This window comes from Hirundo rustica, chromosome 2 (genome assembly GCF_015227805.2).
Source record: "Hirundo rustica isolate bHirRus1 chromosome 2, bHirRus1.pri.v3, whole genome shotgun sequence".
NCBI classification, from domain to species: domain Eukaryota; kingdom Metazoa; phylum Chordata; class Aves; order Passeriformes; family Hirundinidae; genus Hirundo; species Hirundo rustica.
Genome location: NC_053451.1, coordinates 115,750,645 through 115,869,827, shown reverse-complemented (window position 1 = coordinate 115,869,827; position 119,183 = coordinate 115,750,645). Strand labels below are relative to the sequence as shown.

The 119,183-nt window shown below is 44.9% G+C and overlaps 3 protein-coding genes across 11 annotated transcripts; all 3 read left to right on the top strand.

The window, feature by feature from the left end:
• The first annotated feature begins 4,439 nt into the window (after positions 1-4,439).
• Positions 4,440-30,385, top strand: SH3BGR (SH3 domain binding glutamate rich protein). 3 transcript variants are annotated; one of them, XM_040055885.2, is made up of 7 exons: positions 4,444-4,657; positions 10,274-10,459; positions 16,658-16,738; positions 23,287-23,463; positions 26,649-26,678; positions 28,812-28,916; positions 29,902-30,385. In XM_040055885.2, exons 1-6 carry the CDS (start codon positions 4,613-4,615, stop codon positions 28,872-28,874), a joined length of 582 nt encoding a protein of 193 aa, XP_039911819.1. In that variant the 5' UTR covers positions 4,444-4,612; the 3' UTR covers positions 28,875-28,916; positions 29,902-30,385. The 3 variants fall into 3 exon arrangements, with proteins under 3 accessions (XP_039911820.1, XP_058275370.1, XP_039911819.1); XM_040055886.2 differs by lacking the exon at positions 16,658-16,738 and having other exon boundaries at positions 4,440-4,657; XM_058419387.1 differs by lacking the exon at positions 26,649-26,678 and having other exon boundaries at positions 4,440-4,657.
• Positions 30,386-48,875: 18,490 nt separating this feature from the next.
• On the top strand, positions 48,876-63,713 carry B3GALT5 (beta-1,3-galactosyltransferase 5). Of its 6 annotated transcripts, none has more exons than XM_058419472.1 (4): positions 48,876-49,053; positions 54,316-54,417; positions 60,630-60,807; positions 61,259-63,713. In XM_058419472.1, the coding sequence occupies exons 3-4, from the start codon at positions 60,727-60,729 to the stop codon at positions 62,210-62,212; spliced, it is 1,035 nt and encodes a 344-aa protein (XP_058275455.1). In that variant the 5' UTR covers positions 48,876-49,053; positions 54,316-54,417; positions 60,630-60,726; the 3' UTR covers positions 62,213-63,713. The 6 variants fall into 6 exon arrangements, with proteins under 6 accessions (XP_058275455.1, XP_058275457.1, XP_039912726.1 ...); XM_058419474.1 differs by having other exon boundaries at positions 60,625-60,723; XM_040056792.2 differs by having other exon boundaries at positions 60,625-60,807.
• Positions 63,714-75,400: 11,687 nt separating this feature from the next.
• Positions 75,401-107,055, top strand: IGSF5 (immunoglobulin superfamily member 5). 2 transcript variants are annotated; one of them, XM_040056527.2, is made up of 9 exons: positions 75,401-75,861; positions 77,734-77,935; positions 83,191-83,511; positions 84,213-84,521; positions 88,555-88,683; positions 89,181-89,205; positions 92,390-92,502; positions 93,682-93,758; positions 106,473-107,055. In XM_040056527.2, the coding sequence occupies exons 2-9, from the start codon at positions 77,878-77,880 to the stop codon at positions 106,491-106,493; spliced, it is 1,053 nt and encodes a 350-aa protein (XP_039912461.1). In that variant the 5' UTR covers positions 75,401-75,861; positions 77,734-77,877; the 3' UTR covers positions 106,494-107,055. The 2 variants fall into 2 exon arrangements, with proteins under 2 accessions (XP_039912461.1, XP_039912460.1); XM_040056526.2 differs by lacking the exon at positions 106,473-107,055 and adding an exon at positions 101,783-102,842.
• The last annotated feature ends 12,128 nt before the right edge of the window (positions 107,056-119,183 follow it).

Here is a 119,183-nt window from a genome sequence, read left to right as displayed (position 1 = left end):
GTCACAGTTGTGGAAAGGAATTTGGTTCTAAGCATACCCAAAAGCCAGATTCAAACACAAAAGAGATTAAATATTGGCACCCAAAGTGATAATTCAACTTTTATCTTTTGCATAAAAGAAGAAAAAAATAGAAAACTAGGAAAATATTTGCTAATAGAGGGGTTTGAGAGTGGCAGTGTCACATTCACCTCATAGCAACAACAGGGCCATGGAGGAATTCATCTTTGCTCCCTTAAAATTCATTTATAAACAAAGAATCTTACACAGTAGAAGGATAAGTTGTATATTTTGGGGGTCTAAAAGGAGCATGGCAAAGGAGCGTGGAAAGGAAATTTGAGGGGGGGTAAAATCATATTTTACTTCACATGGGTTTTAACACATCTCCTTCACTAACAAAATGTGAAACTATTTTCTTAGAACCTTCTAACTCCTTTGCTGGCTTTTTTGCTTTGTGCTGGCATTTCATTTTAAATTAAATTTCTTAAAGGAGAGAGGGGAATCACATGGCTCCCAAAGAAAATTTAAAAATGCAACTCAGGAGTGCACAGAACATTTTAGGCTGAATCAAAACAGTTTCATTACTCTTAATTCCTTTGCATGAACAATTTTTCCTTGTGGAATACTGAGGAATGCCACAGTCCTGCTAAATCTGAGGCAGTGCAATAACCCACAAGAGATGAGAAATCATATTTTGAGCATCAGGCAAAGCCCAGGTTGATTCACAGATCTGTATTTGTGTTAAAATTTGATTTGGCAACTGCCAGCACTTTCTAGGCAAATTGTATTTAAAGCAAATTATCTAAAATTAAACTTAAAACTACTGCTTTAATTTGTTTTGATGAGAAGTGTGGCCTGAATCTGCTCATGCAGAGCAAGTGCTGAGAAGTAAATAAAGCAGAAAAGGAGAAGACTGGAAAACCAAATGTGAAGCAGAAGGAACAGAGGTATGAAATGAAAGATACTGCAACAGAATTAAAAAGGCAGGGGCTGGAATGGACAAACTCCAGGAGATTTTATGTTTAAAAGGTATAAGATTCAAAAAATTAGGGCCAAATTCCTGTGCTGAAGATGAAAATGTCCTGGCGGCTCCCTCAATGTCCACCCGGACACACAGTCCCACACCAGTCCCATGTCCGGGCACCCTCTCAGTGTCCCACAGTCCCACCCCCTGCCCCATGTCCTGGCATCTCCCTCAGTGTTCACTTGGACACACAATCCCACACCCAGCTCCATGTCCTGGCACTCCCTCAATGTCCACCTGGACACACAATCCCACACCCAGCTCCATGTCCTGGCACTCCCTCAATGTCCACTTGGACACACAATCCCACACCCAGCTCCATGTCCTGGCATCCCCCAGTGTCCCACAATCCCACACCCAGCTCCAAGTCCTGGCACTCCCTCAGTGTCCCACAATCCCACTCCCTGCCCCATATCCTGGCACTCCCTCCGTGTTCACTTGGACACACAATTCCACATCCAGCTCCAGGTCCTGGCAGCTCTATCCCACCTGGACACACAGTCCCACACCATGTCCTGGCATCTCCCTCAGTGCCCCACAGTCCCACTCCTTGCCCCATGTCCTGGCAGCTCAGACCCACCTGGAAACACAACCCCATACCTAGCCCCATGTCCTGACACCACCTCAGTGTCCCACTGTCCCACTCCCTGCCCCATGTCCTGATATCTCCCTCAGTGGCCACCTGGACACACAATCCCACTCCCCACCCCATGTCCTGGCATCTCCCTCAGTGTCCCTGCTGGACACACAATCCCACACCCAGCCCCATGTCCTGGCACCCCCTCAGTGTCCCTGCTGGACACACAATCCCACACCAAGCCCCATGTCCTGGCATCTCCCTCAATGTCCCTGCTGGACACACAATCCCACACCCTGCTCCATGTCCTGACACCCCCTCAGTGTCCCTGCTGGACACACAATCCCACACCAAGCCCCATGTCCTGGCACCCCCTCAGTGTCCCTGCTGGACACACAATCCCACACCAAGCCCCATGTCCTGGCACCCCCTCAGTGTCCCTGCTGGACACACAATCCCACACCAAGCCCCATGTCCTGGCACCCCCTCAGTGTCCCTGCTGGACACACAATCCCACACCCCGCTCCATGTCCTCCCCTCACCCGGCTCTGTTCTCCCTGCACCCCCGGCACCCACAGGTGAAGGATCCCACCTTGTCCCGTGTCCTCTCTCGGAATCTCTCCTCACTTCCACCCCAGTGTGTGCTGTCCCCTCACGGCCTCACCAGCCGCCATCACCGGCCTCCATGCCCGTGCTGTGGGAAATGGCGGCAGCACCCTGGGAGTGGGGTCTCACCCTTTTCCTCCTTCTTCCCTCCCTCTTCCCTCCCCCCAGACCCAGCAGAGGAGCCTGTGTGTGTATTTCCGCCCTCATATTTCAGTACCACACCAAGGTTCTAATGGGAATTTGGCGACGTGGGTCCCACTGTGCTCTGGCCTCGGAGGTGCCTCACGGCCTGGACACGCCCTCAGAGAGCACAGGCCGGACCCAGCAGGCTCCAAATTCAGGGTTAATCCCAACATTCTTAAGTTGAAAAAGCGGAAAAATCCCTTCAGAATGAAGCCACGTTTTCCTTTGAGGCTGCACACAATGGGAGTCATGACCCAAAGCCCTCAGGAATGGCATTTCCGTGCGCGGCTCAGTGAGTGTTTTGGGTACGAAGCCAAACAGAAGCGAGAATGCATTGGCAATTCTGTGCCAGAATTTGACCGTGAACGTTTGGGGGTGCAAATATTGACTGCTTTGAGAACATGGTGTGACTCTTGTGGATGGGACTGTGCAGGGCCACCAGTTGAACTCGAAGATCCTTGTAGGTTCCTTCCAACTCAGCCTATTCTGTGATTCTCTGATAAATTATTAACATCATTATCACAAAGCTGATCAGTACGCTGTGAAGCCCAGGACCATTTCATCCTTTGGTCGTACTTCTTCAGGGCACAGAAAGACAAATAATTCGGAAACATTCTATTCCAAATGGCCAGTCATTTCCCAGGCCATACTCGCATATAAAATCTTCTGAGAAACAAACCTGTGTAATAACTTCAGGCAATAATTAATGCTTTCTCACTGTTGGTTGTTTTTTTTTTTTTTTTTTTTTTTTTTTTTTTTCTTTTTTTTTCCCATGGTTGTTGCTCTTTTTCAGGAAAATACTCTGAAAATACCTACTTCTGATAGGTTTGTTGCTGGACCTCCTGTTGCCTCTCAAAAGTAAAAAAGAAATGACAGATGGTAAGCCACAGTAAACTACCCATACTGTTATTTTTAGTTTTCAGTGCAGTTTTTCAGGATCCCAGTTCCATACATGGTTAACACAGACAAAAATCTTCCTTTCAAAGCATTTTTACTCTTTATTACTATGTAATAGTGTATTTAGTCCTATCTAATAAATTCTGGAAAGAAAACATTATAACCCCTTTTAAGCATTTGCATGATCAGACATTACTGTATTCAATCTTAACACGTGAAGTATGTTTTTCTAAAACCTAGTCCAGTTTCACCTCTTGCACAGGGTGAGCTTTACTGAGCTCACGTTGCTCACAGCAGAAACAGACTCGGCCCTGAAAATTTGAAAATAATCTGTGACCATTTAACATTCTTCAAATACCTCTCATGCCCAGAGACCTCCGTTAGCAAGTATGTGCAGGCAGGCACTGAATTAGGGCGATGTCTGGGGTAGAAGGCGACAATCAGATGGAAAAAAACCCAGCATCCTGGATAACACAGGAGAATAAGAATGTTTTTGCTGAGTATTCTGGACCTCTTCTTTCATGTTGCGCCCTGGAAATTTTCACTGGTGAGGAGAAAAGGAGGAGAAAATGCAACAATAGGTTTTGGGTACGTCGAGTCAGGCAAATCAGTGTCAGGCAGCGTCCTGACACACATTTATGTCAGGAAAGCCCCTGAGAACGGCAGTGTAGATGATGATCTGAATTCTTTAAAGCCGAGAGCGTTCGTAACCAGGGCTTATTTCAATATGATCTCTGCTACAATTACTGCTGCGTCTGTGCTCCCCTTGTTTTCCCCTTCCCCTTCCCCTTCCCCTTTTATAACCTCAGATTTCCAGCTACAACTCCAAAGCCTTGCAGTGATCTGGGAAAGCTCTTTCCTGCGGGAACTAGCTGCGACGGTGCCCACGCAACCCGACAGCTTTTGGGATTGCCCCCAACACGAAGCTGTCAGCTCCCCGTCCCTTCTCCCTTCCCAGTTGTCCCTTCCCCCTCTCCCAAATATTTCTCCAGCCCTGTCTCATTGGTGCACTACTCTCCCTTGCCTTTTTTGGGCTGCCACCCTGTCAATCTAATGCAATAAGGCCAGGGGCAGGTGCAAACCCCTTGCTCTGGCTCCTCTTACTGACCAATCCTCGTCCCAAAATACCCAAGAGCCAATGGAGTGGGAAAAGCCGGGACCCCGGGGAGAGGGAGAGAGGGCAAAGCTGCCGGATTGCGGGGGGGAGGGGGCATCCATTTAGGACCCGGCTTAGCCCAGGAGCTGCGGAACATTTGGATTCCTCTGGGGATCGTGGTGACTTGTGGATAGCGGGGCTGCTCTGCTGATTCGCTTCCACCACTGCCAGCATGGTGATCAAAGTCTTTGTCGCCACATCTTCGGGGTCTACAGCGGTAGGTGACTCCTTTAACATCCTGCTCATACCGCTGGGATCAGGGTGGGGAATTAGCCCGGGAGATGCCAGGAAAGAGTTTACACCTGACAAAAACCCCACTGGGATTCTTGGCAGGAGTAAACCTTAGTTTTATTCTGCCCTGACCACCTTATTCTTGAAAGTTGCTCAGATGTAGAGAATTCCTGTCAGTGCCGGCTGGCTTGCCTGCGAGCTTTTACCACAGTTACGACATTTGCATCTAAATTATCTGTCATTTCATAGACTTACTGCTGTTTGGGAAAGTATCTGCAATACCTGTACACTGAGGAAGGAAACAGTGGGTATTGTATTTGTGCAAAAGCGAAGGTAGACTGTTTACAGGAGAAAATAAAGTGCTTATTTGATAGAGTAATAACTTTAGGACACTGCTCCTGCGAAGAGGGAACTCTGTCTAAGAAAGAACCTGGAGCTGGATAAAGTTAGGCAGAAAAACTTCTTTCCCAACCCCTTCCTTTTCCTGGCTTTGGAGAGGTTATTTGTTTCATTTTTCCTTTGTTTGTTTGTTTTTTTTTTTTTTAATGTTTGTTGTGTGTTTTATTTGTCTGAGTTTTTGGTTTTGTTTTTGGGTTTTTTGGTTTTGTGGGCTTTGTTTTGTTGATTTTTTTTTTTCCCTTGTGTGTGTGTGTGTGTGTGTCTGTTGAAATGCTATACTGATGATTTTGAGCATTGAGATCTACTGCTGTAGCTGTCAGCAGAGAGTATCAGCTGAAGGGAAGGGCATGTGAATAGTAGGGAGGTTGGAAGTCCGTGGGAGGTGGGAACCGGGAAAGGACTGTTTCCTTTTATATCCAGTTCCCAGATGAGCTCAGATTTCAGTTTTCCTTTGGCGCTCCCTCCCTCCCTCCTTCCAGTGACACGGCTAAATAAACTGGCTGGTGCTTGCACAGAGCTGTAACTACATCTCTATCTCCCTGACACCAGCTCCATTTCTTTAAGAAGATTCCAGAATGGAAAAGCTCCAAAAAGACACCTCCCATTTATGGGACCATCATCTGTAGGAAATGAACCAGGGGTACTTCACTAAACATCCAGTTGGAATAGTGCTGAGGAAATTTGCAGTTCTCTCACTAGCCTTACATTCTAAAACTACTATTGATATTTATATTTTTAAAAATTTTATTTATTTATTTATTTATTTATTTATTTATTTATTTATTTATACTAATAAACTTCAGATACAAGGGGAAAAAAAAGGTGGAAGTTGGGAACTTTAGGTTTGGTAGTTCAAAATCTGTAATAAAAAATTCACTGCTCAAGTAGCTTTATAAATTGCCATGTGCTGTGCATGGGCACTCTTCTGGCTCCTGCTTCACCTGTTTTGATCTGGAGACTCCAAAAGAAAATGATGGAATCCTCACATGCCAATATTCCTCTGTATTTGCTCCTTTCTGGTGTGTTGGCTGTGTGTATATCTATAGCAATATCAGCATGTGTTCAGTCAGCACAAACCTCAATATATCACTAAAATCCTATTAAAAAGAAATTTTGTATCAAGCATGTACAGCTTTTCCTGAGGAGGAATTAAATTTAATTCCTAAACTGTTTAAATTGGAAGTTTAAATTGCCCTATTAGTGCTGGTGATCTCTTCAAATTTGGTAGCTGATTCCATCAAACGCATGGTGTTGATTTTGAATTTCCACATAAGATTGTCCCAGCCTCTGGTGTAAATCAGCAGAGGATCTCTGGCAGAGAACAAAAAAGTCTCTGTTTTATGTACTACATGGTCACCCTAGTCACTGCAAGTGATTTTCATGTTAATAAATACCTTGTGCAAGTGAATGCAGTGAACCCAGTGACATTCTGCTGCTCTGGATCAGATGTTGGAATGTTATAATTCACTCTGGCTCTGGAGCAAATCTGCAGCCTGTATTTTTCCCCTCGATGCTTCAGAAATTTATTTTAAATATCTCCAGCTTTATTATGTTTCTGCTCCAGACTTAGCTGATATTGAACTATTCATTAAGGCAGGCAGAAGTGGAGACACTTATTTATAGCACTAAAAAACACTAAATTCTTGGCTTGGAGCAAGCCATAAAAAAAATAATGTTGTTAGTCACAGAGGTGTTTAGGATGTGGTACTATCCTGCAAGATTCTAAATTGTGGGAGAAAGAGGATTCATGTCTTAGAGAGGAAGTCTTACAGACTTGCTTCCTGATGCTCATGGTTATGACGCCTCTGAAATCCTTCTATTTCCTGTGCTTTTGGTGATATTTTATGATTATTCTCCCCTTCAAATCAGCATCAAAAGCAGCATAACCAGCAGGGCAAGGGAGGGGACTGTGCCCCTGTGCCCTGCTCAGGTGAGAGCCTACCTGCAGAAATGGGATCCAGCAGGATCCAGGGAGGATGTGGAGCTGCTGGAGAGAGCCCAGAGGAGGCAGCAGGATGAGCAGAGGCATGGAGCAGCTCTGCTGGGAGGAAAGGCTGGCAGAGCTGCCATTGTTCAGCCTGGCCAGGAGAAGCTTTGGGCTGAGCTCAGGGTGGCCTTGCAGGGCCTGAAGGAGCCCCAGGAAAGCTGGAGAGAGACAATTCCCAAGGGCTGCAGGGACAGGACACAGGGAATGGCCTTAAGATGAAGGAATAAAGGGTTAGATTAGAATGAAATTCTTCCTTGTGAGGGTGGGAAAGCCCTGGCACAGGTTTCCCAGGGTATTTGTGGCTGCCCCTGGATCCCTGGAAGTGGAAGGTTGGATGGGGCTTGGAGCAGCCTGGGACAGTGGAAGGTATCTCTGCCCATGCAGGGAGTTGGAACTTGATGATTTTTAAGGTCCCTTCCAATGCAAACCATTCTGTGATTCTGTAATCCAGCATGGCCTTGGCCATTCAAAGGATGGGATGCAAAGGGATGCAAAGTCCACAACCTCTCTGGCAATTCTTACACTCTAGCTAGATAACATTTATTTAAAACATTTATTTTCCCTTATTTTAAGGGTCTAGTATGCAGGGATGCTGCAACTGAAGTTTTGCTGAAAGAAAAACTGGCGTTGCTGAAATGATATCCTGCACATCACCACTTTCCAAGTAATCTCTGCCCAAGTAATTTGAATTCTTCCCATGCCATCAGACACAAGGGAGGGCACAAACAAGCTCATGCAGTCTCACTCAGTTTCTCATTCTGGGAAAGCCTTTGCATGTCATCTGGGTTGCTACATCCTAAATTTCCCTCTCTGAGTGTTGCTTCCTGGAGAGATTCTTTTGGTTGCCCACTTAGTGCCACCCACAGCAAAGGTTTGCTTTGTGGTTTCGCACTTGGTTGTGTCCCAAGTCTTTTGCTCTGCCTAAACCCCAGTAATGGTCTGACTAAGACACAACATATCTTAGTCAGAAACTCCTTGCCTTTTCCTTAAGCGGCATAATTCCGTGAAACTTTACTGCTTTACCTCAGCATTAATTTTTTCACACAGTGTTTTTGTTTTCAGGCCTGGTGCTGCCTGAGCCTCCTGTGCATTCCAAACCTCAAGCTGAAGAGGAATTATTAAGCCAGGTTTAAAAGTTACAGCTTTCATAAGCAGGGGAGCGCAGAATCTGGCTCCATTTCCATTGTCTCCTCGGAAGCACCGTCTGTCTGGAGCAGCAGTTATTCCAGGAGCCCTATCTCCTGCAGTGCCTGTGTCCTGAGGGACAGGCTGACCCTGGGATTGCAGCTGACAGCACTTGAGTGCCCTGGCTCCCAGAGCATGTGATGTTACTCCTGCTGCTGGCTGGTGCAGATTTTATTAACCATTTATGCAAACAGTTTCCTGCCACTTTCTCCAGTGAAATATCCCCTGAGCAATCCTTTCTGCTGCCTGAATGCATTCTGCAAATAACTCTGCAGCTAAATAGCCAGTAATGAGATTATTTCTGTTTAAAAGGAGAAAATAAGAATAGAAGTAAGCAGATTTGAACTCTGTCAACTGCATGGCTTTTGACTGCTTTGGATTAGTGTTTTCATTTAAAGTGATGTGCTTTTTTTTAGCTACTGCAAACTTCTGCTGTTGTCATAAAAATGTACAGCATTTGATGTTTGTTATTTTTTATAAGCAAGCATATGTGTAGATAGATGCTTCTTTGTTCGAACAAGGAAAATAAATTTTATCATTACTCATGAGAATTCATCCTTCCAGGATAATAGGCTATCACTCTCCTTCAGCTCTTCTGTTTTATTAGATTATGGAAATACATAATCCCTGACTTACTTCTCGTCTCATTGCCTGTCCATCTGATTTACACTAGCTTGGTGTCACTTTAATTCCAGGTGTTCAGATGTCTGACATATGGACATGGCTTCAAATCACAAGATACAAAAATTATCTTGATGCCTCATTCTAGTTATGTCTGGAGGCAAGTTCTTATAAAGCTGCTTAGGAGCAGCATTCCTTTAGTGGGGCAGTATAGTGAGTGTTAACATTTCCAGAGTAAAGGGATGGGTTTAAGCTCAATGCCTGCACAGAACCAGCATCAGAGGGAGTAAAGGCCATCAGTGAATTTTAGGGGTCACAGAGGCTGCATGTAACAAGCTTTAGTTGCATGTTACATGTTCTTTGTGGTCCAGCTGGAATGTCATTCTTTAATGGGGGATGTATTTAAGCACAGGAGTTCAGTTGTGCTGGATTTTCTTGAGCCTTAACTCATATTTATATATTATATCTCACAAAGCATAAACTAAAACACAAGAAGTTCCACCTCCATGTGAGGGAGAACTTTGCACTGAGGGTGGCAGAGCCCTGGAACAGCTGCCCAGGAAGGGTGTGGAGTCTCCTTCTCTGGAGACATTCCAAACACGCCTGGACACTTTCCTGTGCCACCTGCTCCAGGTGACCCTGCCTTGGCAGGGAGTTGGACTGGAGGATCCCTTCCAATCCCAGCTATTCTGTGATTCTGACTCTGTGAAATTTATTTACATCTAATATTAAAGAACAGAGACAGAGAGAAACTTGGCTCACAGAAAGCTGAATGTCACATATGATCGGTGGGAAGAAGGAGGCTGGAACATACTGGGGGAAATATGAACAATTTCAGACCTTTATACTGACTTCAGGCAAGGTCACCTTAAGTATGTGTACATCACATTCCCAGATCTGGGAACACAGTAGGAGGCTTCCTGCTGAGCCTCATTTCTTAGCTGGAGTTGTCACTGCATCCAGGGAGGAAAGAAGGAAGCTGGGGGGTGGGTGTGTGGTGGGAAGGATGTAGTGGCAGCACTCTGGGTGTTGACAGAAAATGTTGAATCTCAGCTTGAAAAAGTTTGAGGGCTACTGGAGTAGTGAATCCCACTTCAGGAACTTCCAACTTTCAGGAAGAATTTTTTCATGGAAAAAGGATTGGAACAGGCTGACAGGGAGGTTTGGAGTCCCCATCCATGGAGGTGTCCAAGGAACAACTGGACGTGGCGCTCAGAGCTCTGGGCTGGGTAGACAAGGTGGGCGTTGGCCAAAGGCTGGGCTCGATGATCTTGGACTCTTTTCCAACCTAGAAGATTCTGTAAACTTGACAAACGTGCCGGAGTTCTTGCAATAGCAGTTGCTTTTAGAAAACTTCTAGAAAATTTTCTTTTAAAAGAAGGAATGTTGTTTTTCCTCTTTCCTACCCAGATCAAAAAGAAACAGCAAGAAGTCGTGGGCTTTTTAGAGGCCAACAAGATCGACTTTCAGCAAATGGACATAGCAGGAGATGAGGACAATAGGAAATGGATGAGAGAGAATGTCCCAGGCGAAAAAAAGCCTCAGAATGGAATTCCCCTCCCTCCACAGATCTTCAACGAGGAGCGGTACTGTGGGGTAAGAAGCTGTTTGGAAATTTAAATATCTTCAGATAGTGGTTTCTCATAGAAAGGGACTCTTTTCCGTTAATAGGAAGCGTCAAACAAACTCCTTAAAACAATTTGAGATTCACTGTGAAAGAACAGTTCTCAGGAAACATTCAAGCACAGAAAAGCAACAAAATAGAAGATTATTTCTTTGTGACGGCAAAATATATGTGGAGGGAACACTGGCTGGAGAAAGTTCCTGAAATTTCCGTTAATTTTGATGGAGAGTGTTGATATTTTGTTTGTTTGGTCTTATCTGGGCTTCAAGGACATCAACAAGATATCCGAGGTACCAGAGGCTGGGAATAGGAATATTTTTTGTCCACTATATTATACAAATAAATAAGAATGTTTGTTTACTGGAATAGTTCTAGAATACGGTTTGCATTACTGGCATTATGCTGCTTATTCAATAAATATCCAGCTCTTCATAACAGCAACTCTACCTCATCAGATGCTTTTTTATTTTCATATGTGCTTGTAACAGGTTCTTTCTCTTGAGACAGTTTGTTCAAAGCAGAGAAAGATAATAATGCGCCAGCATGAATATTAGGACTGTGAATCAAAAGAGATAATCTGAGACTTTTTATTTTCTCATAGTCTGGGTGGAAATGCCCAGTCTGAAAAGTGCTGAGGTCTGGTGGCTGGAATGAACTTGCAGAGTGCTCTGGAACGCAGGGCACACAGTGAGCCTGGTTTGGAGTTACTGCACATATCCAGTGTGAACTCCTGCAAGGTTCTACTGCGGGAGCAAGGATTTTCATGCCAGAGTTTTCAGAATTAACTTCAGTGCTCTCAGAGCGAAAGTTGATAATATGGATATTAGAGTGCAGCTGTTTCCTTGTTTTCTCATAGAATTCCTAAAAGAGAAGATGGTGTGTTGTTCATGTGCATTTCAGCATCCAGTCTGCACCAATAAAAACTATAATTTGATATATCTTACTCTGGGTTTTGTGGCAGCCAGTGCTACAATAAATATTTCTGGTGTTCCCTGGAGAAGTTATATAAGAAATTAAAGAGTAATTGCCTTATAAAGTGTTGCAACTGGTCAGTCTTGACAGTAAATGATAAATACACAGTTTTTACTTCATGTCTGAAGCTATTTCAGGAAGCCAAATAATCTACATCTTGAAATAAATTCAAGTGAAGAAATAGTCCTTTGCAAAAACACCTCCATGGGGAAAGGAGTTGGAGCTACTGATTTAAAAACTGAATAAAATTTACAGTTAGTCTGATAGTCTCCAGAATTCTAATGTAGCCAGCTCTCAAAGCTCAGAGCTAATGATCCCGGTGGGTGCATAACAAAGACTAATTTATAGCATCATTATTTCCAAATAAATAAGGCAATGAGATCCATATCAGTGTATGCGCTTTACTCTTCTCCCCAGGGGAAGGTGCCTCGAGGGAGCTGCACAGGGAGTGTGATGTGGGCTGAGAACATGGCCAGGGGCTGCCAAACTGCTGCAAAATCCTCCCAAGTGACATGTTCTACAATAAAATCCTGGGGGTTTGGATTCTTCTTCCCTGTGCAGGGCCAGCAGAGCCATTGCTCTGAAATCCAGGATTGTTTTAGGCTGGTTAATGTCTATCTGCTGCGTCTTCCCCTGTGTCCCACTCCTTTGGCCTCAGCCATTTTATTCAAAATATCCCTGAGGATTGCAAAGGTATGTGTGACTCCAGTGCAGTATCTTGAATTCACGAAAGTCCTTTTAAAATATATTGCTCTCATCAGTTTTTAAGGGCCTCACTCTTGTGGCACCTAAAACCCTATGAATTTGTAGCCTGGCTAAATGCAGGCAGTTCGTACTCATTCCCTGCTATGCCCAAATCACCCTTTAGCTTCAACAGCCCCAATCCAGTATATTTGGAAATGGGAATCATATCCTCTATTAATCTTCATTTTGCTGGACTAAAAAAGTCAAACTCTTTACACCTCTTTCTTTTTTTTTTTTGCAAGACATTTTCCTTTTCTCCTTCCTGCTAATTCACAGTTAGTACTTTGGATTTTTTTTTTTAAAGATCAAATCTGTTACATTTGATTTTTCCCCATTCTTCTTTCTGGGATCATTCTTCTTCCACATTTCTCTTCTTATCAATGGTCTTTTCAATTGTTCTTATCAATGTTTGCTTCCCTTTCACACATGTGCGTGTGTGTACACATTACATCATGATGGCCAGGGAGATCTGGCCTTGGGAGATAAAAAGTCAAGATTAAATATTTCCTTCCTTAACCTGAGAAAAAGGGGTTTGGAGAGAGACATGAAAACTTTCAACTATTTCAAGGGCTGTGGCAAAAAGTGAATTATTGGCCTGAATTCAGTATTGACCTTCGTTTGAGCTGGAGGTTAGTCTAGATGGTCTCCTGAGGTTTCTTCCACCTGAATTATCTAGGATTTTGTAAAATGTTCTGCTCCATGCCCACAGGAGGTGGGATGAGCTGTATGAGAAGAAAATGCAGTGAAGAAAGTTCAAGCCAGACATTAGAAAATACGTAGTTTTCAGGAGATTATGTCATTAAAGGTGGATCAGAACCAGCAGATCAGAGTGATGCAATGATTCCTGCCTTGGAGGAATGGTCTTTTGGGACCTTGACCAATGTCTTCTTCTGCAGTTCAGTGAAATTTTTGGAGTGGTGGAAAGGAAAGGGAGTTCTGGGGACAGGTGAGGAGTCTTCTGTTTGTGCCAGAATAGAATGACACAGTAAGAAAGCAAAGTCAGTCCCTCTGCACATCTGCTGTTCTGCAGATACATAAAAGTAGCTTCATTTTCTGGGTGACCATGAAGAGCTGCTCCACTCCACAGCTTGTACTGTAAAGTGGAGGTTTCTTATGGATGGATTTTTATAGAGATACACTGCCTGGGAGCAGCATTTCCACGAGGTCAGAGAAGCTTAAAACTGTTTGATAAAATAGCTCAGATCTTACTTTTCTCTCAGATCATTGGTACTGCCACTTGAAGAAATAGATTGGAAATTGATTCATTTTGTATGCCTGGCTACAGCACCGATTTCAAGTATCCATTCTATCCATCAGTGCTGGCAATCATGTCCTTATTTGATCTTTTTCTTAAGCTGCTTCTTTGCTCATGTCTAGACAGACGTCTGCATCTGTGTCACTTGCTAAATATACTGAGCACTCCGTTGCTCTTGTCTTTGCTTTTGCTTAACAAAACCCCTTAAAAATCTAGGAAAGAAACGAAAGGTAAACTTCTGTATTTCTTTGTAAGCTGAAATCCGTAGAATAAAATACCCTCGTAGGTACGTTAAAAAACATCTCTGAATTATTTGGTAAGACTTCTAGTGGAAGTTGGAATGCGCAATTGCAGCTCGGAAACCAACAGTGTCCTGAGCTGCATCCAGAGCACTGCTGACAGAGGTGAGGGAGGGATTGTGTCCCTGTGCCCTCCTTGGGTGAGAACCCACCTGCCCAGCACAGGGAGCACGTGGAGCTGCTGCAGAGAGCCCAGAGGAGGCAGCAGGATGAGCAGAGGGATGGAGCAGCTCTGCTGGGAGGAAAGGCTGGCAGAGCTGCCATTGTTCAGCCTGGCCAGGAGAAGCTTTGGGCTGAGCTCAGGGTGGCCTTGCAGGGCCTGAAGGAGCCTCAGGAAACCTGGAGAGAGACAATTCCCAAGGGCTGCAGGGACAGGACACAGGGAATGGCTTCAAACTGGCAGAGAGTAGGTTTAGGTTAGATTTTAGGGAGGAATTCTTCCCCATGAGGGTGTTGAGGCCCTGGCATAGGTTTCCCAGAGCAGTTTTTGGCTTCTTCATCCCTGGAAATGTCCACAAGGTTGGACATTGGGGCTTGGAGAAACCTGGGATAGTGGAAGGTGTCCCTGCCCAGATTGAAATGACATGATATTTATGGTCTTGTTCCAACTCAGGCCATTTCATTATTCCATCATTTATGTAGCTGCTAAAGTCAAATTTATGGATATATATGGGCCTCTGGAGGTTTGTAGTCCAGCCTGCTACTCACAGCAGGATAGCTTTAAAGTTAGCTTATATTGCCTGGGACTTTGGCCGTCTGAATTCCAAAAGACTCCAAGGATGGTGTTTCCATGCCCTCTCTGTGTGCTGTGACCTGGTGCTGTACCAAGCACTGGGGGAAGAACTTTTGCTGATGTCCCGTTGACAAATGGCACCACTTAGACCATTTATGTATTTTCATGCAGATAAAATATAATTTCTTACCTGAAATAAATTGTTCCTGCTTATTTTTCTAACTGCCTGCCTTGGAAACAGTTGAGTCATTCAGCAAATGGAGATGTGAGCAAGTCACCATTAGTAAAGCATGGGTGCAAATACACCACAGAAAAACTATTCCATGATCACTGTAGGCAGTCCTTTATCTCTTATTTAATACATGACAGCTTCCTCCTCAGTGTGAGGAAATAAGTGATCTTCCATTTACTGTGGAATGTCATTGCACACTCCCTGTTGCCAAGGAGCACCTGATATAAAAGATTATACCCACTTCTGATAAGGAATCATCTAGTCATTCACATATTTTACTCCTGTCCTCAGGTTTGGTTATCTGCAAGACTTTGTGTTTCTGGAGAATTTTAGTTCACTTGTCAGGTGCTACTTTTCCTTATAAAGACATATAAAATATCAAGTCCACTTCATGGCCTTTCCTTGTTGCTGTTTTCTCTTTGTTCCCCAGCTCTTGCCATGTCATGCCATGGTTTGCTCAGGCTGCTTTATGAGTATATGGTGTTCAGCAGGGCACAAGTTTCCTGTGTTTGCGTGGCCCTGCCAAATTCTAGCCCTTTAAATTGCAGGAAATCCTCATTTTCTTGTTTGCTGCGCTACTACTAAATCCATGGGTCAGATGCAGACACTGCCTGGGCTGGCTGAGAAGGAGAATCCCACAGGATTGGGAAAATAGCAAAGAGATGGTCTGAGAAATGGGTGGCTTGGAGCAGCAGCAAAATGTGCTCCGGGGCTTCTTCCAGATGGAGCGGTTCCCGCCGGGTGTGACTGTGTGAAATCCAATCCGTCCCTCAGATAAATCAGGGAAATGGGCTGTCATTTGTCGTGTCTGTAAAGCTCTTCCAAACTGCACTGAAATGTCATCAATTCCACTCTTGTTGGCATTAAGGTGACTTCAAAACCATCCACTCCAGCCTTTCTGACAATTTATACTCTGGAAATGCGAAAACAGTTCAATAAAACAACTCAGGTCCTAACCAAGCTTTACAAACAAGTCTCAAGGGTGACTCAGCACCTTATTATTTACAGGCTTCTATTCTTGGAGTTATTTGGGATTAGAAGAAGTTATTTGGGATTAGATAACATGATCAAGGCGGTAGTGTAGGACTCAGCAGGACGTGTTCAGTCCCCTGTCTCAGAGCTGGGTGTGATTCTGGGCCAGTCACTTCTGACTGGAGATTCTGCTGGAACTTAAATATTTGTTGATTTTTACCTGTTTAAGATGTGAAGTTCCCAGTAACAAAAATAGTGATAACAAAACTTCCTTAATTGATAGGAGTGTTGTACAGGTGAAAGCAGTTAAGAGTATGCAGGCTGTAGCTGGCAGTGTAGAAGGCATCCCTGGTCTTCTGAGTTCCATTTCCACTGAAAACAGGCATTTCATGTAATGATTTCTCGTTTCATTTCCCCAGTGCACAAGACATTTTGGCTGGTACATGGCTATGGGAGAGAGCAGAACAACCCTTTCCTAAGTTTGTCTGAAAGTAACATCATTTTCTAACCAAACTGCCTTTCTTTAAAATACAGTTTCCTTGTTACCATTTCACTAGAGCCATCATGTTGACTTCCCTTTTATTTTCCATAAAGAAGTTCCAGGGTTTTGAGGGCCTATTTGTCCTTACAGCAAGTCTGTTTTAACATTTAAAGAGAATGGCTTTGCCTCGGAGTGTACAGCTGAGGCACGTTGAAATGAGACAATTTTATCAGATTCTGCCATGGATGGGATACAATTAAAGTATAAGTCTCTGGACAGATTTCTTCATTTACTCATTTTCCCACCCTGTGTGAATTCCCTTTATCTGTGTTTTCTTCCTGGGGCTCAGATAATGCAGACAAGTGTACAAACGCATGGTCATTCTCATCAGTGTAGGATTTTCCCTGGCTGGTCTCTTCCTCCTGTGCTTTTTGTTTGATTTTTGATACCAATTCTCTGTTGTTTGTTTGTCCCTTTCTTAGGATTTTGAATCCTTTTTCTCTGCTAAGGAAGAAAATATTATTTATTCGTTCCTGGGCCTTGCTCCTCCTCCAGGCAAAAAGGTATGCACTTCTGTCCTTCCACGGGGATCATTTATTTGATTTTAATAAAAGATGAACATAGGCAGTGACTCAGCATGTCACATAAGAGGCAGTGACAAGCAATACATTAGATGTTGGAGCAGCAAAGTGTTCTTAGGGGGGAAAAAAGGTAGCTGGTTCAATAAATACTAAAAAATACTTCTGTCTTGCCTTCTTTCACTGCAGGCTTGTTACCATGGCTCCAGCTGATGGGTTTGTTGTTGTTGTTGACACAAAGCAGTGTTTTATTATGTTCAGCTTTGAAACGATGCAGACTCCCTTGCAGAGTCTCTAGGTTGTGTTGGTTACAAGAAGCCTTCTCCTGTTCCTCACCACATTGAACAGGGATGGGGTTGGGATCAGACCCATCCCATCCTTCACTGGCACCACGGAAGTCTCTCCTGGAGGAGAAAAAGGCTCACCCAGCCCTTCACCAAGTCCCTTTGGCAAGTCTGCCTCTGGTTCTCCATCATATTTTGACAATGCTCTAATATATTTCTGGCAAAAGAAAAACATTTTATTTCGGGGGTTTTCCCCCTGTTTTTACCTCATGTTGTTTTTTACAGAAACCAATGTGTTTTTTCTTTATTAGAACTCCTTCTAATTGGATGTTTTATAACTGAGAGCATTGCAGCTCTGCTATCCTGAGCTCACGTTAGATGGTAATAAAACATTGCCATCTTTAACGTAGGTGAGCCAACAAAAGAAATGAATCAAGAGAGGGCTGAGCCAGAGTGACAGGAGAACTCTGCTGCGTTGTGGTGACCTGGCTGTGGAACAGCCTTGGAGCAGGAGAGCTGCCTTTGGTCCAACTCTGCAGCAGCTTGGAGTGAAACAGCATTAGAAAGATCTCTTTAGCCTCTTCTGTAAAAGCAGAGGAAAAAAAATAACAAGGAGCCTTTGCTAAGTGCTTTGAGAGCCACAGCTGAAAATACACCTAGGGGAGAGCCCCAGTTGTTATAAATGTCTTTGACTGAGTCCCTGCGTGATAAGGAGAGTGATTTAAACTTTCTGCTTTAGCTGTGCATCCTCCCACCCAGGGAAATAAAAATTACTTGCCTACCTCACAAGGGTCTTGTGAGAATTCATTTAATTAACATCCACAAAGCCATGAAAGGCTTAAAGGACTGCAGGTATTACATATTATAATCGTTATAAAAGACATGTGGAGAATCAGTGAGATAAAGAAAATTGCATTTTTCCACCTTCCCACTCCACAGATTATCTGCTTCTTCATGCAAGGTCCTGATAGATTCCATATCTATGAAATAAAGTAACAATTTTTTCATTTATTCCCAGCTGTCAGCAGAGGCTATTACAGTTTCTACTTCATGACAACCTTGGAAATGTTGAAAATAATGTGTTTGGTACATTCTGCTGGGCAGATTTGTTTGTCAGTGCCACTGGTAGCAGGCAAGTCTTGTTAACAGTGATTAACTGCTGCCTCGGTGGTGGCTTCAGTCCAGAGAGTGCAAACAAGTGAGAGCGTTGGTAAAGCTAAATGTGGAATTTTGATAGTCTCCCTTTCAGAGTCTATTCCTGTTTGTGAGAGAGGAAACACCTTCTTGCAGAGGTGTTTCTCAGCATCCCCACTGCAGCAGAGGCTGCCTGTGCTTCGTCAGGCAAAGAACTCTCCTGCTCTGCCCCTGCTTCTGCTTCCCCCTCACTCCCTGTCAACTCCACCTTAGATGAGCACAATGGATGGCTCGTGACACTGATTTCCAGCAGCATAAATCTGGAATTATAAGTCGGGAGTGGAAGAGATGGTGATGATGACACATATGACAAGGTTTCCTAATAATCCCTTTTAAAAATTGTGGTTTTTTTTTTTTTTTTTTTTTTTTTTTTTTTTTTTTTTTTTTTTTTTTTTTTTTTTTTTCCCCGGGAATGAAGAAGAAATCTATAAAGCATGGAATCACCACAAGGCAGTAAACATTTGCTTTTTAAGGATTTTTACCATGCTGAGACATGACAACGATTAATATGAAGCAGATACCTGTTTTATACTCTTGTCTTAAAACATTCTATGTCTTTTTCCATCCATCTTTTTGTCTCATACTGCACCAAGACTAGAGAAGTTCTTTAATGGTTGTTTCACAGCACAATCCAACACCATCCTGACCAGGACTGTTCTGAGCTCATTTTCCTTCCATCCAAGGAAGCAATGAACCTTTTGATGCTCCCTCAACAAATTATAACTTCCCAACAAAATACTTGTAGTTAAATTTATTGCCAATTCATTGCCATTGCTGAGTGCAAAATACACATTCAGTTCTGCAGATCCTCTTGTTCTGTTGTTTCTATCTATCAGTATATTCCAGATATTAGAGTGCTTCATCCAGCCCTGGGGCTCAGCACAGAGAGGACGTGGAGCTGCTGGAGAGAGCCCAGAGGAGGCAGCAGGATGAGCAGAGGCATGGAGCAGCTCTGCTGGGAGCAAAGGCTGGCAGAGCTGGCATTGTTCAGCCTGGCCAGGAGAAGCTTTGGGCTGAGCTCAGGGTGGCCTTGCAGGGCCTGAAGGAGCCCCAGGAAAGCTGGAGAGAGACAATTCCCAAGGGCTGCAGGGACAGGACACAGGTAATGGCTTCAGCCTGAAGAGAGGAAGTTTAGATTAGATATTAGGAAGAAATTTTTCCCTGTGAGGGTAGTGATGCACTAGAAAAGGTTTCCCAGAGAAATTTTGGCTGCCCCTGGATCCAGGGAAGTGTCTAAGGATAGGCTGGACATTGGGGCTTGGAGCAGCCTAGGACAGTAGAAGATGTTTCTGCCCATGGAACAAGATGATCTTTATGGTCTCTTTCAACCCAAATAATTCTGTGATTCTCTGATTCTGTGATTTTATCATACCAAGTACATCTATTGCTTTAAATAGTGCAACATGTCCATAAAATTCAGTGACTTTGCAGGAAACCAATCCATATTTGTGATACTTCAGCATGGGTCTGTTAGCTCACATCATCCTCTCTCCTGTTGCCTCCTCACCACAATTTTTTGTGTTTTCTGAAGCATCATTTAGCAGGGCTGAGCAGAACAGTTTTCTGTGCCTGAGAGAAGCAGCAGATGTAGTGCTTGTGTTAATAAGTAATTTAATCTGTTAATACCTAATACTCCTCACCTGAAGGAATACCTGGTCTAGATTAGTTCCAAACACGGTTCAGGGCAGGCTGGGATTTAAGGGCAGCCATGCTTTATGCCTGACCCAAAGATCACTCAAATTTGTGCTAGATTTCTGAGAGATCCTGTTTAATCTTGGCTTAGTGACCCGAGCAGTGATGTCCCAGTGGGATGCATGTGTAGATCTGAGCTCTAATCAGTGGAGTTTGTATGTTTGGGGTCAGGTGTGGCAGTCTCAGCTGCCTCAAAAGTTGGGTACATTTTTTTAAAGCTGGCACCACTTTTATGCTTAGTCTGACTCAGAGAGCTCAGTGATTTACGTGAGCTGAGGGACTGTTTTCAAATATTGTGCATACTTGAAGCCTTAATCCCACTATTCTTGATCTTAATATCCAGAATCTTGATTTCCCCAAATCTATAGATACTCAAGCTTAAGTTAGTGGAAGAAGGCTTCTCCTAAATCTGCTTTGAATTACAAAGTTGTGCTATGTGCATTTTATTTAAAGAGAAAATGACCTGTCAGCCAGTCTTTAGAAATGGTACTTCATTTTGAATTAGTTGAGAATTAAATTCTGTGTTTCTATGGAGAGCCAGTGTAGCGATGATATTCTGAATGTCAGAGTTCTCCATATAATTAACAAGAATTCTGTGTGTGTGTGTTCTGGCTGATAACATGCTGCTTCTAGAGTTTAGTTCTTTCAGCTACAACTCTTTTCTGTGCCTTATGATCTAAGTATGTGATTCATCTGAGATGGATTCACACAGTAGGGTCATTTTAATTAGCATGCTCTCTGTGGTCCTTATGCATTTTATGTCCCAACCAAAAATACTGACTGCATGGATTTTAATGAAATAAAATCCATTGATATTTGTCATGAAAATGAATATTGAACCAATTTCAAGACGAGGTTGGATGGGGCTCTGAGCAACCAGGTCTAGTGGAGGGTGTCCCTGCCCGTGGCAAGGAGGTTGGAACGGGATGATCTTTGAGGTTCCTTCCAACCCAAATCATGGTCAGTGATTCTATTAATTCAATTCTCATTAACACTGCCCTTTTCATTTTAGGAACTTCTGCAAAGAAAGTATCTGTAAGAAGTTGTCATTTCCTTAAGAAAATAACGTACTAACACAATGTTGCGCAAGGGAATTTCAATGTTTGTTTGTGTTACTACGTATTCTAATCTTCAAATATTTTTTGGCTTCTGGAAGAAGAGTAAACATTAAACCAAGCTGAACAAATGTCTCTGTAGAACCGCTTTTAATAACAATGCCACCAGCATCAGAGTGCGGTGAGCCCACAGTTTTATGTGCACTTGAAATGAGACGATATTGCCAGAAAAAGAAATTGCCTTTTCTCCCTCCTCCTTCCTCTGGCTCCTTCTGCTCCCTCCCAGCTGCTCATTCCTCTCCCCGAGCATCCCCCACGTGCTGGCAGAAACACTTGTGCAGCTGTGTGACAGAGTGTGAAACTGCTGTGAGGTAGAAACGTTTTGCTTTTTGAAGCTTTAATCCTGATCAGCTCCAGTTCCAGAGGGAGGACGACTTAGGGACCTTTGCGCCCACTCTCTTTTCACTGCAAGTAACTCTAGATGTAAAGCTGACTTTCCACGATTCAGGAGAAAATTGCCAAAAGAGCACCAAGCCTTGCAGGCAGGCAGGTTTCAGCAAAACCATCAAACTGCTGTGATATCTGCTTCTTAACATTCCTAAGCTCCTTTCTATCATTTCTGTCTCCATCCAGCAGAGCTTGTCAGCAGGAGGACATCTCTTATGTCCCACAGCACATGTTGGGACAAAGATCTGGGGATAAAAGCCAGCCAGACGTGCCCTGTTCTGCAGAATAAGTGCACTGGCTGAGGAAATCGTCATGGGCACACTGGAGGAGGACTTGTGAAGTTTAAAGGAAAGGGGAACATGACTGAGGGCTTCTGTTTAACTGTAGAGACAAAAGAACTTAAGGAAAAGCAGCAAAACCCAAAACAACCAGAGGGCTGAGTTGTAAGGGCTTGGTCACAGGGATGGGGAAGGAGCTTTTCCTCCTCTCAGGGATGTTCTGCTCTTCCCAAAGCGTGTGGGATTCAGGATGACACAGGACAGGACCTCCCCAGAGTGCCAGAGGAGCCCAGCCCAGATAAAACCTCTCAAATCTCCTTTAAATGAAAAAGGTCCTTTACCTCAGCTCCTCTACTAACAAATCTCTCCCAAAATCTCCAACTGATGATGATTAGACTTTTTCTTCACAGCCAATTTGTACTCATTTTGCATTTCCCTCAGCACTCTTCCTTATCCTACCCCTGTCTGATGTTTACTCTGATCTATTTTGGGAGTGCCATCATATCCCCTCACAGCATCACTTTCAATAGATGAAAGCAATGAAGCTTTTTTGGTCACCCTTTCATAAGACAGGCTCTCCACTCCCTCAGATGTTCCTGTAGCCCTCTCTGCACCTGTTCCAGTCTTGAGTTTCTCTTTCTTGAGCCTGAGTGACTGGGATGGCACAGAGCAATCCAGAGGAGGTTGTGCCTCACCTCATGCATCTTGAGGATCACTTTTTTTTTAACCTCTTTCACTGTCACATCACACCCATGGCTCAGTCACCCCATGCTTATTTAAATACATCCATCTTTTTCTTCCATGATGATCATTAAGTAACGAGCCCCTAAAGTGCAGTAGAAAAATCGCTTTCTGATCTCTGACCCAGAACTGCTTGTCCCAAAAAAGGTGACTTTGCACTTCATGCTCTTGCATTTCATCATATTTCTGCTGTTCCACTCGAGGCCTCCTTTTATCTGACACAGTGTGGGAGCCACTGTGACCTTTCAGAGCCACCCAGCTGAAAGGACACCAGGATATTTGTCAATTAAAGAACCTCCCAGGAGGTGCTTGGTTATGGTGCTGGAATGAATGGAGTTGATTGACTGATGTGGGAAGAGTTTCCTGATGTTTTTAAAGGAGAAAGTTAAGAGACTAAATGTGAGATCCTTTGTTATTTCTGTTTTCCTGGAGCTTCTGGATGATGTTTAATTGGAATTCATGCTGGTGGATTTTTTTTTTTTTTTTTTTTTTTTTTTTTTTTTTTTTTTTTTTTTTTTTTTTTTTTTTTTTTCCCTGAAGCTCAAATGTGCCATCAGGGTTAACTTTGGTTTCTACTGAACTTTCCAGAGGAAGGTGAGAGAACCTGCTATGCTGAGAAGTGCTTGAATTCATGTTTTCCCCACACAAACCCCACCTGGTCAACATGCCCAGCAAGTGTTCTTTTCACAGGAGAAATACACCCTAAAAGGGGGTATTTTCATTTGAGAGCTGAAGCAAAAATAGAAAAACATTTTCCCAAAAACAAGGAACTCAAGAATTTTACAGAAATGAATTGTTGATTATTGTTATGAAGCTTACCACGACTTCCCCTTTGCTGCCAGGAGACTGAAAAGTCTGATGCCACAGAGGAGAAGTCAGAAGCCACAGAAGATAAATCTGATTCCAAGGATGAAAAATCTGACGGCACGAACGAAACTGAGGCACACACAGAAGACAAGTCAGGTGAAGGGGCTCCTGAAGAGGCTCAGTCTGACCAGACACCACCAGAAGGTCAACAGGTATTTTTTCCCCTCTCTCTTTGTGATCTGAGGGTTTTACCTGTGCTAAGCACACGAAGCATAAACCCACAAGCTCTCCTGGTGTGCCCCAGGGTGGCTGATTGCAGAGTGTCTTTTGGATGTATTTTCTGTGATAGCAGGATGATATAAAACCTGGATAAACCTCCAAGGAGCTTTGTCCTGATTCTTGAATAACAGCAGCTGCCTTTTGCCACTTGTTGCCACAAGCTTTTTTATTTTATCTTGGCGGTCATTGGGAACCAGAGTCTAGTTATGGAGGATAATTTAGGACTAGACATCTGAGTCCTTCCTGTGTGAAAAAAAAAATTTTAAAAATTACTTCATTCAACAGCCAGCATGTGCAGTGCTCATAAATCCAGTTGTAAATGTTTGCTGCAGATCTGGCAGTGACTTCTCCAGGCCTTGCACTTCCCCTGGGCAGTGCAGAAGTGGAGGCCAATGTTTTTCTTTCTGTCTGCTCCTGCTCTGGTATTACAGATCTCAAACTGCAGCTCAGGTTTAAGGATGGGTTTATTTGGATGCTGACTCTTCCCAGGGAGTCAGGCTTGCTGCAGCATCAAGCACTCACACTCCTTAGGTTCTTCTGTGTTTGCAGATCAGATGATTCCTGGAGAATATCCAGCACAAATGCATCATCTCTTACTTTTAAGATCAGAATAAATGGAGTTCGGTTGTTTGTTGTTTTTTTTTTTTTTTTTTTTTTTAATCTAGCTGCAATATTTCTCCAGAGGAAACACCTCTTTCCCCTACTGCCCTTTTTAATAGTGACTGATCCGGCCACTGTTAGGCTGGAAAAGCCCTTTTTACACACCCTCATGCACATCTCAGCCACTGGGAAGTCCAACTCATCATTTTGAAACAGTGATGAGGAGAGACAGTCCTCAGTGGGAACTAAATTCCTCCTTAAGGAAAGTTATATCCAAGCACTTTTCGTGTCGCTATGAATTTCAGCAGCAGGTGAGTGCCATCAAACTCCTTGGGGTGTTTTTCTGGCTTATAAGAGGAGCCAAAACTGCTGCCTGGCTTGGGTGCCTTGCCCTTGTGGCTGGCATTCTGCTTTAATGTTTTTCAAACGAGGGCAGAAGGCTGGAATTTGTCTGCAAATGTGTCAGGCAGCTGTGTAGGAGAGGCTTTGCGCTGACATCATGCAGTACCGCTCCCATACAGCCAACACCTTGCTCCACTTCTCACAGAAAGGTTTGGAGCTAAAAAGTGGAAAAGAGATTTCTGTGCGGTTTTTTTCAGGGAGGGGAGAGGAAGAGGAGAGAGCGCAGAAAACACTTTTTGCCCTGTTCCACCACCCACTTCCCGTGTCACCCAGGACAAATCGCTTCAGTGCCAGTGGCATCTGCCCGCCTTGCTATAGTTCATCCCAATTATCACTTCAGTTGGGATGGCATGAATCATCCTGTAGGAATTCTGCTGTTCTCACTCACTCGCTGCAGACAGCACACAGAGAAAGGGGTTAGATGAGAAGAGCAACTCCGAGGCAGCTACAGCGAGATGAATTCCACCTTTTGTCTCTGTATCTGGTTTTGTGCTTATAAAAGGAAGTAAAAATGCCATTTCCTTACCTGAGCAGGGTTTTATGCAAGTAAATACACTGCCAGATTGCCATCAGACTTATCTCCACTGGATGTTAAGTCCTAAAGGATGGAGGTGTTTTCAACACAAAAACGTGAAAGATGGCAGTTTTATGTTCTACGGCTGAATTAGTATGCCAGTGGGAATTTGGTACTGGGATTTTGGCCTTATTTAGCACCGCTTCAAACCATCTCAGAAATGACTCCCATTTGCAGGGTGTAACCAAGCCAGCTTTGCTCCAGTGACCTCGCAGGAGAAATGTTAGCGCTGTGGAAAAATTCTGGAAGAGTTTTGGGGAGGTTGAGTTCCCTCAGCCTTTGCCAGTGAGCACAGGACAGAAAACAGAACCAGCTGGGGCTGTCTCAGCCCTGGGGCTGCAGGGAGGAGCCAGGATTCAGGAGACTCCTCCAGCGCTCCTCAGCAGCAGGGGATGTTCAGTGTGGAGGTTGCAGCTCTCTCCAGCTTCTGCTGCTCTTCCTGGGAGATGCAGAAATCCAGAAGCTCCAGCTTTGTTTCTACATGGATGTAGTGCCTCCCATTCTTTGTCTGTCCCTTTGGTTTTGGGGGTCTTGAAGAGAAGGCTGAGCTCCAGCTGATGTGGACCCTGCTGGTTACTCCATGTGCTGGTAATAAATTTTCTGTAGCTTCACCCTCTGGTTTTGACTTCAGATTTAAGCTTGGAGGTTAGGAATATTTTTTAAGTGGTGTCCCAGTTAAATCAGTTTTCAGTAGAGTTTAGGCTCCCTTCAGGGCAAAATTATTTAAAAAACGTGTTCATAAATCCTATTATGATGCAAGTCTGTATCCTGCCTCAGAAATTCCCCAGGCCATATTTAAACCCTGGCACGGCAACTCACTCCCTTAACTCAACTCATGAGAGCTCAAACCAACCCCTCTGCCTTCTGCGGGGCACTGTGACATTGGCCTCTTGTCTCTGGGATTTTGTGTAGGATTAGCTCTTTCCACCAACAGCCAGCTTAGGATCTAACATTAAATTCTATTCATTTTGTATATTCCTTTTTTTTTTTTTTTTTCCTATTTTATCTCTCTCATCACGTCTGCTCAATCTACAGTCTAAAACCAGCTTGCATTATTTTTTTATTCCCTGTTGAGCCAAGGCATCTGTTGCAGCCTACAACACTTAACAGAATCACAAGCCAGATTCTGAATGATGATATATAGCATAGATAAAACTCTATAATTCTGATTATACTTTCATTTTGTAGACCAGCTCGTTACAAAAAAAACCCCCAAAAAACCAACAACAAAAATTCCACCCGAACAAGCAAACAAAACCCAGCTCCAAATCTTTGCTTGCCAGTGAAGCAGTTTTGATTGGTAGTTACCGGGGAAAAGGGAGCTCAATTTAATAATTTTATAGTCCTTTTCCAGCATAAAAGTTAAGCTTTAATGTGTTTTGTGAGTTAATTTGGAGAACATTATATCCAAATGAATCCAGCAAATTCCACACAGTTTTCCTAAATTCAGCGTTTAAATTCTGCTGTGTTTTCCCTCTCTGATTTCTGACATTCTTTCCTTAATTTATCTTTTTAACATTTTCTTTTGTACCTCTTCTGTAGGAAGGCAAGGAAGAACATGCAGCAACAGGGGTATAGTATATCTGGACATTTTCTTATCATCTTTGGTTTGTGTGTATTTAATTCTCTTTCAGTCCCTTTGCTTCAGTCAAAAGCTGGAAAATTCTTATTCATGAAAGTAAATACACCACAGTCATATTCTGCTAGAGATAATGATTGGTCCTATTGTGGTGTTATTGACTGGGAATAAAGATGGGCCTTTAATCATAAAAAGCTGTAAATGGAAGAGAAATTGTCTGTCACAGAGTCTTCAATAAAATTTGCTAAGGACTCCCATGACCAGTCTATCTTTGATAATCACTGACTGACACCATGCTGTGATTGCATTCTCGGTGTGAAAGACTCCTTCTGACAATTTAGGCCGTTCTGCCCATAAAAGAAATAATTTCCCTCATGAGAATTTGTAAGACCCAGGTGCAAACCCTCAAACACTTTTCTGCTTTGCCCAAACCTTCGGGATCCTCCAGGGCCACCCCAGTGCCACCAGCATCACCCCAAGGGCCACATCCAGACTGCTCCTGAGCACTGCCACAGACAGTGACTGCAAACCTCCCTGGGCAGCTCAGCCCAAGGCCTGAGCACTCTGACAGGGAAATTTTCTGTCCCAGTCTCCACCCTGAGCCTGCCCTGGTGCGATTGGAGGCCATTTCCTCTCCTCCTTTCCCTGCCCCTCCTGTCAGGGACTTGTGCAGAGACACACGGTCCCATCTGAGCCTCTTTTTCTCGAGGCTGAGCTCCTTTCCCAGCTCCCTCATCTGCTCCTCCCAGGATGTGTTTTCCTGACCATAAAGCTCCTGGACCCATGAGCAAAGTGCAGGGGTTCCTGGAGGGGCTGGTGACAGCCACCAAGCCTAATTAGTTGTACCCTGGCACTGCCAACTAATGCTTCAAGCAAGAGAAATAACATTTTTTTTCTTTTTTTTTCTTTTTTTTTTTTCCTGTAAAAGGTATTTGACTTCAGTTTTGGATGGAAGCTGGTAATATCTGAAAGATGTGGCTTGTCTGCTGGCTCTCCTGGCCCTGTGTCAGAAATCTCAGGAGATAAAAAAGACACCTTTCCTGGGGGAAAATGCCCAGAGAGGCAATATTCCTATTCAGTTAGATTGAACACCTAATCCACAGATGTTTGTATTACATTTCTGATTTTGCAGGAGTGATTCTTTAGTGCAATGCTTTTCCCTGAAAAAAACAATCGAAACCAGGAATCTGATTCCAAGAGCTCCATTCCCAGGCAGATATTTAGGCAGGGTTTCACTCCAGCAGCTCAGGTGTGACTCCTGCACAGACAGGAGGAGCCTGAGAGGAAAAACAAAGGTCTGTGCTGCTCATGTCTGACCTGCAGTCCTGACTGAAAGCTCATTATTGATTCTTTGATTGGTTACTTGATTATGCCAGGAAGAAATTCACACCACTTTTGCAGTCTGAGCAGTTTGTGAAGGGGTGACAGATTGAGATAAAGCTGATTTATACACATGGGAGTGCCTTTGGACAAGAGATCCCTGGAAGAGGAGCAGAGGAGCCCACAAAGCAATTTCCAGCTGTTTTTCAGAGTAGAGCTTAATTTAGTCTAGAAGGAGAATAAGCAGAGATTGTTGTCTGCATTACAAATTCCAGCTTTCAGATAACTGTTGATTGAAGCAAAGGGCTGTTGTCTTTCAACTGTGTAATTTCTCCTGCATACAAGAGAGAAATGAGAACTTTTGAGACAGAAACAAGGCTGTATTATCTGATTCCAGATGATTTTTAGAGCATTCAGGAGTCTAGTTCCTGAGCCACGAATCTTCAGTTGTTTACTCCTCCAGGAAAGTGTATGATTAAAAATACTAAACTTTTTGTTGTATTTACACATATTTCATAATTCTCATTTTGATTTTGAGCATCTATTTGCAGCTTCACCACATGTTCTAACCTCCCTAAGAAGAGGGTTCTCATATTCCAGCACGTGCTTATTAACTCCACAAAATAAAGCCCTGCCATGCTGAGATTAAAAACTCTGTACATTAATTCTGGAATATCAAAGAATATCGTATTTACTAGAAATAGAACAGTTGTAAAAGCAGAGATCTGCATTTCAGGACTGTTTATTATTTTTTTCTTTTAATTCTTACATGGTAACTACAAATATTTTCTATTTAAAAAAAAAAGGAAGAAGAAAAGCAGGAAGAGGGAGAAGAAAAAGAAGAGGTGGGGGAGCAGGAAGAGTCTTAGTACAGTTCCCTATGATGCAATATTTCTTGAACAGGTTTTCAGGTAAATATTGAGACAACAAGCACAGTTTATAAATACCCTTACAGTAACATAAACTTGCAATTTTTGTAATTATTGTTGTGGAAGGGCGAAGTGTCCATGCGCAAAATACCCAGCTGATGACTCAAAGGCTGATTTAACTGTTGCAGCTTGTCTTTCACACGGAATAAGAATTCTTCCCTCTCCTCTCTTACTCAGCTACTGATTCCACTGCAGCTTTTAGGAGCTCCATGTCTCGCATGAATTCCTCTCTCAAATTTAACTGAAAACTTAAAATACTGAGAGAGGAGCCTGACAAGAAATGTGACTCAGTATAAAATTACTGAAAACAGGCCAAATTTAAAACCACAAAAAAGGAAGCAGCTGGAAGGCAGAGTTTGTCCTGTACAGGTGTGTGAGCACACCAGCACTGCTCAAGTTCTGTCAGCATGTGCTTTTAATTTTAATTTTCAGGTTTTCTCCTTCCTCTGGCCCTTATCCCCTACACTGAAATACAGATCAGAAAATCACTTACTGGAGAGAAACGGAAACTTAGAAGAGAGCTGGAATTTCCAGCAGATTTTCCTTTGGGTGGTGGGACTTCCTCCTGATCACAGATACTAAGTGCTCTTTCTAGGATCCATAGAATCATGGAATGGTTTAGGTTGGAAAGGACCTTAAAGATGATCCAGTTCCAACCCCCTGCCATGGGCAGGGACACTTTCCACTATCCCAACTTGCTCCAAGCCCCGTCCAACCTGTCCTGGGCTGGATTCCCAGCTGACTCAGACTCTGAGGTAGCTGCCAAAGGTTTCACCAACCAGGTGCTGGTGGGATTTCCCAGCACCTCCACAGGGGAGGAAATCCATCACTTCTTTCATGCTGCCTCTCCCAAATCCGGGTTCATCTGTTGCACGGGAATTAATTCATCACAACATTGTCCAGAGTTCAGATGTGTAACATCACAGAAGTGCTGAGTTCTAATTTAATTTTCTTTGTTTTTGTTCAGGAAGCACCAGCTGGAGCCACCCCACCAAAGCAAAGAAAATCCCTTTCTCAAGCAAAGCACCACTACCTTTAGTGTGCCTGTATGAACATAAAAACATAAACAGAGCACTGACACCACTCTGTCCCACCTGTAGCCTTTATATATATATTTGGTATTCCAGTTGCTTGTTAAAATGGAACTCATGTCTGACAGATGGTATTTCAGTCAGTTGTTATGTGTTGGGATAGTTTTTTGTCCATGTCACATTTAGATTGTGAGCTCTCCAGGGCAGGAACCGCGTCTCTCTCCATGTCCAAATTCTGCCAAGCACGTTGCTGCCACCCAGCACCAGTGATGTCTTCACAGGAAAAGAAATTCAGCACCAAAAACTGCAAAGAGGCTTCCTGTACACAAGCCATGTGAGTCACTTCTCCCTCAGCTGGCATTTGAAAGTGATTGAGATTCCCATAGTGCAGCAGTTTAAATAAATGTGTTTTCTGTCGTATCTGTTCTTTGTCTGCAAAAGCATTAATTGAACTCTGCATGCAGAGGTTTTCTCCATCCTTGGGGGTGTGGGCTGTACAAAGTCATGGAATCATGGAATGGGTTGGGTTGGAAGGAACCTTAAAGATCATCCAGTTTCCTCCATCCCAGGCTTCTCAGAGCTCCACCCAGCCTGGCCTTGGACATTTCCAGGGATGGAGCAGCCACAGCTTCTCTGGACAGCCTGTGGCAGGGCCTCTCACAATAAAGAATTTCTTCTCAATATCCCATCTAAACCCATTCTGTCGGTTTAAAGCCATTCCCTGTGTCCTGTCCCTGCAGCCCTTGGGAATTGTCTCTCTCCAGCTTTCCTGGGCTCCTTCAGGCCCTGCAAGGCCACCCTGAGCTCAGCCCAAAGCTTCTCCTGGCCAGGCTGAACAATGCCAGCTCTGCCAGCCTTTGCTCCCAGCAGAGCTGCTCCATCCCTCTGCTCATCCTGCTGCCTCCTCTGGGCTCTCTCCAGCAGTCCAGGTCCTTCCAAAATCATCAGCTCAAGGTGCAGCAGTGTCCAAGACGCAGGGAAATGCACTGTCAGCAGGATGGCAGGGCTTTGTGGCCACACAGACCTGGCTGTGTTGATATTTTGAACAGGTTGTGCCGTCTGTTCTCAGGGAAGACCTGGGGAAGTGAGAAACACGGAGAAAACGGCAGCTGGAGAGGATGAAACAGCTGTTCCATGAGGAGGCTGAAAAGACTCTTCAATTTGGAAAGGAAGCCAAGGCAGCTATGAAAAAATCACAAAGATGAATGCAGAACAGTGAGTCAGAAAATCCTGCGACACCGTAATGAAAATTAGCAGACACAATGAAATTAATAGATCAGCTTGAAGGAGAAAAGAGAGAGGATGTTTTTATGCAGTGAGTCAGGAAATTTTGGAATTCGTCGTCACAGGATGTTGCAATGTCAACAGGTCCAGGAAGGGATGGGGCAGTGTTAGGAACAGGAGGCTCATGAATGGATACCACAGTCTGGGATGTGGTCACAACATCCCCAATCCAAGGAATCACAGATGCTGGGGACTGGGGGCAAAAGGATTTAAATACATCAGACTCGCTTTTCCTAAATAGTTTTGCCCGTTTCCACTTTCAAAGACTGAACAGCAGGTCAGGTGAGCCACTGATTTTTAGCATTTCTTATGTTCCTGCAGGTAATTCCTCTTCCTGGGGAAAATTTTCAGCATCTCACCAGCAACCAAATCAGGACACCAATCATTGCTGCAGATGTCTTGACTTTTGGGAACATGGTGGACAATATAAACTCAGAGCAGTTAATTACTCTGGAAATGTGGTAAATCCAATGTGTTCTGTGCCTTGATGTATTTATTCCCAGGCTGCTTGAGCTTCCCATGGCTGATGAACCACAAGCTCCACTTTTCACCCCAGAACAAAAACCCTGAGTGCACCCAGGACATCAGTCAGGCTTTGGGCCAGGGACAAAACCCACCACGCTTTGCACATTCCTGTTAAGGCAGGAACACAGCGGTGATCTTCTGGAGAGGGTCTAATCTGGGAAGGCTGGGAGGGAATTTCAGGAATGCTAAGCCTCCCATGTGGGAGGGACACGCTGCCCTGGTCTTCAGCTGGTTGTGGGAATACAGCTGGGAAGCAGGACTCAAAGCACTGCTGAAGTCATTGCAGCAGAAGATGTGCTAGAGGACTACAAGCCCTGGTAAGTTGAGGCAGGACCCTGGAGGAGGGAGAGATCAGGGTGAATGTGTGTGTGCAAGACAGTCCAGGCCTGGACAAGTCTGTGCTAGCCCAGAGTCAAGCAAAGTTACTGAGAAGCATAGATGTGGTTGTTGACTGTTTCAGCTTACGTTTGAAAGGTTTATAAACCGGCAGTGTGTTCAATAAAATCGGCTTCACGATGCAAACCATGGAGACCCCGTCTCTGCAATCCCCCGACAGCCGGGGACGGGTGAAATGTCAGACGGGAGAGAGGAAGATCCTACAGCCAGCACAGAAATTTGGGGCGTTCCTTGGGATCATCCTTCCTGCCAGGAGAAAAGGAGGCTGTGAGTATGCCAGGGATAAACTGGGGGCCGGCTGCTGCTCGGTGGTTTTGGCCATAATGTTAATTCTGCTTACATAAGCTTAATGCTTTCTGCAGTAATTTAGTGCAACCGGGCAAAGAATTAAATCTTTTCTAAACTACAGCTGAACGAAAATCAGCAGCACAAATTTGTGGGCCGTTGGCTTGGAGGAATAATGTCTGCATTTCTGTATTCCTGTTTTACTGGAAGAAGGCGACTGCAGCTGGTTAACACAGAGTACACGGCAATTCCAGGAATCCATGGATGCAAAATCCTTCCAGTGCACCCCAGTTACACACAAACCAGCAGGCTGTTTCTCTTTGTTTTTTGTTTCTTGGGTTTTTGTTGTTTTTTTTTTTTTTTTTTGGTGACACTTTGGTATGTAAAGCATTATCCTTGGATGATTGATGCTTGAAACTTCTCGTATCGTGAAACAAGCTAAAATTAGAAAGGCTTCAAGCTATGCTTCCTACAGATCCATATATGTCATAGGATGTGGCTGTTGGCACTTTAGGATGATTGATTGTCAAGTTTCACAGGCTGCTGAAGTGTAAAGGACGTGATTTCGAGTACCATGGCAAGAAACAAAGTGGATAGGGTTAGCCAATTGTTTGTTTTGTGGGAAAATCAATATGACGTGCTTCGCTGTGTTGCTAATAAAGGGTTTGGAAAGCCATTTGGGCCATGGATGAGAGCACTTCTGAGCCAACACACTGTGTGAGAGATTTTTTCCTAAGAAAACTCTCGGTGAAATTCATTGGAGAGAAATTAAACTGTTCAGGAGCTTTGCCAGGGCAGTGCCAACCCCCAGTCAGGGTTTGTGGCCACTTTTCCAGCCACCACATCTATTCATCCACCTTCCAAGTGATAAAACTTGCTTACAGTCTTCTCTTCAATGTGAGAATATCAGCATTAAAGGAGATAAGTCTGTCTGTCTGCATCCTTTGGCAGCTTCGGGAGGCTGGAAATATGCTTGACATATCATCTGGGAAGCTGAGAACTCAAGACAGTTATTCCTTCAGGAAGCAGATTGTGAGTTTCGGGTTTGATGTCAAATATCCTGAAGGATGCTTGTTGTTCCCAGCATTGCCAAGCAAGAAGAACAGGGAGGGAGCAACAAATCTCAGCTGAGACTCATCTTAAGGAGTTTCTGTCTCCATTTAGCTCAGGAGAAAGGAACTCATGGGTTACTCGAGGTGCAGAGTTGGATGACACAAATCAAGGGCACAGGAGTCCAAATTAGGTGTGGAGAACCATGGTGATGGCTTTCTGTCACTGAGGATTTGGGATCATTTAGGTTGGAAAAGACCCCTGAGGTCACTGAATCCAACCATAAACTTAACAGTGCCAACCCCACCACTGAAAAGCGTCCTTGAGAGTAACAGGTTCTCTTTTAAATACGTCCAGAGATGGAAGTAGGAAGGAACTGTGAAGAGATGAAGGATGAATCTCTGAGAACATCTGAGACTCCTTCAGAGACCACAGTTTCTTTGAGGCACTGCACCGTTCTCTTTCAGGATGTTTGATTTGTGGGGAATGACTCTGTCACTGGATTTAAGAGAAGCTGAGTTTTGATACCAGCTCGTCCAAGCCCATTTTTGACCACAGACTGCCCAGTTAACTTCCTTGCACCTTAATTTCCCCATGAAAGTGAGAAAATATTGCAGAGAGTTTGCGGGAATAAAACCAAAGTGTCAATGCACTGATGGAAAGATGAAAGCATAACTGCACCTTCTTCCTTTGATAAGATTATTTGCTTTGGAGTGGTCCATTCCTCTTTAAAGATGATAACTTTTTCCCCCCATCGTACTGATATCTGACAGCTATCAAACCACCTCCTTCACACTGTGTTTTCACTGCAAACTCTCCTGTTAATCAGCCTGCAGGAGAAATGGTCACCTTTCAGTCCTTTTTGCTCACTGGATGGCCTTGAAGGTCTCCTTGATGTTTCTGTGATTCTGTGACATCTTGAAGCAGAACAGAACTCATCTCTGTTTTCCTACTTCACTGGAAAAGTTTGGAGCGTATTTCTGAGACTGCAGAGGCCACTTCCTTACGTATGTAGAGCAAGATGTCAGACAGAGAGCCTTCCTGCCAGCTAGCTGGGGTTGTGCTGAGAGGTGTGGAAAAAAGCTGTTAGCACCTCTCCTTCCTCAGCAGTGCAATCCCTCAGGAAAACCCAGCCCCAGAGAAAGAAGCCCGGAGGCACAAAACAGTGCAAGAACATAGAAGAACTTTTATTTTTTCTTATATATTTTTTTTCTTCTCCTGAACTGTGTAGCACCAGAGCAGAGCTCAGTGGATGAAAGAGAAAGCAAATCCCAAAGAAAGGATCTTCTCCCTCTCCACAACTCCCTGGCAGGAGGGTGGGGCCAAGTGACAAGGGACAGGACAAAAGGAAGTGGCCTCAAGTTGCACCAAGGGAAGTTTAGATGGGATATGAAGAAAAATTTGTGCAAGGAGAGCATTGTTGAGCTTTGGAATGAGCTGCCCAGGACAGTGCTGGAGTCACCATCCCTGCAGGGATTTAAAAGCCTTGCAGATGTGGCAGTTGGGGACAAGGGTCAGTGGTGGCCTTGGCAGTGCTGAGGGAATGGTTGGTCTTGATGATCTTAAAGGCCTTTTCCAACCTAAATGATTCCATGATTCCAAGGCAGATACCAGGACACATCAGAGCTCGGAGTGCACAAAGAGAGGGAGAGGGTGGCTGTGGAATCCAGAACCCCTGGGGTCAAAGCACAGAGGTTCCTGCTCTGCCAAACTCCGGGATGGGATCCTGGCTGGATGCCGTTGTCCTGTCAGTTCCAATCCGCTGTCCCCTGCCCTGGTGGGGCTGAGCAGAGGCTGCAGGTGAGCTGGAGCCATGTGCTGAGCAGAGCTGAACCTGGCTCTTGCCAGCCTTAGCCTTCAAAATCACATTACCCTGATAAAATTTGCAGTCCTGGAGCTCTCCAGGCAGCATCAAGAACACGAGCTGCCTTCTTTCCTGTTGCCCAGCCTGTGTTTCCCTTATCCCTCACCACAGAGGGTTTTTTTTGTTTGTTTGTTTAATATTTTATTTTAACAAAAGTGAAGCACCTCCACGACAGGCTCCAAATAAATAAATAAAAGAGGCGCATTCTCTTCCAGCACCCCTCTGGCTGGGGTGGTGACATTTTCTGCATGGCATTGCAAGTGAGTGATTCCCAGCAGTCAGTGATGGAGCAGGAATTTTGGCTTTCTTTGGGCTCCAGTACTTTTCCATAAGCATTAGAGCTCTGCTGGATTTTCATGATGGGTCATGCTGCACCCAGTGGAAATGGTTTGGATGCTGGTATCTGTGGGGTCTCCATCAGATAAATCACTGTAAGAAAATGATATCCGGCTTCGGGCCAGCCTTGGGCTGGTTTTGAGGGAGCTGCCAGTGCGGCCCATCCAGAGTCAAATACAGGAGGTGGAGGAAGCAGCTCTTGGAGGGCCAAAATTTGGGTGGGGAATCACCCAGCTGTGACACCTCCACCTGATCCCCAGCACTGCGAGAGGGGAAGGTTGTGGGGAAGGAGGAAGGACGTGCCCAGGGTAGAGAAAACCTCCAAGGTGGGTCCTGGGAGCCTTGTTTAACATCAGCCCCAGCACAGGCTGCCTGTGCCAAAAAAATATGAACTGCCAGGGCGTTGAGGAGCATTGCCCGTGTGGAGGAAAACAGGATGGCATCCCAGAAAGAAGTGGAAGATCCCCAAGTACAGACATCAGATCAGATTTGGTGGCATGGAGGCCCAGCATCACTTGTTTTTGGGGGCTAATAAGAATTTCTGCCGGGATTGGCCCAGGAGGCAGAATTTTGTGCGCACAGGTTTGTCTCCAAGGTGTGGGGAAGCTGTAACGTGATGCAGCCGTGGCAAAGAGGAATGTGAAGAGTAGATGTCCCAAGGAGTTATTTTCAGGAGTAAAGGGATACCAAGTCACACTGCCCTGGCACCTCCTTTGGGGCAGCTCCTGTGCAATGTTTGAGTCCTGACCAAAAAGGTGAAATCCATGCTGAAGAGATCAGGGAGAAGCCATTCCAGATATCCAGGTCTGGCAGCGTCCAATTTATGAGAGGAGGCAACAGGACCTCGGTTGATGTAGTGCAGCAACATTTCCAAGTGTGAAATTCCCAAAAATGGTGGATAATGAAAGTTATTTCATACTCAGCAAGAGAGAAGACACAAAGCTGGGGAAGGAACTTAGTCCAGAGGAAGGGGCAGTAGCATCTCTTTGGCAGATGTGCACAGCAGTACTGCATGTGTCAGGAGGAACACGGGACGTAAAGCAAGGAGAGATAGCAAATCCTGGGTGTGCAGGACCTGTGATGTGCTAGAGGCACCTGAAAAGTGAATCCAGCCAGTGCTAAAAGACCTCAGCAAATTATTCTGCGCCCCTGTTCTGAGCAGCGCCTCTTTAACCCGCGGCGATCTTTGCCTTTTCCAAACCTCAGCATCGACCTCCTGCCGAAGGGGAAGAGCTAAATACACAGATATTTCGGTGCCTGCCGTCTGAAGGGGTGTGGGGGGCGTGTTGAAATCGTGTCTGCTTCAACTGGAACATCAGAGAGCCTGGCAGACACTCGATCCCTGTGGCGTCAGCGGGTAGGACTCAGAAAGCCGCGCTGGGATAATCCCCCGGGAGGTGATGGAGCTGATGGAGCCTCTTTGGGGCAGGGACAGACCCCACCCCACAGGGCCCAGGATGGCAGCATGGCTTAGCAACATGCCAGAGGTGAAGGTCACAGACTCCTGAAGGGTGCCCTGTCAGGCTGTATTTTTTGTTTCCGAATTAGACGCTGTGCCGGCAGAAGAAACTCGGGAAGTTCTTCTTCCTTGCTTGGGGCCATCACCTGTGAGATCCTGTCCCTGTGCCCTGCTCAGGTGAGAGCCCAGCTGCAGAGCTGGGATCCAGCACAGGGAGGACGTGGAGCTGCTGGAGAGAGCCCAGAGGAGGCAGCAGGATGAGCAGAGGGATGGAGCAGCTCTGCTGGGAGGAAAGGCTGGCAGAGCTGGCATTGTTCAGCCTGGCCAGGAGAAGCTTTGGGCTGAGCTCAGGGTGGCCTTGCAGGGCCTGGAGGAGCCCCAGGAAACCTGGAGAGAGACAAGTCCCAAGGGCTGCAGGGACAGGACACAGGGAATGGCTTCCCACTACCAGGGAGTATGGTTAGGTAGGATATTAGTAAGAAATATTTTACTGTTAGGGTAGAAGGCACTAGAACAGGTTTCCTAGAGAAATTTTGGATGCCCCATCCCTGGAAGCATTTCTCAGTGGCATGGCTTGCTCACAGAAAGAAAACCCCAACAGCTCTGCCTTTTGGTCAAAAACTATGACTCCAACAGGAGTCTGTTTTTTTTTTCTTGCAAGTAGGATGAGCTTTTTGTACAAGGCATTTCCTCTGAAGGAGTTAGATTAAAACAGAAAGGTTCCACAAAAGCAAAGGTCAATGACCTTCTTATATTTTGCAATTATTTTATTTATTTATTTATTTATTTATTTATTTATTTATTTATTATTTTTTAAAACAAAGTGTTTCCCTTCTTTCTTTGTGTGCAAGGGGTGGGAGACACCCTTTGTGTTGAGAAGATGCCAAAAAGGGAACTTCCAATTCCTATAGCCCCTGCCCCTGCTGCCAAAGCTTAGCCATGCAAATCCAAATAAAATACTCCAGAGTCTCCAACTGCTTCAAGATTTGATGGCTTAATATTTGAAGCCTGATACTGACCAAATCCCTAAAAGCAGGGAGTTGATTTAGTGGGCAAGAGGAAGCAAGGACAGGGGTATTTACTGCTCATCTATGTTTTACTGCCCTCTATGAAAGATTAATGAGCTCTGAGCTCGTGGGCAGCCAGTTTTCCTGGCCTGGCTCAGGGGGTGCTGGCACACCCGTGTCTGGGTGAGCACAGCACACCCTGCTCTGGGTGGGTCATGGCTTTGATCCTCTGAAAAAAAAATGGGGTTTGAGAGGGGGAATATGAACTAGAGAGAAGATAAAATGCTTATCAGCAGAGCAAGTTGTACTATCGGCAGTTTGGTGGTTTTTTTGTGGCTTGTTTGTTTGTTTGTTTGTTCGTTGTTTTGTTTTGTTTTGGTTTGGTTTGGTTTGGTTTGGTTTGGTTTGGTTTTTTAATTCTTTTTATAGAATTATGGAATCACTGAGGTTGGAAGAGACCTTCAAAATAATCCAGTCTCACTGTCAGCTCAGAACCACCAAAATCACCCCTGAAACCACGTCCCCAGGTGCCACATTCAGGGACCTCTGGAATCCTTCCAGAGCTGGCAACTCCACCACCTCCCTGGGCAACTCATTCCAGTGCCCGAAACTCTTCCAGAGAAAAAGTTTTTTTTCTCATATCTAATCTGAACTTTCCCTGAGAGGCCATTTCCTCTCATTCTTTCACTTGAGAATCATTTTTCATGTTTAAAAAATGCCATTCATGTAAAGTCACCTGGCAAGGAAGCGCTCAGAAATAAATCTGTAAACACTCAGCTGGACACTGCCCTTGTGGTGGACACCTTGGAACTCGTATTTCATGGGGCAGAGTGGGAGAGGGATGAAGTAAAACACAGAAGCTGTGGCCACCCTGGCTGCAAGAAGATCTGAAATCCGTGAGGGAGCAAAGATTCCTCCTCATCTCGGTGTTTGAGCAGGGTCTGCTCCACCAGCCATTTATTTTATTTTGTGACTCTTAAATATACTCAGAGTGTAAATATACTCAGGGATGCAAGCACCAGCCCAGGATGCAGAAATGAGGGAAATCCTTTCCAGAACCAGACATCCTTCACAGAGGGAATGTTGGTCACAACAGCCCCGTGGAGCTCCAGGCTGGGCAGAGGGGCTGGAAAAGCCCTGGGGGTGCTGGTGACAGGGGCTGGACACGAGCCCAGGGGTGCCCAGGTGGGCAAGAGGCCCCTGGCACCTGGATGAGGAATTGTGTGTCCAGCAGGAGCAGGGCAGGGATTGTCCCTCTGTGCTCCAGGGCTGTGTCCAGCTCTGGCTCCTGCAGGAGAGCCCTGGAGGGGCTGGAGCGTGTCCAGGGCAGGGAAGGGAGCTGGGGAAGGGGCTGGAGCCCCAGGAGGGGCTGAGGGAGCTGGGGAAGGGCTGAGCCTGGAGAAAAGGAGGCTCAGGGGGAACCTTGTGGCTCTGCACAAGCCCCTGACAGGAGGGGACAGCCGGGGGGGTCGGGCTGTGCTCCCAGGGAACAGGGACAGGAGCAGAGGGAACGGCCTCAGCCTGGGCCAGGGGAGGCTCAGCTTGGACAGCAGCAGGAATTTCCCCATGGAAAGGGGGCTCAGGCCTTGACAGGGGCTGCCCAGGGAGCTTTGCAGTGCCCATCCCTGCAGGTGGCACCTGGAGGTGGCACTCAGTGCTCTGGGCTGGGGACAGGATGGGGATCAAAGCTCGGACTGGATGATCTTGGGGGTCTTTTCCAGCCTCAGGGATTCCATGGTTCTGTGCTTTAGCAGCAGGCGGAGGACACAGCCGTGGCCCCTCTGGCACAGGGGGGTTTCAGAGGTCCTGCAGGAGCTGCCTCTCCCCTCTCTCAGGGTCACATCCCCTGCTCCAGCCTGGATCCTCATCCATGAGATCCTCACCTGAGGTACCTGACAAACCCTCAGGAAACACAGAAAAAACGTCAGAAGCTGACCACAGAGTAGATATCAGGTGTGAGTTAAATACCCAGGAAATCAGGGAGAAGATGGACATGTGGTTGACCAATGTCCACTGTCATCCACCCGAGAAAAGAGGCCAATCCAAAACCCAACACAGAAAAGTTTTTGGTTTTTTTTTAATGTATAAATATTTACAAAGCATTGATAAGTATTTGTGGAGTCAGGGGTATTACTCAGTTTACAAAACCACTGCAGAAAATGCTTTGAGGGAACAGGAAATGGTGCGGTAGAGCAAGTGGATGGAGAACTGTACCGACAAATATGGTTTCCCCTAAAAAAATAGGGTAAAAGAAAAAAGAATTATCATTTTATTTCAGATGCTGACATGGCAATATGTTATAGATCAGTTCCAGATCTAAGAAATAGAAAAAGAATATAAATATAAATAATATAAATATAGATATAAACAATAATATGAATATGAAATAAATTACTTTTTTCTTTTCAATGAATGGCATTTTTTTCTTTTGTGAAAAAACACATTTTACACCCTGGAATTCATCTTGAAACAGAGTGGAAACATTTTCAGAGAGTCACAATATCAAAAATATTTCATTTTTGTTGAGCTTTTAGGAGAACTTTTTTGAATTTCCAGTTTCTTTGAAGGTAATATCGGATCACATTTCCTTTGCATCCCATTTTATAGCAATGCTGTGCCCAGCAGCAGATGAGCTCGTGATCAGCTGGATTTGGAGCCTTCTGCTCCGCACAGGGCTCTGCAGGACATGTGCAGGGCAGGGTGGGCTTTGTTTTCTTTAAATTTGGAAACTTTGGTGTACTTGGTTTCAACCCAAACTTCCCTCTCAACAAACCCTCATTTTGAACCAGATCAAAAAATATTCCATTTGGATACCTTCCCCTTGGCTTTTGCTCTCTTGCTGGCCCAGAACAGGCTGATAACAAATTAAAAAAATAAAATAAAATAAAATAATATAAAGGCAGATTAAACTCAGCAGCTCAGAAGGATCCATTTGTCAGAACCATAACTGGCTGAACATTTTTTGGCACTTCAGTCGGGCTCCATCAAAGCCTCCATCTCGCGCTCTGCACCAGACCAGTCAGGGCTGAGAAAACACTGGCAGGCAGATAAGGCTGGGAGGGAAGGAGTGGGAGTTTTATGAAACCTGGGGTTCAGCCGTTGTTTCCCGGGGATCACATCCTCGGCTGGGTGTTGTCCTTCCCTCAGGAGTCAGGGGGAGCAGAGCTCTGCCCTCTCCCCGTGGGGAGGCTGCAGAGTCTCTGCTCCCAAAGACGGGTCCCAGGCATGGATTCCTCCACGCTGATCCTGCAGCTGATCCCAGCGCTGGGCTCCATCCTGTGACCTGCACAGCTCCAGGGTGACCTCTGTCCCTCCCCTGGGCTTTTCATGACTGCCTCACTACTGCCCTCACTACTGATCCTTTCCCTTTCACTTTCCCTTTCCCTTTTCCCTTCCTTTTTCCTTTTTCTCTTTTTCCCTTTCCCTTTCCTTTTATCCCTTTCCCTTTTTCCCATTTCCCATTCTCTTTTTCCCTTTTTTCCTTTGTCTTTTTCCCTTTCTCCCTGTTCCAGTTTCCCTTCCCTTCCCTTCCCTTCCCTTCCCTTCCCTTCCCTTCCCTTCCCTTCCCTTCCCTTCCCTTCCCTTCCCTTCCCTTCCCTTCCCTTCCCATGCCATTCCATTCCATTCCATTCCATTCCATTCCATTCCATTCCATTCCATTCCATTCCATTCCATTTCATTTCCATTTACCTCTTTATTTCCTTTCTTTCTTTTTATTGTCTGCAAAATGAGCAGACAGGGCAACAAAAACCCCCCACACATGGAAACTCTTCACAAACTTCCAGTTCATTGTGCAGTGGGCAGGGACCGAAAAACCAAAAAAAATCCTTATTCCTTCAGGCAGAAGCCCTGGAATGTGTGATTTGCTTACCATCATTGCAAGGGCAGTGCTTGTGCCTGCGGGGAGAGAGGGGAGCTCTGGGGGGCTCAGGGGGTCACTGGCGCCCAGGGCAGACACGGACACCCTCAGTGTCCCTGTCCCTGCAGATTGTTCCTCACAGCCAAATCACAGAATCACAGAATCATCACAGAATCACAGGGTTGGAAGAGACCTCCAAGGTCATCGAGTCCAACCCTTGCCCTAACATCTCAACTTTCATGGCACTGAGAGCCACATCCAGTCTTTTTTTGAACACATCCAGGGGTGTGTTTCCATATTCCCTTTCCTTTTTTTCCATTTTTCCTTTCCCTTTTTTTTTTCCTTTTCCTTTTTTCCCTTTCCTTTTTTTCCATTTTTCCTTTCCCTTTTTTCCATTTCCTTTTCCTTTTTTCCCTTTCCTTTTCTTCCTTTCTTTTTTTTTTTTTCCTCCATTTTCCCTTCCCCCCTTTCCCTTTATCTCTTTTCCTTTTCACTTTTCCCTTTCTCTTTGTATTGGATTATGTAACCTAGAAATGTGTATTCTATTTCATCTGTTGAAGGCTGTTTTTTGGGAGATGTGTTATCCTCCTTACTGGGTGGGTCAGGAGGAGGATGCCTCCTGATAACGGCCCAGCCATTAAACCCAGGTGGGGCAGTGTTTCTTATCTCTTTCACCACCCCTCCATCCTCCAGGGGACATCTTCTGATAATGGGCCATCAGGGCCCACCAATGACATGACACATTCCATCATCCCATTGGGAGATGCTCCACCCAGTGGGGAGGAGCCAGCTGTTCCCAACTTGATAAAAACTGGGAATGAAGGACACAAGGGATCTTGTTTGTCCACTGGATTCCTGGAGGAAGACCAGACCCATCTCATCACCACTGGACTTTCTGCAGCACCATCTCTACTCCCCAGAACCACATCTGTTACTCCAGGAGGATTTATTTGGACTGCTTCCAACACCCTGACCACCAGGGTGCCAGGTCGTATCCCTGACTCTGTCAGGGTTTTTCCAGGATCTTTGTTTGCTTCATTGATTGTTTTATTTTGTACTACTAGATTTGTATTTTCCTTTTTATTTTTTAATATTCCTAGTAAAGATCTGTTACTCCTATTTCCCATATCTTTGCCTGAGCCCTAATTGCAAAATTATAATAATTTGGAGGGAAGGGGGTTTACATTCTCCATTCCAAGGGAGGCTCTAGTTTTCCCTGGCAGACAACTGCCTTTCAAAACCAAGACACGCTTTTTTCCTTTTTCCCTTTCCCTTTCTATTTTCCCCTTTCCCTTTACCTCTTTCCCTTCCCCTGTGCTCCACCACCTCTCCTGGCAGACAATTCCAAAGGCTCCTCCCAGGAGAGCTCCAAACACCACAGGTACTGAGGGGAGGTTGTGCTGCACTTTTCTGGTGGCCCCAGCATTTCACAACCTGCACCACTGACTGAGACAAGCCACATGCCTTAGTTAAAGCCCAAATGGCTCCAAGCCTGATCCCCCCTCATGCAAAAGGAGGGATGTGGGACAGTCTGGTGGCACCTGAGAGCGCCAGTGCCGTGTTCTCATCCCCGCTGCTCCGCCAGGCGCTGGCAGGTGCTGGAGGAGCAGCGTGGGAGTGAAGGGAAGTGTTCAGGGGACTCAGGCCCTGGGAAGCAGCGCAGGACACAGGATGTGATCAGCTGAGATGGCTCAGCCCGGCCAGGGGGGATGAGGAGGGAGCTGCCTGCTCTATGTAGGTCACGGCTGAGGCCAAAGCTCTGAGCCCTGGCCAGCGTGAGGCCGGCGGGGATGAGGGTGAGGATGGGCTGAAACCCAGAGTGCCCTGGCTGCCAGCCCCGGGTCCATCCTCAGAGAGCAGGGAGAGCTGAAAGCCTTGCAGAGCCAGGGTTCACCCAGCTCTTTGAGGTGGTGGGATGGCTCTGGCATCCTCAGGAAGGTTATTGGGCAAGAATTGTTCCCTGGGAGGGTGAGCAGGCCCTGGAATAGAATTCCCAGATCAGCTGTGGCTGCCCCTGGATCCCTGGCAGTGCCCAAGACCAGGTTGGACACTGGGGCTTGGAGCAGCCTGGGACAGTGGGAGGTGTCCCTGCCATGGCAGGGGTGGAACTGGATGGGCTTTGAAGTCCCTTCCAACCCAAACCATTCTGAGATTCTATGACCTTATCAATGCACCCAAATATCTTTAAGGAAGGTGCCATGGGGATGGGGCCAGACTTTTCAGTGGTGCTCAGCAGCAGGACAAGGCAAAAACAGCAACACATGAAGTTTCATCTGAGTATGAAGGAAAACTTTCCTGTAGGGGTGACAAAGCGTTGGAAGAGGCTGCCCAGAGAGGCTGAGGAGTCTCCTTCTCTGGAGATACTCAAAACCTGCCTGCACATGATTCTGTCAGCAGCAAAATCCATTCTGTGCTCTGAGGGATTAAAGTAGGACAGGAGGCAGCCCCGGGAGCATTGATGGGTACAGGAGTCAGCTGTGGGCATAGTACACAACCCTGGCTGCCCACTTATCTTGTTAACTGCTGATGCTGAAAGGTATTCAGGCCTTGTTTGCACAAGTTGCAGTAGAATTTTACATATTTTGATCTAATTAAGTGAGCACTGTTCCAACCCCACCGTGGCAGAGGTGCTGTTACAAAATGAGTGAATTTAAATCATGCATTGTGAGGTGCCTGGTGTGGTTTTTTTCTGCCAAAGTCCCTGCACTGTCTGCCAGAGGTGTGGGTTTAGAGCCACAGAATGGTTTGGGTTGGAGAGGACCTTAAAATTCATCTCATTCCACCCCCTGCCATGGGCAGGGACACCTTCTTCTATCCCAGGTTGCTCCAAGCCCCAGTGTCCAACCTGGCCTTGGGCACTTCCAGACATTGGGCAGCCACAGCTCCTCTGGGCAAAACACATCAGTTTTCCATCAGTAGAATATAATCCTGTAAATCTGAGGGTAGAAACCATTTTGCTGCCTTACAAGTAGGTTTTATTGGAAACAATTTTCCTCCTATTAGATCGATCCGCACTGCTGTTGTGTCTTTGTAACATAAACTGCGCCCATTGAAGGGCTGAGGCTGTTATTTCGACAAAACTCCTCCTCCTGAGATAAATCTGTAGATTTCTGTGGAAAAATCTTGAAAAGCTCTGCGTGAAAACCGGGTTTGATTTTGCATTAGAGTGATTATCCTTAAAGCTCCCAGTGCGGCCGGGCAGTGAAGCCATCTGAACATCCCATCCCTACACCAAGTGGCAGAGCGTAAATCAGCGACCCTCTTCATCTGCAAGAGCTCCTGTGCCTGCCCCCACAGCTGCCTTATCAGCACATGTGCTCACACAGACCCAAGGACAGAGCTCCTACTCACATTTTTCGTCGTGGTGAAGAAAACAAAGCGTAGCAAACCTCGACCCCGGCCAAACAATGGCAACTTCTGGCGGGTGTTTGCAGCCTGACCTGATCCCCGCCTGCCTTACGCCCTGACAAACTCGGGTGTGGAAGTGTTGACTGACGCTTAGCCCGGCCATGTCCACCCAGAATCGTCAGAGGAGATGACAACACAGAGCCACCGGTGTAACCAGCAACTCAAGCTGCCTGTTCTCTGCTTGGGGAATGGGTGGGAGTGCTGGGGGCACTGTGTTTGGGGCTGAGTCTGGCTTGGAAGGCAGAAACACCCCCTGGATTCAAGCAGAATTTTAAATCATATGAGGAGGGGCTTGTGGGGTTTGTTAGCCTGGAGAAAAGGAGGCTCAGAGGAGACCTTGTCACTCTCTGTCACTCCCTGACAGGAGAGTGCAGCCAGGAGGCCTCTGCTCCCAAGTGACAGGACAAGAAGGAACAGCCTCAGGTTTTTCCAGGGGAAGGTCAGGTTGGACATCAGGAAGAATTTCATCACTGAAGGGGTGATTAGACATTGGCAGGGGCTGCCCAGGGAGCTTTGCAGTGCCCATCCCTGCAGGTGTCACCTGGAGGTGGCACTCAGAGCTCTGGGCTGGGGACAAGGTGGGCACGGGGCACAGCTGGGACTGCCTGGGCTGGGAGGGCTTTTCCAGCTTTAATGATTCTGGGAATATCCTGCTCCATGAGCCCCACTTCCTCCTCTAAACAGCATCCACACTGTCTTCTTTCTTTTTTTTTTTTCTTTTTTAATTTGATCTGGCCTCTTTTGATGACTAAGGGAACAGGAAGATTACAGTTTAAGTACATAATTTTCATTTGATGTGACAGGTTAAAGCTATGTACATTTAGAGCAGGCTTAGATTATTTTAGTTCAATTGCAACACTGATTTTAGGCCCTGACTCACTCTTTGAGGCCTGGCTTCATGTAGATATATGTTGGCTTAAATTTCCTGCTGGTGAAATGCAGGCACATGTGTGCATCACTCTGCTGAAATGCTGGGGTAGGGGTGGACCCTCACAGCAAACACAGTCCTGAATCAGAGGCACAGAGGAGTGGATTGTGCTTGTTGGGTGTTTTTTTTTCTCCCCAGCACGAAGGCTCGACGTTCCAGAGTTGATTTTCCATCCCCTGGTGCCCCTCCCAGACACTGGGCTGTGCAACCTGCCCGTGCAGTGGGGCTTTGAGGCCGAGAGCCCTGGAGCCTCCCTGGCTTTGCTGACAGCCGGGCAGCCTAAAAAACCAGCGGAGAGGCAAATTGCTAAAACTCACAGGGCGGGCTGGGAGCAGTGGCCTGGAGGTGACTGGCCTGGCTGGAGGCAGTGGAAACTGCTTTGTGTGGATTGGCAATGCGTTCTCCCCCTCTCCACTGCCCCCGTGAGCCCCCACCTGCAGTGCTGCATCCAGCTCCCAGAGACACGGAGCAGGGACACGGGGATGAGGGGATGGAGCACCTCTGCTCCAGAAACAGGCTGAGAGAGCTGGGCTTGGCCAGCCTGGAGAAGAGGAGGCTTCAGGGAGACCTTTGAGCCCCTCTCAGTTAATGTGTCACAGGAGAGGTGGACAGGGGCTTTCCACAGGGGCTTGGAGTGACAGGACGAGGGGGAATGGCCTTGAGCTGAAGGAGGACAGGGTTAGAATAGATGAGAGAAACAAGTTGTTCCCTGGCAGGGTGTTGAGGCCCTGGCACAGGGTGCCCAGAGCAGCTGTGGCTGCCCCTGGATCCCTGGCAGTGCCCAAGGCCAGGTTGGACACTGGGGCTTGGAGCAGCCTGGGACAGTGGAAGGTGTCCCTGCCATGACAAGGGTGGCACTGGATGAGTTTTAAGGTCTTTTCCATCCCAAGCCATTCCGTGATTCCATGATTCTTATTTTAGGGCTGAGACGTGTGACGCTCAGCAGCGATGTGGGCAGAGGTTGGGGCCCCAGCCCCATCGCTGTTTTCCTGTTTTCCGTGGGAAAATGCCCCATTTCCAGGTGGAGGGAGGATAATTTGCATGCAGAGGCTTTTGTGTGCTCGCTAGCTGTGGGACTTTGTAGGTCAGACTGTGACAAAGGAAGTGTTAGCGCTTTCCCAAAACTAAAGGCAAAGTTTTTTTTAGGAATTTGGAGTACAAAGGAGAGAGTCATGCACGCAGAGGGAGGCACAGGCATTCTTAGGTGCCTTAGCTAATGCTCCCTCATTACAGGAAACTAAAGCTACCCGGGAGTGGGGTTGCTTTGAATAATTTAAAACAGAAAAAAAAAAAAAAAAAAAAAAAAAAAAAAAAAAAAAAAAAAAAAAAAAAAAAAGGCAAGCTTTTGGGGCAGTCCTTCCCGCAGCAAATCGGGGAGCGGATCTGGACCTCTCTTCTCGCTTGTATTTCTCCCGCTAAGCACAACGTTTTGTGGAGCAAACAGCGTTTTGTGTGTCTCCTTAACCACATCTCTCCATGCCCAGCCTCGGAGCGGAGGGGGAGGAGAAAGGGAGCTGCCAGCAGCTCGCAGTGATTGATTTGTCTCGTGTTTTCTTATGCTGCGCTCCAACAACCTGTTTAAAAAAAAAAAATAAAAAAATAAAAAAACGACAAATCAAGGCGGATATTTTCTCTCTGGAAATTCCAAGTGCCCTGGATCGTCGCTGGGTATTTTGCTATTAAATGTGCGGCTTTATCCATAACGTTTGCCTGGGAGTTTTTTGTTTATTTATTTATTTTTTTTTTCCCTGCCGGAGCTGGCAGCCTTTAGAAGAGAAATGTCTTTCCCCCGGAGCCATTTGCTTCAATAATTGCTGCGGTGTGAAGCTGTCGCTGGTTGCTGTCACCAAGGGGGACAGTTCCTAAAGGTAAAAGCGCCGCAGTTCTCCACGTGCTCCGAGCATTGGAAGTGACCCTGGGCAGGGATCGGGTGTCCCGCCTGGACTCGTACTCGTCCGGGGCTGTCCTGAGCCCGGGCAGCTCGGGCACACACGGGGCTCCAGGGGAAGGGGAGGTGAGGGATGCTGTCCTCATCCGGCTGCCCGCGCCACGCACAGGGTGAGCTTTGCTCCCGTTTCTTTCCCCCGCGTTGTCATTCCCCGTCAGGAAAACCCCTCTCCGAGGGGTGCCCCAGTGCAGGTTTTTGGGCAGAGGGGGATTCCTGTCCCACGGAGCGAACCGGGGCTGCGCTGTTGGTAACGGGGAGCGAGCTCCCGGCCGAACTTTCCCAGCGCCGGGAGGGGCCGGCGCTGCTCTGACACCATTTCCAGCTCCCGCTCCCATCCAAAATACCCCCAAATAATAATAATAAAAAAAACCAACCCCAAACCATTTCCAGCCAGCTCCTAAGCCGCCCTGCCCTGCCGATGGAGCCGCAGCGGTTCAGTGGGTCTGAACCCACGGGGGAGAGGGAGGGAAGGAGGGAGGGAGAGGGAGGGAAAGAGAGGGAGGAGGGAGAGAGGGAAGAGGCAGGCAGGGAGTTCTGGTTACCGCTGCCGCATCGCCGCCTTCCTTCGCTTCTGGCTCCCAGGATGAACCCCCGGCGGGGTCCGGCCGGGCTGCGGGGGGACGGCGGCAGCCCCGGGCAGCTGTAGCCGGCGATCCGGCCGGGAAGAGCCGCCCGCCGCCCGAGGATGCTCCGCGGGCTCCCGGCCTCAGGAGGTGCCTCTTCCTTCGGTCAGCTCCAGGTAGGACCGTGAGCAGGGAATGCCCTCGTCCCCTGGATGTGCCCTCGCAGCCGCGGCTCCCGCTTGCCCAAACTGGGTGGGGAGAGGAGACGAGAGGTGAGGGGGCTGCAGGTGTGACCCTGCTGGGAAACCGGGGTCAAAATCCAGATCTCCCCTATCCAGGGATGTCCCCAGCCGTGTGTAACCCCACTGTGGTGTCCATCCCCTGGTAAAACGGGTACCGAGGTAGTTGGCCCCAGGGCGGACTGATTCGGGGGTGAAAACGTGGTGATGAGTGATCTCACTTGCCGGATTTCACGGGTGTTTCACACGGGGGAACATTTTGGCGGCCCCACATAAAGACCAGGACCAGTCAGGACAAAGCCAGGGCAGCGCTCTACTCGCTGTCCTGCTGGGAGCTTGGATAAAATGCTGGAAAATAGAAGATCCACGAGGCACAGGTAAGTAATTAAAAAAGCCTCTACTGGACCTGATGCCACGAACACTTCTGTGTATAATCAGCACTTTTAAAGCCAAGTAGTTATTGACAAAGGATTTGCCAGCATGAGGACGCCACGGCTGGATTTGTTCTCCTTTGCCCAGGAAGAATTTTTCTCCCAAAGTACCAAACTTGATGCTTTAACAGACACCTGAATGCAAATACTCAGTTCAACTGCTAGAGGAGTGTAAAGTTCCAAAGACCAAAAAATGACTGTGCCAAGAGGCAGCATGAAACAAAAGGGCAAAGCACGAGCACCAGGCTCACCTGCTCCAGGTGCTCCCCCAGCCTAAAATGGGGGGGTTGGGAAAGAAACATCTGCAAGGTAACATCCTGCCAGGTCCTTATCCTACAGTGATAGCATCAGGACTCAGCAGCAGTCACAGATTTAGGAGTGATATTGGAATATCTTCACTGGCAATTTTCCCCATTTTGATTTATTTTATTTTTTTTTTTGTACAACCTGCATAATTATCACTTCTCTTCAGTGCTATTTTACTTCTTCTTTCATGTATCTTGAGTCCGTTTCCAAGGGAGAAGAGCAAGATCCTCATTCTATCTGAAATACCATTTTCAGTTTTGTTTCTCTTTTGCATTAAGATGAGGAAAAAACCACAAACAGTACTACCTGTCAATGAGGCTGCAGTAAATAATTTGGTTTGGGGGCACTGAGTTTTTGAAGAAGGGGGCTTCTGTAACTCTGAGAACTGGACTTTTGGAGCCCTGGCAGTGGGAACAAGAGCCTAAGGAAGAAATTTCCTCATTGCTTTGTTTATTAATGTGAGAGGAAAGGGAGTTATTCCTGTTCAGCACAATGAAGCACACGGGTTTACACAGGGTCAGGTTGCTCTGATTCATCCCGTTGTGGACAGTTGCTTATCTGTGCTGAGATCTGGGGTATGGAAGAGAGCAAGTAGGATAAAATTGCTGATTCACGAGGCCACTCTGAAATAAGTTAAATATGCCCATTAGGATCAGGGATGACAGGAACATGGGGGTATTGTAGGAGTAGAGGGAGCATTAGAAGAAGAGTCTATTAGCATTGGAGAGAAAGCCAGAGAGGGATGGTTGGTACTCAGCAGGTGAAGGGAGGACAGAGGAAGGAGGAGAAGGCTTTTAGGCTGAATGTTTGGGGGAAAAAAAACACTGCCAAGATGAGAGGGAAGGAGGGAGTGCCCCAGGGTGCTGCTCTTTTCCCTGCCTGTGAGAGAGGATGCCCTTGGCTGGCTGCCTGCCAGCTGTGTTTGCATCACTGGTGCCAGCGGATTAAGTCAAAAAGTGTCCAAATATGCTCCTAAAAAGGACACAAAGCACCTGCAGTGGGGGTTGGACTGCACTGGGTGTCCTGTACAGTGTCCCTGCATTGATGGGCTGAGCTCTGCAACAGGACGCCTCCAGCCCCCACTGCAGCACCTCTCCCTCCATCCTGGAAAAAGGAGCTGGCCTTACTAAATACCCAAACTGAACATTTTTTTGTGGGTGTTTAAAGGGCCAGGATTCATCCAGAGAATTTTACAGGTGGCTTGGAAAAGCGAGCTGATATTTTAAAATAGAAGCAAGCTTCCTTAGCTTGGCTAAAGTCCCTGGGAATATATTTCTTTTTGACTCCTCAGTTGCAGCACTTATTTCCTGTGACATTACCAGAGCAGCGACACCTCCTGCCAGACTGTTTCGGTTTGAATCACTCCGAGACACAAACTTTTTGCTGGTTTTGAGAGCAAAATTGCATTATTGGTCTGAGGATGTTTTTTTTGGCTTTTCGAAACACATGTTACGAGCAAGTGCTCATGGTTGGGTGGACTACGTCAAGGTGCTTTAAGGGCTAATGGCTCTTGATTTTTTTTTCTTTTTTTAATAAGGAGGAAGATGTATCCTCTGGTTCAAAAGATTCTTGTGCCACAAAGGCCTTCCCTCTTGCCATGACCTCGATCCTCCTTTAGGCACCTGGCTAGGGACAGAGGCAGAACCCAAGGACACCTGGTCTGGGCCGTTGTAACCATTTTAATAATGAAAATTTCCACACCCGAGGTGACACTCCTGAATCTGAGCTGGGAACGCTTTTCTGAGCGGATGAGGCCCAGGAACGTTTGTTCTTTCCCTGTAAAAATAAAGATGTAGCTATTAAATGGATGAATGTTGCCTGCAAAACTCCCCCTGTGCCTGTGCTCTGCCTTTGGGGGAGCGGCCGTGTTCAAGTTGTGTTTATATAATCTACTGGGACTGCGGTTAACCACTGCTAAATCAACTCAAAAAATATGACCCAGAGGAGGAAATGGTGCAAATTTGCTTCTGAAGCAGCAAGGTTAAGGAGTTACGGTAGGCCAGGTGGCTCTTCTGAAATTGTCTCACTGCACGATGGGACAAAGAAGTGAAACTTGAAGGGACTCTCGCTCAGGTACTGAAAATGAACCAGTTTATATTTTAAAGTTTTCTCCTTTTATTTGACCATATTTTTTTCTTTGATTGCTGTGAAAAATGTTTCTCTCCTTATTGTAGCTGTGCCAGTGTTTAGGCCATGTTGGCCATGCCCTTGAGAATACAGTTGTGTGCACGTATCTGAATATATGGTAAATGCTATTTCATTTGGCTTGTATTCTAGAATGTAACTCTCTCTCACCCTAATTTTTCCTTCTCCAGAAAATTCATAACTTCACTTTTACTGTACCTCTTTTCTTTCCTTTTAATTATTCTTAATTCCCCCCTTAATAAAACCCAAAGTGGTAAATTAAAAAAAAAAAAACCAAAACAAACCAGCCCAGCCTTTTACAAAGAAAATTCAATCTGCTGTTGGAGTCACAGGGTCAATCAGCTAAATGGGTATTAGTGACATAATGACAGAGCATAAGCCAGGCAACAGAGCAGGATTTGCAAATCCATAACAGCAATGCTCCTTTTCTATCTCTTGTCTAATTGATGACTTAGGGACTCCTGCCCGGCGTCTGGGACAGAGTCACTCCCTGGCCATAAAACATTGTGGCATTTCTGGAGATCCAGAGGCACATTTTAAGCATGGAAAGCTTAAAAACAAACCCCAAGCCTCAGACACGTTTTTTTTTTTTTTTTTCCCACTCAGATCCCATCACAGAAGGCCTGGGAGGGACTGGGAAAGGAAACCCCCTCCCTCCAGAGTAGCACTGCAGAAAAAAAAAAGAGACAAAACCCAAAGAGACAAAAATAATCAAAGCAGAAACACAACAAAACAAGCAGATGAGCAAAACCCAAACCAGCCCCCCAACAACAACAACAACAAACCCACTAAAAAAACCAAAAACAACCAAATTTTAAAAAAGGAAGAAAAAGAAATGGAAAAAAAAAGAGAATCTGGCCATAACTAATGAGCCCAGCAAGTCAGTGCTGAAGTGACAGAAAGTGGTGTGTGTGAAGAGGAACAGTGCCTTGCTCTGTCTTGCTGATGGACTGACAAGGAGACACCATCCTGAGAGCAGAGGGATATCAGAGGGGAAAAGGTTCAGTAAGGGCAGCACAAAAACTTCTTCCCTTGTCCCACACTTTTTTTTGGGTTTCCACCCTTTCTGCCTGCCAGTTTGAGCGAGCACACTGTTAATGTACATAAAATTGGCGACCCAGCCACTGCTGAACCCATGCATCACCAGAGATGTCATTTTGGAGAGCTTCAGACTGGCCCCTGCTCCTCTGAAAGCCTTGCATTTAGGAAAAAAACCCCAAAAACCTAAATGTTTCCCGCTGTTCTTGACATTTTCTTATTATCTGTGTGTGCTTCTCTGTGTCATGCTGAGCTTATGAAAAAGCAATTTAGGGGCTTTATTCCAAGGAAAATTGGGAGCTAGCAGCTTTTGCTAGTACTTGTATTAGGGCATATGTTACATGCAGTGATTAGGAAAGGCAAATGGGAAGAATGCTGACTGCTGACTTGAACTGTGCAGGATTTGAGGCTGGAGCTCCTGGTCACACTCTGAAGTCGTGCCTCTGATTTTGGGGCTGGAGCTGTTTGAGTCTTTTTACAGAGCAGGGACCCTTGCAGGTGGTTTTTGGGTTTTTCCCTGGCTGATGTGCGTGACCTCAGTGCGAAACAACACCAGCCATGCACTGAACCCGACCGGAGCTTTGTCCCAGAAAAGTTCAGAAAAGTGTACTTCTTTAAACTGATACTCCTAACCTGTTCCTCAGGGGGACTCCAGACCTACTTCCCCGTCTCTGCCTCGGGCCAGACTGATTTCCCTGAACTGTGGCACAAGCCCTTGATCTCTTGGTGCTGTTCTGATGATTACGCTCATTAACAGACTATAAGGAGATGCCAGGTGAATTTTGATGCACTAATTAGGCCTTGGCACAGGAGCTACCGTGGCTTGGTCTCTGGGAAACACAGAGGAGTTCCACCAGGGTCAGTGGTGTGAGCAGAGAGACCCTGAAGCCAACCTGGTGCCCATGGCAGGACCTAGGAGGGAGTTTGTGCCGCTGGTGGAAATGGGGACTTGCAAAAATGAGAGTTCTGCAGTTTGGGATTAGGATCCCAGACCTTGGCCACCTCCTTCATAGGGTGGCACTGATAAATGACACAGAGAACTGACATTTTCAGCTCCCCTGAAGCTGCTGAGCAGAGCTTAAAGACTAACGCAAAAAAAGAAAGAAAAAAGAAGTAAAACGATGTCAAGGCGCGCCCAGATGATGATAAGCGTGTCTGGGACCAGGGGAGAAACAGATAAAGAGGCCTCCAGTGGGTTTTTGGCAAATGATGTGAAAAAAACCAACAGAAAGAAAGTTAGAAAAGTTTATTTGGTGTCATTTCTGCTGAACCCACACAGGAGAACTGCCTGGTGTCCCCTGAGGCTCTGGGATTTTCCATGCTGGCATCAGGACTTTCCTGGAGAAAATCGTAGATTCCCCCAGATTCCTTTGGGACACAGGTAGGATCCCATTGGGACATTAAGGCATTCTCTCGAGTTTGGGACTCCTGCCCACCTAAGGCACCTGAAAATTGTTGTTTTGGAACTGAGTATTTTAGAATTTCATATCTTGAAGTTGGGTTACTTTGATATTTTCAAGCTTGATGTGCTGGTATTTTGAAGAAGAATTATTTTAGTATTTTGGAACTTGGTATTTTAATATTTTGAAACTGGGTTACTTCGGTATTTTGGAACTTAGTATTTTAATAATTTAAATATGTGTTACTTTGTTATTTTAGAATTTAGCATTCGGGGTTTTTTGTTTTGTTTTGGTTTTGTTTTTTGTTTTTTTTTTTAATAGAGATTTTGAAACCCGGTTTTCTAACATTTTGGTGGAACAGCTTACCAGCATTTAGATTGTCAATTAAAAAAAGAAAGTTTAAGACTTAGCTGTGAAGTCCTGTGTATAGACACCCGAAAAGGCCAGCTGCAGGCATAGAAAAGAGAGAAATAAATATAAGAAAAATGTTTGAGGGGAAGGTAAAAGTCGCCTGGCTCATTTCCATAGGACATTCCTCAGATGATATTAGAATAAAACTACCAAAAAAACCAAGAAAGGGATGGTTTTATTACAGGTAAACTGCTTGATGTTGCACGTGCAGTGTATCAAAATGTGCAGATCCAAAAAAATAGAAAAAAAATTATAAAAGGAAAAAAAACTAAACAGAAAATGATAGCAATTGTAAAAGAAAACAGCCAAAAATTCTTACCCCCAGGAAGAAGTCTTGTAACAGAGGAATGGGCTCAGGTCCTCTATCTTCATTAGGAAGATTGGGAACTAATCAATACACATATTACAAAAAAAAAAAAAAAAGCATGATTATTTTCAGGTAAAACTCAGGACTCCTCCAAACCCTCTCCGGCAATAGCAGAGCCTCTGGTAAAAGCCACACTAAGAAATGAAAACCTGGAATTTTTAATGGACACAGGAATCAATTATTCAATATTAAATACCCTGCAAGGGAAGTTTTGTGATGCCTCCATCTCAATTGTTGGTGCCACTGGAACTCGATAACTGCACCCCTTTTTCAGAACAGTTAAGTTCAAACTAGGAAAATTATAAAAATTATAAATAACCCATCAATCTTTGTACCTTCCTAACTCTCCAGAGCTGCTATTAAAGAAAAACTTATTGGGAAAATTGAGTGCAAAAATCAAGTTTCAGGAAAGAGACATTCAAATTAAAATCCCCAAGTCTAAATATATGTAAACTTCAATTTTTATATTACACTGACTTCCCAGTCTGAACCTATCCCAAAGAAAATTAAGGATGCAGTAATTCCCATTGTGTGGGCCAGGGAGATTCCTGGAAAATCAAGAAGAGCAGAACCAGTGAGAATCAAATTGAATCAGACACAGGCCTGGTAAGACAAAACCAATACCCTTTAAAATTAAAGCATTGAAAAGGCTCATTACCTCTCATTAAGAAAAATTTAAGGTGCAGGTTGTTACTGAACTCAAATTCTGCCAGTCAAAAATGTTAGTAGTAAAGATTATGACTTAGCACAAGACTCAAGAACAATTAATAAAAATTGCTAACTAACCCAAAAATTGCTAAGTTACCCAAAACTCACAAAACCACACCAAAAAAAAAAAAAAAAAAAAAAAAGTAAACAAACAAATAAATAAATAAAATCTGAATGGCTCACTGTAATAGACTTAAAGGAAGTTTGGATTATTGGTCCACTCTTTGTATGGGCTTTTAAAACTGCCCATAAAGACTTTATTATCTGGCCTGATGATGCTCGGGCTGCTTTCAAACCACTTAAAAAGCACTAATGAGGTCTCCAGCTTTGGGCTTCCCAGATCCTGTGAAATCTTTTGAATTATTCCCTTATGCCAAGGATGGCCCAGCTGTTTGTGAGCAGTCAGAGCTACGCAGTTGATATTAAACCAGAATAAAACGCAAAAATTTATCAGTTAATCAAAGCATTATATCCTAAATTTCACCCTGGCGGATGGGCAGTCACCCCTGCTGGACAAGTAATAGTTTCTGAGAGAATAAAGTCGTGACAGAGGCTATCAAATGTAATAACTCTCCTGGAGATTGTTGGCAAGTTGACTGTACAGAACTTCCATGCAAAGAGAGCTGTAAATATCTTTTTAGTGGATCTCTTTTCTGGGTGGCCTGAAGCACCAACGTTTTGCCCCGTTGCACCAACGTGGCAAAAGAAGTAGTGAAAATATTTCTAAATCAAATATTTCCATGCTTTCGAGCTCCTCTAGGAATGTCATCTGACAGAGGGGTCTCGTTTTATAGCAGGAATAGCGAGACAAGTGAGCAGGGCCTTGGGAATTCAGTGGGATTTACACACTCCATGGAGTGGAAATGAAGAAAGAATGAATTATACTATTAAACTTAAATTATTACATCCAACTAGAACAAAATTGAGGAAAAAGACTGGATAACCTTGCAGCTGAAGTATTGCTCGTATCTGTAAGGTGCATCTTAATAGTTCACCAAAATCTTTGTTCGCCAAAAACACCTTTAGAGTTTCACGGAGGGATTAGTCCTGAGAATTCCTATGAAAATTTAAAGTAGCTGAAATACGAAATGTCACTAATTGCTGGATATGTTCTCAAGGAATGTTGATAGGAATGAGGCTCCACAGAATCACATGGCCCTAAGGAAAAATGTGCTATTATAGGACAAGAATGTTTCACTTATATAAGGGATGGGTTTGAAGCTCAGCAGACAGAAATTGATAGAAAAAGCAATAGAAGAGTGTCAGAAAGAAGCAAACTCTTTGATGAGGTTGGCTTAACTCATGGCTACCAAACTGGAGACTGCTACAAGGTGCATTTGTGGCAGTCATTTGTAAGCATCGTGGAGTGTTTACTTGATTGTGTTCAATGCCAGAGTTGTTGTTAACACTTTGTGCTGAAAAAAGAACCACTGTGTGTCACCGAGACTCACAAAGCAGCCACACGCAGACAAGAGGTTTTGCAGAGCAGAGGTTCCTCCGATCCAGCTCAAAAGCTGAGTCCAGCCAAGAGAGAGCCTCTTTGTTTTATTTCTTACTTTTTATACATTTGTGGGTCTAGCAGAAGATTGGCTTTTAGAGTTTTCACCTCTCAAGCCAACTGGCCAGACCAACTGTCAGTTACAATTGTTTTCAGGTTAGAAATATGCAAACAAAGGACAGAGAATGAAAAACAAAGGATTTGTTTATGTTACACCTGTGGGAAAAGTTAGAAAACTGCTCTTAATATCGTGCAGTAACTAAAAATCTGACTCCATTTATGAAAATCCAAAAGGCTATAAAAAACTCAGAAAAACCAGGGTAACAACTGTGACTTGTCTAGAAGAGACAGCCTCAAGAAAAAAGGAAGGATTTGGCAAATAACAAAGAGAATTAAAAAACTTCTGCTCCCCTTAAGCTGCTGGGAGAGAGCAGAGGCTTTTTCTATGTGTTCATTTCAGGTGAGTGTCAGAAGAGGCTGCAGCCCCCACATGGTTTGGTGCCAGGATTCCACAGCTGCAGAGACCCATGAAGTGCCAGTCAGTTTAAGAAAAGTCTCTAGGATATGAAGCAGGCATTTTTTTTGGCAATGCCCTTCATAAAATATTTTGCAGTTGGAGCAACAGGAGATGGAAAAAGCTTTGAGATAATTAAAAACTCTGATTTCTGACTGAGATCACAGAGAAAAATCCAGTATAATGCCATGCAAAAGGACTTTATATGAAACCAGAAAGATTTGTTTTGATGCAAAATGGGGATGGGAGGAGAGCTCAGCTTCTCAGGGATAAGGAGACAGTACCAGGGTGATTCAATTCCTGATACAGAAACTTCAATGCTCCAAGGAACTGTCCTGCCTGCACTAATCTAAAATGGTTTTAGTGTTCATAATTCTCCCTGTTCACCTGAAAACAAGGATTGAATGGATGGTTTTCGAAGAAAAATGGCCTTGGAAAGAGGAAGCAGCTGATGTCTCTTGTCACCCCTTTCCCTTGGAGTTCTCACAGTGAGTGCCAGGTTGGGCTTGGAGCAGCCTGGGACAGTGGAAGGTGTCCCTGCCCATGGCAGGGGTGGAACTGGATGAGCTTTAAGGACCTTTTCAACCCAAACCATTCCATGGTTCTTCTTATCAGGGCCACTGCCCACTCCTTGATCCCTACACGGAGACCTGCCGGGAGAGGATACATGGGCACGTGTGCCACTTGCAGAACTTCTAAAATAAAGTTTACAAATTTGCATGCATTTGCAAACATCTGCATTGCCCAGCTGTGTGCGTTTGCGTGTTTATGTGCGCGTGCACCTTGTGCTCCTTCACGCATGGGCTGAAAGGAGAGGGCAGGGTGGTTCTGGAAAGGCAGAATGGTAAAGGTGAGAGGCTGCTCACCCAGCAGACCACAACAAGGGTCTTTTTAAAGTTCTTTATAGTTCTGTTTGCAATGCTGAAACAAAAGGTAAATGATGATCACGTTACATTAGTCTGATTCCACCAAAATCTCGTAAAATGGTTGTGGTGTGTTATGGCACCTTGCACTTGGATATTTGTGAAAAGGTATTAATGGGTTTTAATAGAATGTTGCTCTCCATTGTTTTCTTTGTTCAGTGTTTGGTTTGTACATGTTCTGGAATTTCTGTCAGAGATCTCAGACTCTCAAAACAGTCTTCTGTGAGCTGCTGACAGGAACAAAGCTCTTGTAACCTCAAAACATCATCCTGTCCTGAAAACACAATTCAGCATATTCATGTGCTTCCTCCCAAACCACTGAAGAATCTGAGCACATTTTTGTATAATCTTTTGTGTATACATATAATATAACTGCATATGTATAATCTCACACAATTCTACATACGTATTTAACTAAAGCAGTTGTAAAGTTAATTACAAGACTACTGTGAGCTATAAATACAAGCAAAAGTCAGATCTGAGGAATACTCTACTTAAGGATGAAGTGAATTTAAATATAAGTGCCAGAAGAAATGTGAACTTTTGAAATATTTTCAAAATTCATTAGAGAATCATTGCAAAAATTCCAGTAAACCAAGACTCCAGTTCTACTTGTTTCATGCTTTTGAGAATTCTCACTGAAATCAATGGGGCTGTTCTTGGGGGGAAAATGAGCTGGATTTCGTTCCAGGGACACCTGGCTGGGCTTTCAAATGAACTTAAATCCTGCAATGCAAAACCTTGGATTGCCTGGAAAGGGGAATTTGAGCAAAAGGAAGGCACTAATGTGAATTTGGGGGAGCCTACACAGAACATTCCTGGTCAGAAGGCAGAAATCAAGTTTCCATGAAATCTGCAGCTCTGGGCATGGTTAATTTGGTTTGCTGTGTTCTCAGTTAGGGAGCCAGATACAATTCTTCATTAAGAAAGGGGAAGGTGGAAGGCGTGCCCTTCCCCCTGGTAAAAATTGCCCCATCCTAGTGCTCTAAAAGAGCAATAGAAGAGTCTGTGGCTTACTGGAATGAGCAACTAAAGCCTTAAACTTCTGTCACCAGGCTAATTTATGGAGATGTGTAACATTTTTTTGGCACTGTAAGGATTTGGGGTTTGCTTCGGTGATTTTTCTCTCACTCAAAATGTCTATTAGATTTATAACCAGATGTCCAGCTCATTAATCTCTTACATGGCTAAATGGGTGAATGTTACCCTGTTTTTTCTGAGTTTTTTATAGCCTTTTGATTTTCATAAATGGAGTCAGATCTTTTTAGCTATTGTACAATATTAAAAGCAGTTCTACTTTTTCCCACAGATGTAACATAAACAAATCCTTTGTTTTTCATCCTCTGTCCTTTGTTTGCATATTTCTAACCTGAAAACAATTGTAACTGACAGTTGGTCTGGCCAGTTGGCTTGAGAGGTGAAAACTCTAAAAGCCAATCTTCTGCTAGACCCACAAATGTATAAAAAGTAAGAAATAAAACAAAGAGGCTCTCTCTGCCTGGACTCAGCTTTTGAGCCGGATCGGAGGAACCTCTGCTCTGCAAAACCTCTTGTCTGCATGTGGCTGCTTTGTGTGTCTCGGTGACAGGTGAACATTGTTGGTATTGTTTGGACCTTTCTCACTTAAAAGGGAGAGGAGAATAGGACAAGCCCCTTCTCACCTCAGCATGTCCTAGTGAGTCACTCAAACTCTGCACAAGCTGAAACAACCAAATAAAGTGACCCACTGCTGTTTTGGTTCTGTTCTTTTCTTTTTTTTTTTTTCAGAGCAGCTGACCCAACTTCAAAAATGTGACTCATGGCCACTCCAGCAAAAGGATCAGGAGCAGTTTCTGGGTTGGGGCAAGAGCCCCACAGGACACAAAGGTGATGAAGATGAGAGGAACCTGGCTGGCTGTGCCTGTTGGACACCTGCTGGCCCTGGGACACAGGCACAAATGGAGAAACATGGTATTTAATTAAAAAAAAAGCAAAAAAAAACCCAAAAAACCCAACCAAAAAACTATCACTGATATTCTCTGCCCTCTGAAATGGATACATAAATCTGCTCCTTCTCTGGCCCTGGTGGGACTAAACTTGGTTTGTAGGATGCTGAAAATGGGGAGGAAGTTTGAGGTATCAGCCTGGGGAAGCTGGTGTCAGTGGACAGACAAGCTTGTGTGGATTTCTGAGGACATACTGGCTCGGGGGGCAGATTCAAGTTAAGCCCAAGTGTGAATGTGCCAGCAGAACATCTTGTGGGGGTGACAGGAGGAGAAATGCACGTGGGTGAGTGCCCTCTAACAGGCAGCTCTCTATCAGAGCTGACCTGGCTTTAAATCCCTGCGCAGGGAGTTGGGAGCGGAGCGCTGAGAGGAACCAGATTTTTTACGGATGTGCCGCTCCCTCTTGTTCCTTTCAGATGGATTCCAGAAGGTTCAGGCTGTTTGTCTGCCTGGTGGGCCTCAGCAGCGCCAGCTTCTGGGCTTTCTACAACTGGGCCGAATTCTGCGTGTCCTGTGAGAGCAGCCAGGGTTACACACCCCCCACGGAGAATTTCAGGAGGGTCCAAGGGGACTTCTCGCAGCTCCCGGACGTCGACTGCCTCAAGAACCCTCCTTTCCTCATCCTGCTCGTGGCGTCCTCATCCCAGCAGGTGGATGCCAGGATGGCCATCCGGCACACCTGGGGCAAGGAGAGGACAGTGGCTGGGAAGCGCCTGGTGACGTTTTTCCTGCTGGGGAGCCCTGTGGATCCCAGCCAGCAGGCTGGCATCACTGCTGAGGCCCAGAGGCACAGAGACATCATCCAGAAGAACTTTACAGACACCTATTACAACCTGACCCTGAAGACCATGATGGGAATCGAGTGGATTCACAGGTTCTGTTCCCAGTCCAGCTTCGCGATGAAAACCGACACGGACGTGTTTGTCAACGTTTTTTACCTCACTGAGCTGCTTCTGAGGAAAAAGAAGACGGCTGGATTCTTCACAGGCTTTTTAAAACTGCACGAGTACCCCATCAGGACAAGAGGGAGTAAGTGGTATGTGAGTAGGGAAGAGTATCCAGGAATGACCTACCCACCCTTTTGTTCCGGGACTGGATATGTTTTATCCAGCGACGTAGCCAGCCAGATCTATAACGTTTCGGAGAGTGTTCCATTCATTAAACTGGAGGATGTGTTCATAGGACTGTGCCTTGACAAATTAAAAATTCGGCTGGAGGAGCTTCACTCGGAGCAGACGTTTTTCCCAGAAAGGATCAGGTTCTCTGTTCCTCGCTTTAAGAAAATCGTGACGTGCCATGGAGTAAAACCATCTGAGCAGCTGAGCTACTGGAACCACTTAGTGGAAGGAACTCAAGGAGGAGTGCTCTAGCACTTACCCTGCTCCACTTAACAAAATTAAATTCTCTGCTTTTACAGGGCTGCTCCCCTCTCCAGCAAACTCCCAATTAACTCCAGCTCCAGCACATGAAAGACTTTGGAAATGGTTATTTTAATCACAGAACCAGGGTATTGTTAAGGTTGGGAAAGACCTCCAAGATCATTGAGTCAAACCTTTGACTAAACATCACCCTGTCAGCTAAACCAGAGCACGGAGTGCTATGCCCAGTCATTCCTTGAACACCTCCCTGGGCAGCCCCTTCCAGTGCTTAACCACTCCTTCTGTGAAAAAATTCCCTATTTCTGCCCCGGAACATGCAAAGCTCCTTCTCTCCCACTCACTCCCACCTCTGTGCATCCCTTCTCTACACAACTTACAATTATTATGATTATTCTTTTTTCCTGAAACATTCAGGCCTGCTAGCCTCCCCCCCAAATCTTGCTGCCAGAGGCCCGGGAATATTTCTGCTGTGCCAAACAAAAAGTCAAAGCACTTTCATTCAGGGAATAAAATCCGTACCATCTTCCTGGTCGCCCTCGATAAATTACTGCACCCATCTGTGCAGGCACTTAAGGAGTGATATTTGTAGCTGTCAGGATGCTCCCTCCTGGCACAGGAAGCCGCAGCCCTGCCCTTGCAGCCAGCTCTGTGTGGGCTGAGCTGCATCCTGGCACAGATCCCTCCTTCAGTCTACACCAATTTCTTTTGCAGGGATGGTAGAATTTGCCCATGCAATGCTCTGGGGACAGCCTTGGGCACTGCAGGTCACCTGGTGGACGTACAAAAGCTGTTCCAGCTGTTTCCTTGTGTGTGCTTCCTGCTGAAAATAATCCATGGTGGAGCCAGTGGAGGGTGTCCTGCTCTTCCTATTAAAATAGACCCTGGAGATATCTTTTATATTTGTGTCTCGCTTTGATTGCCTGAGAGCTACTGTGAATGGTTTGCCAAGGCTGAACTAGAGTCACTTACAGTGATTTAGACTTTCTTTTTTCCCCCCAAAGAGAAACTGGGTGTGTGAGGGAGAAGACAGGAGGATTTTTATCTTTTGAACAAGACCTAGTGGAAAAATGTGCTCAAGTAACCATTCAGGCTGGGAGCCCTATTTCTTATTTCATTCCCAAGCAAAGACTCATGAAATCTCTGGGATGATGATAAGTTTCAGAGATAAGGAGTGGGGTCTTTACAGCAGATGCTGAAAAATCCTTCAGGGCTCTGAGGAAGGAGAAAGGAGTTCAGAAATCCTCCCTTATGCAATGCTCCTGTTTGATTTTCCAGCAGGCACAGGCAAGGTCAGTGTTATCAGCATGGAATGGCTGTAATGTCTGTGGGAAGTGTTTTTTCCAAAAAGCAGTGAAAGTGGAGCTGTTCCCAAGGGGAGCTGAGAGAATCTGACACCCGGCATAGTAAAAGCATGGAAGAAAGACAGGAAAATAGATTTTATTATTTTGGTATTATTTATTTTTATTGTTTCTTTTTATTGAAAAGAAAGATTTTGTCTTTCTTTCTTTCTTTCTTTCTTTCTTTCTTTCTTTCTTTCTTTTCTTTCTTTCTTTTCTTTCTTTTCTTTCTTTTCTTTCTTTTCTGTCTTTTCTTTGTTTTCTTTCTTTCTTTCTTTCTCTTTTCAAATCCTTCTTGGCGAGGATTTCCCAAGTATCTCATTTTACTTGCCTGTGTCTGAAGAGCAGGATAAATATTTTCAGCAGGAAAATCCTGAGAAGCGTTTAATAATGGTCATAATATATTATTTATTTTCCTCTGGTGCAGAGTAACCTGAGATCATGCACTTACTTTTGACTACTGATGATGAAAGAAACAATGTTTATTTGTTTGTCAGAAGAGTGGCCTTCTTCATTTTAAGCTTCTTTAATAAACTTTTAACATTTTATGTAAAGAATTAAAATATTTAAATAGATAATTTTTACTTAAAATTCAGCTATTTTCTGAACACTTTTGCTGCCTTCAGAAGGTGTGGTGGGTCAGTCTGATAAAGCCAAGCCAATATATTTTTAATCATCATTCTTTCCACGTAATATGCAGAAATATCTTGTGTCATTCATTGCTCTGGGGCCCGAGGTAGATGCTGGTTATTTCTTTTATTTATGGAAAAATGGTGAGCAGAAGGGAATGTCTCCTGGTCATTCCTAGCTCCCTGCCTTGAGGGGCAGAGGTCTGTGAGCTTGGACAGCATCCTCAGCCTGATGTTATCTTCTTGTTCTCAGAGGTAATAATATAGTAATAAATAATAGTAATATAATAATTAAATAATCCTGCAGGCAATTCCCCCTCTGTGCCTGGCAGTTTGTGGCTTTACATCAGCATGAAAAAAGGTCCTCACCTTTGAGGACCAAATCCTGCTCGACCTCTTGGCTGTGGCTTTTATGTGAGTTCAGGAGTGTTCCCAATTACTTGAACTCAGCTGCTAACTGTTCTCAGTCAGTCACTTCTGCAGACTCAACCTCTGTATTTTTGGGGTTAAATGCTAGTGGAAGATGTCCCTGCCTGTGGCAAGGGGGTGGAAATGGGTGTTCTTTAAGTCTCCCTCCAACCCAAACCCAACCACTCTGTGGTTCTGTGAAATCCATCTCCGATGTGCCATTGGGAACAAGGTCCTCAGGCATGGCCTAAGAAACCATCCTGACACTGCGTCTTAGTTTGGAAAGACAGGTGTCTGCTCAGGAAGGCAGGAGCCTCTCTGGAAGATGTAAACCCCTTCCCTCTGAATTATTATAATTTTGAAATTAAGGGGCTCTTGGGCAAAGATATGGGAACAGGAATAACAGTTCTTCACTAGGAAAATTAAAATAAAAATGTAGTAATACAAAAAAAAACACCCCACCAAACAAAAAGAAGACACAGACAGAGTCAGAACACAGCCTGACACCCTGTTGGTCCGGGTGTTGGCAGCAGTCCAGTCAAGTCCTCCTGCAGTGACAGATGTGGTTCTGTTGGAGCAACGATCCTGTAGAAGGGTGTAGTTTTCCTTGAAGGTCCAGTGGTGGTGAGATGGGTCCAGTGTTCCTCTGGGAATCCAGTGCAAACAGGCTGTCCTGGTGTTCCCAATCCCAGATTTTATCCAGGTAGGAATGCTTGGCTCCTCCCAATGGGATGATGTAATTGTATCAGTCATGCAGTGAGCCTCGATGGCCCATTAACAGCAGATATCCCCTGGAGGGAGGATGGGTCCTGGAAGAGATAAAGAACAATGCCACACCTGGTTTTAACAGATGATAATAGAATACAAACCGCTGGTTACATCTTGCATTGCAACCTAAGACACACGGTTTCCAGGGAGATGTGTTTGTAATTTCAGGCGACCTGCACAAGATGTCCCTGTTGCTGCCTTCAGAATGTTTTGTCCCCACCTCAGTCTTCAGGGGCCTGACTATCCAGGAGCATTTAATTTGTCGCTGCTGAAGCTCTGCTGAGGAGCAGATGAGTTCAGGTTGAAATGTCAGGGATTCAGGGAACCTGCTCCTCTCCTCTTTGCAAAGCAGCTTTCCAAGTGAATGCTTTTAGTTGCTGCACAGAATTTTCCTCAGAGTAATGATTTTCTTGGTGCAAATGAGAAACTGATTTTTTCATTCACAGAACCATAGAATTGTTTAGGTTGGAAAAGAACTGCAAATCCAACCATTAGCCCCAAAAGGCGTCCCTAGGCACCACATCTGCATGTTTTTGGAACACTTCCAGGGACTGTGATTCCATCACTTCCTTGGGCAGCCTGTTCCTGTGCTTGACCACCCTCTCTGTGTAGAAATTTTTCATAAATGCAATCTAAACCTCCCCTGGTGCAACTTGAAGCCATTTCTTCTTGTCCTGATGCTTTTTACCTGGGAGAAGAGACCTACCCCCATCTCACTACACCCTCCTGTCAGGGAGTTGTGGAGTGCAATGAAATCTCCTCTGAGCTCCTTTTCTCCAGATTAAAACCCTCCCCTGCTCCCTAGGCTGCTTTGAATAAGAATATATTAATCAAATAATTAATTACTTAAAACATAAAGTAACCCTGCTGGAAAATGTGATTTAAGAAAAAGCATATGATTGCACGTAAGGCAAATCCATTTGTTTAAACAAAACCACTGTGCTAGTGAGCTTATATGTATCAGCTAAATTAAATTAGCTTTTGCTGCTGAGGCCTCAGACCATGAATTTTAAAACAATCAAAACAGTATTAGAGGCCTTTTACAAAATGAGATGCATTTTCCTATGAAAGACTGTCAAAACCAATCAGAAATACAAGTAGGACTTTAAACACACTACTGCAGTGTACATATACTAATTTTTTAAATTTTGTATAGGCTGATAAAAGAATTCAGGCAATTTGGGGGCAGTTCATCTGCAGAAGTTGAGCACTACCCCAATGTTTTCATGCATTTGGGTTAGAATTTTTTTTTTTTTTTTTTTTTTTAATTAATAGCTTTGAAAATGTAATCTAAAAGTTACTCCGCTGCTTCTTAGTAGGGAGGAGTACAGAAATCAGCAGAGCTGACAGTGTCTTAGGGTTGGTTGCATTTCAGCACACACTGTTTCTTCCAAGATGAGTTTTTGGATGCAGAAAAATATATACAATTTTTTTTTCCTTCACAACCCTAATTCATCAACGAATGCGTTCTCAGTTTAAATTAGGATTTTCAAATCTGTGCATGACGGATTTGGTCTCATAGCTCCTCTGACTCAGACTTCCTGAGGAGGTACAACCCTTCCAGGCACTTCTGAAAACACAGGGTAGATTTTCTGCAATGGAAGTTTTGCCTTATTTCAAAGTGGAAGAGGACAAAAGGGCTCCTGGTGTGTGCTGGATGTGACAGGAATGCTGCTCCTCACGGATTTGTGTGGGAGACAATGCAATGTCAATTTAAAACCTGTGACAGTGCTTGGATTATTTGCATAGAACATGAGCGCAATGAGCCAACAGTTCCATGTTTGATATTTTATTAGTAAAGAATTTTGCTACCACAGTTCTGTGTGTGTTCGCTTGTCTTTCCAGTGGTGAATGTATCAACATTTTGGGGTGTAGTCATGTCAGGGGGCTGGTTCTTTTTCCAGTAAAAATCAGTAAAATTATAGAATCATAATACAAATATCGAATAATTTAGCTTCGAAATGACATTTAAGGTCATCGAGTCCAACCTTTAACCCAGCACTGCTGAATCCAGCACTGACCCATGTCCCCAAGTGCCACATCCACACAGCTTTCAAATGCCTCCAGGGATGGGGACTCCATCACTGCCCTGGGCAGCTGTGCCAGGGTTTGAGCACCTTTCTAGGAAGAAATTTTCCCTAATAATCCAATCTAAACCTCCCCTGGCTCAACCTGACACCATTTTACCCTAACACTTGTTACCTGCAAGAAGGACCTGACCATCTCACTGCCCCTCCTTGTCAGGGACTGGTGCAGAGCCACAAGGTTCCCCCTGAGGCTCCTTTTCTCCAGGCTCAGCCCTTTCCCAGCTCCCTCAGCCTCTCCTGGGGCTCCAGCCCCTTCCCCAGCTCCCTTCCCTGCCCTGGACACGCTCCAGCCCCTCCAGGGCTCTCCTGCAGGAGCCAGAGCTGGACACAGCCCTGGAGCACAGAGGGACAATCCCTGCCCTGCTCCTGCTGGACACACAATTCCTCATCCAGCCCAGGTGCCAGGGGCCTCTTGCCCACCTGGGCACCCCTGGGCTCATGTCCAGCCCCTGTCACCAGCACCCCCAGGGCTTTCCCAGCTTTTCCAGACCCTCTGCCCAGCCTGGAGCTCCACAGGGTTGTCGTGACCCAAAGGCAGGACTCAACACTTGGTTTTGTTGAATCTGAATTTTGAAACTGTTAAATTTTCTCCCCTTCTCAAAAATGACTTAGGAAATAGTGAGGGAATTGAAAGAAAAAGATAAATTTAACTGTAGCTGATACCTTTGGGAAGAACAAGGACCAAACGGAAATGATTTCTGCCCTACTGTGTGCCTGAGGATGGCTGTCATGGGCCCTCTGGGACCTGGAAGTACAGGGCTATTCTCTTATCACTTAAAAGAGAAATGTGAAATAACTGAAAACTGTCAGATTGATTTTCGAACACAAGCAGTTATGAACTAAAAACCATAAAGAGAAAAGTTCTCTCTTACTGCCTTTATCTTTCATTTCATCTTACTTACATTTCTGATATATTTTGCCTTTTTTTTTTTTTTTTTTTTTTTTTTTTTACAGCTGGACTTTAATTCATTAGTTCATGACAGCAATACATTCCTAGAAATATCTACAAATATTGTCACAGCACTAAGATATATGCAGCACATAGGAGTTCCAGCCTGAAAAAAAGCAGACTTGGATTTGCACATTTTCTGGCTGAGCAAATAGAGATTTTTTTTTCAAAGCCCGGTAAGACAGGGGATTTGAGGATATTCTTCAAAGGAGTTCACTTAAGCACATTTTCACTGAAAAATGTAATTGGATGATTTAAATGGTTGAGAAATAATGTTTCACATATTCAAAAATGCATTATTTTTGCGAGGAAAAAGAAATAAATCCAAGTCCCTTTTTAGAATCACTCCAAGTGAACCGTGTACACAACATTCCTTGCGTTCAGCTACTGACCTAACCCGACCTCATTTAATTTATGCCTTTGGGTGCAGGGACAGAGGCCTGTAATCATCTTCCTGCTCCTCAGGAATCCCAGTTACATTTACAGCAACACAATTCCACTCCACAAAACTCCCGTGTACAGCTGGAGGCACGGAACACCGTAAATTAGTGAGGTGGTGTCATTTACACCTACCTCCAGCTCGTGGGTCTTCCAGGCAGCTCTAATCCCTACATGTTTAATTTAATTATTACTGCTGAAACAGCAGTTGTAAGTAAATGTTTGACTCGAGTACACAAAGGGACCTGAAGCTTTTACACGTCTTGGTGCTCCGAAAGGTCCAACAGGGGAATTGAAGAGCAGAGAGAGCCGAGCTGGGAGTAGGGGCAGGATGTGGTGTAGGAGGGATGCTGCTGGGTGCTGACAGGGTGGGGAGGGGGTGAAACAGCTCAGGGCGAGGGGCTGTGAGGCACCCCAGCCCATTCTGGGGATGTCAGCCCCTTATCCTGAGGCCAAGCCCTGTGGGTGGGACTCTGGGAGGTTTCCTGAGCGACACCACCTTCAGCAACTTTGCTGAGGAAAGATGCTGCGTGGGATGTGGAAGAGGAAAGGACTGGAGGCTTTATCCTTTAAAATGTCAATCTTTATTCTTGAGCCCTTTTAGCACTCACCAGTTCCCTCGGCTTTTAGGCGATCTGACGTCGTGCGCAAGTGTTTCAAAGGAAACGACCAAACAGAATCATGAAATCAGAGTGGCTGGGTTGAAAGGACCCTTTAAAGGTCATCCAGTCCAACCCCCTCTGCTGTGGGCAGCGACATTTTCAGCTCAGTCAGAGCCCTGTCCAGCCTGGCCCTGAAGTTTTCCAAGGACTGGGAGTCCACCACCTCTCTGGACAACCTGTTGTGGTTTTCCTCACACTCATTGTAAAAAAATTCTCTCTGATATCTAGTCCAAACTGACTCTCCTTCAGTTTAAAGCCATTATCCCTTGTCCTATCAGTACAAGGCCTTGTAAAAAAATCCCTCTCCAGCTCTCTTGTAGCCCCTTCAGATAATGAAAAAGTGCAATAAGGTTTCCCTGGAGATCTCTCTGAACAGTTCCAACTCTCTCAGCCTGAATATCAAAATAAAGTTCACTGCTGTTCTACAGGAGAAAGCCAAAATACAGCAGTGATTCTGCCACATGAAGAGAAATTGAATATCTCAAACCATCTCTGCCAGAGCCTTTCAGTGTCTTACTGCAAAAGGGCAGCTTTCAGTCACTGACCTGGTATCACAGACATAGTGCAGAGGAGACATTGATTTCCAAAAAAAAAAAACCCTGCCATTTCTACTTGGTGATCTTAACTCAGTGCCCAAAGGGAGCAGCAAGATGTCAGTCACAGGCATGTATTTCATGAAAATGCAAAAGGGAAACAGCTCTCCCAGTATCACAGCTACTATTCTGGTAACAATCTGCTCTCTCATCATGGCAGTGCCACTCTGGATCATCCCTGTGGGTCAGGGGATTGGGATATTCATTAATATTCTACTTTCAGAGGTGTGAGTATTAAAGTTTCTCATAGCTGGCAGCCCTTGCAAAATCATCTGGAAAATAAGAAAAGCTTGGGGGTGTTGGACAAGAGGAACTTCAGAGGTCCCTTCCAACCCCAACAGTTCTGGGTGATCCTGTGTGAAAAGGGGTTCAATTCCATAGTCCCACGGTAAATTTCATGGGAAGTCCTGTGGGATTTGGAGCCCAGGACACAGTGTCTGTGTGTGCATTCCTCTGACAAAGCTGTTCATTTGCTCATCTGATGTGCCCAGAGCTGGACCCACTGTGCTTGCTAGAGAGAGGTGTTGAGCACCAGTTTCAAAGGAGCTCTGGATAGATTTGCACTTTGTTTGAACTCCTTGAAGAATCCTGTTTTCCACGTAAGCCTCAGGAAGACTCTAAAAAGCATGACCTTAAGCAATAATGAAAAATGCAATCATGATTATGAGTGTAGAGAAAGATGTTTCCCTTTACTGGCACATTATTACACATTGAAAAGTTCTTTAGAATAAACTGAAGGATAACCAGAGCAATTAAAGCTGTTTGAACCAGAGACAAAGCATTTCTAAAGCTAAAGAAAATGTTGCCAGGGGAACTGATGTATTAAAAAATTTCCTTCTCAGATTTACACTCCCTCTGACAGCACCAAAGCTGCATCCTCTGTTATTGTGTGGTAAACTTTCTTACTTCATCTTGCCCGAACTCCATGATGAATGTCTTCATCTACCTGCCATGAATGATGACATTTTCATTTTTCCAGCTACAACTCACCGGTTCCAGTGCTGGAGAGGAGAAATGCACCTGGCAAAGGGGAAGCATGGAATGTGGTTCACAAGGAGTGCTGGCAGGAAAGGACTGGAGAACAACATTCCAGTTGTGCAGATTTATTCAGGCCAAATAAAAACTGCGAGGATATTCGTGCCAAAAAAAAGTGCTTAATCCTGTGGCCTCCTGAGTGTGAAATCTGGAAGAAGATTATGTCCAAAGCTTTCCTCATTAAGGACCCACAGGAATTCTGCAAAGAGCTGTGGCTTTGTTATAATTAGCAAGGAAAAAAATATAAATGAAAGAAAAAAATCAGATGAGTTAAAACTGGTGTTACAAGGTTTTTGAGAATTTATCCTGGCCTTGATTCATGGTAGCATAATTTCACGAATCTTTACATCAAGGCAAAGATTACCTGACTTCCTTGGAAAGACCAGTGGGAAGCAACCTGGTGGGATTGGCCTCAGCTACTTTTGTGGTCTAAACCAGAAAGTCCAGTCCAGCTCAGTCTTTCAGACTCCTCTGGAGTAAAAATGAGGAGGGAGACAATGGGGGAAAATGCATCTCCATGTTTACAAAAGTAACACAAAGAGGAAATGGCCCAGCCCTGTTATTTCCAGAGCTTTTCCTCTAAGCTCCTGATTAAGGGAAAATGTGACTACACTAACAGACTGAAAGATTTTAAAAAACTTGTTAGAGACAGAGAGGGATGTGTGTGTCTCACTTAGATTTCTACAGCTAACACCAATAAAATCTGTTTTGAATGAGAAACACCTTGCAGAGCACCAGATATTTTGAAGAACAGTAGAGGAAAGGAGGAAGAGCCTAGAAAGAGAGGAAAAAACCAGAGGTGGAGTTGAAAAAGTTATGGCTCAGCATCTCTTTGGCCTGATTTGCTACTGGAGAGCAGCATCCCATAGGCAGCAAGATAGAGACAACTAATTCAGTCCCACGGGAAGCTTTTCTCCTGCTTTTGTCTTTTCTAGGCTTTTCAGTTCCCTTCCTCTTCATGAGAGAAAACATTTATTTCTTTGATAGGGAGCCATTTCTCAAAATCCCTGTAATGGTCAAACCTCCTTTCAAGCCCATTTTCATCCAGAAGTGAAGAATCTTATTCCTGTTTCTAGCACCAACCTTGAATCAGCTTTAATCAGTAAGTGGCTTTTCTCTGCCGTTTTAATGCTCACACAGACTGATCATATTTTCTTTGAGTCAGCTAAATAATCCAAAATACACCATGGAACTGCGGGGCCTGGTGATTTGACAGATGAAGGTGTCTAAATGCTGTTTATTTTCTATCACAGAATCATAGAATGGTTTGGGTTTGAAGGGACCTTAAAGATCATCCAGTTCCAACTCCTCTGCCATGGCAGGGACACATTCCACTGTCCCAGGCTGCTCCAAGCCCCAATGTCCAACCTGGCCTTGGGGATCCAGGGGCAGCCACAGCTTCCCTGGGAAACCCTGTGCCCAGGGCCTCAACACCCTGCCAGGGACAAATTTTTTCCTGATATCCAATCCAAACCAACTCTATGTCAGTTTGAATCCAATCCCATTGTGACAATTTGTCCCATTCTCCTGCAGGGGAAACAGAGATTCCACTTGTGGCCCCGATGGCAGTGACAGAAGGTTTCACCGAGCGAATCCCAGCCAGTCCATTTCCCTCGGAGCTCCTTGCGTGGGATTGCACAGCAAGCTGTGCAGACATATGATCCAGCCTCACACACCCCAGAACAAAAAATGGGTTAGGAGCTCACAGTGTAGACACCATCCAGAAATGGGTTTGGAAGGGTTGGAGGGGGAGAAAAAAGGGCAAAAATCCTCCTACTCACCAGCAGAAGAAAAAGGAAGAAAATTGGAAGGAAGTGTCTAGGGGAAGAGGAGTGGGAGGTAGGACTCTGCCTGGTGTGCAGGCTGGTGATTCACAAAGTGACCAAGATGCTTTTCCATTTAAATCAGCCTGGCAAACTTAGGACCTGGTCTTTCAAACATCATGAGCATGGGTAACCTCGTGCATTCACAGTGGGGACTGAGGCACTTCACCACCTCTTACCCCACTCCATCCTAACCCAGGGTTTTACCCATCCCAACACCATGGTTCACTAGGACAGCCAAAGGAAGGAAGGCACCGATGAGGGCAGTAACTAATAATTAATAAATAAAATGTCAATGCACATGCTGGTCTTTTTCAACACAACTGATTTTGTCCTTTCTACACTGAGGGGAGGGGCATGAACCTCAGAGCAGCTCAAGCCTACCTGAGGAGCAATTAGAGATAACGACAGAGCCAATCTCTTCTCAGCAGTGCCAAACGAGAGCTCTGTAAAAGTTTTAATAGCAGCAATTATCCTTTCCAAAGCATTTTATGAAGTGTTATCTTGATTAATTCGAGCTGAAAATTCATTTTTAACCTTCTGTGTATCTCCTGCTTGGGCAGCCGGAGATGGAATGTGCTCCTTAGACGTTATTTATCCCTTTTCTTGCTCTAGCTTTGTTCAGTTACACCTGTATGGAAGGCACCTCAAGAATACTGTTATTTAAGTCAGTGGAACAAGAGGGTGAGATTTTAGATTTTAAAAAAGAAGGTTTGTGAAGTCAAGGAAATAATAACAAAAAATTGTAACTAATCAAAAAAAAACTTCTTCCTGCAGCTTTCATGGCTGTTTCTTTTAACAAGTCGAAATTGTTAAGAAACAAGAGCGAAAATTTTTTCTAATAAAGCAAAGTTTTTAAAATTTATTTTCAGAAATTTCTCATGATTCCTCAAATGGAATGGTTCATTTCCCTTTGCTGAACTGAACCTTTCCATTTCGAGTCACTGTGGCATTAATTTCTACTCGCTACTGTTACAGTGCTTAGTAGGAAATACAGTTCAGGGAAGTTTTACATCCCTTTTTTATGATTTAAGCTTCCTGGCAGATGGAATCGTCATAAAAAAATCTCCTGATGAGTCACATCGGTTCAACTCACTGACCAACAATGGCATAAAATGCAGGATGCAGTTCTTGGAGGAAGACAAAGGCTGTAAGAACATCTCAGGAGGCAGCAGGGAGAACACATAACCCCCTCAGTCTCCTGAGGCCATAGGAGGAATTTCTTCACAGGAAGGGTGATTAAACACTGGAAAGCACTCCCAGGGGAGATGGAGTTACTGTCCCTGGAAGAATTTAATGAAAGACTGGACGTGGCACTCAGTGCTCTGGTCTGGTTGACAGGGTGATGTTTGGTCAAAGGTTGTACTTGATGATCTCAAAGGTCTTTTCCAACCTGATTGATTCTGTGACTCTGTGATGCTCCCCGGTGAAGCCACGGCCTGATCCATCCCTGCCCTTGTTCTTGGATGGGCACCTTGGTTTCACATGCCAAAAATTTACCTGAAAATTTTTACACCACAACTCTTACAAAGCCTTGCCTCCAGCCCTGCCCCATCTCCTTCAGCTGCAAACTGGGCCCTCTGGATGCTCCCTGGCCCTGCTTCAGCTCCTTGCCCTGTCGAGGGCTGATGGTGGCCCTCGGCACCCCCAGCTGTGGGTGACAGTGACCACTGGCAGGGGCATGGCTGGCACAGGCACTGCTGCTCTCTGCCATGCTGCCTGAGGCACTGTAACAGCGGGATGTGCTCCAGCCTCATCACACTCACCTGTATCATTGTAACAGGGGACATCAGTGCCAGGCACCACCACACTCACCTGTGTCATTGTGATAGAGGATACCAGTGCCAGGCACCACCACACTCACCTGTGTCATTGTAATACGGGGAAATTGGCATCATCACACCCACTTGTGCCATTGTAACATGAGACATTGGTGCCAGGCACTTCACACTCACCTGTGTCATTGTAACAGGGGACATCAGTGCCAGGCACCACCACACTCACCTGTGTCATTGTAAGAGGGGAAATTGGCATCATCACACTCACCTATGTCAGTATAACAGGGGATGTCCATTCCAGGTACCATGACACTCACCTGTGCCATTATAACAGGGGACATCAGTGCCAGGCACTGTTCATTCACCTGTGTCATTGTAAGAGGAGAAATTGGCATCATCACACTCATGTGTGCCATTGTAACAGGAGACACTGGTGCAAGGCACATCACCTGTGTCAGTGTAACACTTGCATCACTATAATGGGGGAATCGGCACCATCCCACTCACCTGTGTCACTGTAACAGGGGAAACTGGCACCATGGCGCGCACCTGTGTCGCTGTAACGGGGGACACCCGACACCACAGCGCTCACCTGGCGCTGGCACACCCGGCCGTGCCCGTGTCCCACCCCGCACTCCTCCGGGGATGAGGCACGGGCAGCGCCGCGGCTGCTGGCCTGGGGCCTGAGGCGATGTGGAGCCGGGCCGGGGGCGATTTAAAGCTGGACTCCGGCGATGTGGAGCCGGGCTGAGGCGATGTGGAGCCGGGCTCCGGCCATGTGAGGCCGGCCTGGGGCGGTGTGAAGTTTGCTCCGTGTGTCACCGGCCGTGCCTCACTTCCTCCCGGGCCGGTTAAACATTGACCGGCGACAGGGCGGAGGAAGGCAGAGGCCATCCCTGCGTGTCACGGGACAGTGCCAGGCACGGCTCTGCGGCTGAGGGACCGCTCGGAGCAGCCTCCCTTCCCTCAGGGACAGCGTCCCCAACGCCCGAGGGACGTTTCCGTGGGGCAGCAGGTGAGGGCTGGCCCAGGATCCTGGCTGGGATCGCCTCCAGCCTCCTGCGTGGGCAGCGTGAGCCGGACCTGTCGTCAGAGGGAAAGCGGTGGGAGACAGCACCAGGGATGTGATCCAGGTAAAGCCCTTGATTTGCTTCCCGGCAGACGGAGCCAGGGGCTGAGAGATAATTTAACCCTTTTCCCTGCTCCTGCCTCAGCAGGGAGCCTGCCCTGGGCTGCCAGGAGTGTTTTGTGGCTCTATCTCCTATTCTTCCTGGCATTTGGGGTTGGTGCCTGTTGTGGGGTGCACAAAGCATCCGAGCCCCTCTCTGGGTGCAGCTGCCACTCCTCTGGGACGATATTATTATTATTGTTGTTATTGTTATTATCCCCTACCTGCGTCGTGGATGAGGGAGGGAGCAGGCTCAGAGCAGCACTGGCAACCCGAATCACCACAGCAGAGAGGGGAAAAGCAGCCCCGAACAAACCCAGGCATTTAATTCATTGTCAGCCAAAATGTCTTGTTTCTGATAATATTTTCCATTTTGAGACAAAGTAAAATAAAATATTATAGATCCCTCCCTTTCCTGTCTTGCTCTACTTCACCCCAAGCTGTTTTTACTGATTTTTGTCCTGAATTTGGCACAATATTTTCGCCAGTTTATTCTTTCCCGTGTAAAACTTTGCCCGGCTCAGATTGCTTTGGTTGCAGCTGGGTTTGTCAGTGGAGATATGAAGGCTGCTGTGCTGGCTTGAAATCCTCCTTTGGTGTCACAGCTTCCTGGAAAAAGGCCCAGCCCTGTGTTTTGGATTTGTTTCCTGGTGCTTTACTCGGGCTGTTTCACTTCGTGTGACAGATGACGCCAGCTCCTGTAGTCCTGACTGGTTTGTGTGTGTGCCGGGAGCTGTCACAGTGACAGAGCAAAGGAAAATCCCTCCAGGCTGTGCACAGCGACCTTCCCTCCCCACCTGCCTGCTGGGGACCCCTCCGCACATAAAATGTGGAGCTAAAAAGACCCCAAACCTTTCAAAATCCACTAGGGAAAAACCCAAACCGGCCTTTGAACGAGCAGGTGAAGAAATCAGCCCACAGGTTTGGCTTGATAAGTTGACAGGGCTGTCCTGTAGGTTCCCAAGGTAAACTGAAAGCTTGAAAAATGTGAAAGTGGGGATCAAAATTCCAGGTGAGCCTGCCGGATTCCAGGCAAGGAACGGAGCTCCGGTACCTCCTGGTGCTGCAGCTGGGCAGCAAACCCAGGGTGTCTCTGCTGACACTTAATGTTGATGTGCAGTGTTTATGCACAGCGCTGCCACAAAGAGCACCTCTGGAGTCAGAAACGCTTTCCTGACAAGAAATTTGGTGTGGCCACAAAACCACATCCTCTGGTCATGTCCCCTTCACCAAGGCAAGCTGCACTCGCCCAGATGAGGAATTTGTAAACCAAGTGCAGTCAAAGCCTCTCCCACATATTTTGAGGGGGAGGAGGATAATAGCTCACAAGTGAATCACAAACACTGAAAAAGCAGAAAATAGGGAAGTAAGTGTCTCACACCCAGGCTCTGTGTATTATTTCTGATCACAGTGGTGAGCTGCTGGTGGTTCATTGTGGGATATGGGAGGCACTCTCAGGTTCTGAGGAATAACTCTGGAGACTTTTTTTTTTTTTTTTCCCCCACTATCAGCCTTTCTGAGGGCTCAGTCTGGAGAGCTGGGAGGAGGTTTGATGTTTCTCATCCTCACAAGTGCAGCAGCTCAGAGAATTATTTTTCCCATTTGCTCACAAGTAACTTTAATGATGCAGCTGGAGCTGCCCTGTCTGTCTCTCAGTGCTGAAGTAGGAGTGTTGTAACAGCCAGGAGGGACTGAGGAATGTCAGATCTGCAGGAGGAGGTTTCTCTGCTGAAAAAAAAAGTTCCTCTGTGTCTTTTGAAATGGTTGGTTGAGGAAAGTTTCTGCTCTGCTTCCAAACCCTCCCTCATTTAATCTTTTCCCCTTGCTGGTGATACAGGTCACACAGAGTCACCCTTGTCACAGGACCCAAAGCAGCGGCTCATTCCCGAGTTTCTCCATCAGTTCTGTCCTTCAGCTTCTCCTCAAGCATGCAGTGACCACTGGTGGCTTCCTGCCTCAGGGACCAGGAGAGAATGCTCCAATGGAGAGCTTCCAGAAATCCATTTTGCTTCCCCTCATCCTGACTGCCTCGCTGCCAGGTGGGACACATTCATAACCCTGAGATGAGCCACCATGGATAAAATAAGGGAATCATTTTATTGTGGTGAAAATGGCCTTTGCTGATGGGTTCAGCCTGAGCAGGCAGTCACAGGGTGGGATTATTTGAACTGTTTGAAAGGGGGATGTTTTGCATTTCAAGCCTGTGTGATCTGATGATTTAAAGTGTGCTTAAGTGTGGAGATGGGAAGGCCATCCTCATTCAGTTTCACCCTCTCCTTGTTCTTCTCTTCCTCCTGTTTGAGACAGCTTTTGAGGGTGCATCTGTTGAAAACTCAGTAGCAGCAGCTGGGCTTTACTTCCAGAAGTAAATGCAAGTTATCATGCTGCTGGTTTATCACCAATTCACACTTCACATGCCTGAATCTCAAATTCATATTAAAAGTGTCTTGGTGGCAAAGCTTTAGAGGAAAAGTGAATATTAAGTGAATAGTTGAGTAGTGGAGACAAGGGCTGATTATTATTTTTTTCTTTAATTATAGTCTAGCTGGAGTTTTAACAGGCTCTGACAGGAATGGGCTGCAGTGGGATGAGGAGAAAGGTATTGTCATGGATTAGTAGTGAAAGGAAACACAATGCAGGAATAAACACTGAGTTTTCTGAGCAGTGGAGCTGCACAGGGATGTGTGGTACTCAACAAGCTCCTAAACAACCTGGTGAAGAGGAGGGAACTGTGAGGTGGCAGACTTTGCAAGCGGTGCAGAATTACTTAGGGCAGCCAAATCCAAAAAGAGACTAGGAGGATCTGTCAGAAAATGTCATGATGAGTAATAAAGGCAGAGAAAGCATTCAATGCAAAGCATCTCTTAAATGCATTGTATAGTGAGGAAAAGAATAGATGTCTTGGAAACAGAGTAAATTGCTGAAAAAGAGACAAAATGTCACTATTTAATGTCTTCAACAAGGCAGATAAAATGAGACCTGGCATGATGTAAATCCACAGAAGGGCGTCATCTCAGATGTTGGCTGTTTGGTTAACCCTTCCATTACAAACAGGAAGGGTTTTGGTTTAGGTTTGAGAAAGGTACAAAGTGGGACGAAGCTGTTCAAAGGTAGAGAATCAAAGATTCACAGGAGGATTTGGGTTGGAAAGGACCTTAAAAATCTTCCAGTTCCAACCTCCTTGCCCTGGGCACTCAATGCTCCATCCAGCCCTGAACACTTCCAGGGGTGGGGTGTCCAAATTTCAGCTTGCCTTGGAGGGAAGGATGAAAGGGCTTCATTGGACTTGGATATTTTCCTGCTTGTGAAAAAAGAATCAATAGTAAAAAGGTATGAAAATAATTAATTATGTGGAAGCGAATGGTGAAATGATTATTCACAATTTCTCATAACAAAAAGAATTTGTGACAACCACTAAAAGTATCAGAAGATTTAAGGCTAACCAAAGCCTGTTCTTTTCTCAGAGCATGTAATTAAATAGTAAAGCTCATGGTCATTGGGCATGGGGGATATCAAAGCTGAAAAAAACCTAGAAACAAATATCCTAAAGGGTAGATCCATAGGTGCAGAAGCAATTTTTGGCTCAGGAAGTCCCTGGTTCTCTTCTTTTTGGGCTCTGGGAAGTTCTGCCAGGGTCTGCTGTCAAACAGTGAGTGAGAGGAGAGAAGACACGTCTGGGGGCTGTGGAGAGGTTTGTGCAGGTGGGAGGAAATAAGTGTTGCTGAGCATCAGGAGTCTGGTATTGCTTGACAGAAACATCGTGTAAGCATTTAAAAATGCTTGTTAACATAAGTGAACAAGCCAGTCCCTCGCTGCAGGCTTTGACAGGCTCTAACCTACTTCGGTTTTCAAAAAGCTCAGCTGCAGGGCTGTTGGGTTTTGAAACAAACTTGAGCTGTTTAGTTATTTATTTATTGTTGGGTATTTAACAGTTCATAGCAGAGCAGTGGGCCAGTGGTGAGGAGGGGGAGGTAGAAGGCAAGGTGGGGTGAACAGGAGACTGAAGAAAAAGTGGAGAGGAAAAGGAATTTCAAAGAGACTGGAAGGAAGAAGATGTAGAAATTCAAGCACAAAGAGCAGAGAGGCAAGGGAGGAAGACTGATATTAGATGCAAAAATTGAAGGAAGAAAAGCAGTGTTTGTGAAAGGCAATATGGGCTTGGAGGGGGAGATTATTTTGAAATACGATAATGAGGCTGAAAAAAAAAATAGGAATCATTATGGCAAAAGGATAAGCCCATCCTGTCCTTCTCTACACTGCATCCAAATAGGTCACTTACAAAAGAGCAAAGACAGAGCCAGCAGAGGACAGGAGGCAAGGAAGAGAAGGCAGCCACGTCTCAATGCCCTTGTTGTTGAAAACTCCAGCGTGGAAGAGTGGTCCTTTGGAGTTCATTCAAGCGTGGAGGAAAAAACCTTGTTGATGAAGGGCAAGGGCGGTTCTTTGGCAAACGAGGTTCCCTCAGTGCAGGCATCATCCTGCACAAGAGGCATTTGCATTTCTTCACAACCTGCAGTGGTATAATGGTGAATTTGTGTGGCAGAGGAGGGAAAACACCAGCTCACAGAGGAGTTGGTTTGTACTCTGCGTGCTGCTGCGAGGCGCTGAGCAGCTGGGACACCAGAAGCATTTGATTTAAGCAAATTTTCACTCTTGGTGGCTGCTCTGTGAACATTTAGTGAGGTGCCTCAAAGAAGGTGTCCTCACTCAGCTGTTTTGCAAAAGCCAAGGGGTGATCAGAGAGCCAGCCCAGCATTTCCCTGCTGCAAGGATGGTGTTTGCCTGGGTGGGATATCTCCCTGCTGGTGAGTGGGGAAGCAGATGTTAAAACAGCTGTTAAGAGCTGAACACGTAATTCCTGTAAAGTGCAATGAAAATCTAGCCCGAGGCCTTAATTTGTTTAAAAGCGACCATCTGCAAGGTATTTTTGATGCAGGATGCAAATTAAACCAGCACTAACATTTTTCTCCCTGGTACATGAGGTAAAGTCCAGCAAAAGGACTCCCAGCACTGGCTTCAGGCACTGGTAGCTGGGTTTAAATCCCATTTGTGCCATGAATGTCCTCAGTGACCTCACACAGGTGACTTTATCAGTGTTTGTGCACGGGCTGGACAATGGAACAATCAGTTCAGGACTCCACGTGCAGAACAAACAATAAAAGCAAGAAGATAAAGAGGCAAAGATAAAACCACCAAAACCATTCAGGCAACAGGTGGAGAAAGCTGATGAAACTCCTTTATTGGTTGTGTTGGGGCTGAGGTGTAAATGGAGGAGAGGTTATGTCCCACTCCTCAGTCCTTCTGCCTCCCAAAGGATCCCCATACAGGGCTCAGGGAACCTTTCCTATGGAGCAGCAATCAGGCAAAAGACCATTAATTACTCCAGCAGACATGGTTGGTGGAAGAAGATGTAGATCCTACCTTACCTATGGACTGATAAAAATAATTATCATAGATGAATGATTAACTCATACCTACTTGCCTATACTGCCCTGAATGTCTGAAGAAAGCAAAAGCAACATACCCAATTATTTTTAGAGCCAATGATCACTGATTATTCCTGCTTAGGGATAAATTTCAAAGATTAATTAACAGCAAGCATTGTCCTGAAAGTTGCATCATTTGTTCAGAGCCTTGGCAGACCACAGCTCCTTGAAAAAGTAAAGTGTTTGTACAGGCATGGAAATAAATTCCAAGTGCACAGAGAACAGTTTGCATTAAGAGGGGCAGAGTGGGTAAATTTTAATTTGAACAGAAATATGATTTACTTAATCTTATCTGGCTTTATTAATTATCAGAGTAGGTGAAGTTTGCTTTTCATTTAATGTTTTGTTGCTCACACATAGATACACTTTGCAGACCAAGGTGCATGACAGAGGTAACATAACCCAGGGAGGTGGAAAATTTTTGTGGAAGGTTTTTGTAAACATGGGAGGGCTCAGAGTCAGCCATACACAGAACCAGGGACAGCAAGGTTTGCACAGTCCTGTAAAACAAAGAGGTCTGTAAACGCTTGCAGTGGGTGGGAGGAAAGAGAGGAGCTATTTATATTAAAGAACAATTCGTGGCACCAACCTGGTTGGATATACAGTGTGTAAATGTGGGCTGGGAACTGAAAAAGGGTCTGGACAATGGAGCAGTGAGATTCCAGACCCTCCGTCCTGGGTGCAATGCACTGAGGCACTGGTTGCAATGTCATCACTGAGATTGGGCTCTGGTTCCATTTATACAACCATCAAACACCCCTGCTGTGTGAAAAATACAGCCTGTCCTTCTCTCACATCAGCTGCTGACTGAACAAGAAAAGGGCTTTTTTCAATAATTCATAGCTAGTCCAATAATGAATAAACTACTCTAAAAAAACCTGGTGTGAACCAAATTCTAAAAAATTACTCCATTGTCCTGAATACTCTTAGCAAGGGAGTGATGTCCATTTGAGACTTCCTTTCTCTTGGAACATAATTGAACACACTCTCAGGCCAAATTTGTGAGCACAGGGTTTTAATTAGACTGCCATGGACTGCAGAGTGTAATTGCTAATTGTCATCGTGCAGAGCTCTGCTGGAACCATTGGGGCACCACTGGCAGTCCTGGTGCTCCCTCAGCAGGAATGTTCCCCTGCTGAGGCAGATCTCCCTGGCAGGACTGTTGGGTCTGCAGGGAGTGGACTCAAAATATTCCTGGATGAAGAATCGCTGTGCAACTGGTGGAGCTGGCAATGGGAGGCCCTGGGTCTGTGAGGAGGAAAGGAAAACAGAATGACTTTGTTAGGAGCTTTCAGCTCTGAAAAATATTAGCCAAAAATTCACGCTACCTTTTAAGGAGTTAAAACTAATGAGTTACAGCACCTCAGCCTGAGGAAGGCTTTAGAAGAAATACATCACAATGTATGTGATGAATGATTGAGGAATAGGGGAAGGAGCACTGAAGGATAAATGATGGGGCTGCAAAAAAGTCAGTGGCAATTCAATATATGGAAAAGGGACTGGTTACACACTCCTTTAATGATTTAAAGTATAGGCAACTCATGTATTTTCCTATTTAAAAGTTGATTTTTTTTTTTTTTTTTTTTTTTTTGTCAGCAGGATGGTAGTCAGCTGAAGGGAAACCAGTGATTTTGGAGTGGGAGAAAGAGAGGCAAAATAATTAAAGGCATTTTTAAAGAAAACCACCAAATCTAAGCAGGATCTGAAAGATTACATTGCACACCTCCATCTCTGAACCGGTTAAGATGTTTTACACTATCTGTTGGTGCTGTATATATATTTATGGACTGATTTTGGTCCTCTCACAGGTCTGGGCTTTTGTTACTCCATCACCAAAGGCCCTGAGAATGCCACAGTCCTGGCTGGCTCCCAGGCCCGCTTCAACTGCACGGTGTCTGCAGGATGGAAAGTCCTCATCTGGCTCTCCAAGGGCAGTCCTGTCCTCACTGTCCTCAGCTCCCAGGGCTCTGTGGAAACCACAGAGCGCTTCACCTCCCAGAACTACACCAGTGGGGATGAGTTTACCTCGGAGCTGATCATCCACAACACCCAGATGAGTGACTCTGGCAGGATTGAGTGCAGCATCCAGCAACCCAGCGAGAACAACTTTGCCTTTCTCTCTGTGCAAGGTGTGTATAGCCACCAGCCAAAAGGTGTTTTATTGTGCTGCACTTAAGGGAATCCTCTGAGGAATTGCTCAAATTACCCTGGGAAGGAGTACATGCTCTCATTTACCATCCTTTGCCTCCTGTCCTCCTCATCCTAATTTTGCTGTCCGAGCAGGTTTTAGAGTCACGTTCAGAGTGCCAATAACAAAGGTTAAAACTCCCCCTGTTTTTTTCCTGTTCCATCTCTTATTCCTTATCACTCCGCAGCCAGGAAAGCAGGATTTCACCACCAGGCTCTATCCATTTGTCAAGGAGGGGCTTTGGTGCAGTGATGACACCTCATCACCTATCTGTAAACCTCTTCTTTATATGACCTGAGCATATTTAAAACTCTAGAGAGAAACACTTTTATTTCATTTTGTTGTCCTCCAGCTGGATATGTGTGAGGATGGCTGAAAAAGTGCAATTTCCTGCTTTTTATTGGAAAGGTACTGGAAGTTGAGACTTGTGCTTTAGACATAGTGGGTAATGGGCCCATGTAGTTGAAATATCTGCATGTTTCCATGATACCTATGGTAGATCTGTATTAATAATTGTTTTCCATCTCATATCTCAAGGCATAGCTATTCCTGGGTAGTGAGATAAGATTTAAAAGCAATCCAGCAGGAAAGCAATGCAGCGAAACATTCTGAAGGAACAAAAACATCTTTTCCCTCCCACAGTTAATGGATCTTTACTCATCAAAAATAGCACCTTAACAGTAAGAGAGAACCAAACAATTGAGATTGTTTGCGAAGCCTTAGGATGGGCCCCGGCTCCAGACATTACCTGGATGACAAATGACTCTCTGATTGATAAGTCGAGCTATGTTACCCAGCAAAGTCCAGGATCTCACGGCCTCCACAATGCCCTGAGCACCTTAACTCTGACTCCGACGGACACTGAGGTTTTAACTTGTTTAGCTGACATAGAAGCACTCCCCAGCCCTCAGAATGCAACTGTAACTCTTATTTTTGACAAGTCTGCCACGGGTAAGTGGATATTTGTTGTGCTTTTCCCGTACTGTACCGCCTGTACCCAGAGCCGTGCATTTTGTTCTGGTTCGTTTTGCTTTAAAAAGTCGTTCGCTTGCAAATCAAATCCTCTGGGGTGTGGAATTCAGAGCCAGGAGTCACAACATGGTGTATGGGTAGAGTTAAATGTATTTTTACCAGTCTAATGAACCATGATGCCCAAGGTAGGACTGAGCAAGACAAAGCCTCTGACAAATATCTGCCTCTGACTCCTGTGGATTCGCTGCTAGGAAAACCAGCCTTTGCTCCTTGACCAAGAAAACACCCAAGGAATTTATATCTTAAATATCCTTGATCAGACCATGCCTGGCATATTAACTTAATTTCTTATCAAAGAAAGCCAAACCCTCTTGTGAAATTGTTCTCCATAATATCCAATACCAGTTTTACCCCTGAGTTGGAAAAAAGAAAACCCTCCCAGTTTCTCCACACAACCAAGAATAAATTGTGTATTAATATATATGGAATTTTTTGGGCAGTGCTTCCGTTTGCTTTTTGCTGGCTTTGACTTAAGGAAATTCAAAGTTGCTGTAATCCAAGCCTGGATGACTGCAAGTCTCTCCAGATCAGTTAGCAAGGCCTTTGATAACTCTAAATATTTTTGCTAAGTTTGTAATCATGCTGACGGCTTCTCTTGATGAACTGATGCTTCTTTTGCAATGGGTGAACAAGCCAGACACAAAATATCCTTACAGGGTATCAATGAGGGGTTTGGTACAGACAACTGAGGAGACTGAGTAGCTGTGCCCTTTGTTTTCAATATGAATCATTATTAGCAGGCCTTTTTTAGCAGGGCTTGCTTGCTAATGCAGCTGGAAAAGGTCATTTTACCATCCCTAATATGGCCTTTTGTGGTCACATTGATCTTAATTACTGACTAAGCAAAATAAGACTTTTCTGAGGAAATGAATAAATTCCCCTGCCCACTCATTTGTGATGTTTCCATAGCTACTCCCTGCAAATCAGAAAAGGAGAAAAACAGATGTCATGAAGCACTATTAGTGTATAATTAGTGATTGTATAGGACCATCATTCATTTCTCTCTGGAAATACCATTGTGCAGCAGCGGCAGGCACTCAAAATTTGATGGGATAGGAGAATCTGAAGTCTTTAAATGATCAGAATGAAATAAAAGCATGGCATTTATGACACAGGGAGGTATATAATATATATAACACACTCAAAATCTAAGAACTTGTCCCAGTTTTCATATACAGGCTCAGCCTTAGCTGGCTGTTGGGTGAGAACACAACCAGCTTCAATCATGTAAGAAATCCTTCCCAAAAGTACTGAAATATCAAATTCCCCCTTTGCTTTAAAGCTGGGGGAATCAAATTCCTCCTGTTCCTCTCAAGTAATACAAGAACTATCAAAAATCAGAGGCCTCTCTGGCCACCAGCCCCTGGTGGGGGAATATCCCACCTTCCTGCACCTCTGGGTCAGTCTTTCCATACAAAGTGATGTATTTTTATATCATTCACTCTTCCTACAGCGGTGTTTGGCTGAGCGTGAAATTTGGGAACTCCTACAGAGTTATCCCAGGAGATACATTCACAGAGCTGTTTCTTGGAATGGGACCCATGGTGGAGTTCCTTAGCTGGGTCCAAGCTGTCTTTGGCTTGGTATTCAGTTCCTGTGGCTTTTGACCTGCAGAAGCTGAGGACAGAGAGTCTCCCATGAGCCTGGACATCCTTTGCTTTTGAACTCAGCCAGAAAGCTCCAAAGAGTCCAAGAAGCCACGTGCAGGTTTTTCCAGTCTCTCATTCCTCACTGGTCACCAGCACCTGCCTGGGAAAATGCCCTTTTCTGCAAACATTTGTCGAAGTCAATGTTTGGATAACTTTGGGAGGAGCCAGAGGTCGGGCTGGCGGCAGAGGATGTGCCCCTGTGGAATGAGGAAGTAGCTTTGTCCACTCTAAACTCTTCATGGAACTTGGTTTGGATTTCCTCATGGACTCAAAGGGATTTAATACCTTCACACCTTCGTGCCCCTCCCTTGCAGCTCCTCATTCATACCCAGCTCCAGGCTCTTTCTGCGTTCCCCAAAACTGCAGAGACACAAAAATGCTGAAGCTCTGGGAGTGTTTGTGTTGTACCCTGCCCTTCTGGCTTCAGCTCCTTAAATCTCTTGGCACATAACCTGCCCCCGACAGGGAGTGAAATACCTTGGTGTGGCAGCCAGCCTGCAGAAATGGGCTGCTGCAGGTGTGTTTAGCTCCTCCTGTAGCTAAATGTCATTCATCTTTTAATCATCTTGAAATCACCGTGCCATCTCTATGGAACAAAATGTACTAAAATGTAGATATCTTTTGCAGTACTTCTAGATAAAAACACTGTGAACAAGTTTATCATCAACTGATGGTGGCCTACTGGGTTTACTGCTGTTTTTCAGGTTATTTAGTGCTTGTTTTTTTTCCTAATAGAAAAAATTCCAAACATGCTGATTGAGCATTAGGATTAGAGAAGACTGGAACAAATTGCTTAATGATAATAATGACCTGAGCTTTGGAGAAAGCAGATTCCTGGCAGAGGTTCAAGCTTTGTAGGAGGCTCTGGTGCCGTATCTTTTCAATCTGAAACCTCCAAACCCCAAACACGCACCCAGATAGAAAGGGTTTAGTTTATTCCCTGCCACAGGTAAACCTGGTTCCCACATCAAGGGAATTGCCCCAGCCTTGAGCAGCTCCCAGTCACCCTCATTCCTGTCTTTCTTTCCCAGAGGCTGTCAGCCAAGTGCAGCCATGGGGTTGTTAATTGGGACCTCGAATGAGGAAAAGAAAATCACAAACCCATGGGATTGCCAAATCTGGATGTGTCTCACACCTGTAATTTGTATTGGAAGATTCTTTCTAGACAACTTCCAAAAGTGTTTTGGGGCTGCTTTCCAAAGGGAAGCCAAATTGGAGGTGCTTCTGGAATATTTGGTCAAACCAAGGGGCAGCATGATGTGACAAAAAGTGGCATCTTCCTGGTACATCCAGCTGCCTGAGAAATATTCCCCATCCCTGGAAGTGTCCAAGGCCAGGGCTTGGCTCATCCTGGGATGGTGGAATGTGTCCCTGCCCATGGCAGGGGGTGGAACTGAGTGATCTTTGAAGCCCCTTCCAACCCAAAGCATTCCATGATTCTATAATTCTAAATGCAAGATAATTTTTTTAAAAAATCTGTCCATGTGGGAGCCGTTTGGTCGCATCAACAGATTGCAGCAAGACACTGAATTATCCTTAAATCCCCTCATTTAACCCTGAAGATTACAGCAAAGATGAAGGAGTATGTTAAGTGTGGGAATGCTGTAGAGAAGATGGGTCAGTAGCTGTGTGTTCTTCATTGGTTTTGCTCTTTGGTGCTTTTACTTGGAGAACAGGTGTCCCACCAAGCACATCCCAAAATCAAGCACTTGTTGAAATCATTGAGAGAAATCCCAAGATGGGATTGATTAGAAAATCATTTCTCCAGGCCAGAGCTCACCAACTGTACTAATCACCTACAACTCTTGCTGTAGTTTGTGGGGAAAAAAATGACTTTTTTTTTTCCAAAGCATTTCAGCTTATTAAAGGGGACACACACATTTGGTCAGATTAATTGTAACCCAAAATACCTATTTTCTCTCCACTGACAAGAGCAGCCAGGCAAGACATTCAGTTCTGCAGTATGGACACCTAAATTGAATCTTAACACTTTTCTCCAAAAGTCTTCAAAGGACTCTGGGATCCCTAGCATAATTATAAAATAAAGTTTGAAAGTTGCAACCCTGTGCTTTTCAGAAGAGAAGTAGGAGCGGGAGAAGTTACAACTGCAATAAAGGATTTGAATTTGGGAATACTTTAAATTCTTGGGAGCCATCCATAAATACAGAATCTGTCATTTGGAAAACAGACTCCTTGTTAAATATTCACCAAGCACTTAACAGCATCTCACACGAAAGGTAAATATGCTGAAAAGGATGTTTTGAGCCTCTGATAGTCCAATGTTTCTCCATTTGATTTAACAGAAAATGATTACAGTGAAGACAACAGGAGCACGTGGGTTATTGTACTTGCAGTTGTGCTTTCATTTCTTGGTATTGTTCTCCTGATCGTTATTATTGTGTTTGCTGTGCGCTGCTGCCTAAAGAGGAGAGGTGAGTGGACCTTCATGGCTGGTCTATACATTAAAAACTGGTTTTGATTAGACATAAATCTACTTTTTGTCAGCTCTGATGCTGCACAAAGACATGTAAGTAGAAAACCGAGCAGGCGGATCCTGCTCTTAACTATGACCTGTTTAAGATCCTCTTTAATTTCACCATCATGTTTCTCTCTTAAATTTATTCCAATCAGTGCCAGCCCTTCACATTAACTCCCGGGGGGGTGGGTCATGGTTTTTTGGGAGTATGTTCATTTTTAAAGACATTTAAAGGTTTTTTATTGAAGAATATTTTCAGTGCCGTGTGTCTAATTCCAGTTTCCATGTAAGCTGCTCTACAGGGCTGCCCAATTTTGCAAACAGGGTGGGGAGATGCTCCTGTGGTAGCTGGAACTCAGGACATGCTCTTAGAGAACTTACAGAGGTTTTAAATTTTAATTTTCTGCATTTTAAACACTTTTTTTTTTTTTTTTTTCCCCCTCTCATTCTCAGGATCTACTTATGAAAATGAAGTAAGGTAAGTCAGATGACGTGGGAAAACTTTTTGTGTTGCCGGACTCCTTGAGGCTGCTGCAGGGTGGCAAGAGGGACGTGCCAGTGTCTTTGTCCTGGCATCCCTCATCCCAGAATTCCCGGTGCTGCCGGGCTCTGGGAGCTTGTGGGGACACCAGAGGGATGGAGGACAGCATCCAGGGAACGGGACAGACCCTAGGGATGAAAGGCGAGCGCCAGGACTCGCACCAGGCTGAACTGTGATCCCACGGCGGTGAAAACGCCATGAAAACTCCCAGAGCGCCGCTCGCTGACGGATGCAGCGCACAGGAGACAAACTGAGCAGCTGCTCCGTCAAAGCTGAAGGACAGAGCGGATCCCCAGGTGTCCCGGGGAAGGCAGGGGAGGATGATGCCTGGCCGCCGGAGCCCGCCCGGCGATTGCCGCGGCCGCCACAGGATGTCACTGCCACACCGGCAGCGGGCGGATTCCGCCGGCTCTTCTAAGGCTGGATAAACTGGTAAAAAATAAAAAGCGTTCAGAGAACAGGTTTAGGTTAGATATGAAGAAGAAGTTCCTGACTGGGAGGGTGGTGAGGCGCTGGTACAGGTTGTCCAGAGATATTGTGACTTTCCGTCGCTGGGAGTGTTCGCTGGAGCAGCCTGTGATAGTGGAAGGTGTCCATGCGCACGGCAGGGGCTTGGAGCGAGATGATCTTTAAGGTTTCTTCCAACCTAAGCTATCCTATAATTCTAAAAAAAAACCCACAAAAAACAATGAATAAAGCTGTCCTGTGGATCATTATCAGCCCCTCATTCAGAGATTGTCAGCCATGATTCAGTACAAAGCTGTCGGTCCATTATTGCACTGAGCTGGAAAACTTTAGAAATCAGTAACTGGTGGCTCTCAGCATTAAGATCCTTTTCATCGGCACCTGTGTGGCTGTGACAGCCGTGGCAGTGGGGTTGTTCATATTATTATTTTTATTTAGGCAGCACTGTAAATTCATTCTCTGCCTACGCTTGTGGGGCTTTTAACTCCCCGTCCTTTAAAATGAGTTTGCAGAATGTTCCACCCTGCCTGGCACGTCAGTAATTCCCAGTTTCATCAGCAGCCTCTTGTGGGGAAAGTTTGTGGAGGTCTGTTGACAGATTTCCATTTGGAGAGCACTTTATTGATAGGAGACAAAATAAGGAAATTAGATACCCTCTGTTTTCTCCCAAGGAAATCATGCTTATTGTGCCATGCCATAAGTGGAAACTTCCATGTGATTTCTTACTTGGTGGGGCTAAATTAATCTGCCTTGCTGCTGTGGATCTGCAGTGCTTCTTTCAGACAGTCTGAACAGATCCAGAATAGGGCATAACTTTCCTTTCCCTCTATGTTTTTGCATCTGATCTGGGCAGAAATAATTCTACCTTCATGGCAGAAGTGGGGTTTTAGCTCTCAATACTACAAAGTTACTATCTTCTCCATTAACTTTAAAGATGGGTTGTCTCACTGTATTCACAAACCTTGCTTATACTTTAAAGTTAAGAAAACTGGGATGACTTCAGGTTCTGAGTCTCAGTTTGTACTCAGAGATTCAGTGTTGGCAGTTCTTCAAGGTTTGGGAAGCAGTGACCCTGAAACCACAAGTATTATTAACAATCACAGGTTTTGTAGGCTCAGGGTTTTTTGTTTTTTTTTTCCTTTGGGGGGAACTTCCCTGCAGTAAATAGAATGATGCTTGTCCAGATTTTGGAAGCTGCATTGCTGTGGTAGCAAAGAAATAGTGAGACCAAACACACACTGGTTTATTTCCCATCTTTATTTTTAACTTGGCTGGCTATCTTCCTATACCTCCCACACATTTTTTTTTTTTTTTTCTTTCCATTTCTTTTCTTTTGTGGCTTCATTTTATTTTGCTACTCCACTGAGTTTGTTGGGATCTAAGGCTCAGATAAAAGAGACAGCACAGTGTCATGTAACATGTGGGGGTGGTAGCTCTAAACAATTGCTTTTGTCTTCTAGCAACCATGGCAGGGCTCTTAGTGATGTCCAACCTGTTTATCTCCTAAAAAAGCCCCATAGTTGACAGCTGGCTCACCAGATTTATGTGTGCATTAGTAACGCCCTTGTGAAGCTCTGTGGGCCTGCAAAGTGGTTCCTACTAAATATAAAAGAAGCAGAATTGCAGAACTGTGGAATTGTTGAGGTTGGAAAAGACCTGCAAGGCCATCAAGTCCCAGCTGTGCCCGATGCTCATCTTGTCTTCAGCCCAGAGCACTGAGTGCCACTTCCAGGCCTTCCTTGGACACCTTCAGGGATGGGGACTCCAAACCTCCCTGGGCAGCATTTTCCAATGCTTAACAACCCTTTCCATAATAAATTCTTCCTGATGTCCAACCTGAGCCTCCCCTGGCACAGCCTGAGGCCATTTCCCCTTGTCCTGTCCCTCATTCCCTGGGAGCAGAGCATGACTCTCACTACAGTTTTTGCACAGACGCCACTACCACCCCTTCCCACTAAAAATCCTGGTTTTCCATAGTCCATTTGTGTTTGCCACACCTCAGACTTAGGCAGAAGTGGACATGGGACTGCCCTGGAGAGGGGTCCATGGTAACAACAGATCAGTAGTAGCATCTCTTGCAGCATCAGAATTTTGGGTAAAAAAGCATAATTCTCTCCCTGTGCAGCTGTGAGGGCACCGTTCTGCAAATTCCGAGACGTGTGACTTTAACCAAGGAATTTCTCTCACGTGTAAAGTAAATTTCAGAGTGAAAGATTAACTTCAGAGTGTACAGATGAATCACTGACTGTGGGGATGTGAGAGGACACGCTTTGGTTTTGCAGCTGGGCACCAAGATGATGAGGTGTCATAAGTGACCTGGCTGGTGTTCCATTACTGGGCACCTAAATATCCTGCAATTCAGAATCAGAGATCAAAATTAATTTTCTACAAAACCTATGATCTGGCACAGGGTCCTCACTTTTTGAAGGCTGCCTTATTTTCATGGGTTTTGACATTGCAGTTGATGGAAACTTTCCAAACAGAATTCCATGGGTAATATTTCCATATTGGAACAAGATTTGTACCAGCTAATTGCTTGGAATATGTTTTGTACCTTTATTTTGGGACGTGAGACATTTACTTTTTTCTCTATGGTCTGCTACCCAAGAGTTCTCCCACCATGAAGAACTTCTAATGGCACCTTTTTGTTTTCCAGAAAAGTTTCAGCTGAGAAGAAAAAAGATGGTGATTTAGAAAACAGGCAGAGGAATGGCAGTGAAAATCTGGGATACATTCCAGAGGAACTGTGGAACACGGAACAAAGCCCAAGTGAGTCTAAGCTGGTGAATCACAGGTTGTCAAATTGCTTCTCAACATGGGACTTTTGGGCAACAGGTCAAGCAATGAAAAATACGAGGTTTCACAATATTTATTGAAGGACTTGTGCTTTTTCTGGACCTCTCCAGAACATTTTTGATTTTTTAGAGGAAGATCCTCCAGAAATATTGAGGAAACATCCAAGTTCTTTGCAATTGAATTTAGATTTAGTCCTGTTTTTTTAATGCCTTTGTTCTTCCAATTGTTTTCTGGGGCCAGATGTGGGAAGACTGGATTTTCATACAAGCAGCAATTTAGGCAATATTTTGCAGTTGGTCTGTGAAAACAAAAGAATATCCACCACTACCAACACAAAAAAAAAGAAAGAGAAAGAGAAGAAGGAAAGAATAAAGGCAGTTAGTGAACTATTATTTTACTGATAAATGACTAAGGCATTATAAATTCTTGTCCTTAAGCACAAAGACTCTTCAAAACCAAATGTAAATCTCTGCTGAATCGTTACCCGCCACTTGCATTTATAACCACATTATTCTCAAAACATTGAATCAAACACTTAATGGCATAAAATTATTGTGCAGAGTCTATAATCCAGGCACACATCCTTTCCTCTGTGACAAATACATGGTGAAGAAATAAGTACAGGGGAAAGATTTCGAGACTATGTAGTATTATAAAATGCATCAGTTATAAAAAGTAAAAGGAAAATTAAGTGAATCTGGACAAATTGATCCCACAGAATCCTAGATTGGCTTTTTTCATATTTGTATGTGTTCTGGGTTGACCTTGGCTGGCCACCTCCCTTCTCCACTGACCTGGCTGTCTCCAGGACTGTTTCCCTCACCCTTTCTCACTCCTCTTTCCCAGGTCCTGCTGTGCTGGATTTTTTTACCTTTCCTTAAATATGTTATGGCAGAGGTGCTACCAATGTCACAGCTCAGGCAGGACCCTACTGGAGCCACCTGGAACTGCCTCTGTCCAACACTGGGGGCACCTCCTGGTGTCACCTCACAGAAGCCACCCCTACAAACTCCCTCAATACAAAAATCTCGCCATGTTAGCCGAAAAAATTAGCCTTGGTTTTGCTCACAGATTATTAAATCCTATTTAACCACTGTGGTTCATGCCATGGTGGACACTGAGTAACAGTAATCTTTTATATTCCTGTTGCAGGACTTGCCTCTCTTCCCCCAATGTTTTCAAAGTTTGCTGGCCCTGATGACGATTTGCACATCACTTCTGTACCAAAGGTAATGCTGATATCTTGAATATCTCGACCTTTTTATTTCTTTTTCACGGAGTGCATATTGTGCTAGAGCCAAACATTGATTTTGGGTGGAGGCAGACAATTAGAAGTCAATTACAGCTGTAATTGGGTAAATGGAATGTCAGCATTCCTGACTGTATTTTCCTTCAGACTTGAAGGAGGTGTGGATATAAGATGGAAGCACTGTGAAGGTGAGGTTTGAGGTTCCTTTGCAAAGAAAACCCAGTGTAGAGAGAGTAAATAAATGTGCATTTTCTCTGGATAATTTCTTGACTGCATTTTCTAATATTCCAGAAGTTGCTTCAATCAGGAACTTTACATAGATGTTGAAACCTTTGGTATCTCATCATTAAGAGCTGGAAGGGAAAGCGAACACACAACACCCAGTGCCCCCAGAGCTTTGCCCCTTTTCCCTGTGGGTAAAATGTGAAAAGAAGAGCTCAGTGTTTATTCCTCCACTGGTTCCATTCTCAGTGGCCTCGTTCTGGAGGCTGGTGCTGCTCTCAGCTTCCGGCACTAGAGCAATGTGAATCTTAATTTATGCTGTATTTTTCATTTAGCACCTCTGGGCTGGTTTTTGCCAATATTCTCTTGAGAAAGTGGCAGTGATGTGGTACTGAGTTCACTCCTCAACACAGTGATAACTCATTTATTTCTGAAGAGCTGCTTCAACATGTACAATGCAGAAATCTCTCTTGGGGATGACATTGCACATAAATCACAGCGGAGTGTGTCAACTTCTTTTGGCACACAATTAGACTTAGGAAGCACTCAATCAACAATTAAAACAATGATCACATAACACCAGTAAAAAATAACAGCAATGACACTGATGCATTTGTGCCTGGTAGTTATGACGGTTGACATGAATTACTTGTCAAACAAAATACTGTTAAAGCAAAGCTGAAAAGTCTGCACAAAACAGCGGAGGCATCAGTGTGGATCTATAACCCCAAGCAATATTTTCAGAAAGAGTTTGGGATGCTTGTGAACAGGATTATGGGGCACAGGCTGTGCTTCCATGCATGTGGCACATGGTGTCTGCTCTGACAAGCAGGAAAGGTTGTGCTGAGCACCCTGGACACATCTCAGGGCAGGATATTGACTCCGAGAGGCGTCTGGATGTGGAACTTGGGGACATGGTTTAGGGGTGATGATGGTGCTGTTGGGTTGATGATGGGAATGGATGATCTGGAAGGTCTCTGCCAGCCTTGATGACTCTGGGATTTGGTGGTTCTGGGATTCACTTAGCCATTTCCCAGTGCCTGGGTGCTCCCTGATGGTTCATGGGCACTGGTTGGGCACTCTGGTGGCATTAAGGCATTTAAGTGACATCTGAAAGGCATCAAATTTGGGTGTTCTCAGGCAGCTCCATCCACTGTGAGAACAACAATGTTGTGAGTAGAGACCATCAGGAGACTGGGTCCACTGGCCTGATTCAAACTGAGACATGAAAGGCGCAGCCTGCTCATGAAATCGTGAGTTAGATGGCTTAGGAGTTCAAGTGGCCAGGGAAACTTGGAATCCATCACAGGAACACAGCATAGAATCGAAATATTTATGATTTTTAAACCATTTGTCCCTGTACAATATAAAACCTCTGTTACAGTAGCTTCTACCTGCACACAGGTTCTTGACAAACACCAAGAGAGAATCGAGAGGTGAAAATTATTTATAACTGTTTTCCGTATGTTAGGGGAATATTTAGCAATCTAAAAACGGCTTGGTGAAGACAAATTATTTCTCAGTTTGAACAGGGTTTCTCAGTATATTGTGATGGCCCCATCTTGTGTATGCGGGAGCTGATAAAAGGTTGCTGAAAATTTACCCTAAATTGTGGATTTGCAGTCCATGATTTAATTTTATCGCAGTAAATGCAAACAGAGTAAAACTTTTCCTGGACAAAAAGTGTTTTCCTTTTGCATTCATAACATTTGTTTTCTCACAAAAGGTGTTCTGGATATATTCCAATAAAACTCAATCACCACTGATGCCAATATATTGCCTAATAGCCATTGTAGTGCTCTTTCATTATATTTCTTGTCAAGTAGGAGAAATCAGATGTTAACTCATTTAGCTGTTTGCTGGCTAGAGCTGAATCAAACAATTTGCTCAGAAACCACCTGCCTTCCTGCCATCTTCTAAGCACAGAAAGTTGTGATTCTTAGTTGGCTTTCCCTGCCTGAGTACTGGAAACATTCCCAAAGACTTTTCACCTTTATTCTCCAGGGTCTTTTAGTGAGAAATAGGGGGTTAAAAAAAAAAAACAAAACCAAACCAAAACAGGAGGAAGGGAAGTTATCCTGAGAATTTTTTCCATAGTGAAGGAGGTCAGGAAGGGGTGGACTGCGACAAATTACTTCTCTCTCCCTGGATAATCAGGAAAAATGAGCAAAAGTCCTTGCAGTGATTCTTTAGAGGTCAAGAAGAAAGAAAGAAAATCCAAGGCCTCCCTGAGGAGCAGGAAGTCCATCCACTGATGGAAAAATTGCAGATTGAAGATGTAAAGCCTTATCTATTCCCGTGTCTCTGAGGGTAATGGCTTCAAATTTGATCCCTTCTGTTCCATATTTAAAAAAAGTTACTATTTTAAACTATTTGGGAGATTGAAGGAGACCTCATATCCCAGGTTTTGCTTCCTCAGCATTTGTTACCCATTGACCCAACTGGGTACAAACCTGAAATCCTCAGTCTGTGTCATAAAGGTTGACAACAGAAAAACCCTGAGCTCAGCTTTTGGCCATTCAAACTTTTTGAATCAGAAACTAATGGAAAATGTCCACAGAAGATAAATGCTGCCCAGTAATTGCACTGATCAATTCACAACCTGAACAAAAGGTTTGCCAAAGAACAAGGGAGGAAAATCAAAGGTGTGCGAGACATTTAAAAAAAATGATGAGTAATGAAGCAAATTATTGAGCTGAGGGAAAAATTACCAGCTACTGAAAGAGGAGGCCAGAAGCATCACTCAGAGGTGCTGGACAGTCTTCTTTGTGATGATATTAACTGAGAAAAGGTCAAACTGAGAGCAGAGGTGCAGGCTTCTGTTTAATTGCAAATATAGTTCCTGTCAGGGATGGGAGAGTGTGATTTTTGCTCTCAGAACCAGGGCTGAGCTGCCAGAAAAATGGGTTTGAGGGGCCAACATCTCACTCAGGGAATGGTTCCTCATTCTCTGACCCACAGTGCTCCTTCCAAACCTCAAGAGCAGTGAGGGGGATCCCCTGGCTGGGGTTTTGCAGATTTTGGGGCAGCCCCACAGACAGTTGTGCCTGAACAAGGGCCACAGGGCCAGTTCTGCCAGGTCCTGGGAGCCACCTCCAAGGAAATTTCTTTTCCAAGTTCCCACAGAAGGAGCTCTAAGGACTGAGCAACTTGCAGGATTGGAGAATCTCCTAGATGAGCTTCCTAATTAGCTCATTTAATATGCCATAAACAGCTCTGTGATAGATCAGGAGCCCGTTCCATAAGAGGGTGTGAGTGCTCATTTCCAATGGGCCGGATTCATCCCTGCTGTGACTTCAGCGCAGCTCCAGGAAGCTTCCACAGCCTCACTCCTCCTTTCCAATCCAGAGTGAGTCATAGCTCCCTTAATGGGGAAGGATCTATTTTTCTTCTTAACTACTCCAAATGACACTCTATAAACTGGAAATGTTATTTAACTGTGGTTGGGGTTTTATACCGAGAAGGAAGTGAATGATGAATTGCAGCTCCATTTATTGCCCCGTATAGAACTGCTCCAGCTCTGAGGGTTGTTGGGAAAAAGAAAGAAATTAAGCTATCAAAATTGAATTAAAAGGTCAATAAATAGAAAAATAAATCAATGAAAGCAAACAATTTTATCCCTGCTGATGAAATGGCCTGCAGATATGTCATGTTATGATATCCATTGGTTAGCATATCTTGATGGAGAGAGCAATAAATATTGATGATACAGATAAAGAAAAGGCAGGTGCTGTTTACAGGTTTGGTTTTTTTCCCCAAAATGTGTGTGGGAAAAGGGGAGGAGGGAAGGCATATGGGTGGGATTAACCCAGGAAGAAACAAGGGGGAATTTCCAGGCTGTATTGATGGGTAGGGAAATGTGCTGACTGTCCAGAAAGTTGACAGGATGGAACTGGTTTGTTACTTTTAGTCAGAGTGTATCTGAATTATTTTGAGGGTATCCAGAATTTATAGGGTGGGTGTTTTCCTGTAAATGAAGTGAATTTAGAATCAAAATTGAAAACTAAGGGCAGGGGGAGAAATAACCTTCAGAACCAGAAAGGCGTGCCCCCCTGATTTTTTGTTCTGTTTTTGTTAGCCCAGCGTGTGATGCATGCAGACACATTGGGGAGCACTCCAACCACATTAGTGTCAGCAGTTTGTTCTAATGCAGTTAGGCTTGAAATTTTTTTGGCTGGCTGATATCAAGCCTTCAGTTTATCACAACTTCCACAGCATCAGTGTCTGAGGAGCTGCCATCTGTCACATCAGTGTTGAGATCAGAGTCCTGTTTCACAGGGCCACGTGTGTGCTCATCATTCACATCACACTGACATCACACTGACTGAAATGTGCTTGTAAGAGCAGAAATCCTTCTTTCATTGACTGAGGATCAGTATTCAAAACACCACGGAAGGATTCAACCCTGAAACCAGCTGATACACACTCGGTTTACCTTCTGATTCATCCATGTGTTGCTAGCTGCCTTTTTGTCTGGCTGAAGAGCTGGAAGACATGAAAAGATTTGTGCTGCATCTGTTTCCCCAACCAAACCAACAAACGATGTGAAGCTTTTCCCAGTGTTATAATCCTTTTATAGTAATCCCTGTGAAAAGGCACCCAAGGCAGATGATAAATCAACAGGCAGGCTTTGAAGCATGTGGCTGTAAGATATCCATGGTTAACTGGATGCCAGGCTGACAGTACAAAGAGATTTAAAACTATGTAAAAGAAATGCTGATGTTAGTGCATCCTTCCTCATGGGGGGACCACCTCAGAAACTCGCTCCTGTGATGTTGTGCTGTGCAGCCAGCCACTGGAGATGGTTTTTTTTTTTCCCTTCAGTCTGTAGGGTGTAATGAATTATGAAGCCATTTTTCCTCAGACCAGGACTGGCAGGACTGGCAGAGCACTGAATTAATCTAAAGAGGAAACAACTTGGAAATCGAAACCAAGCAGGGGCTCCAGCAGATCAGGGTATAAATATGAAGTGGTTGTTGTGGTCCTGCTCCTCTGCGTTATTATTTGTAATGTGTTGTATGAGATCTTCCACTGCATTCAGAAAATGAGTTTTAGGTCAGTGACCAGCAGCCATCAGCCTCCATTTCAGTGAAGCACAACCTCAGGAAGGCTCTGCTGCTCGAGAGAAAGCTTCCCAGAAAATGGGCCAGCACACAGCAGGAGTTGATTGAAATTCATTAAATTATTCATTAATTGATACCGGAGCACAGTGAGCATGAAATAGATGTAATTCTAAAGCAAATAACTCTGAGAGATGTTATTTGAGAGACCAGCAGCAGGACAAGGGTGAGCCCTCATGGACATCATCCCTTTGCTCCATCCCAGGGAACAAACTCTGCTCAGTTCCTGCTTCGGTGGCATGAAATAGAGGGGCTGGATGGCTCCTTCCTGAAGATGGGATTTTTAAAGAAAAAGAGGCCTGGAGGGATTACCCTTTCCTCAGTGCCCTCATGGGGCTGCCTGGATCCTGCTGTTCATCCCTGGCCCCTGCTGTTCAGAATCATGTACAAACCTAAATCAGAGAACATCAGAATGGTTTGGGTTGGAAGGAACCTTAAAGATCATCTGCTTCCACCCCCTGCCATGGTCAGGGACACCTTCCACTGTCCCAGGCTGCTCCAAGCCCCAGTGTCCCACCTGGCCTTGGGCACTGCCAGGGATCCAGGGGCAGCCACAGCTGCTCTGGGCACCCTGTGCCAGGGCCTCAACTCCCTGCCAGGGAAGGATTTCTTCCTAATATCTGATCTGAACATGTCGTTTTTTGGTTTGAAGCCATTCCCTGTGTCCTGTCCCTGCAGCCCTTGGGAATTGTCTCTCTCCAGGTTTCCTGGGGCTCCTTCAGGCCCTGCAAGGCCACCCTGAGCTCAGCCCAAAGCTTCTCCTGGCCAGGCTGAACAATGCCAGCTCTGCCAGCCTTTCCTCCCAGCAGAGCTGCTCCATCCCTCTGCTCATCCTGCTGCCTCCTCTGGGCTCTCTCCAGCAGCTCCACGTCCTCGCTGTGCTGGATCCCAGCTCTGCAGCTGCGCTCTCACCTGAGGGGGCACAGGGGCACAATCCCCTCCCTGAATCTCCTGTCACATTGCCTCCAAACCGCCCCAAAGCTGCCTCTTCCCACAGCACTGCTGCATGAACTTTCTGTTTAATGGTTTTTTTTTCCCCTTTAGCAAATCTGGTGCAATAATTTTTTTTTTTTTTTCCAGCAGCAAGTTCTGGGAAATATTCTCACCTCGGTATCTTGCTTAACATGGGATTCAAATCATGGCCTATTTCAGGGAGTTTTAGAAACTGTGTGTTCTTAGGCCCCCTCTGAAACTTTCTGGTTACTCAGTATGCTACTTGTTCAGTATCCTTGATTCTCACAGAGCACAATATCTGGGAATATTTTCTTTCCACAAACATAAAACTTGCCTTTGGCATTTTTCCAGATTTTTTTTCCCCCATTCTATTTGAAAATTTGTTATTTTGGTGGGAGAAGTAGTAGAGAACTTCTCTTCTCTACCCCACTGAAGTCTTTGGGCAAGAAATTAAGTGCAGCAGAGGGATCTTGGAAAAGGTCATTGAGCAGAGCCAGGCAATGCTGTTACTTCCCGAAGTACCTCTCCTCTCTGCAAAAATAAACAGTAAAGAAGGGTAAATTTAGAAAACAGCAGCATGTTCTAGCAACAAGAAGGGATGGGAGGGTGGAGAAATAGAGTTGTGTTTAAAACAGAAGGCAGCTGTCTTGTGAAATGCTTCTAGGATAGTTAAATTTATCCCGCAGTGGTGCTGGGGCTCATTAAATACCAGAGACATGTTGTCCACATTTGTTATCTAACATTTGCCTCCGTGTGTTATTCAATAATGTATATGTACCAAATGCATTATTGAAGATGTTTAATACTGGAAGAATACCAGAGCAATACAGACTGTACATGATTAATGCTCCAGAAACAAACCTCAGGAAAATTGGTCAGTAGTTAGAGAACCAAGTTTGCCTTGATAAACATTTCACTGATAAAAACAGTGAAATTTCCATTAATTTTTGAGGGCTTGAGACCAGGTGAGGAATTGCAGGCAGGAGGTGTTGCTGCTACATTTAAAAATCCAAAGTTCACGTTACTTGGATGCATTTGAGAGGGAATTTTCCCTCGTCTTTGCCTCTCCAATGGTATTTTATAAAAGCACAGAAGTAATTAGGACTGGAGATGCACCTGCACTTGTTTCAGATGAGGAAAAGCTTTCCAAGGCTGCTGAGCATTTGCCCTGCTCTGGTCCCACCAGGGGCAGTTTGAGAACAGGCTGCAGTCAGTGGAAGTGGAATCCTGGCAGTCTTGGGAAGTTTAAAAAAAGCCTGGCTTGGATAAACACTGAGATGTGAGAGTGATCTTCCAGCCACTTGAAATGCTGGTGTGCTGTGATTTCTAATGGGTTTGGAAAGCAAATGTTCAGATTTTTTACAGCTTAACAGGTATTTCCTTTAAGACAACCAGAGGAGAAGCACCCAACATCACCTTTTGCTTAAAAGCACACAGACTGCAGAGGCCACAAGAAGTTCTCAGGCAGCGTAAGATCAGATAATGAATTCCCAGAACTGCCAGCAGCGTGTTGCATGCGAAGCTTTTGTTTCGTTCTGCTTCTCGTGCTTTCCTTTGTGTTTGGATTTTGAGTGGGTTGCTGATGATAGATTTCATTTTGCTGTGATGCTCAGGGGTGAGGGGTTGGCAGGTAACCTCCTGAGACCCATTGTGGGACTGCTTTTCTGGGATCTCTTTTACTTCTGTGACTGATGTTGCTCTCCCCTAGGTGCGACCTCAAAGACGTACTGATTATCTGATCAGCCCAAAGAAAATTCGGAATGTGACACTCGTGTAGGATGTACTTCTCCAAGAAATTGCTTTTTTTATGTGTTTGGATGCCTTCATGCCATGGAGAAAAGTTAAAACCAGTTCTCTAAGCTGAAGTTATAAGTTATTTTTCTTTTTTTTTTTTTTTTTTCCCCTCATGCAATGAAATAAAATTGCGACCTTTATAACGCAGCATGTGATATCACAGCAAAATAATGGTCACAAATGACATAAATAGACTGCCCTAATTTCCAAGACAATGAATTTGATGGGACTGTGGAAGAAGAATCTGCATTTTGGGTCCCAAGGAAAGCAGCAAAACTCCTGTCAGACAGGAATGTTTATGTTACAGCAAGATCAAGGACTGGAAATGCAAGATATTTATTATGTCAGAAAAACTGGTTAATAATAATAATATTACTACAATATCTATGCTTTTAAACACATTTTATTTACAGCTGATCATCTTGAGGTTTCCGATCAACAACATTTTTCTATTCCTATTCTGTAATAAAATCAAGGGTAGTTTTCATGAGGGCTGCTTCAAAATTTCTAACAAAACTATCTTTGGATCAGAAATGACATTTCTCCATTTCAATACATTATTTTATAAGAAGTATTTGCCTTAAAATTCCATTTCAGAAGAAAACCCAATCACCCATGTGCCAAAAAAATCCTTAAAAAAAAAAAAAAAAAATGAAATTCAAATATCTTAAGCTGAAAAATGTAGATTTGAAACTCCTGACTTTGAAGAGTTATTGCTCGAATGTTTTATGTCTCTGTTATACTTGTGGGCTGAGCTGTGTCACAGCGATGGTGGCTTCTGGAATTCAGTTTGAACAGTGTTTTTTCCTCAGGGATAGAGTTGATGATGACCATGGGAAATGCACTTTAACAAAGCAACTTCTCCGCAGAGCAGATCCAGCACCTGGACCATATCTAAAACTGATGAAATGTTTTGTCTGAAATTTTATATTTCACAATAAAAAAGTTCAAGCTTATTATTTTATTTTTTTTTTCTTTTACAAAAAGTCAAACTTCTTCCAGAAAAACAAGTTATTTTCAGTGTACTCTTCTTTCTTCCCACTCAAAGAATTCTGAATTATTCAGTGTGTCTCATGTTAATCTTCGGTACGAACCGACGCAGGTGCTCTTGAAAGAGGCCCCTGCTTAAAATCCTTTCCAGTGACACTCTGTGCAATGTAACTGAGGAATTTGAAACCTGAACTCAGGAAGGAGAAGTTGTTTTGCACATTTAGCATTTGGTATCTCCTTAACTCGTGCCAGATTTTGTGCTGCTGGTGGCATTTTCAGCCAGTCTGTCAGAACAAGTGCAGGGTCTGCCTTGTGGTGTTTGTACACAAAGCTGTCTCAAATTCTGACCGTCAGTGGCAAGCAGTGCCTTTGTATCTTGTTTGCCTGAGGAGGAGCTTTGAAATTAATCTTACAATGTTACACAGACGAAAATATAAGCAATTTACATTGTGACATATTGAAATTGTCCTTGAAAATATCCTTATTTTGAATTAAGCACTCACGTTGAAGAAATCTACCTTATTCTGATACCAGGATTTCTATTGATGACATCTACTTGTTACCACTGTGGCTGAACATGACCTAAACACAAACAAAAATCCACTTTATTAGAGGAGTGTCCGTTGCATGAGAGAGGGAGGACCAGGGTAACACCAGCCTGTGACTCGAGGGGGTAAAAACCATGGAGCTTTGGCTTTCTGTTCATGTGCATCATTAACGAGGCCTCCTGGTTGTCAGAGAAGTAAAAATTATCTCTGAACTGTGGAGACAGTGGTTTCCCAGTAGAAAGTGTTGATTCATTGGGATATATTTTGCAGAGGGGTCAAGCTGTACTCCTTTGGTCATCTCCAGGCCCTTGTTTTCAAGCTTAGCTTCGATATTATTTGGTGTCATAGCAAAGCAGCCAACCTACAACTGAAGAAAACCTTTTCTCCACTTAATCTGAATCCTCTCACATTAATCAACCACATTTCTGCCTTGATGCCATGGGCCAGAGGACACAAACTTGAGCCTGTGTCAGCAACAAGGAGATTTCTGTGCTGGGGAGTCCCCACTGAGATTCCCAGGCTGCTTCCTGGTGCTCGAGGCTCTTCAGGGGACACCAGCAGCGCTCCCAAAATCGGTTTGCAGCCTGTGGCTGGGCCAAAGCTCTTCCTGGCACTCCTGATGAATGAACAGTCTGAGAAGAGAAGGTTGGAGACTTCACAGCAGCCTCCCAGTACCTGAAGAGGGGCCACAAGGAATCTGGGAGGGATGCTTCATCAGGAATTGCAGTGACAGGACAAGGGGGAGTGGCTTCAAACTGGCCGAGAGCAGGGCTGGATGGGACACTGGGGAGGAATTCTTCCCTGAGAGGGTGGTGTGGTGCTTGGAACTGGTTTCCCAGAGCAGCTGTGGCTGCCCCTGGATCCCTGGCAGTGCCCAAGGCCAGGTGGGACACTGGGGCTTGGAGCAGCCTGGGACAGTGGAAGGTGTCCCTGCCATGGCAGGGGGTGGCACTGGATGATCTTTAAGGTCCCTTCCAGCCCAAACCATTCTGGTATTCTAAGTGAGACTCCAAACCTGGGAACAATGTGGGAGCCCCTTCCCTGCTGTCAACTCCGAGCTGTCTCAGTCAGACATCAGGGACAGCGCAGACAGGTCACCCTGCTGCTGTGCATCCTGCCTGGCAGCTGGAGAAGCGCTCCAAGGTGCCATGCTCCCCTCAGGGACCACCAGGAAAATGCCCATGAACATCCCAGAGCAGCAGGAGGAATTTACACCCCCTGACTGCACCTCCCACCGACTCAAACAAACAAAGCTTTTTGCACAAACAGGTACCACAGCCATGGAAACGTGCACATTAACCAGAGTCTGGAGCTCTTTTCCCTCCCTGCCAGCTAAAGGAGTGCATCCCACACAGCTGTGGAACTCTCCTAACAGCATTGGCACGAGGTTAAAAAAATTCTCATCGTGTCCTTGGGATTTATGGTTGGGGGCATTTATTTCCTTCCAGATTTGTTTACTTTGGGCGTGTTGTACAGCCTGTATATCATCTCCAGTACTAGCTGTTACTTATGTTTGCAAATAGAGCTCCGCAAATAACAATACATAAAAATACGGAGACAATTTTCAGCTCACAGGGAATATAAAATATGCAGGCACTTTCAGAAGGCACAGTAGACTAAAAATATTGAATTTCAGGCACTTTATGGAGACACCAATCTTTTGTACGCATGCATATTGATTTATAATTATGACTTGAGGGACATTTTAGTAATCTAGAAGTATCCAGCTTTTTACAGCTCACAGACTGTGTACAGTTTGATAATATAAAACCCTTCCGTGTTTCCTTACAAAGTGTTCTAATTTGAATTCCGTGCTTGAATACGCGGGGAAAAAATGCATCGAAGATAAACAGTATTTCATGCCACAGTAAGGTTTCCCAAGCTTGCCTCACCAGTTTTGTATTTCTCAGAAAATTCAGGCTACTTTCAACACAAAGCCACTTAAAAATAAAACTTGGCTTCATGGGGAGGTTTCTTGTTTCACCAAAATGCACCTCAGGTCTGTGTGGGCTGAGTGGAGTCAACAGATGAACTCTTACTGAAGAGTACTCACAATATTGACTGAACCTTTGGTTTCTTACTGATCTGATTGAACAGAGCCTCTACTTTCAATATTTACTCAGTAGAATGTACGATACATGGTGCTGCTAACCTAAAATGCAGCATTTTTGAGGATTTGGGCCTCCCAGTGACATGGATGGGAATAGTTCTTTGTTTGCAGGGCTTACCATCCCTTTCCTCAAAAGGATCCTGCATGAGGCAGGAAAAACACCGCTTCCTACCAGATTCCCCAGGAGAAACTCATGGAAAACTGGACTATGGTCTCCTTAAAGTGTCAGAGATAACTCATTTTCTCATCCCTCACTCTCCACCCAAGCAGATCTTCCCCAATTTAAGTGGGGAAATGAGGCCCACCCCCAACTCTCCCTGTCTCTGAGTTCCTCTAAATCCTACACCTACATTCCCATCAACGCCATAAAATTAATTCAGTGGCCTCATGGTAACTGTGTAAGTAAAATTAAGTAATCAGGATAGACCAAAGTGGGCTCATATTTTCAAGCTATAATAAAACCCAACCAACCTCGGCTGCCAAGGGGAGAGCACAGCTCCCCAAAAACACCTTTGGCATCTCAGTGCTTTTCCTCCTAACAGCCTCCAAAACCCCTCCTAAAGATGAGGCTGAGCATTGAAATTCATAAAGCCACTTGATCTGGAGGAGCATGCACTCGGCAGATGTGACTTTTATGATTACTCTCCTCCCACTCACCACGATTGACTCTTGTTCCCCAGGCTATAAACTACCTGCCTCTTCCTCCCCCCAGGTGACAAGCAGCTTCATTTAACTTGAACTTTTTCTCTGTCTCTCTCTCATTTTCCGCCCTCTTCCCCATCCTTTCTTCTCTGCAGCTCCCAAATACATTTCCTTTAAACAAAGGCCTAATTGATACATACCTAATTAACATCTGAGCGTTTGTTCTCAGCTTGTATTTAGCTCTGAAAATTGCTGCTTCTATTTCAAACCTGCATAAGGGCTTGCATACCTGAAATTTTGCCTGATACTTCCAGCAATACCAGTTGGTCCAATGAAACACGCACCGGTGGCTGTGTATTCCCATCATCCCGTATACCAGGACTTCAGGAGTGCACACCTCAGCTGACCTTCCTGAACTGCTTGTGGGAAAAAAAAAAAGAGAAAGAAATGGAAGCTAAACCATGTCTGCATGAATATTTCTGCACCAAACCTCCTCAGCCAGCAGCAAAGCTCTCCATGTTGTTGTGAAGGTGGAATTTGACAGGAATGTTCTGCATCGCTGCAGATTGGAGCTCTGTGTGAGATTTCTGCCCTTCTGCCCTGAGGAATTCAATTATCTCTCACCCATTCCTCACTCTGCCCTCTGTTCTTTGGGAGGTACAGGTTGTTACCAACCCCTTCCCATTACCCTGGAAATAATGGGAATAATCCTGTGGATTATTTATGCTAGATTAGCACAGATCGTTATTTACGTGATGCATATTTGCAGACTCAGAGGAACATTATAACTCCTTTCCAGCTCAAACAATCAATGTTTGGGAGCTCCCAGCATCATTTGGCATCAGCCCTGAGAGCAGAGCTTGTGTCACACAGATGTCATTTATATAGTTTATTTTCTCCTGTGCTATGATGCCTCCCTCAAACGAGGCTTACACCAAGTGCTTTTAAAATAAAAAAAATCATGTTCCAGCAAAACGCTCTGTTTGGTTTTCTTTTGGGAGAAGAATGCCAAGATCGAGGGAAAACAATACTGAGAGGTTTTTATTAGAGAAGTCAACCAGATCCATCCCAGCCCTGCCTCCCACTCATTAGCTTCCCATCAAATGGGCCCAGGGACTGCTCTGACCTTGGATCAGCTCATCTGTGCTACTGATTCCTCAATCCCAGCGCCCTTCCCATCACATCCTGATGCTGTGGGCTCAGGTCTTACTGGGGCTGTGTTTTCCTGCACCCTGGCTCTCTCCACTGCAAACAGGACCCGTTTCACACCTCCTGTGCAGGGATGGAGGCTCATGGCTCAGCCCTGCTGCCCCACAGCTGACCCTCTCCCAGAGGTGCCAGGGTGGATTTTCCTTTCCCAGCAGAGCAAGGATTCACGTGGGGCTACAATCTCCCAGATGCTGGGATTATTCCATGGCACAGGGTTTGATTTAGGTGTCACCCTACTGACAGACAGCCCCTTGATGAACACTGCTCCCTTTGGGTTTGCCTCTTGCCTGTTGCAGCACCTGTGGAGAAGCCTGATCCTGACAACTGCTGATCCAGCAGTTTGTGTTGGGGAAACAATTCCTGCTTGAAAATTAGCATTATGTTGTGATGTTTTTCAGTATAAAGCAATTAGACACATTCAAACCATGCACAACACTGGCACAGGGTGCCTAGAGAAGCTGTGGCTGCCCCTGGATCCTTGGAAAAATCCAAGGCCAGGTTGGACATCAGGGCTTGGAGCAGCCCAGGTCAGTGGAAGGTGTTCCTGCCCATGGTAGGGGGTGGAAAGATGTGAACTTTAATGTCCATTCCAAACTGTTCAATGATTCCATGATTACCCTTCCCTAGAGATCCTGAAAAGATTTGTGACATTCTATATTCTGTTGTGCAACCAAATTTGAAGGCATTTTAGAACTTTGTATTATATGACAAGTCAAAACTCTGTTCCCTTTGCTCATGCAAAACCTTTGCTGATCTCGGTGGGGTTGAGTCTATTTTTAAAACTAAAATACCTCTCTTATGCAATAAAGACCATGCAGAGTTACAAATAAATGTATTCTTTCCAAGGCTCTCGTATTTTACTTCTTTTCATAATGTTTAAAGGTTAGCTGAGTGTGTTAAATGGGTTTACAAGAGGCAGGTACTAATGAGGATGGAACACTGAGAGGTGCAAGGCTGAAAAGGACAAGGTAAGGGAGGAGGTGGCTGTGGTACACACACATATTTCCACTGCCTTGAGCTGATACCTGAGAGCTGAGGTCTTGGGGGATCTGCTGAAATGACTTAGCTGCTATTTTGAGAGCATTCAGTGCAGCTCCTCAGGGCCCTGGGAATGCCAGCAGCCTCTGGAGCCACCTTTCCCTGTAATCCTCCTCTGCAGGGAATTCCACCCTGCACATCCAAAGGTTTCCTGCCAGCCTTTGAGGCGATGGCTGTGTAACCTTCCCTCACACTGCTGTGACAACAGCTGAGCTGGGAGAAAGAGCAGGGAGAACCCTCAGCCAGGGCTTCTGCTCGGTCCCTGGCAGGGAGTTTGGATTCATTGCCCACTGCCCAGCCCCTCCTGGGCTGCCTGGACCTTGCACCTGCCTGTCCCTCGGGATCTGTGTGATCCCCTGGGCTTCTGGTGCCTTCCTGGTGGGGCCTGGACCCCGTGTGCTGCTGCCAAACCCTTTGTGAGCTGCAGAAAAATCTCTGTTTCCTGGCTAAGGGCTGTGGGAATGCCTCAGGTTTTAGGAAAGATTATTTTGGCGACAGATGTAGAAGTTATTTTTCCAGACAACACAAACTAAGTGGTTAATACACCTTCTGTAGCTTCCACTGCTTGCACATTATGATGAGTGACCCCCATCCATTCTGGGACAGAATCACCTCCAGATTTAAGTGCAATCCTTCCACCAGGCAGTGAGGCACAGCATCACCCTCTATAACTGCCTGACAGGAGGCTATAGCAATTTGGGGCTGGTCTCTTCTCCCAGACAATGGGACAACAGGAAATGACCTCAGGCTGTGCCAGGGGAGATTCAGGCTGGACATCAGGAAGAACTTCTTCCTGGAAAGGGTGCTCAAGCATTGTAATGGGCTGCCCAGGGAAGGAAAATCACCATCCCTGGAGGTATTGTAGAAATGACTGGATGTGGCACTCAATGCTGTCGTCAGGTTGAGATGATGGTGTTCAGGCAAAGGCTGGACTCTGACCTTGGAGGCTTTGTCCAACATAAATGATGTTCTGTGGGATTCTGTTTGTGGTCCTTGGTGTCCCTGACACAAGGGCCCCATCTGAAACAACCACAGCATCACTCGCAGGGCACGGGTGGGAACATCCTTTACCCAGAGGGACAGGCTGGGCTTTGGGGTTTTTTTGAGGGGACAAAGCTCCCTTTGCCACATAACAGTGGAGCCAGTGGTGGTACAGGGAAGAGGGAGATGAGCCTTTTGCCTTCACCCCTGTGTGCTCACTGAGCCACCTGTGTGCATCAATGCAGAGGCCACTCAGCCCTGTCATCCCGTAGTGCTGCCCTTAAGCAGATGCCCAAAGAAAATTGCTTCAATCTTCAGACACCTTTTCACTGCAAGTCCTTTTCTGCTGCAACAAAGCCACTGCTGAACTATGCAGCGCTACCGCCAATAAAATGTTTTACTTCCCTCCAGAAAGTTTTCTTTCTCACCCTTCTTTGCAGTTGCTTCTTTTCTCCCCCTCTGCCCTCAATTTTTTTGCCAGCTCTCAGAGCTTTACTTGTTTAATCAGGAACCCAAATGCCTCAGAGCAGGTGCCCTGACTCCTCAGCTGGCTGTCAAGCTCTGTGAGCAGCCACATGGCACTGCAGAAGAAAAAAGGGAGGAAATCTATATCCTTTTCCCTCACTGGCCAGGCTGCTGACAAATTCTGCCCTGCATTGCAGATGCGATTCAATTATTTCAATGAACCCAATCAGAAATAATTAATGAAGACTTTCTAATGCATACTGGGAAGACCATCCACCAAAACAGGGAGCTTTTCTTTCTTTTGCCGTATTGCTACACTCAGCAGCTTACAGCTAATGAGTTACAAAACCTTGGTTTACTTGATTCCAACTGCTAATCCCTTTTGGTAGGGCAGAGGTGGATACAATTAATGTCAGAGGACTATGCAGGCACTGATGGTGCTTTGAAATAGGAACTGTAAGCAGAGCCACAAGCTATGGTTACCCACATTACAACACTTAAATCACTCCTTGCCTCATGTTTGTTAATTTTGCCATGGAGCAAGATCTGCCAAGCAGCACCTGTGCCCTTTGTGGCCTCTTGTAGCTGCTTAATGATGGAAGTTCACCGTGGGCAAGTGAGTGGCAGGGCACAGCACCTCTCATGTTCTGTGTGTTTGCCCTCCAGGGACACACTGCCTTCAGCCACACTGCTGGGTCAGCGACCAGGGCAATTAAAAACATCAGCTAAATGACCTGTAATTGCAACAATTTCCATGGAAGTGCCAGGCTGTGGCTGCTTTTCCTGCTGCAGATGCAGAGAGCTGAGTGTTCAGCCCACCCTGCCTGAGCTGATGCTGTTCTGGAGACTCTGTTGGGAAGGGTTCACTGAACTCAGTTTGCTCCATTTGCTGTTTTCTGCTTCTCAGCCACAGCAGTCAAATGAAGATTTTATGAAGGCTTTAAGATCTAAGTAAAAGGTCAATTGGCATAATCAGCAATTTAAGTAATAAATCTATCATGCTTTCAATTTCATTAGCCAATTAATGATTCCAGCCCCTGGGTTAGAAGTGGCATTTCAGTGTGCAGGGCATGGTGATTCCCAGTGGAACCACAGAATGGATTGTGTTGGAAGGGACCCTAAAGTCTATCCAGTGCCATGGGCAGGGACACCTTCCACTGTCCCAGGCTGCTCCAAGCCCCAATGTCCAACCTGGCCTTGGGCACTGCCAGGGATCCAGGGGCAGCCACAGCTGCTCTGGGCACCCTGTGCCAGGGCTTCCCCACCCTCACAATAAAGATTTTTTTTCGTAATATCCAATCTAAACCTGCTCTATGTCAGTTTGAAGCTATTTTCCCTTGCCCTGTCACTCCAGGGCCTAGTAAATAATCTCTCTCCATCTTTCTTGTAAGCTCAGGTCCCGGAACAGTACAATTTTAATTTACTTTATAGGAAAGATAATTTATAGCACAAAACCTCAAAAGGACACAGCGGTTCCTTTGGTCTCCAGGCATCAGTCACATCCTCCTTTAAATTAGAAATGTGTGTAATGGAACAGGGGGAATAAACATCTAATATGGAAATGGACTTCTGTTGAGGGTGCTTATGTACTTGCACATTTCTTTGCCTGACATTAATAGAAAGCAGAAAGAAACATATTCTGGCAATACTCTTGGTCACAGTCCAGAGCACTGCAGCAGTGAGGGAGGAAGGAGAACATGGACAGACAGGGAAGGACACATTTCAGCAGAGGCAAGAGGCTGCCACTTGTGGCAGCTCTGCTTTTGTAAACCAGAGCTCATTCTTTTGAAACTGTTTTCTCGAAAGACACTACTTTGAAGAAGACTGAGACCAGATACTGGCCTGTTCTGCCAACAGCTCTGCTGAGAGCCAAATCCCCCAGTTTTACACCAATCATGAGCCTTTTCCCACTGAACACCACGTATTGCACAGGTTAGTGACAGTACTTGTCACTGCTTTTTCATCCTGGATTTAAATGTGGTCTAAGCAGATAAGAAGCAAACTCTTTATAGATGCAGCACTGAGAGTGTAATTAACCCTCCTGCTTAATGAGGTTATTAGTGAGGATGTGTATACAGTGGGCATTCACCTACTTCTCAGTCTTTGCCCTGATCAGTGCTTATCAAACTGAGCTCTCCCAGAACAAACAACAACAGAAAATCCCATTAGGAAGTAAAGCTTTGGATATCATTAAAGTTGGATAGAACAGGACTGGCAGAGTTTTCCTCCTGCACCAGGGTACGACAGGTCCAGCATGGGGCAGCCCTTGCCCACAGGCTCTGGAACGGAAGGTTTTCTGCCTCCCAAAAATTTGGCCATATTTCTAAGCAACTCCAAAGTTCTCCAGCCAAGGAACGACTTCTGACCAGATGGCAGCAGGAGCCCGATGAGTCTGTGTTAGGGCTGCTGAAATCTCCTGCTAGAGGTTGGAACTACACTGAGTTCACCGAAAAGCCCTCTTTACTCATCTGAAATTTGTATAAAAATACAGTCACATACCTAATGCCACCCGGCACCATAACAATGTGTTATTGACAAAATTAACACACACACACAAACAAAAAAAAAATCAGGTTTAGGTCAGAGTCCGTTTCACATGGTGTCCAGAAACTTGTATCAAGTGTTTGAGCTATGTTTCCTTACTTGTATTCAATATTTCATTGCTGTTCCACTGAGCTGGAGAACCTGATGACCTCCAGAAATCCCTTTTTGACTTAAATTATTCTTTGATTCTATGAATTGTTTTGAATTCCATTGAATTGCTCTGAAACGTGAAACAAGGTAGATACATGCTCAGCAAAATGGCAATGTACTCTGTAAAATAATCCAGCAGGTTTTTGGTCTTTCTTGGGTAAGAACTATGTTATTTAACACCCTTGCCTTCCTCATTATCAGGTGAACTCATCTATTTACAGTTGCATAACTTCATTAAAGTTTCAGCTTCTGAAACTTTAAATACAAAGAGACGATGAACTAAATATTTAAGAGAACCTGGGATTAGATTCCTCTGACCTTCACAAACTCCTTCGAGTAATTTATATAAATGAACCTACTTATTATTCATACAAATAAAATGCATGAAAAAAAGCATAAAAAATATAAATGAGCCTTCTTATTATTCATACAAAAAATGCATTAAAAAAAATAATAAATCCAGGACTACTCCTGCTTTTTATAGCTGCGATCAGAGCTAGTTTGTCCATTAGGCTCATAGCCAGTGCTCCATCACACTGCCAAGGACACTGTAGGGCCTGAACTGTTTCTAATTGAGTCAAAATTATTTTATTTCTGGTCATTTGAGGGAGTGCTGTTCTGGGCAGATCCTGGTGTAAATGTTGGACCTCTTTGTGCTTCAGGGCACTTGAGGTGCACAGGGACAAACCGAGTGCCCAAGAATGCGTTAAACCTCACTGTGCTTTTTTCCCAGTCCCAGGTAACACGGTGCAGCTATTTTTAATTTCTGTGCAGCAGCAAGTGTTAAACAAGCCCCACGTGATGTCACTTGCATTTTGAAGAGGTAACATCAGTAGAAAAAAATCTCTAGAAGCAGCACAGTGCCAGACATGCAGCCTGGGAGGTTGGAGGTGGGGGATCCCACAGCTTGGCCTTGTCCTCACCTTCCTCCAGTACCATCCATAGAAGACTTTCATCTTTTAGGAGGAAGGTTTCTGTGTCAGCCCTTAGAGGTGTATCCACAATGACAAAAAAAAATGTTTGGGATCTTTTCTCTCCCTCACCTGAGTAGAAAGTTAAAGGGAAGGGGAAGGAATGGGAGATGCTCTGGCAGGGCACAAATCAGGATGGTCAGTTATGTCCTGAAATTACCTCAGGGGAAACTTTCCTTTCATGGTCTGCAGAAAGATCCCTGAGAGCCCAGACCTTCCAAGCTCACCTTCTGATGGTGCTTTGGAAATACCACCATGGAAAACTCTGAATAAAATGGCACCACGGTGAGCCAGGACAGAGAACCACTTCTCTTTTGTGAACGTGAATCTATTTTAGAGTTGTGCTGACCTTTGCAAGAACCTTCACTTAATAATACCTGAAATAAAGAGACTGGCTCAGAGAGTGCACTTTCTAGCAAGGATAGAAGGTGGGCAAGGGCCTCAGAAAAGTCATCAACCATTAAACTGAAATGTCACCATAAGCCCATAGGAAATAGCTAAATGAGGTGTTATTATTGGTAACACAGACATTGTAGAAGAAATATGAAGGAAAGGGAACTAAGCATTTATTTCTGTTAGAAGTGAGGGGTCATCCTTTTCCATCAGTCAGCAGGGAGTTGCTTTTATTTCCACCTCCATTTTATCATTTTTAACATAAAAAATTGCAAGGACTATCATTAAAAAGGGTTCTGCCAAATTAGCTGCACCTATTCTTCATCTTAGGTCCTTAGATGCTGAACAGGATCATTTTTTTTAGTAGCATACTTTATGTCTCCTTTCCTTTCCATGCCTCACACACTCCTCTCTCAGCTAACCAACCATCGCTAAAAGGAGAGATTTAACTCAGTGGGACAGAACAGGCTGTGCTAAAGTGCCTGGTTTTGGGTCTCTGACTATGCCCACTGCTAAATGGGTATTTCTACAAGGCAGCCCAATGTGTCTCCGTCTGATGTTGCACTTCACGGCTCAGAAATCAAAAAGTGCTGAGCTCAGCTTTCTCTTGACTGGCTCAGTTGCTGAATGGTGAGTAAAATATCTTTACCTTGCTATGTGGAAGAGATTCCACTTTGTGAATAAGCTGAATGTAGAAAATAAACCTAGACAGGGCTTATTGAAGTATCAAGCCCATTTCATGCTTCCTACCATCAGCCAACGTTGTATGTAACATTAATTCTAACTGGCTTCATTCAAAAACCAAGCATGCAAGGGAGAAAAAGGCTCCAGCAGCTGAGGTTGAGAACTGCAAAACTTCACTTATCAGTCCATAAACATGTTTTAAAGAAGGGATTTAGCAATAGTGACAACTCCTGCTCTTCACTGACCTTCTTATGTATGAGTCCTTACATTGATGAGGGTTTTCCCTCTCCAGAAAACTGCTCTGTTGTGATCCCATGCCCTATCCCTGCCCATCCTGCACAGCAGAGGCATTTTTGTGCCCTCTGAGGAAGTGAGGCATCCCAACATGCATTTGCATGAGGGAAGAGCAGAGATGAAGTGAGCTCACACTTGTTTCCTCTTTTGGCAGCCACTAACTATGCATCACTTGACCTGGTGACTTTAGCTTCCTTTTACTGGAATATGTTAAGTGTAATTACTGTCAACACAGCAATAAAAAAGGTTTCTGAAGTAAGTGGAAAGAAAGGGTTTGGATGTCTCAACTTGATTATTTTTTTTTTTTTCCTGCAAAATGTCTGGCAAAATTGGGGACTGCTATGACACAAAGATCAGAGGTTGTTTTGGGGGCTCTGCTCTGTCTAAAAGATGAAAGACAAACGGGAGAGAAGCTCTTCTGAACTTCAGCTTTTTTTTTTTCTGTTACAGAGACCAAGAAAAATAATAATCCAGCAGCTCCCCTGTCCCAGCAGCACTGCTGGGTGGTGCTTGGTGGATGGGGTCTCATTTTTGGCCAAACCAGCTCTCTGCAGCTGGGGTAGGAGAAAAGGTTGGGATCCCTGAGGTCCTCCCAGAGGTTGATACTGACAGGGATGCCCTTTTGAAACAGAGAGCCTTTTAAATCCATTGTGTGAACAAGGATTTAGGGAAGAGACTCCCTGAGAATTTGCTCTTAACCTCCCCAAGCTCACTGAAATAAAGTAAGGGAACAAATATACTTTAAACTTCCTTATCTCTCCACATCACAAGTTATAATCGTAGTTCTTCTAGATCACATTAATTCCTTTGCCTGTACAGAGATTGAAAATTGTTAACTGGTAATTATGATGTCTTTTTTACCTTCTAATTAGGAGGAGAACTGCCACAGGTAAGCGCAGGTAACATGTGAATGCTGCACATCTTCACATCCTCTGGCTTCTGCAGAGCTGAGCCAGTCAAGGAGTCAAACCCCAGAACGTTCTTCAGGCTTTCAAAAGTTTAGGGAGTTTGGCTTAAACTGAGAATGGCTTTCTTTACAGCCAAGTTAAGGACACAGCTCTGAATTAAATCCATCAAAACTCTTTGGCCAGACAGAAGAATTGACACATATATTTGGGTGATTGGTTTTTGAGCTGTACTTTTTTAGGATGGAAGATGACTCACACCGTACAGTAAGTCATGTCTTGTAACTCCCCTGAGAAAAGACTCAATTTTTCAAATTATATTTGATATCTTTGTGACAACGACAGCGATAAGATTTTGTTGGAACCATTGACTCATTCTTCCTGCATGGGAACAAAGCTTAGGTTGTAACAAAGACCCTCAGGCCCAGATCTTTAAAGATATTTTGTTGATTAACTACCTACAACCATTAGCTTCTTAATTAAAAGGTAAGAAGGCATACTAATGGGAGTTCAGCTGTGGAAACTGTCTCTTTAGGTTTCTTCTTGGGCAAATTAGCTGATGTGTCTGAGATGACCAGTCATCCATCATCCATCATCTGAGGCTATGCTTGTTAAATCTATTGCTACCAAAGCCTATAATCACAGCATATTTTCTGTAACTAAGGTTGTGTTCCAGACCCTCTCCTGTTTTCTAGGATTCAAAGGCACACATCTTTCTGAAACAAAAGCTTTCCATTTGAAATCGACATCCTTGATTTCAGCTTCAACATGGACTTTTTTCTTTTGTAGAAAGTTTGTGTGAAATCGTTCCTTCTCTTTAAAAATTCATAGAGTGTAAAACCAGCAAGAGGCAGAGGTTTCACTTCACTGTACCAATTTCAAGCGCTGGGAAACTTCAGGTTTTGCAGTCACAGTCAAAATTCAAATATATTCTACCAAACAGAGCGGTTCTGCTCTGATGGAATGTGGAACGCTGTTCAAGGCACAGCCGTGTTTTCATTTTGATCATTTCGGATTGGATCAAATTTGAATCAAATTCTAACTAAAATATACAGCAGCCTGAGGAGACATCTTCCCCTGCACTCTATGGTACCTTCTGAAAGGAGTTTGGAGCCTGGTGAGGGTCAGGGTCTTCTCCCAGGTGACAAGTGACAGGATATAAGGAAATGGCCTCAAGCTGTGCCAGGAGAGGTTCAGGTTGGACACCAGCAGGAATTTCCTGATGGAAAGGGGGCTCAGGCCTTGGCAGGGGCTGCCCACGGAGGTTTGCAGTGCCCATCCCTGCAGGTGTCACCTGGAGGTGGCACTCAGTACTCTTGGTTGGGACAAGATGGGCATTTATTTGGCACAGCTTGGACTCGATGGTCTTGGAAGTCTTTTCCAACGAAAGGATTCTGTGATTCTGTCTTTTCTGGAGCAATTCTGTGCTTCTGATCAAACCACATCACTTTGCAGACACCTTCAGTGCTGGGATTGAAAGCAAAGCAAGACTGTGCAGTTGTGTGTCGCTGTCAGTGACAAAGACTGAGCGCACAATCATCTCTCTCCTTATACAAATACAGCAGCAGAGGGCACCTCGCCTGTGAGGAAAGGCTGAGAAAGCTGGGGCTGTTCAGCCTGAAGAAAAGACTTTTGAGCCTCTTGCAGGGCCTAAAGGGGCTCCAAGAGAGCTGGAGAGGGATTTTCCACATGCAGTGACAGGAAAAGGGGGAATGGATTCAAACTGACAGAAGGCAGGGACAGATGGGATATTAGGAAGAAATTCTTCCCTGTGAGGGTGGTGAATCCAGGCACAGGTTGCCCAAGGGGTTGTGGAGTCCCCACCCCTGGAACTGAAAGCTCTGTGGGGCTCTGAGTAGCCTGATCTAGTGGAAGATTCCCTGCCCATGGCAGAGGTTTGGAAAAAGATGATCTTCAGGGTCCTTCCAACCTAAATCATTCCAGGACTTTAATAAACACTTCTCCAATTATGGATTTCTTAGTCTGGCATAGAGGAGCCATCTTCAGTCCCCTTAAACAGGTGAAGCTCCTTGGGAGCCTGAGAGTTTTTCTGTTCCAACACCCAGCTCAAATTCTCTTCTCTTTTCTCTGCTGAATCTTTCAGGTAAGTGGGAGTAAAAGGCAGTAAAATTGCAGTCATATGCCAGCAGACAAGATTGAACACACACTGAGTGCAGACTTGATGAATAAGAAGGTGGTGTTTTAATAGTCAATTTTCAGAATATAATGGCTCTTGAAAATAGATTGCTTAGAATATTTTCTCTACTTAGCTGTGCACTTCAGTAAAAGCAGAACTTTGGGACACCTTTAAATTGAGGGATTGCCATGGGTTAGAAAGGCTGACAGGGAAAGGGGGACCTCAAAACTAAAATGTGATGCCTCCAGACAGCATAAATGGCAGAGTACAAATAAAACAACTACTAGAGTTACCTGTATTGTAAGAACCTTTTGAAAAGCTCAGGTTGCTGCTGCATTTCCAGAGCTTGGGATTTGTCCATTTAAGATGGTCATACCCAAGATTTGGAAGCATCTGTGTGTCTGTGTTTGTGAACTGAAGGACAATTAAGGTCAGCAGGTCCACACTGAGAAGTAGGAGAGGCACAGAGCATTTCAGCCCAAAGTTCATATCTGGATTGGTTTGGCTGGCTATGGAAACTTTCTGCAGTGTGTGACATGCAGAGCTGGGAGGCAGGGAGTAAGATTTAGAGGGAGAGAAAGAACAGTTGCACATCAGCAGGTCCACACTGAGAAGTAGGAGAGGCACAGAGCATTTCAGCCCAAAGTTCATATCTGGATTGGTTTGGCTGGCTATGGAAACTTTCTGCAGTGTGTGACATGCAGAGCTGGGAGGCGGGGAACAAGATTTAGAGGGAGAGAGAGAACAGATGCACCTCTGCAGGTCAAAGGATTTCCGTGGGAAAGGGGAGTTCTGTGCTCACTCAGAAACCTGTCTGAGGACAGATAATGCATCTTATACTGTGACTGCATGCCACAAAATGTGCGAGTTGTCCTCAGAGCAGAGTCACTGCTTGGAGGGCACTGTTACCACCATCAGCATGGTTCCCCAGAAGAGGCACCAGGCCGGGTTCTGTGTTTCCAGAGTGCCACCTCCCAGACACAGCTCAGTGTGCCCTCCAGGGTGCCTCTCTTGAAACCATGAACTCCTCCACATAGGTCAGAAAATGAGAATTTTGTACGTTCTCCTGCAGCAGTAAGTGCAAAGAGCTGTTTCTGCTGACCTTCTTCCTCTGCTAACCTGCTTCTTGGGGCACACAGCCTGAATTATCAGCAGGAGATTTTCTGCTTGGATTTGACACGTTTATGTCGATGGTGAAGAGAGGGACTGACGTGACTCCTCTCAGAGTCAAAGGGACCTGAACAGATTTCCTCT

Bases quoted from the DNA above. Each gene is read 5' to 3' on its own strand.
- SH3BGR (XM_040055885.2), top strand. From the start codon at position 4,613: ATGGTGATCAAAGTCTTTGTCGCCACATCTTCGGGGTCTACAGCG. The intron at 10,460-16,657 runs GTAAGAAGCTGT...TCCCTTTCTTAG, and splicing joins ACGAGGAGCGGTACTGTGGG to GATTTTGAATCCTTTTTCTC. The intron at 16,739-23,286 runs GTATGCACTTCT...CTTTGCTGCCAG, and splicing joins CTCCTCCTCCAGGCAAAAAG to GAGACTGAAAAGTCTGATGC.
- B3GALT5 (XM_058419473.1), top strand. From the start codon at position 60,727: ATGAAGATGAGAGGAACCTGGCTGGCTGTGCCTGTTGGACACCTGCTG. The intron at 60,808-61,258 runs GTATTTAATTAA...TGTTCCTTTCAG, and splicing joins GGCACAAATGGAGAAACATG to ATGGATTCCAGAAGGTTCAG.
- IGSF5 (XM_040056526.2), top strand. From the start codon at position 77,878: ATGGAGAGCTTCCAGAAATCCATTTTGCTTCCCCTCATCCTGACTGCC. The intron at 88,684-89,180 runs GTGAGTGGACCT...TCTCATTCTCAG, and splicing joins CTGCTGCCTAAAGAGGAGAG to GATCTACTTATGAAAATGAA. The intron at 89,206-92,389 runs GTAAGTCAGATG...TTTGTTTTCCAG, and splicing joins ACTTATGAAAATGAAGTAAG to AAAAGTTTCAGCTGAGAAGA.